At 40.0% G+C, this 104,204-nt stretch overlaps 1 protein-coding gene across 2 annotated transcripts; it reads left to right on the top strand.

Annotated features, from left to right (window-relative positions):
- The first annotated feature begins 34,799 nt into the window (after positions 1-34,799).
- tmem259 (transmembrane protein 259) lies at positions 34,800-100,588 on the top strand. Of its 2 annotated transcripts, XM_073068669.1 has the most exons (11): positions 34,800-35,199; positions 69,488-69,739; positions 77,954-78,131; positions 80,541-80,651; positions 83,665-83,787; positions 85,306-85,406; positions 88,120-88,177; positions 90,119-90,202; positions 95,538-95,670; positions 97,258-97,357; positions 99,141-100,588. In XM_073068669.1, the coding sequence occupies exons 1-11, from the start codon at positions 35,020-35,022 to the stop codon at positions 99,873-99,875; spliced, it is 2,055 nt and encodes a 684-aa protein (XP_072924770.1). In that variant the 5' UTR covers positions 34,800-35,019; the 3' UTR covers positions 99,876-100,588. The 2 variants fall into 2 exon arrangements, with proteins under 2 accessions (XP_072924770.1, XP_072924772.1); XM_073068671.1 differs by lacking the exon at positions 88,120-88,177 and having other exon boundaries at positions 90,133-90,202.
- Positions 100,589-104,204: the final 3,616 nt, after the last annotated feature.

Below are 104,204 nucleotides of genomic sequence, written 5' to 3'. Positions count from 1 at the left end.
ATTTGGGTAAATGGCAAGTGAAACAGGTTCTATTGGCACGAGGACAGACAATTTGTAAGGTTCTTTAGAAATTACAGGGCACACATCCTAAGAAACACAAACACAACAAGACCAACAGAAAGTGTAGAGTTACTGCTGCACACTACCCATCCAAGTACCTGGAAACAGAAGGATAAGCGTCTGCAATAGATTGGTATGCAAATATAGTTTCAGCTTTTTCATCTGTGTTATATTTGGACATGGGATATCAGCTGGTGGAAAGTAATCTGACCTGCATAAAAATAGAAGCATTTATTTCTGAATTAGAGTAAATGGAATCAAATTTTTGATAAAGAAGATGTAACACAAAAGTTGAAAGCAAATTATTTTCAACTCCCCCCCCCCCCCCTTCCTCAACATTCAGTTGCCGCCTCTACTTTCCTAAAAGCCTTGGCTCTTAACAAAACGTAGATTCAACAGATGCTGGCTGATTTCCAGCATTTCATTTCAATTCAGATAAAATCATAACACATCATTATATTTTTTAATTTCAAAATTCTGAATACATATGTCTGATCTCTTATCTTTACCTGGACTGAAGTAAAAGCCATAGTTTCTCCAGTTACATCTCACAGTGAAACCCTCCACTCCCTTGTATATTTGTATCCATTGTGTGATGGAGAGTTTAGTGAGTTATTGAGGGGATAAAAATGGAAGTACCACGTGCACTGAATTCCTTCCTATTCAATAGAACAAAGTAGACAATCTATTTGACACTCCTGAGCACTGTAATTGTTATGGTGAGTATTCTAGCATTGTCCTAGGTTAACCCAAGGATACATTAAAATTATCAACAGAGATGCGATGTTATAAAAAGACAAAAAAATTAGTGTTGCACCTTGAGGACGCTTAAAACTCAAACAAAAATGGAAAGAAAAACAGCAGGGCTCACAATGTCATATTCCTGACTTAAGGCTCAGTATCCCTTTCACATAGGCCTTGCCAGTCAGAACAAAAGGAGACACAGAACTTCAAACAGTGGCTTTTGACTGTATAATCTGGGTAGTCGGTGGAATAAGCTGATGGTAACATTGTAATCACTCAGGAGGTTTAAATATTGCAACATCATTTTGGTGGGAAGAGAAAGAAAATAATGGTTCAAACATCACTGGGTGTCAGTTGTGGGATGTGCGGGAGACTCCCAGCCTCCTGGACGGCCACATCTGCACCAGGTGTGTCAAGTTGCAGCTCCTTAGGGACTAGTTTAGGGAACTGGAGATGCAGTTTGATGACCTTCGCCTGGTCATGGAAAGTGAGAAGGTGATAGATAGGAGCTATAGGCAAGTAGTCACACCGGGGCTTCGGGAGACAGATAAGTGGGTAACAGTCAGGAGAGGGAAGGGCAGGAGTCAGATACTAGAGAGTACCCCTGTGGCTGTCCCCCTTAACAATAAGTACTCCTGTTTGAGTACTGTTGGGGGGACGGCCTACCTGGGGGAAGCAACGGTGGCCGTGCCTCTGACAGAGTCTGGCCCTGTGGCTCAGAAGGGTAGGGAAAGGAAGAAGGCAGCAGTAAGAGGGGGTCAGACAGGTGATTCTGTGGACGCAGGAAAGAAATGCAGGTGGTAGTTTGCCTCCCAGGTGCCAGGGTCCGGGATGTTTCTGATTGGGTCCACAATATCCTGAAGTGGGAAGGTAACAGCCAGAGGTCGTGGTACATATTGGTACCAATGACATAGATAGGAAAAGGGAAGAGGTCCTGAAAACAGACCACAGGGAGTTAGGAAGGAAGTTAAGAAGCAGGATCTCAAAGGTAGTAATCTCAGGATTACTGGCTGTGCCACGTGACAGTGAGTATAGGAATAGAGTGAGGTGGAGGATAAATGCGTGGCTGAGGGATTGGAGCAGGGGGCAGGGATTCAGGCTTCTGGATCATTGGGACCTGTTCTAGGGCATGTGTGACCTGTACAAAAAGGACGGGCTGTACTTGAATCTGAATCCGAGGGGGACCAATATCCTGGCAGGGAGGTTTGCTAAGGCTATTGGGGAGAGTTTAAGCTAGAATTGCTGGGGGTGGGAACCGAGCTAAAGAGATGGAGGAAGTGGCAGTTGATTCACATATAGAGAAAGCTTGGAGACCGTGCGAGATTGAAGAAAGGCAGGTGATAGAAAAGGGATACGCTCAGACCGATAGTTTGAGATGTCTCTATTTTAATGCAAGAAGCATCATGAACAAAGCAAATGAGCTTAGAGTGTGGATCAGTACTTGGAGCTATGATGTTGTGGCCATTACAGAAACTTGGATGGCCCAGGGGCAGGAATGGTTACTTAGAGTGCCAGGTTTTAGATGTTTCAGAAAGGATATGGAGGGAGGCTAAAGAGGTGGGGGCTTGGCACAGCTGATCAGACATAGTGTCACAGCTTCAGAAAAGGAGGAAGTCATGGAGGGATTCTCTACTGAGTCTCTGTGGGTGGAAGTTAGAAACAGAAAGGGGTCAATAACTCTACTGAGTGATTTTTATAGACCACCCAGTAGTAACAGGGACATCGAGGAGCAGATAGGGAGACAGATTCTGGAAAGGTGTAATAATAACAGGGTTGTTGTGGTGGGAGATTTTAATTTCCCAAATTTTGATTGGCATTTCCTAGAGCAAGGGATTTAGACGGGGTGGAGTATGTTAGGTGTGATAAGGAAGGTTTTCTGACACAATATGTTGACAAGTCTACAAGAGGAGAGGTTGTACTTGATCTGGTATTGGGAAATGAACCTGGTCAGGTGTCAGGTCTCTCAGTGGGAGAGCATTTTGGAGATAGTGATCACAATTCTATCTCCTCGGGAAAAGAAAGAATCCCTTATATTAAAACATTTAATTGATTTATGGAATAAGATAAATGTTGATGATGAGATAAAGAAATCTTTATTAGCAAAGAGACCTTTAATTCAAAATAGACTCATTCATTTTACAATGGATAACCAACTTTTATATAACTGTTTTCAAAAAGGGATTAGATATATAGGAGATTGTTTTGAAGGAGGTATATTGATGTCATTTGATCAATTAAAGAATAAATATAAAATATCAAACAACACTCTTTTCTGTTATTTTCAATTAAAGAGCTATTTAAGAGATAAACTGAGTCATACAATGTTACTGCCAAAACCAAATGAAATAGAAACTTTAATTCAAAAAGGAAAAATTTTAAAAATTACGTCTTGTATGTATAATTTGATTCAAAAACAGACAATTAAACCAGGAATCCATAAGTCAAGAAAAAAATGGGAAACTGATTTGAATATTAAAATTGATGAAACAAGTTGGTCAAGACTATGTCTTGATAGTATGACAAATACAATAAATGTCCGACTTAGATTAGTACAATATAATTTTTTATAAAAATAAATAAATAAAATCCAAATTTATCTGATCGATGTTTTCAATGTAATCAAGATATTGGTACTTTTTTACATTGCTCCTGTGCCAAAATTCAACCTTTTTGGATAAATTTAAGAGTTTTATTGGAACAAATTATCGGAATACAACTTCCACATAACCCAATATTATTTTTATTAGGTGATATTGAAGAGATAAAACCAAAACTCAAATTGAACAAATATCGGAAAGAATTTATAAAAATTGCTTTGGCAGTAGCCAAAAAGACTATTGCAGTAACTTGGAAATCAGATTCATACTTAACTATGGACTGTTGGAATAATGAAATTTTTAGCTGCATTCCACTTGAAAAAATTACCTATAATTTAAGAAATAAATATGACATATTTCTGAAAATTTGGTGCCCATATTTACAAAAAACAGGATTAAATATATAGGTGCTCTGAAGATAAAGTTATTAGTCATTTGGGGAAAAATAAGTATATATATTAAAGTTATTTTGAATTCCATGGAGCATGTGGGGTTCTTCCGATATCCAGGCAGTCAGTCTTTCTTTCTTTCTTTCTTTTTTCCTCTTTTTAGATAGGGATGTAAGGGGGGGGGAGGGCTGATATATATATATATATATATATATATATATATATATATCATTATTTCACTATTCTATTTCTGTAATTATCTAAAAAATCGAATAAAAATTTATATTAAAAAAAAACAAACAAACAATTCTATCTCCTTTACCATAACATTGGAGGGGGATAGGAACAGACAAGTTAGGAAAGTGTTAAATTAGAGTAAGGAGAAATATGAGGCTACCAGGCAGGAACTTGGAAGCATAAATTGGGAACAAATGTTCTCAGTGAAATGTACAGCAGAAATGTGCCAAATGTTCAGGGGATATTTGCATGGCATTCTGCATAGAGACAAGGCAAGGATGGTAGGGTACAGGAAACATGGTGTACAAGGGCTGTTGAAAATCTAGTGAAGAAGAAAGGAAATGCTTACAAAAGGTTCAAAAAACTAGGTAATGATAGAGAGCTAGAAGATTATAAGGCTAGCAGGAAAGAGCTTAAGAATGAAATTAGGAGACCCAGAAGGGGCCATGAGAAGGCCTTGGCGAGCAGGACTAAAGAAAACCGCAAGGCATTCTACAAGTATATGAAGAGCAAGACGATAAGATGTGACAGAATAGGACCAATCAAGTGTGACAGTGGAAAAGTGTGTATGGAACCAGAAGAGATAGCTGAGGTACTTAATGAACCCTTTGCTTCAGTATTCACTATGGAAAAGGATCTTGGTGATTGTCGGGTTGATTTACAGCAGTTTGAAAAGCTTAAGCATATAGACATTAAGAAAGAGGATGTGCTGGAGTTTTCAAGCATCAAGTTGGACAAGTCTCTGGGACTCAATGAGATGTACCCCAGGCTACTGTGGGAGGTGAGGGAGGAGATTGCTGAGCCTCTGGCAATGATATTTGCATCATCAGTGGGGAAGGGGCAGGTTCTGGAGGATTGGAGGGTTGCAGATATTGTTCCCTTAATCAAGAAAGGGAGTATATATAGCCCAGAAAATTATAGACCAGTGAGTCTGGATTTATTAACATTTGGCGAGGCATAGTATGATGAGGAATAGTCAACATGGCTTTGTCAAAGGCAGGTCATACCTTACGAGCCTGATTGAATTTTTTGAGGGTGTGACTAAACACATTGATGAAGGTAGAGCAGTAGATGTAGTGTATATGGATTTCAGCAAGGCATTTGATAAGGAACCCCATGCAAGACTTATTGAGAAAGTAAGGAGGTATGGGATCCATGGGGGCCTTGCTTTGTGGATCCAGAATTGGCTTGCCCACAGAAGGAAAAGAGTGGTTGTAGATGGGTCATATTCTGCATGGAGGTCGGTGACCAGTGGGCTGCCTCAGGGACCTGTTCTGGGATCCCTATTCTTTGTGATTTTTACAAATGACCTGGATGAGGAACTGGAGGGATGGGTTAGTAAATTTGATGATGACACAAAGGTTGGAGGTGTTGTGGATAGTGTGGAGGGCTGTCAGAGGTTACAGCAGGACATTGATAGGATGCATAACTGGGCTGAGAAGTGGTAGATGGAGTTCAACCCAGTTAAATGTGAGGTGGTTTATTTTGGTAGGTCAAATATGACGTCAGAATATAGAATTAATGGTTAGACACTTGGCAGTGTGGAGGATCAGAGGGATCTTGGGGTCTGAATCCATAGGACACTCAAAGCTAGTGCACAGGTTGACTCTGTGGTTAAGAAGGCATAAGGTGCATTGACCTTCATCAATCGTGGGATTGTTTAAGAGCGGAGAGGTAATGTTTCAGCTATATAGGACCCTGGTCAGACCCCACTTGGAGTACTGTGCTCAGTTCTGGTCACCTCACTACAAGAATGATAGTGAAACTATAGAAAGGGTGCAGAGGAGAGTTACAAGGATGTTGCCTGGATTGTGGAGCATGCCTTACGAGAATAGGTTGAGTGAACTCAGCCTTTTCTCCTTGGAGCGGCAAAGGATGAGAGAAGACCTGATAGAGGTGTATAAGATGATGAGAGGCTTTTTCCCAGGTCTAATATGGCTATCACAATAGGGCACAGTTTTAAGGTGTGTGGAAGCAGGTACAGAGGAGATATTAGGGTTCAGTCTTTTACGCAGAGAGTGGTGAGTGCGTGGAATGGGCTGATGGCCATTGTGGTGGAGGCAGATTCAATAGGGTCTTTTAAGAGACTCCTGGATAGAGCTTAGAAAAATAGAGGCTATGGGTAACACTAGCTAATTTCTAAAGTAAGTACATGTTTGGCACAGCATTGTGGGCTGAAGGGCCTGTATTGTGCTGTAATTTTTTTTATATTTCTATGTTTCATGGGAAGCCTGAAGTTATGTGGCAAGACAGAGGAATCATTCACATCCTACGTAGAGATGTTTCTCAAGGGCAAAAAAATCTGTTGAGCTGGAAAACATATAAGCATTATATGTAGTAGTAAACTTTTGATTCCAGATGTAGTTCAGGGGTTGGGAGGATACTTCAAATCCACAGCCACCTGAGATACTAGACAGCTATAAGTTAAGACCTAGGGGAAGACAAGAATGATTGTATTTCAGCTTTCAAAGATCAATCAAGATGTAACTCTGGAGACATGTTATTAGGGAGACAGGTTTATATAAGGCCTAAGATTTTTTTTAAAAAAACAGGGAGTGCTTTAGCAAAGGTGCCCTACATTTGACCTGGTGTGTTGGATTACAGCTTCCGTGGAAAGAACGGCAAGAGTGCCAGAGAATTCTGCCCTGTGTTTGTTGCTGCTGTAATGGTAGCTTACAAGGTTTGGTCCAGTAACGAGGACAGCATCGTGTGACTGCATTAGTGGGCTGCAAGTCGCGGATGGAAAAGTACTGGCTTTCATGAACTGATGAATATGTACCCCATGCCACTGTTCTTTCAAGAAATATTTGTTTAAAAATAGGACAAGTGGTTGCAACATACAAAACGGAAGACAGCAGACAGAATTATGGTTTTAAATGCACCATTAGCAAAAAGAGAATGAACTTCTCTTAAAAAATCATTTATATAATATCTGCACAATATTACATGGCATGCTATAATGGTCAGAGTTTCAAGTTGTCCACAATTAAAATGGATTATTGAATGATCAGATATTATAGGAAAAGTTTGGGATTGGGCAAGAGTTTTAGCTTCTGAAACGGATGCTCCATCCAGTTCACCAAAGGAGCTTTCAGATGTTGGCAACAAGAGTTTGATTTTCACACTGCAGTTTGCAGACAAGGATTTTCCAGTTAGTCAATAAGATTGATCAGCAAGACACAGTAGTTACGATAGTATCTTCTCTATATATGGTACTAAAACAAATCTGTGAGAAGATTGGCCAGCCAGGAGAAATGTCAAAATGAAGCATTACAGCCATTCTATAATCATGGATTTGTATTATCAGCCCTTCAAGGATATTTTAAATGGAGACATCAGTAATCATTCCTACCAAGTGTTCCCATGAAATAAAGGATTGTGGCTGAACACACTGAAGTTGTTAATATGAAGGCCATGCACAACTGTTCTGTTTATTGGCCAAACATTAATACAGAGCTAGAGAAAGTTGTGTCGATTTTTACAGTTTGCCAGCAGTGTGGAGGAATATCACCTATCTGGATCATGGAAATGTTTCAGTCAGCCATTCCCACAAGTCTAAATTAACTTCAGTCAATATAGGAATGATCATTTCCTTGTGCTCCCTGCTGCACAGTGAAAATGGATTGAAGTCAGATTTGTAGGTAGTTGTACAAAAATGGTTCAGACATTAAGTAACTAAATGGATCTTTGCTACATATATCGTACTGATGGAAATAATGTCTGACAGTGGACTTTAGTTCACTTCACATTTATTCAACGTTAATATGCACTGTAACAACAGCAAACATCCATTGATTCCTTCCTATTACTCTGCTTCTCTGTGCTAAAAGACAACCCGAAGAAGCAAATTACACTAGCTTTGCAATAACTCACATATTTAAGTACCAAGCAACTCTGCACACTATCACTGGTTTATAATATATAATAATATAGCTGCTAATATAATCATCATTTTCACATGTGACTGATCTCGGAACAGGTTAAATGGAAAGAAAAAAAGAGGCAAGAAGTGAAACACAATTTCACGAGTGATTTAGATTAATCAGATCTGAGAACAAGTGTGAAACACAGTGATGTGAGCTTGATGAAGAAATTCCAAACTACAGTTTGAAAAAGGATTCAGTTTGCATCCAAGGTCAAACCAGAAGTGACCATACAAAGCAAATAATCACAGCAAAAGACACATACACAATGAGGTATCTATTCCTGACATTAATATGTGGATGTTCACGTTTGTTCAGTAACTGTTATTGCTTTATGTGTTACAAGTTCCCGAGTTTCAAAAACAAATACCTCAGAAATAATTATGTAACAGCAGAGGTCAAATCAACCAAAGAATCCGGTCAACAAAATAACTTGTGATAACAGTGTATAATTTTCAAAGCCTTGGGAGGAAGAAAGCAAAAAAAAGAAAAACTACTTTTAAAATAAGGAAATTCTAGGTTATTTTGTCAATGAGATAAAATTACAAAGGTGTATGGTGTTAACTCTTATTCTATATGAATTATATATTATAAATTTCAACAAATATTAGATCCAGTTTTGGCTTTTGAGAAGGATGCCAAGGCCATGAGGATGACAAAGCTTAAACTTCCTACCAAAATGTTCATGTAGTATCTAAAAAATCTGTCATTGTAATATTATATGGTTTTACATCACATTGGGTTTAGTGACATTGTCTAATGCTGATAGTTTATCTTATATAAAAATTGCCATACTAATTATTATTGGTATAGCTTCAGTTCCAAAACTGAGCTCTGAGAATGCTATTTTTCATCTTCCATGGTCCAAAAATATAATTGCCAGCCATTACTTTTGTTGTGTTATCTCCTACTTATTCAGTAATAGTACCTTTAGAGTAAGCTCCTAATTTTATTAAGCTTCTTATGTGGCACTTCATCAAATACCATTAGATTCTGGAATGGTTCCAGAAGACTGGAAATTTACAAATGTCACTTCACTCTTTAGAAGGGAGAGAGGCAGAAGAAAGGAAATTATAGGCTAGTTGGTGTGACTTCAGTGGTTGGGAAGATGTTGGAGTTGGTTGTTAAGGACGTGTTTTCAGGGTACTTGGAGGCACATGATAAAATAGGCCATAGTCAGCATGGTCTCCTCAAGGGAAATTTTGCCTGAGAAATCAGTTGGAATTCTTTGAAGAACTAACAAACAGGATAGACAAAGGAGAATTGGCTAATGTTGTGTACTTGGATTTTCAGAAGGCCTTTGACAAGGTGATACACGTGAGTCTGCGTAACATGCTATGAGCCCATGGTATTACAGAAAAGATTCTAGCATGGAGAAAACAGAGGCTGATTGGCAGGAGGCAAAGCATGGGAACAAAGGGGTCTTTTTCTGGTTGGCTGCCAGTGACTAGTTGTGTTCCACAGAGGTCTGTGTTGGGACCATTTCTTTTTACATAATATGTCAATGATTTATATGATGGAATTGCTGGCTTTCTTGCAACATTTGCAGGTGATAGGTGGAGGGGTAGGTAGTTTTGAGGAAGTAGAGAGGCTACAGAAGGATTTAGACAAATTAGGAAAATGGCAAACAAGTGGCAGTGTTAGGAAGTGTATGGTCATGCACTTTGGTAGAAGAAATTTGGTTAATTATTTTCCAAATGGAGAGAAAATACAAAAAAAAAACCTGAGGCACAAAGGGACTTGGAAGTCCCTATGTGGGATTTGCTAAAGGTTAATTTTCAGGTTTGGTCTGTGGTGAGGAGGGCAAATGTGATGTTAGCATTCATTTCAAGAGGACTGGAATATAAAAGCAAGGATGTAATGTTGAGACTTTATAAAGCACTGGTGAGGTTTCACTTGGAGTATTGTGAGCAGTCTTTGACCCATTATCTTAGAAAGGCTGTGCTGAAACTGGAGAGGGTTATGACTTGTCATATGCAGAGTGTTTGTTGTCTCTGGGCCTGTATTCCCTAGAATTCAGAAGAATGAGGGGTGACCTAATTGAATGGTGAAATGTCTTGATAGAGTGGATGTGTAGAGGATGTTTCCTATGGTGGGAGAGTCTAAAACCAGAGGACACAGCTCAGAATAGAGGGGCATCCTTTTAGAACAGAGATGAAGAGGAATTTCTTTAGCCAGACAGTGGTGAATCTGTGGAATTCTTTGCATCTGTGAAGGCCAATGGATCAGTTATGATGAAATGGTGGAGCAGATTCGATGAGCCAAATGGCCTAATTCTGCTCCTATATCCTCTGGTCTTAATATTAAGACATGCAGCCTGACTGAATGAGCATCTTTTGCTTTAATTTTCAGATTTCCAGCATCTGCATAAGCATTCAGTAAAACAAATCGATGACCCCTTAGGCACAATCAAGCCACGGATGGGCAGCATTGACCATTCGAACTATGTTCAAGCTACAAGCACACAACATGAATCAACAAAAGGTTGCAGATAATCCTACCACAAGCTTCTTGAGTTCCTGACATGTTGTGATTCTAATTTTGTCAACAGGTCTGAGGCAAGCTTTTACTGTATTCTGGTGTCTGTTTGGTATAACTTTTTTTTTGTTGACAAAATGTAGCAATTACTTTAAAACAAACCAAAACAGCAGAATGTCTAAGGCAGGGGATCGACACTCTATGATGTGCTTCCAAATAACGAAGTTCCAAAGTTGAAAAAGGTACATTCAATCCTTTATTATGAAATCAGTAAAGATGATTGACCTTGTAGCAATATAAAAGAAACTAACAAAACTAACTACCGGTAAGTGATATAGCTATCTTAACATTCAAGTCAGTGTAACTAAGCATTCTATCCAGTAATGTCAGAATTAGTGTTCTATATGTATCTAAGCATTCTAGTTAATGATCGAATAGTGGTCAACAAAAAAATATAATTCCCGTAGCTCACCCCCCTCCCCCACTAACAACTAACTAACCCAAAGTGTGAATATGTAACTATACTCATTTGCTTTTACTACGCCCCAACCCACGTGACAGGCTACCATAATAAACACACCCCAAAATACGATACAACAGAAAATTGATGCTTGGCCCAAATGGAAAGAAAATGGCTCCTACAATGGTTAAAATAATTTTTGTAATTTCCTTTTGAAATAATATTTTCTAGTTGCACTCCAGAGAGACTTTGTGGAATTGTCATGCCAGGCACAATAGATAAAGAAGGAAGGTAGAGAAAATGTCATCTGTTTAGTATAGAGACAGAGAAAGAGAACAAGTTGGAAAATGAAATATTGATTCCATCATTGGCTTGAAAAGAGTATGAAACAAATCTGAACAAAATTAAAGGTTTAATACCACCAATTAATCATCTTATGAAAACTAAAATAAATGCCTTAGAAGTTCAATCTCGTCTTGAGGGCTTGACCCGTCCCTGTGAAGCTGTTGCTAAACTGCATCACATCTAATCTCTCATTACTTTCCAAGGTCAAGTAATCTAGACAAAATGGGTGTTTTTCAAACATTGATCACTATTGCAGTGCATTCATAAAGGATACGAAACAATGGTTGACCTAGACATGTTATATTGAAGATCAAGTTGCTGCAATAAGTGAATATGTGTCTCACTTTCCATCAACAACGTTTCTCAAATTCCAAGGCATATTTTGATTATGCATATAGCAGCTAACCCACAAGATGATGGGAAACTGAACAACAGTATGTCAAATGTCTGCACTCAAAGCTCAGGAGAAGATTTTCTATATCTACTACATGCATTAAAACAGAGGCTTATTTAGCTGCAATAAATGCGCAAAAACAATTATTGAAGGACAAACATGTGCTGGAAGAGCAAGAGGGACAGCTCTGGAAAAGGAAGGAACAGCTTAAACTGGAGGAAGAAATTGCCACACAGATGGCTAAAGTTAATGTTAGTATGGTGAGTGCTGAAAGTGTTCCAGCAGGACATTCCTGTGGTGTGAGATCCTGTATTGAAAAGGCACAGAGAAAAACAAAAAAACTCAATGTCAATGTTGATTCTTTTGTTCCTCAAGCATTTGGGATACATGAACAAACCTCCAAAAGAAATGTGTTTACTCTCAGCCTGCGCTAATAAGGCCTTGGCGAGCAGGATTAAGGAAAACCCCAAGGCATTCTACAACTATGTGAAGAGCAAGAGGATAAGACGTGAGAGAATAGGACCAATCAAGTGTGACAGTGGAAAAGTGGGTATGAAACCGGAGGAGATAGCAGAGATACTTAACGAATATGAAAACTTGAGCACATAGACATGAAGAAAGAGGATGTGCTGGAGCTTTTGGAAAGCATCAAGTTGGATAAGTCTCTGGGACCAGATGAGACGTACCCCAGGCTACTGTGGGAGGCGAGGGAGGAGACTGCTGAGCCTCTGGCAATGATATTTGCATCATCAATGGAGACAGGAGAGGTTCCAGAGGATTGGAGAGTTGCAGATCTTGTTCCCTTATTCAAGAAAGGGAGTAGAGATAGCCCAGGAAATTATAGACCAGTGAGTCTTACTTCTGTGATTGGTAAGTTGATGGAAAAGATCCTGAGAGGCAGGATTTATGAACATTTGGAGAGGCATAATATGATGAGGAATAGTCAGCACGGCTTTGTCAAAGGCAGATCGTGCCTTCAAGCCTGATTGAATTTTTTGAGGATGTGACTAAACACGTTGATGAAGGTAGAGCAGTAGATGTAGTGTATATGGATTCCAGCAAGGCATTTGATAAGGAGCCCCATGCAAGGCTTATTGAGAAAGTAAGGAGGCATGGGATCCAAGGGGACATTGCTTTGTGGATCCAGAACTGGCTTGCCCACAGAAGGCAAAGAGCGGTTGTAGATGGTTATATTCTGCATGGAGGTCAGTGACCAGTGGTATGCCTGAGGGATCTGTTCTGGGACCCCTTCTCTTCGTGATTTTTACAAATGACCTGGATGAGGAAGTGGAGGGATGTGTTAGTAAATTTGCTGATGACACAAAGGTTGGGCTGTTGTGGATAGTGTGGAGGGCTGTCAGAGGTTAGAACAGGACACCAATAGGGTGCAAAATGGGACTGAGAAGTGGCAGATGGAGTTCAACCCAGATAAATGTGAGGTGGTTCATTTTGGTAGGTCAAATACGATGGCAAAATATAGTATTAATGGTAAGACTCTTGGCAGTGTGGAGGATCAGATGGATCTTGGGGTCCGAGTCTATAGGACACTCAAAGCTACTACGCAGGTTGACTGTGGTTAATAAGGCATACGGTGCATTGGCCATCAACTGTTGGATTGAGTTTAAGAGCCAAGAGGTAATGTTACAGCTATATAGGGCCCTGGTCAGACCCCACTTGGAGTACTGTGCTCATTTCTGGTCACCTCACTACAGGAAGGATATGAAAACTATAGAAATGGTGCAGAGGAGATTTACAAGGATGTTGGCTGGATTGGGAACCATGCCTTATAAGAATAGGTTGAGTGAACTCGGCCTTTTCTCCTTGGGGCAACGGAGGATGAGAGGTGACCTGATAGAGGTGTATAAGATGATGAGAGGCATTGATCGTATGGATAGTCAGAGGCTTTCTCCCAGGGCTGAAATGGCTAACATGAGAGGGCACAGTTTTAAGGTGTTTGGAAGTAGGTAGAGAGGAGATGTCAGGGGTAAGTTTTTTGCGTAGTGAGTGGTGAGTGCGTGGAACGGGCTGCCGGCGACAGTGGTGGAGGCGGATATGATAGGGCCTTTTAAGAGACTCCTGAATAGGTACATTAAGCTTAGAAAAATAGAGGGCTATGGGTAACCCTAGGTAATTTCTAAAGTAAGTACATGTTTGGCACAGCATTGTGGGCCGAAGGGCCTGTATTGTGCTGTGGGCTTTCTAAGTTTCTATGAGAGCTCTTCAAGGCTATTGTCTTTTGCTTAGAGACTGGAAGAAGTGCAGTACATGTGTGAACTGGACATGACATGCCTGCTAATATGTTGATTGTTGTGAAGAAATTGCCCTGTGTGCTGTGGGATAAATGAAAAACTGTAATCTGTAAACTGCGTGAAAAGCACAACCGTAAGATTACTTTCACTGATGTTGTTGATTTTATAGAAAGGCAATTAAAGATTGTTACACACCCTGTGTTGGGGAATAATGCTACATCACTGGCAATAAGAAAAGGTATAAAGAAAGAACTAAGACACAACTTTGTTTTAAGGCTAAATAGGCCACTATTGTGGTCATTGTGAGGTGTAATGCTAAAATTGAACCTGGAACTAATGGAAGGGTTTGTCTGTTCTACAGGAGTGAACACACATTGGATTTGTGCCTTCAGGTGTAGAAAAGGGCTCCTGCTGAGAAGATTGCCTTCCTAAAGGAAAATGGCGTCTGTTTTGGCTGTTTGTGTACGTTACACATCAGGAAGGATTGATTACTTATGCTTTCCTAGATCAAGGAAAGTACAACAGTATTCCGCACTGGGTTCGATAGATTGGAGAAGTATGGATAAAGTAAAAAAGAAAAGTGTGGATAAAGATAAAGAAAAAGCAAAAGATAAAAAAGAGAAAATTAAGAGTGGAGTGAAGAAAAGTCAAGTGGAAAAGAGTATAAGATTACAAAATTTTAAAAGCACAGTGAGTGTAAGGGCACTTTATTTGAATGCCCGTAGTATTCGAAACAAGGTCAGTGAACTTGTTGCACAAATCAGTATGATATAGTGGCCATTACAGAGATGTGGTTGCAGGATGGAGAGGAGTGGGAATTAAATAGCCTAGGATATCAGGTAATATGGAAGGATAGGCAGGAAGGCAAGGGAAGTGGGGTGGTGCTGTTAATTAAAGATCAGATCAGGGCAATAGTGAGAGACAATATAAGATCTAAGGAGCAGAATGTTGAGTCCATCTGGGTAGAGGTTAGGAATAGTAAAGGGAAAAAAATCACTGGTGGGAGTTGTCTATCGGCCACCGAAAAATAGCATTACAGTGGCACCGGCAATGAACAGAAATATCTGAGGCATGTAAGAATGGAACAGTAGTTATCATGGGGGACTTTAAGTTGCACATAGATTGGGTGAATCAAGTTGGTCAAGGCAGTCTTGAGAAGGCCTTCATAGAATGCATCCATGATGGCGTTCTTGAATAGCATGTTACTGAACCTATAAGGGAACGTGCTATCTTAGATATGGTCCTGTGCAATGAGACAGGTAAAATTAGTGATGTTGTAGTTAGGGATTCTCTAGAAAAGAGTGATCACTGTATGACTGAGTTTCTTATACAAATGGAGGGTGCAATAGTTTGAACTAAAGCCAATGTGTTATGCCTAAACAATGGAATGAGGGAGGATTTGGCTGGTGCAGATTGGGAGCACAGGCTATATGGTGGGATGGCTGAGGAACAGTGGAAGACTTTCAAAGAGATTTTTCACGGTGCTCAACAGAAGTATATTCTAGTTAAAAGCAAGGACGGTAAGGGTGGGGAGAGACAGCTTTGGATAACTAAGGAAATAAAAGAGGTAATCAAACAATAGCTCGTGCATACAAAGTCATTAGAGTAGTGGGAAACTGGAAGATTAGGAAAACTTTAAAAAGCAACAAAGAACCACTAAGCAAGTAATAAAGAAAGGGAAGCTAGATTGTGAAAATAAGGTAGCGCAAGATATAAAATCGAATAGTAAAATTTTTTATAATTATATAAAGCGGAAAAGGGTGGCTAACGTGAATGTAGGTCCTTTGGAGGACAAGAAGGGGGAATTGATATTGGATAATGAGGAAAGGGCCGAGGCTTTGAATAAATATTTTGTGTTGGAGGACACATCAAACATGCCAGAGATGTTATGGATGTGATAGGAGGGGAGGAGCTCGATACAATAGCTATCACTAAAGAGGTAGTGCTGAGCAAACTTGAGGGCCTGAAGATAGATAAGTCCCCTGGTCATGATAGAATGCATCCCAGGGTACTGAAAGAAATGGCAGAAATTATAGTAGAGGTGTTGGTATAATTTACCAAAATTCTCTGGATTCTGGGCAGGTCCCAGCAGATTGGAAGATGGCAAATGTCACGCCACTATTCAAAAAAACATGTAGCCCAAGGCAGGTAGCTACAGACCAGTTAGTTTAACATCTGTAGTTGGGAAAATGGTCGAAGCTATCATTAAAGAAGAAATAGCGAGGCATCTGGAAAGAAATGGATCCATCAGGCAGACACAGCATGGATTCAACAAAGGCAGGTCCTGTTTGACAAACTTACTGGAATTCTTTGAGGATATAACGAGCACAGTGGATAGAGGGGAACAGTTGGGTGTTATTTACTTGGATTTCCAGAAGGCATTCGATAAGGTGCCACATAAAAGACTTATCCATAAGATTAAGATGCATAGAGTTGAGGGTGATGTATTAGTATGGATAGAGGATTGGTTAACTAATAGAAAGCAGAGAGTTGGGATACATGGGTGTTACTCTGGTTGACAATCAGTGGTGAGCAGTGTGCAGCAGGGGTGTTCACAATATACATTAACAATCTGGAAGAGGGGACGGAGTGTAGTGTATCTAAGTTTGCCGATGATACTAACTTGAGTGGAAAAGCGAATTGTACAGAAGATACAGAGAGTCTGCAGAGAGATAGATAGGTTAAGTGAGTGGGCAAGGGTCTGGCAAATGGAGAACAATGTTGCTAAATGCAAGGTCATCCACTTTGGAAGGAAAAATGAAAGAACAGACTATTATTTAAATAGTAAAAAATTGCAGCATTCTGCTGTGCAGAGGGATTTGGGAGTGCTTGTGCATGAATCACAAAAGGTTGGTTTGCAGGTGCAGCAGGCTATCGAGAAGGCAAATGGAATGTTGGCCTTCGTTGCTAGAGGGATTGAATTTAAGAGCAGGGAGGTTATGCTGCAACTGTACAGGGTACTGGCGCAGACACACCTGGAGTACTGCCTGTGGTTCTGGTCTCCTTACTTGAGGAAGGATATACTGCCTTTGGAGGCAGTGCAGAGGAAGTTCACCAGGTTGATTCCAGAGATGAGGGGGTTAAACTTTGAGGAGAGACTGAGTCGCCCGGGACTGTACTCACAGAAATTCAGAAGAATGAGAAGGGATCTTATAGAAACATATAAAATTATGATACATAGAGGCAGGAAAATTGTTTCTGCTGGTAGGTGAGACTAGAACTAGGGGACATGGCCTCAGGATTTGAGGGAGTAGATTTAGGATGGAGATGAGGAGGAACTGCTTTTCCCAGATAGTGGTGGATCTGTGGAATTCTCTACCCAATGAAGCAGTGGAAGCTACCTCAGTAAATATATTTAAGACAAGGTTGGATAGACTTTTGCATAGAAGGGGAATTAAGGGTTATGGGGAAAAGGCCGGTAGGTGGCGATGAGTCCATGGCCAGCCCAGCCATGATCTTATTGATGGTGGAGCAGGCTCAATGGACCAGATGGCCTACTCCTATTTCTTATGTTCTTATGTTCTGCACAGTGTAAAAGCTCAACCTCGCGGGAAAAAGGACACATATTCTTTTACACACCATGGGTCAAGAGAAGATTGTGAGTAGCTACATTGTTTCAGGATTGGAAGTGGGTGGCTTAGGTAGTAAAATCTATTGTGAACTACCTAACATCTATACGCAGGAAAGTATGCCTATCCAGAAATGGAATATTCAATGACAGAGGGTTTTCCAGTGATGGTCTCATCTGAAACATGTCCATTTGCCAGAGATTAATTCAGAAATTGAATAACTGATATCAACATATGTGCCTAAAGCACTGGATGTTTCAAATGATTCACGGTGTTAATAATGGACCTGATGCAATTAAAACAATGTTGGGTTGGACTGTGAATGGACCACTGAAAGGAAATCATGGTGATGGGTGAGACTGTGCACAGCCAGAGCTGACAGAAAATGGGATCTCAGTTTTGAACTTTGATGAGATTTGGCAGCAGCAGATCAAGGCAGATTTCCCTGAATGCAGTCAGGATGAACAACCTGGTTTGTCAAGAGAAGATTGCAAGTTCATGGAGCTGGTTATGAATTCTTCAAAACTGTTGATAGCCACCGCCAGATTAGTTTACCTTTGAGAAAGAAAGAAGTTAACATGCCAAATAATAGGAAGATTGCTGAACAGCATATTTTAAATGTAAGGAAGAGGTTTAAGAAGAATTTGTCATTTCACATTAACTGCACTGCTTTCATGAAGGATGTCATCTCTAAAGGTTACGCTGAAAGAGTGCCGGCAGAGGATCTGGAATGCAGTGAATGGAAAGTCTGGTATATTCCACATCATGGTGTTAATCACCCCAGAAAAGTGAAATTAGTGTTGTGTTTGATTGTGGAATGACTTTTCAGGAAAGATCACTTAATGCTCATCTCTTACAGGGATCAGATCTTGCTAGCTCACTGACTGGAGTCATAAGCAGATTCAGACAAGAACCAGTGGTGATGATGGCAGATATTGAATCAATGTTTCATCAGGTTAAGGTACCAGACCAAGCATCAGCGCCGGACTGTGGAGTGAAGGCTCTCGAGTTCGAATCCAAGTCGGGCCATCCCCTGAGCATGCTTTCCATCTGTGCCTGGTTGAGTGTCGAGCTAGCCACTCAGCCTCGTAAACAAAAAACAAGGGTCGAGTCAGAAACGTTCATACCGTTACCTGGTTAATCTGAAAGGAGACCAATCCTGCTACTATGCGCCAGACAAGAATGGCTGAACTAATCTGAATGGTGCAAAATGCTAGAAAGGAAGGTACCAGTGGGATATGCAGATCTGCTGAGGTTTCTCTAGAGGCCTGGTGGTGACCTCAGCCAAGATAAGGTAGACTTTAGAATGGTGGTACATCTCTTTGGAGCAGCTTCATCACTGAGCTGTGCCAACTTCACTCTTACAAAATGCACAGAAAGACAATGCAGAACAGTCCATCATGAGACAGAGGATAAGGTTTCGCCTTGCTTCTGTGTTGATGACTGCCTTGTGTCAGTGTCCTCTGAGGAAGAAGTGGTGTCTCTCCATCCTTTTACCTATTTGTGTTAAAGGAGGCTTTCAACTCACAAAGTGAATAAGCAACAGATATCATGTGATAGCTGTAATACCAGAAGCTCAAAGAGCAAAAGACATGAAGGATTTGGATCTGCTCAAGATACACCTTCAGTGGAGAGAGTACTGGGTGTGCAATGGTGTATTCAGTCTGATACTTTCAAGTTTAAGATTACTATCCAAGATCATCCACTTGCTAGAAGGACGATCCTCTCCAGTTAGTTCCACCTATGATTCTTTAGGACGCTTGAGTCCGGCGGTGCAATCTGCTAAGAAGATCCTACAAGATCTATGTAAGAAAGGGCTTGGCTGGGATGACACTATACCAACATCAGTTACTCTTGAGTAGACAAGCTGGCTGGAGAAACATCATTTTGTCTGATGTATTGAACTAATGGCTCCAGATATAATGTGAAGAGTAGTGGTGACCATGCACAACCCTGTCTCATGCCCCTTTCTAGGATAAGACTATTTGATTAATATCCATTGATTTTAATCTTGGCAGTAGGGTTGTCATATAGTGCCCATTTGGTTTTAATAATTGTGTCATGGAAACCAAAGCTATGTAAAACTCTGTAAAGAAAATTCCAATTAACCAAATCAAATGCCTTTTCAGCGTCCACGGTTATCACTACTGCTTTGATTTTATTTTTTTGTATATGATCCATAATGTGAAGTGTCCTTTGTATATTGTCTTGTGTTTGGCATTGTTGTATAAAACTAGTCTGATCGTTATGTATCAGTATGGGTAGAAACTCTTCTAATCGTTTGGCCATGATGGAGGTAAATAATCTATAATCTACATTAAGAATGGATATTGGTCTAAATGACCCACATTCCGTTTTATCCTTGCCTTCTTTCGATATAGCTGAGATTATCACTTCCTTCCAACTGGGTGGCATTTGTGCCTTTTTTAGAGTCCAGTTCAGTGTGGAGAGTAAGACAGGAATTAACTCATTTTTAAATTCTTTGTACCACTCCGCCGTATACCCATCTGATCCTTGAGCGGTATAACTGCTCAGCCAGGCTTTCCCTCGGTTTGATCCCGCTGGCGGGCAACCCTCTGGCCTTCATGTCTGTAGTCACCTCTTCCACTGTCTTATACAGTTCCATCCCATCTTCATAAAACACTCGCAGTTTAGCAGGGTACGGGGTTTGGAATCTAATCTTTCCTTGCTTTAATATTCACTTTACTTCTCTGCAGGACGGCGGGGGGGATAATCTTGATCGAAATATATTAATTTACCATCCAAAAACACCCTCTTCCTACCCCAGGCCCTTCGTAGAATCTCAGCCTTGGTATTGTATCAAAGGAATCTAATTATTATTGAGCTTATCTTCTCTGTCTCCAGTAGGACGCGGGGCGAGTGCACAATGCGCCCTCTCAATTTCAAGCTCCATAGTCGAAGGAATCTCTAGCGTGTCCCACAGCAACTTTCATACAAACTCCATCATAGACAAACCCTCCGCTCCTTCGGGAACATTGTATATCCTAATATTTTTCTGTCGTGATCTTCCCTCCAGGTCAATCAGTTTACTTTCTTGTTGATTTAATATTTTTATCGTCTTACTTAGTATCTGTCCACATTTTGCATGCGATCTTCCACCTTCTCAATTTGTGTCTCTGCCAACACTATTTTTTGATTGACGTTGGCGAGCTCTGACTTGATATCATTTAGTTGCTGTTTTATATCTTTTTGAAATCCCCGTATCTCTTCCAGAATTTTTATCATATTTGCCACTTTGCCTGAATGAGGCCCATCGTCAGCCTCGCTACCACGCGTTCGGGTAGGAGAGCCGCTCACTGCACCCCTCTCATCCACAGGCTCTGCAGTGATGCTTTTATTATCTCCATTCTTTTTCCCCAATCTTGCCCCCCTTATCAATTCAGATATTTTCAAAAGATCTTATATTTGATGGATTAACGGGGTAAAAATATGCATTTTTCCGGAGGAGCTATTGACAAGAATCTTAATGAACAGGATTTCCACACAGTCCTTTGTGAAGTAGAGGCTATTATCAATGGTTGTCCAATAACTAGAGCATCCTCCAATCCCAATGATTTGGAAGCACTAACACCTAACCATCTGCTCCTTCTGAAGACCTCCTAACCACCAGGAGAATTCCAAAAGGAAAACATTTATGCTCATTGTAGATGGAAGCAAGTCCAATAAATGTCAAACTTGTTTTAGAGACAGTGGGACAAGGAATATTTACCACGGTTACAGGAACGTCAGAAATGATCAGGTATAAGATGCAATTTCCTCCCAGGAGACATCACGCTTATAGTTGATACAGCTCCTTGAAACTCATGGATCATGGGAAGAGTCATTCAAGTCTTTCCAGACAGAAGAGGATTTGTGTGGCAGGTGTGAATCAAGACCAAGACCAGCTGCCTGGACAGGCCTATAACCAAGACCTCTCTTCTACAGAAGGCAGAGGTTTGAGGAACTACAGCTCCAGAAGCTTCATGACTTTGACTTGACTTACTGACTTGACAGAGAGCAGTGGTAAAGATTGCTCTGTACTGGGCTAAGTGCAGATAACTTCTGGAATAGAAAACTGCTACGCGACCTGACAGGAAGAAGAAAGGAGAAAGAAGACTTTTGTATAGATGTTAAGTTGTTTGTCCTTGAAGATTTCAGGTCTCCTATTTTAGTCGTATGTAGTTGTAACTATTATAGTTAATAATTAAGGGGCTGGGACATCGGAGCTCTATTTTCTGTCCATTGGAGTTATGTATCTATCTTCTGCCTGTATAGTATTTTGTGGTGTGTTTATTATGGTGATCTGTCATGTGGGTTGGGATGTGGTAGAAGCAAATGATTATAGCTGCATATTCATGCTTTGGGTTAGTTAGTTGTTAGTGGAGAGGGGGTGAGCCACTGGAACTATATTTTTTGTTGACCACTATTCAATTGTTAATTGGAATGCTTAAACACAATTAGAATGCCCATTCTGATATTGCTAATTAGAAAATTTAGTTACACTGATTTGAACGCTAAGATTGATATATCACTAATTTAATTTCATTAGTTTTTCATCACTATGTCTTTGCTGGTTTTATAAGAAAGGATCGAATGTACCTTTTAGATCCACAAACCTGCCTGTCCAGGTAGACCTATTGTCTCAGCTTGCTCCTGCCCCACTGAACTCATTTCTGCATACCTTGACACTGTCTTATCCCCCCTTGTTCAATCTCTTCCCACCTATGTTTGTTATACTTCTCATGCTTTGAATTTTCTCAATGATTTTAAGTTCCCTGGCCCCCTCCATCTTATTTTCACCATGGACGTCCAGTCCCTATATACCTCCATCCCCCACCGAGATGGTCTCGAAGCTCTTCAGTTTTTTTTGGATTCCAGACCTAACCAAATCCCTTCTACCACCACTCTCCTCCGTCTAGCGGAATTAGTTCTTACTCTCAATAATTTCTCCTTTGGCTCCTCCCACTTCCTCCAAACCAAGGGTGTAGCCATGGGCACCTGTATGGGTCTCAGTTATTCCTGCCTTTTTGTTGGCTTTGTGGAACAGTCCATGTTCTAAGTCTATACCGGTATCCGTCCCCCTCTTTTCCTTCACTACATCAACGACTGCATCGGTGCTGCTTCCTGCACGCGTGCTGAGCTCGTCGACTTCATTAACTTTGCCTTCAACTTTCACCCTGCCCTCAAATTTACCTGGTCCATTTCCGACACCTCCCTCCCCCTTCTTGATCTTTCTGTCTCCATCTCTGGAGACGGCCTATCTACCGATATCTACTATAAACCTACAAACTCTCACAGCTACCTGGACTATTCCTCTTCCCACCCTGTCTCTTGCAAAAAGACTATCCCCTTCTCACAATTCCTCCATCTCCGCCGCATCTGTTCTCAGGATGAGGCTTTTCTTTCCAGGATGAAGGAGATGTCTTCTTTTTTTAAGCAAAGGGGCTTCCCTTCGTCCACCATCAACTCTGCTCTCAAACGCATCTCTCCCATTTCCCGCACATCTGCCCTCACCCCATCCACCCACCACCCCACTCGGGATAGGGTTCCCCTTGTCCTTACCTACCACCCCACCAGCCTCCAGGTCCAACATATAATTCTCCGTAACTTCTGCCACCTCCAACGGGATCCCACTACCAAACACATTTTTCCCTCCCCCCCCTCTTTCTGCTTTTCGCAGGGATCGCTCCCTATGCGACTCCCTTGTCCACTCGTCCCCCCCATCCCTTCCCACCGATCTCCCTCCTGGCACTTATCCTTGTAAACGGAACAAGTGCTACACCTGCCCTTACACTTCCTCCCTCACCACCATTCAGGGCCCCAGACAGTCCTTCCAGGTGAGGCAACACTTCACCTGTGAGTCGGCTGGTGTGGTATACTGCATCCGGTGCTCCCGGTGTGGCCTTTTATATATTGGCGAGACCCAACGCAGACTGGGAGACCATTTCATGGAACACCTACGCTCGGTCCGCCAGAAAAAGCAGGATCTCCCAGTGGCCACACATTTTAATTCCACGTCCCATTCCCATTCTGATATGTCTATCCATGGCCTCCTCTACTGTCAAAATGAATCCAAACTCAGGTTGGAGGAACAACACCTTATATACCGGCTGGGTAGCCTCCAACCTGATGGCATGAACATTGACTTCTCTAACTTCCGTTAATGCCCCTCCTCCCCTTCTTACCCCATCCCTGACATATTTAGTTGTTTGCCTGTTCTCCATCTCCCTCTGGTGCTCCCCCCCCCCCTCCTTTCTTTCTCCTGAGGCCTCCCGTCCCATGATCCTTTCCCTTCTCCAGCTCTGTATCACTTTTGCCAATCACCTTTCCAGCTCTTAGCTTCATCCCACTCCCTCCGGTCTACTCCCATCATTTCGCATTTCCCCCTTCCCCCTCTACTTCCAAATCTCTTACTATCTTTCCTTTCGGTTAGTCCTGACGAAGGGTCTCAGCCCGAAACGTCGACATCGCTTCTCCCTGTAGATGCTGCCTGGCCTGCTGTGTTCTACCAGCGTTTTGTGTGTGTTGTTGAATGTACCTTTTACCACTTTGAAACTTCATTATTTGGAAGTGTGTCGTACAGTGACGATCTCCTGGCTTAGTCTCTCAGCAGTTTTGGTTTGTTTTTAAGTAACTGCTACAATCATATAGGAAGGTAAGTACAATGGTCTGAAACAAGCTGTATGCCTTCAAATTACATACTTGTTGAGAGCTGGGAAATTATAAATAAACCCATAACACATTTTATTGAACTCCAAAATCTACACCACAAACATGTTAAAAACCTTTTACATGATAATGTCATCACGTCAGACCAGCCTCTTAAAGTGAAACAAAAACTCAAAGTCAGTGGTTGTGAGTTATGTACATTTCTCCAAATTACGTTACCCTACACAGGCTCCCCCCAATATTCACTGAAACTGTCATTGTGAGTTTGTCTGGAGCTTGGACAAGCCACCCAGCTCAGGTCTGTGTTCCATGGGTGCTGGAACCACAGGTGCCTCTGGCTCGGCCAGAGCTGTGTGGACACGTCTGTGGTCATGTTGTGCCAGGAGCATGACAGCAGAATACTCCAAATCTTGGTGGGCCGGTTTAAGGCAATCTACCGAAATACATTCAAGTTTACCCCTCTTATTTATGATAAGTCTTTTCTGCCTGATCCAAAACATTGTACAGGCCATCATAAGGGGGCCTAAGGGGATTTTGGTGTGCGCCTTGGTGGACGAAAACAAGCAAGGCAGAACACAGGTCAACAGGAACCCAAGAGTGCTGTACACCATGATGGGAGATAGGAATAGATGAAAAGGAATTGAATTTGCTGAGGAAGGAAGAACACTGTTGAGAGGCCAACTAGGTGGTAGTGGCAACAGGAATGAAAACACTCATAACGACTGTTCATATATCAACTCAGCCATGGACAACTGGAGGTCCTCCTTTGGAGCAGTTCTGACCCCTAGCAGGACCCATGCCTACACTCATTGGTCAGGGAAGCCCTCAGAGCTGCCATTAAGAAGCGGTGAAACTGCTCAGATAGGCCATTGGATGGTGTGTGATGTAGCCTAACGTCGAGGTTCCAGGCCATCACAGCAGGCCATTGGGCGGTGGGTGATACACCATGGTGTGATGTGTCCTAATGCCGAGGTTCTGGGCCAGAGGTCTGAAATGATTCGGGGACTGTGGTCAGAGGAAATATCAGATGGAGTGCCAAACCCAGCGATGTATGTGCTGAAGAACGGCCGAGCTACATCTGTCCACCTGGTGGTACGGTCTACCATGGTAAGACGTTGCATGAAACTGGGGGGGTACGGGTGGGAAGAGGACCAACAAGGTCCACATTGACATGGTCAAACTCATCACTCAGGGACCTCAAAAGGTGCCTTTGGTGCCTGAACGGGACAGTTAACTTTTGCCCACTCCACACAGGCTGCAGTCAAATCAGCTTGTGCCACACAAACTGTAGTGCAGCCAGTTTCTGTGAGGCCTTCTGGCCCGGATGCGAGAAGCCACATATGGAGCTGTAAACAGTCCATCTCTGGTCTGCAGGCACGATGGACTGGTTGAGACATGGCACAAGAAAGAAACCACAGCTTCCCCAACCTTAATGTCAGCTAACCACAGGACCGTGACTGCTGTTCAGTAAGCCTGGATCTCCTGAGTCAGTAACTTGGTCGGCTGCCATGCCAGGATAATGAAACCCTATGTGTACAGCCTCAGCGATCGGTCATGAGAGGCAATCAGTCACAACATTATTTTTCCCCTTGATATGTTATATATCAGTTGTGAACTCGGATATGTAGGGCATTTGACATTGCTGCCATGCAGACCAAGGGTGTGATATTTTGGCCATCCACAGTCAAATGTGCCCTGTACTTCCTTTCGGGGGGATGGAGCTGATGACGAAAGAAGGCGAACGGCTGCCACAGGCTTCCGACCAGCTGTTTGTGCACAGCACAGAATGAGGCATCAGTTGTAATGGCTCTGGGTCCGTTGGGGAGCGGGTTCACCAGTAGGGTCACATTAGAAAGAGCTTGTTTGATATCATCAAATGCCCTGATCAAGTCCACTGGCCAGTCAAACACTTGATTAGGGGTATTGCCTTTAAGTGCGCTATACAGGGGAGCATAAGTTCAGCAGCGTGCAGAATGAAGTGGTGATAGAAATCCACCATGCCTAAAAACTCCTATAGTTTTTTAGTAGTGAGTGGCGGTGAAAAATCCACAACAGCAGCTCCCTTTGATGGGAGGAGTTTCGCACCTTCTGCGGAGATGTGATGGCCGAGGAAGTCAATGGTTGACAATCCAGACTGGCATTTAGCAAGGTTAATAATCAACCCGTGTTGGCTTGAGCCCTCGAAGAGTTGCAGAGATGAGATAAGTATTGGATTTGGATGTACTGGTGGCAAGTATGCCATTTAGGTATACAAAAAAATACTCTGTATTAAAAGACAGAGTCTGTCAGCCATTGGAAAGTCTGTGCTGCATTTTTCAGTCCAAATGGCATGCGCAGAACACAAAACGGCCAAACAGGGTTATCACAGCTGTTTTGGGAATATCCTCTGAGCACACAGGTGCCTGATGGTAGCCCCTAACTAGATCAACTTTGGAAAAAAGTAACTTTCCGGCTAAATATGCTAAAAAGTCTTGAATGTGTGGTACCAATCGGTGGGAGGTGGTGACCTCATTAAAGCATCAGTAATCACCAATGGGCGGCAACCACTATTGGACTTTGGGACCTCATGGAGTGGTGAAGCCCAGTGGCTTTTTGACTAGTGTACAATTCCAAGTCTTTCCATGTTGGCAAGCTCAGCCTTCACGTTTGCCAGCTTTTCTGGGTCCAGCTTATGCATGCGGTCATGGGCTGGTGGGCAACCCCATTTTTGTGACCATGGGCTTGGTGAGGTCTGGGATTCGTCCAGCAGTTGAGTAAAGTCACATGTGCTGGTGCAAGTGTTTGACAGAGTTGTTGTGGGAAACTTACTGGGGGAGAAGGGTAACGCCCTTGACATACACAAGCCAGTGGTTCTTAAGATTGACTAACGGTCCTGGACACACGGGAAATCTGCACCAAGCAGAAGTCCAGCCACTTTAGTCAAGATAAAGTCCTATGTGTAAAGTCACCCACCAAAGCAGAGCGTCACCCATCGTGTCCCATAAGTCTGGATTTTGCTGCTGTTGGTGGCCTCCAGTGAGGTTTCTCATCAATAGGCGATGTTGGCACACACTTACTTGAGCACCTGTGTCACACAAGAAGCATCACCCTGAAAGGGGGTCTGTGATGAACAGTAGGTGACCCTGGCAGCTGGAGCCCATAGTGTTCACAGACCAATGTTATCCCAATATACTGGCATGTCAAAGTTTCCTCACATTCTTACCAAAGCGAGCATGGTAAAAGCACAGGCCCTGTGTTGTCTGCTTCACAGCCATGGGTGTCCTTTCATCAAGGGCCTTGCCAACCAGGCTAGCTGAGGTACAGAAACAAGGAGGAATGGTGCATCGGTGCCTGGCTGAGTATAGACTATCAGCCAGTTTAGCAAGCTCCCTATAGTCCATCACGGGTACATTAGCGGGGGTTCTGCAAAGTGGATCAGGAATTTGCTGCATGAAGAGTTCTTTCAAAATAAAACAAGGATGTTAATTTCCAGGAGGGACAGCATGTGGACCATTAGCCCCAGGGGCTTACCATCGCTGAGACCAGGTAAAGAGAGCAACTGCGTGGCGTGCTCAGACTTCAATAGACCAAAAGTCTGTAAAAGGTGCGTTTTCAGCCATCGGTATTTATTGCATTCAGTCAGGTGCTCAGACAGACTCACCACCTTTGCCGCCGTGGAATTGCTGAGTGATGCTGCCATATACTTGGTATTGTCGGCGGAGATTTCTCACAGGGCGAACCGGGCCTCAGCTTGTACAAACAAAGCAATGGCATTTTGCTCCCAAAACTCCGGCAGTTTCAAAGCAACTGCATTAGCCAACACTTTCAATAACACCAGGATCGTCCCAGAGCATCGGAGTCACCAATGTAGGTTTCTGCAAATAAAACAAAGTGAGCCGTTTTATGTTCAATGAAACCCATAAGACATTTTATTGAACTCCAAAACGTATACCACAAAGTGCTCTAAAAATTTTTTATGTAATAATGTCATCATGTCACACCAGTCTCTTAAAGTGAAACCCCCAACTCAATGTCGGTGGTTGCGAATTATGTACATTTCTCCCATTTACATTACCCTAAAACCCCTCCACTGTACTCACTTTATACCTATGACTGTGTGGCTAAGCACAGCCCCAATGTCATATTCCAGTTTGCTGAAGACACCACCGTTGTAGGCCAAGATGAATCTGCATATAGGAGGGAGAATGAAAATCTGGCTGAGTGGTGCCACAACAACCTCTTACCCAACGTCAGCAAGACCGAGGAACTGATTATTGACCTCAGGAGGAGGAAACCAGAGGTCCATGAGCCAGTCCCTATCCAAGGGTCAAAGGTGGAGAGGGTCAGCAACTTTAAATTCTTCGGTGTCATAACTTCAGAGGATCTGTCCCGGGCCCAACATGTAAATGTAACAATGAAGCCTCAACTTCTTTAGGAGTTTGCCAAGATTCGGTATGACATCTAAAACTTGAACAAACTTTTGTAGATGTGTGGAGGAGAGTATACTGACTGGCAGCATCACAACCTGGTATGAAAACACAAATGCCCTTGAACTGAAAATCCTATAAGAAGTGGTGGATATGGCCCAATCCATCATGTGCAAAGCACCCCCCTTCCAACTACTGAGCACATCTACAAGGAGCATTGTCACAGGAAAGCAGCATCCATTATCAGGGACCCCCACCTCCCAGGCCATGCTTCCTTTCGCACTGCTGCCCTCAGGATGAAGGTACAGGAGCCTCAGGACTCACAGCACCAGGTTCAGGAACAGTTTATTACCCCTCAACCATCAGGTTCTTGACCAAAGGGGATAACTTCACTCAACTTCACTTGCCCCATCACTGAAATGTTCCCACAAGCTATGGACTCACTTACAAGGACTCTTCATCTCATGTTCTCGATATTTATTGCTTACTTACTATTATTATTTCTTTCTTTTTGTAGTTGCACAGTTTGTTGCCTTTTACACACTGTTTGAACACCCATGTTGGTGAGGTCTTTCATTGATTCTATTATGGTTATTAGGGTGCATGGGGTGTCCAGGACCGGGTAGCAGCTCTGGTGAAGGGGCTTGTTGTATCCATTCCAGGGCAGCTCACTCACCTTTGGTCCCCACTGGACACTCAGCTCTTACCTGTGTCTCTAAGTACCTCCTTGCATGCGACGGTGACCAAACCCGGTACACCACTTCGGCAGGCGGGCTAAACCAGGTGAGGGCTGCTGGAGCCACATACCCTGGTGAGACAGGGACATGCCTGCCCTAGTGTGCAAAGTCAGCCCTGTTGCACTGGGCGGATCAGATCTACAGTGAGATGAAGCGGCTGGGAAGTTGGTTCTGCAATGCTCCGCGGAGAGCAAAGGACAGAAGACGTCATGGTCATCCACTGCAACCAAGTAGGACCCCAGTTTGTACCACTGGAGCCAGACTTCTGCGGTCAAGAGAGTGGAAGCCCTCCAGTACAATGGCTTTTCCACTTTGAGAAATCTCCCACACAGGTCTCCTGTCATCGACGGACACGACGATGATAAATTTACTTTAAACTTTGCGAAAGACTGCAGAAAGTGGTGGATACAACCCAGCTGGTCACAGAAAAAGCATTCCCCACCATTGAGTACATTTACATAGAGTGCTGCCACAAGAAAGCAGCATCCATTATTACAGACCCCCACCATCCAGGCCATGCTCGCTTCTCACTACCACCACTGGGCAGGACGTACAGAAGACTTAGGTTCCACACCACCAGGTGTAGGGATGTTCTTACCCTACAAACAGTGTGGATTACTTCATTCACCACCGAACTGACCCTCAGACTCACTTTCAAGGATTCCTTCTTCTCAGAATTACTTTTATTTGTACCGTTTGTCTTCATTTGCATATTGGTTATTTTTAGTCTTTGCCTTTTTATATATAGTTTGTTTTTGTCAATTCTTTTTTATTTCTATATTTTTCCTGTAAATACCTGCAAGAAATTAAATCCCAAAGTAGCATATGGTCACAAACATATACTTTGGTAATGAATTTACTTTGAACTTTGAATAGTTGTTACTTCAAAAGCCATAGCCTGTGCCACTTGCTGTTACTGAAGCCTTGTTATGTGATAACTAACCTCTAACCATACCTTTGGGATTCCTGCAGGGGTCTAAGACTTGACTATAAACAGAACAATTGCAAACCATACATACTGTTTTCATAAGTAAGATCCAATGTCTCTTTAAACCATAAGACTATAAGGTATAGGAGCAGAATTAGGCCATTGGCCTATCGAGTATGCTCTGCCATTTCATCATGGCTGATCCATTTCCCTCTCAGCCACAATCTCTAACCTTGGCTGTGCAGGTTGACTCTGTGGTTAAGAAGGCATACGGTGCATTGGCCTTCATCAACCGTGGGATTGAGTTCAAGAGTTCACCTCACTACAGGAAGGATGTGGAAACTGTGGAAAGAGTGCAGAGGAGATCTACAAGGATGTTGCCTGGATTGGGGAGCATGCCTTACGAGAATAGGTTGAGTGAATTTCTAAAGTAAGTGCATGTTCGGCACAGCATTGTGGGCCGAAGGGCCTTTATTGTTCTGTAGTTTTTTTCTATGTTTCTGTTTTCTACGTTTCTAACCTTCTTCCCTATCCCTTCTTGCTCTGACTTATCAAGAATCTACCAACATTTGTCTTTTATATATATATACATACAATGACTTGGCCTCCACAGCCGCCTGTGGCAACGAATTCCACAGATTCACCCCCTCTCTGGCTAAAGAAATCCCTCATCTCCATTCTAAAAGGACATCCCTCTAGTTTGAGGCTATGTCCTCCATAGGAAACGTCCTCTCCATATCCACTCTATCAAGGTTTTGTCATTATTTGATAGATTTTAATGAGATCCCCCTGATTCCTCTGATTTCCAGTGAGTACAGGCCAGAGCCATCAAACGCTCCTCATATGACAAGCCTTCCAATCCTGGAATCATTTTAGTGAACCTTCTTTGAACCACCCCCCCCCCCCCACCAATGTCAGCACATCCGTTCTTAGATAAGTTTTTGTACCCAAAACTGCTCACAATACTCCAAAAGTAGCCTCACAGTGCTTTATAAAGCCTCAGCATCACATCCTTGCGTTTATATTCTAGTCTTCTCAAAATGAATGCTAACATCGTAATAGCCTTCCTCACCACTGACTAACCTGAAACGCTGATTTATACCTGTGCGTACGGGCTGTGCCACAGCCTACGCCATAGCCCTGATTTTCACTTCTGCGTCGCTCTATGCCATAGCAAGCATGCATTGGTGTGCACCAAAACGCTAGCTGGCGCTGGGGTTTCTTTGCCACTGTGTTGAGTTTCTTTGTGAGGGACATGGACGAGGAAATGCATTTCAAACATTTTCGCATGTCGGCAGGTAGATTTGATGATTTGGTTCATCTATTTCGCATCGGTGTACAGACACGGCGGAGAAGAAGCAACCAGAAATGCGTAGGAGGAAATGCGATGCCACCAAGCGGACCTATCACAGTTGTTGTGGTCTGCGTCGCTGCGACGTGTGAGTTAGTTTTTTGGGGAGGTGCACGTCACCCTACGGCGTAGGGTACGCGGTACCTATGGTGCAGATGTGATGGATAAGTATAAATCAACCTTAAAGGTTAACCACAAATTAACCTTTAGGGATTCTTACAAGAGGAGCCCCAAATCTCTTTGCACCTCAGATTTTTGCATTTTCTCTCCATTTAGAAAATGGTTAACCTTTTCATTTCTTCTAACAAAGTACTTGACCTTACACGTCCTGACATGATATTCCATCTGCTACCTTTGCCCATTCTCCTAATCCATCTAAATCTTTTTGTAGCGTTTCTGCTTCCTCAAAACTACCTGCCCTCCACCTATCTTTGTATCCTCCACAATCTCAGCCACAAAGCCATCAATTCCATCATCCAAATCATTGACATATAACGTAAAAAGGAACGGTCCTAACACCGATGCCTGTGGAACACCATTAGTCACTGGCAGCCAACCAGAAAAAGCTCCCTTTATTCCCACTCTTTGCCTCCTGCCAGTTAGCAAATGCTCTATCCATGCTAGAATCTCTCCTGTAATACCATGACCTCTTAACTTGTTAAACTGCCTCATGTGTGGCTCCTTGTCAAAAGCCTTCTAAAATTCCAAATGCACAACATCCACTGATTCTTTTGTCTATCCTCCTTGTTATTTCTTCAAAGAATTCCAACGGATTTGTCAGGCAAGATTTTCCCTTAAGGAAACCATGCTGACAAGGGCTTATTTTATCATGTGCCCCTAAGTATCCCAGAACCTCATCAATCGACTCCAACATCTTCCCAACCATTGAGGTCAGACTAACTAACCAATAATTTCCTTTCTCCTGCTTCTCTCCCTTCTTGAAGAGTGGAGTAACTTCCAGTTCTCCAAAACCATGCTAGTATCAATTGATTCTTTAAAGATCATTACTAATGCCTTTGCAATCTTTCCAGCCACCTCTTTCAGAACCCCATAAACACATCACTAGAGATTGTTGAGAGGGACAACACTACCTAAAATTTGAGGACGTAATAGAAAGTGAGATTATCTCATGAATAGTAAACAAGTGTAATAAAATAACCTCATCTTCAAATCTATCTGCTGTATTTAAATTTGATATTGTCCTGTAGCCACAGAAGAGATATAAACATTTCATAAAATATATATTGAATAAAACACTCAGACCTTGAAAAAGGGTCATGAAAGATAATGAGTATCTTCACTTATTGCTTTTTAGATGAGGTACAGCCCAGAGATCTCATATTCTAAAATTATACATGGTGTAAGCAAACTAGGTGTATAACTATTTTCTACAAATTTAGCAAGTTATACATTTTATTAAGATGTGTCATAAATTTACTGTAAATATACAGTATATACTATTTTAAATATATTAAATTATTACATTATTTATCCTTTTGTTAAATAAATTTGTTTAATAGATTAGACCTGAAACAAGATTTGACATTAGATGATCTGTTACTTATCAAAAATTGGAAGGAGTTACTACAGAGATACTTATTTTGTTTAGTTGAAATGGAAAAGTTGATTATTTTGCTATCCTGGATGCATAATTAAAAATTGATCTGGATTTCAGGGCAATTTAAGATTTTTTTGGGGGGGGGATATGACTTAAAATCATGTTTTCTGGCTAAACTTTGGATAAGCTGCCATTACAGTTGAAGAATCTGAGATCACCCCCGGCTGGGTTGCCCTGGCAAGGCTGTCTGATGATTAAAGACCCGAAATATCCTATGACCCCGAGTTCATCACTGAAGATGTGTCCAAGTAGCACCAGAAGGTGTATTCTACAACAACTAGGCATCAGCAGAATCAGGTTTACTATCACCGGCATGTGATGTGAAATTTGTTAACTCAGCAGCAGCAGTTCGATGCAATACATAATCTAGCAGAGAGAGAAAAAAATATATAATAATAAATAAAATAAAAACTAATAATAAAAAACAAGTAAATCAAATACATATATTGAATAGACTTTTAAAAATGTGCAAAAACAGAAATACTGTATATTAAAAAAGCAAAGTAGTGTCCAAAGCTTCAATGTCCATTTAGAAATCGCATGGCAGAGGGGAAGAAGCTGTTACTGATTCACTGAGTGTGTGTCTTCAGGCTTCTGTACCTCGTACCTGATGGTAACAGTGAGAAAAGGGCATGCACTGGGTGCTAGAGGTCCTTATTAAAGGACGCTGCCTTTCTGAGACACCACTCCTTGAAGATGTCCTGGGTACTTTGTAGGCTAGTGCCCAAGATGGAGCTGACTAGATTTACAACCTTCTGCAGCTTCTTTCGGCCCTGGGCAGTAGCCCCTCCATACCAGACAGTGATGTAGCCTGTCAGAATGCTCTCCGCAGTACATCTATAGAAGTTTTTTGAGTGTATTTGTTGACATGCAAAATCTCTTCAAACTCCTAAAAAAATATAGCCGCTGTCTTGCTTTGTTTATAACTACAGCGATATGTTGGGATCAAGTTAGATCCTCAGAGATCTTGACACCGAGGAACTTGAAGCTGCTCACTCTCTCCATTTCTGATCCTTCTATGAGGATTGGTGTGTTTCTTTGTCTTACCCTTCCTGAGGTCCACAATCAGCTCTTTCACCTTACTGACGTGGAGTGCCAGGTTTGTTGCTGCGGCACCATTCCGCTAGTTGACATATCTCACTCCTGTACACCCTCTCGTCGCCACCTGATATACTACCAACAATGGTTGTATCGTCAGCAAATTTATAGAATCATCAGCTCCTGCACACTTTATCTCCTTTAAAGTAAACAATAATCTCAAATTTAGGTGTTTGATAATGCGTGAAATTACTCTGTTCAATTTCCTAAAGCTGAAAAATTATTTTGTTTCCTGTTTACTGTTTTAACTTATAGTTTACCAAGCTATTTTCTAATAGAAAGGTCACAAAAATTATAATGGCTTTTTGAGAATATCCTGAGATATTCCGTGCACAGGGTTCAATACTTGTAAAGCAATTCTATGCGGAGTCCTCAACCATCGGAAGCTTCAATACGCGATGTATGCCTACGATGCAGTAACTCTTCCGAGACGGTGGGGGGTGTAGTTTCTGATACTCGACGTGTCCTTACGCCGGTGGGGACGGGGGCCGGTGCGTGTAGTAACTCCTCCCAGCCTGCGGAGGCGCGACGCCTGGGAGTTGACGTGGGACAGTGTACGTGTTGCAGTGTGGGATGCGACAGGTCCGGAGACTGTGGAGCGCGGCTGGAAGGGGCGGGGGTAAAGAAACTGTGAAGATTAAATTGGTTTAGAAGTGTGTTTTTTCCCTGTTCTGGCATTAGACCATCGTAATAGTAACTCATTAAGTATTGATTGTGGATCAGACAAGAAAGAAACAGAATCTGATAATCGGGTCGATTTGAGAAAAATGTCGGAAAACCAACCGAATAACCCGAACCGGGTGAGGAACAACAATCTGAACCCGAACCCCCTCATCAATGTCCGGGACCGGCTCTTCCACGCACTCTTCTTCAAGATGGCCGTGACATACGCCAGAGTGTTTCCCCCATCCTTCCGCAGAATGTTTGAGTTCTTCGTTCTCCTTAAGGTTGGTATTTCAATGTAATTGTCGGAGGTTGTGGTGACATGGGAAGGGGGTGGGTAACCCCCACTCCCTGGGAGTGTGTAGGGTCGTTGGGGGTGAAGAGGCCTATGCTCTGTACGCATGCGCGCACTTTGTACAGTAGCTGAGAACAGTAGGCCATTTGCCCCGAACTTATTCGGACATTAGGGTCTCTGACCTAACCTGTTTTCTTTTGCCTCATTTATACTTTATACATGTCTCTCAATCTCTGATGTAAAATTAACATTTGACCTGGTATCAATTTGCATTTGTGGAAGGACATTACAAACTTCTTCACAGTGAGTATGGGAAATGACTATTTAACTTACAACCGTAAGGATCTAGTTCTCATTTTTGAACGATGTCCCTTTTTTCCTCAACCCGTGGAAATCATTATTTATGTATACTTCAAGCTTTTAGTAATTGAATACTTCAATTGGTTCACTCTTTAACCCTCAGTGCCACCCTGTTCAGTTACTCTTTGGAATTTAACTCTTGAATTGTAGATATCCTTTTGATAAGGCTATACTCCAAAGTTCAAAGTAAATTTATTATCAAAGTACATATATATCAGCCCTGAGATTCATTTTCTTGTGAGTATACTCACTAAATCTATAGAATAATTACCATAATCAAGAAAGACTGCCCAACTAGGGCCTCAGCCAGAGTGCAGAAGACAACAAACTGTGCAAATACAAAAAGAAGAAATAATAATAATAATAAATAAATAAGCAATAACTGGCAAGAACATGAAATGAAGCGTCCTTGAAAGTGACTCCATTCCTTGTGGGATCATTTCAATAATGGGGCAAGTGAAGTTGACTGAAGTTGTTCCCTTTGGTTCAAGAGCCTGATGGTTGAGGGGTAGTAGCTGTTCCTAATTCTGGTGGTGTGAATCCTGAGGCTCCTGTACTTTCTTCCTGATGGCAGCAACTAGAAGAGAATATGTCCTGGGTGCTGGGGTTCGCTGGATGCTGACAGCATTTCATGTAGATGTGCTCAATGGTTGAGAGAGCTTTACATGAGATGAACTGGGCCTTATCCACTACTTTTTGTAGGATTTTCCATTCAGGAGCATTGGTGATGCAGCCAGTCATTGTACTCTCCACCACACATTGATAGAAGTGTGTCAAAGTTTTTGATGCCATGCTGAATCTCCACAAACTCCTAAGGAAGTAGAGCCACTACTTTCCTCGTAATTGCAGTTGCGTACTGGGCCCAAGACAGATCCTCCAAAATAATAAAACCTAGGAATTTAAAGTTGCTAACCCTCTCCACCGCTGGTCCTCCGATGAGGGCTGGCTAATGGAACTCTGGTTTCCCTCTCCTGAAATCTATAATCAGCTCCTTGGTCTTGCTAACATTGAGTAAGAGGTTGTTATTAAGATACCACTCAGTTATATTTTTAATCTCCCTCCTATATGCTGGTTTGTTAGTGTCATCAACAAACTTGAATGTGGCATTGGAGTTGTGCTTATCCACACAATCATAAGTGTAAAGAAAGTAGAGCAGGGGGCTAAGCACACAGCCTTGTGGTGCACCTGTGCTGATGGAGATGTTGCTGCCGATCTGAATTGACTGGGATCTGCAAGTGAGGAAATCTAGGATCCAATTGCACAGGGAGGTATTGAAGAGGTCTTGAAGCTTATTATTAACTCAAAGATGAGGTAGCCCAGTCTATATTCTAGCTCTAACCAGTGTTTAACATTGCTATAAATTAACTTGGGTCTAGTATTTTAAATGTAATAGCTAGCATCGCCCTTTGACTATTTTTCTGTTTTTGCCTGTGACATTTCTTTGATCTATGGGATTGCAAAGTATCTTTGAGGATCCACTGATACTGACTTTTTATCATTTAGGAAGTACTCTTCTGCCTGTTCTTCATTTGAAATGCTTTGCTGCAGTACCAAAGTCTTTTTTTGCTTTGTGCTAGAACTAAGTGTATCCAGTCTGGACAGAATCTTGGAAAAGAGGGGAATGATCCAGTTGTGGTGTACTGAAAGCTGTATAGGACAAAAGAAGTTGTTAGTATACTTAGTATGGATTCAACAGTAGCTAGAGTGGCTAGATGGGAGATGCCAGAGAGTAGTGGTGGATAATTGTTTATCGGGATGGAGGCCGGTGACTAGCGGGGTGCCTCAGGGATCTGCTTTGGGCCCAGTGTTGTTTGTAATATACATAAATGATCTGGATGATGGGGTGGTAAATTGGATTAGTAAGTATGCCGATGATACTAAGGTAGGAGGTGTTGTGGATAATGAGGTGGGTTTTCAAAGCTTGCAGGGAGATTTATGCCGGTTAGAAGAATGGGCTGAACGTTGGCAGATGGAGTTTAATGCTGAGAAGTGTGAGGTTCTACATTTTGGCAGGAATAATCCAAATAGAACATACAGGGTAAATGGTAGGGCATTGAGGAATGCAGTGGAACAGAGAGATCTAGGAATAACAGTGCATAGTTCCCTGAAGGTGGAGTCTCATGTAGATAGGGTGGTGAAGAAGGCTTTTGGAACGCTGGCCTTTATAAATCAGAGCATTGAGTACAGAAGTTGGGATGTAATGTTAAAATTGTACAAGGCATTGGTAAGGCCAAATTTGAATATTGTGTACAGTTCTGGTCACCGAATTATAGGAAAGATATCAATAAATTAGAGAGAGTGCAGAGTCGATTTACTAGGATGTTACCTGGGTTTCAGCACTTAAGTTACAGAGAAAGGTTGAACAAGTTAGGTCTCTATTCATTGGAGTGTAGAAGGTTGAGGGGGGATTTGATCGAGGTATTTAAAATTTTGAGAGGGATAGATAGAGTTGACGTGAATAGGCTGTTTCCATTGAGAGTAGGGGAGATTCAAACGAGAGGACATGATTTGAGAGTTAGGGGGCAAAAGTTTAAGGGAAACACGAGGGGGTATTTCTTTACTCAGAGAGTGATAGCTGTGTGGAATGAGCTTCCTGTAGAAGTAGTAGAGGCCAGTTCAGTTGTGTCATTTAAGGTAAAATTGGATAGGTATATGGACAGGAAAGGAGTGGAGGGTTATGGGCTGAGTGCGGGTAGGTGGGACTAGGTGAGATTAAGAGTTCAGCACGGACTAGGAGGGCCGGAATGGCCTGTTTCCGTGCTGTGATTGTTATATGGTTATAGTAGGAAAATGTTTGATAAACATCCAAATTAAAAGCAAAACACAGATCTTTCTGGATTACCATTTGAATCACGTGAGTTTACACAGGGAGTATAAAATCTATGAAATGGATGTGGGGCTTAAGGTTCAGCCTACCTACTAGATAACTTATTAGGGAACTAGATAGAAAATAATTCAGTGCTCTGGCACTCAAACCTCTGTATCATTGATTGATCCTCAGATCTGCAGCTAATGCAGCAAAATAGGCTTCAATTTGTGGGACACTGAGTAAGTGAGAGCTCTTCCGTCAGGACAACCTTACCATGAATTTGGCTAGATTAAGTACATGTGAATTGAATAATTTGGACTGTAGATAAGGATTTAAACTAAATTGTTTTGGGAGGTGGGTGCAGGATCTGGGTCTGTTCACTGCATCAGCTCCGGATCTGAGCATCAAACAATGTTAGAGAGGTTTGAATGCTAAAGAATTGCACTGCTTTCTATCTCGTCCCCTCAGAGGTGATCTGGTAGGCAGGCTCAGACCATCGATGTCCTGCTTGGCAAGGATGTCAAATCTCCTACATTTGCCTCTCAAACAATATATTCATTCCTGCCCATTTGTCAGGTGTTCCATATTTTCCCTCAATTGCATTTGGGACGCAATCTGAAGATGACTTTTCATGACGAGAGCTTCTTGTGAGTTATGGCATCCGTGTTGTCTCCCAAGTGAAAGGGATTAGATTTTAAAAGCTGCACTAGGGATACTGTGATGTTGCATTAGCTTCAAAACACATGTTAAATGTGGCGACATACAAATGGTACTGACAGTTACGATTTCTGATTTTGATATTAATTCCTGTTGTGAATGATTCTAAAAACACTGGAGAATAGTATCTTTTATTGCGCAGGGATAAGTAATACTGGTGTGGCAGCTGCTGGTATTGCTATAGATCCTGCCTGTCTTAGCCTGAAAAGTTGCTTGTGATGTTACTACTGAGGAACCCAAAGTACTTAAATTTCAACAGTTGAATATTTAACATTGCAGTCACTCTTAGAATAAAATAACTTGTTCCTCGATTACATCTCAGATAGCTTACCTCTTGTCATACCTGTACAACAATGGCACTTTGAAACATTATTAAGTGAGACTGTTTCTAATGTGCCTTATTCTGTCTCTACCTTTGAAGTTGGCTTTTCAAACTTTACTACAGTTGTGAATAGCTGTCCTTTCTCTCTATTGTGTTGCATTCTGCACTCCATTTATCTGTAGTTTTTCAGCTTGGTGGTCTCTTGGCCCTTGATATATGGTTACATTTAACAGAGTAATTGTCTAGACTCATTTAAAAAATAGTCAATGGTGGTGTCAACTTTCAAGTACAGATTATTGAACAACACTGTTACTCAAAAGGTCTGTCAGTTTTCTGCCATTATTGCTTGAGGTGTGGATACTGTGCAATTCCAGTTTCTCATTGTCTGAATAAAATTTTCGATCATGAAGTTTAACTTTTCGTTGTAAGAATCAAGTTTATTATCACTGACACATCGTGAAATTTGTTGTTTTGCAGCAGCAGTACAGTGAAATATTTAAAAACTATAAATTATAAGAAATATGAAAATAAGTAGTGCAAAAAGAGAGCGAGAGTAGAAAAATGGTGTTCATGGGCTGGTTCACTGTCTGTTCAAAAAACTCTGATGGCAGAAGGGAAGAAACTGTTCCTAAAACGTTAAGAGTGGGTGATTCATACTGGTTCAGGAGCCTGATGGTTGAAAGGTACTAACTGTTCCTGAACCTGGTTTGGGACCTTGGTCCTGTAGCTTATTGATCAGTTTTGAGGGGATGATAGTGTTGAATGCTGAGCTGTACTCAGTGAAGAGCATCCTGATGTATGCATCTTCACTGTCCAGATCTTCCAGAGCTGAGTGAAGAGCCAATGAAATGGAATCTGCTGTTGACATTTTGTGACAGTAGGCGAATTTGAGTGGATCCAAGTTAGATTACCATGTTCTTCTTGGGCGTCAGTGTATTTGAAGTCTACTTGAAGCAGGTGGATTCCTTAGATTGCCAAAGCAAGAGGTTAAAGATGTTCATAAACGGTCCAGCCAGCTTATTAGCGCAGGTCTTCAGTACTCAACCAGGTACATTGTCTGGTCCTGTTGTATTCACCCTCCTGAAGGATGCTCTTACATTAGCAAAAACAAAACGGATTTACTGGTCATTGGCGTAATTAGTTTTTATGGAATCTTACTGTAAATTGTAAATTTCAATTTTAAAAAATGAGTTTGTAGCAAGATAAGTAAATTAATAAGACAAATAGAGATAAATGGTTATAGTTCTGCAAATATGGCTGCAGTGATAATGCTTAGGATCTAAATATTTCAGAATATTTAATTTTTAGAAAATACAGGTAAATGAGAGGAGTAATAGCCCTGATTGGATACATGGTGTAAAAATGGAAAATGGTGGAGTGGAGGGATCTCAACTTAGAAAATTAAGAAGTGGGAGCAGTTTTGATCAGAGAATACAATGCCTGGCACTGTTTTTGCCCCCTTATTTATAGGATCCCAAGTAGTGGGATGCAGAATGTGGAAGAAATCAGAATATCAGTGCTTCTTATAGCAAGGGGAATCTGAACTGTTCTCTGAATATAGACCAGAGCAATGATAGTGTGGAATGTAGCTGAGATGGCTTTCTAATTCAGTGTATAAAAAAAAAAAGCAAGCAGTTTATTTTGGACCATATTGTCTAATAATGGAATTATGGGAACTAAGAAGCTTTTAGAGAACTGTGATTCCTTTAGAGAAATGCTGAATTGCTCCAGCATTTTGTGTCTGTTGCTTGGATTTCCAGCATCTGCAGATTTTCTCCTGTTTGTATTGTCGTAGTTTTTTTTAATAACTATGACAGAAAAAGTAAATAGCTATTCTACTTCCTTCATAGAAGAAGATATAAACCATTTTCTGGAAGTGGTAGAATAAATGAGAAGCTGAAAATAAATTAACATTAATCTCTCTAACATTAATTCTCAAAATTTGATGGCTTGTGTCTTATGGTTTTGAAGGTGCTGGCAATGAGATATTGGTTTCTTTCCAAAATTCTGCAGATTCTAGTTCAGTTCTCACAGATTTGAAGGTAACAGATGTAAGGCAAAAACGTGTGTAGGCAAGGCAAATAATTAGCAAAGCTCGCAGAATGTTATTGTTTATTGTAGGGAAATAGACCACAATAAATAGGGGGAATATGCTTCAGCATTGATTAGTCCATATCTGGAGGGTTATGTGCAAAACTTGCTTTATTATTCAAGCAAGGATGTAAATGTCCACACTGTTGCAGTACATTTGGAAATCATGAAGTTGTGTGACTTGCAGTGTAACCTGCTGACCTGGTCCCTATTGGCGATAGAAGTAGCAGGTTTTGTGGGCACTACTGGAGAAGGGTGTGACTAATTGCATTTTTTTGAGTTGGTACACGCTGCAGCCACTGTGTGGAAGTAGGTGGAGTATATGTTTGGAATAGTGGTTGCGGTGCCATTCAAATCAGCTGTTATGTTTTGGGTGATTTTGAATGGCTTGAGTATTGTTGGAGCTGCCTTTGTCCATATTGTGGCAAATATTCCATTATTATTAGATGGTAAAAGCTTCCCAGATCGACCTGCTTTTGCAGCCATTCTATTTATATGTTTGTTAGGGCTTTATTGTCATTGCTGAGGACAATGAGATTGCAGTGCTACTTGATTCAGTATAAAACAACATACTGGCAATTCAGTTACTGAAAACAATGACTAAATTTAAAATAAGTTCTGAGTTATTTAGAGTGACATCTAAGTTACAACTGAATTTAAAAAACAAACAACTCTAAAATGGAACATTGTTTAGTTGCACGACAGCCCTGTGGGAAAAAGCTGTTTTTCGGTCTGGATGTCCGTGCAGAGAGGTTTCTGTATCTCCTTCCGAGTGGTAGGAAATTCAACTGGTGTTTACTGGGATGGGACGAGTCCATCACAATGTTGGGAGTTGCTGTAGGCATCATGAGTTGTGGATGATTTCCATATCTGGTAGTTGTGCCCCAATGATATTCTGTGCAGTCCTTATCACTCGCTGAAGTGCTTTATGGTCGATCTTGTAGATAGTGTATCATACTGTGGTGCGGTAGGTCAATATGCTCTCAATTACACATCGATAAAGGTTTACCAGCAGCTCTTGGGGCAGATTTTCTCTCTTTAGTCTAAGATAGGACAGGGACTGCTGAGCCGTCCCTACTGTCAAGAAGGTAGGTGTTGGTGGTCCAAGAGAGTTCGTCTGTAATGTTCACTCTTAAGAACTAAAAGCTGGAGACTCTTTTCACTGCTTCATTGTTGAGTAGTGGAGCTTGTTCATACTTTTTTGATTTCCTGAAATCAATAATACTTTCTTTGCTTTCTTTTAAGTGAAAGGTTATGGTTGTGGCACCATTCAAACAGTTTCTGCATCTCCTCTCTGTATGTTGTTTCATTGTTATTTATAATTAATCCAATCACTGTGCTATCGTATGGAGATTTGATGATGGAGTTGGTGGCATGGGCAGGGGCATGGTCATGGGTGAAAAGTGTGTGAAGGAGTAGGGTCAGTATGCATCCCTGTGGTGCACTGGTGGTCTGGGTCAGGGAGCTTGATGTGTACTTCCCTAGTCTTATTTTGGTGCGATTGGTAAGAAAATCCAGAATCTAGTTGCAAATTAATGTATTCATTCCCAGATTGTGTAGTTTTGCAGTCAGTTTGTTGGGAAGTATAGTGTTGAAGGCAGAACTACAGTCAATTTAATTAAAAAAAACAAACACACATTCTGGCAAAGGTGTCCTTATGCTCCAGGTGTTCCAATATGATGTGGAGAGCAATGGAGATGACACCTTTGGTTGACCCATTTGCCTTATTCTGTTGAGTTTCTGGTCACCTTCCCAAGATATTAATGTTAGGAGACTGTTGGTAAATCCATAGAATGTCAAGGAGAGGGGATAGATTCATTGTTGTTAGAGATGGTAATTTCCTAGCAGTTATATGGTGCAGTTGTTATTTATCTTTTATTAGCCCATGCCTAAATGTTATAGCTAAGTCCTGCTGCATGCAGCCACAGGCTGCTTCATTTTTTGAGGAATTATGAATAAGTACAGTGCTGTGCAGAAGTCTTTGGCACATATATATAGCTAAGGTGTCTAAGACTTTTGCACAGTGCTGTATATTGGTTAAAATAGGAAAGTGGTTAGGAAACAGAAATAAGAGTACGTAGCTTTGTATTAGCTCAGTAGTAGTAATTGGAAAGACATGATATACAGTACTGTGCAAAAGTCTTGGGCACCCTAGCTATTAGTATGTGCCTAAGACTCTTGCACAGTACTGTAAAACATTGTGCAGTCATCAAGAATAATAATTCTGATGTGACCTTATGAAAGGAAGGTTGTTGATAAAGCATTTGAAGATGATTGTGTCTAAGGCAATATTCTAATAGAAGAGTGATTGGTTTCCAACAGGAAAAGTATGTCTCCAACTATCAGAACGTTTCCTCTTTAATTACACTGACCTCAGTTTACTCACGCACTCTGATGCAAAACTTGATCAAGTATCGCCTTGGTTTCAAAGGTAGTCAATTCTCACCACATCTCAGAGGTTCTGTTCTGATCCACGTTTGGACTAAGAAAGTAGTAATGATAACTGGAGCTAACTGGGCCTGGCAAACTCCAAATTATACATTGGTGAGCATGTTACTGGAGAGTCCAGTCCACTTGATAGCAATTTGGATGATGCATCATTTTGCTGATGATTAAGAACAGACTGGCAGACTGGTCATGCTGTATCTAGATAGATTTAATTTATTTTTAATTGGTCAGTTTTATGCATAGGTAGGATGAAGTGTTGTATTGTACAGAAATGGCTTTGCTGAATACTGTCTTAAATCTATGTCTTTAATATTCAAAACTATAACTTTTTAATGTTGTAATTTTCCTTATTTAATTTTGGTGAGGCCATAATTTGATTCAGACCAATTTTCCAATATCTGACATGCTGTCTACTAAACCATTGCAAACACTGATGTAAAATAATTATTTATCATAAAAACAAAATGCTCTGGAAACAAAAATTTCTGAAAACTCATCAGGTCAGGCAGTATCAATGAAATTAATGTTTCAATCTGTATACTGTTTCTCTTTCAATGGAATTGGCCATGCCTACTTTATATCATCCACTGTTTAAATTATTCCACATACCTAGCATTTCTTTATTTTAATTAAATTACGATTATTTTCACACTATGACTCCTGACTGTGCTCAATTTCACAATACGGGCAAAAATTTGTTGATTTTTAAATCCCTTGCAAATTTCTTCACAACTCTTCCAATTTGCTTCCTTTTTGTTTTTTGTATCACTCCCAATTACCAGAATCCATTGGTAGATTGTTAATTTTGGTGCTGTTGTAGGTTTGCTTACTCATACAATTCTAGTTGTCCAATTTTGCAAATTGAGCTTTTGCCACTTTTGCATGCAGTGAGATTGTTCAACTTCATATATCATGGTCAAATTGAAAAACGGTATATTGCAGTATATTCTTCAAAATTACCCAGTGAGTTTCTGTTGTTTTACCCATTAATAAATTTACCTAGTCTACTTAGGTTGTGTATCTCATCACACCAGTTGTAAGCCTTACCCAAATTTAGGATTGTTGCATCATGTTTCTGTTTAATCACTATATTGAACTTAGTTGTACTATGATAGCTTTTAGATGCTTATTTATACACTACTGAGCTGTAAAATGTTTTAGTATTCATTACTAAATTTAATATCAACTGACCTACCAGCAGTTTATTGTAGAAGTCTATAGTGAACAAGTTCAAGATATTCCTAACCCTCTAGACATCAGCTATCTTAATTTATATGAAAATTTAATTTCCTTTTTGAAACTGTCTGCTTTTGCTTCATGCTTGTCTAACAATCTGTACTTATGCATTCCACCATTGCACAGCTATTCCTAGGCTACATGTATACAGCTCCTAAAATGGTGTTAATCTTTTTCGATTTCTTAACTCTACCTGTTATTTTCCACTACCAGCTTATCTGTCATCAAATCTTGACTTGTTATTAATGTCATTTTTTTCCTAAATTACTGGAATTATTTCTGCTCCTTTCTTTGTAGAGTTTATAATTTGGTATATTTAGTCTCATTAATGATTATGGTATGTTTAATTAACATCCCTGGTCCTTATAGAGAATGCTTGTTGGGTGCCACATTCTCTAACCTTTTTTTGATCCAGTGCTTAATTTGTATATCTCCTATTTATCTTTCTAGAACAAATTTTCTTGAAAGTGTTGCTGCCTCAGAAATGTTTTTGTTCATGATAGAGCGCTTGAAGCTGAACGTGAATATAATTTCAGACCATTTTTATCCCACATGAATTTGGAGAAACAATAAATTAACTTTTATTGAATATAATTCATTTAATTGCATAACAGTGCTGACTTTTGCATTAGTTCAACTAAGCTAAAAATGTTTATGAGTTTTGTTTGTACTGAATAAGACTTCTCACTTAAGTGTTTAACAATAGTCAGCCAGCATTGATGAATGCCAGTTGCCCTGATACCGTTTCTCCATGACCGCAATGTCCTGGTGAAACCTTTTACCATGGTTGTCACTGACAGTGCCAAGATTTGCAGGGAAGAAGTCTAAATCAGAATGCAGAAAATGCATCCTATAGTTTTGTACGCTTGATGCATGTTGTCAACCAGCTGCATATAGTATGGTGCTCTGTAGTTGCCAAGAAAATTTCCATCAACATCCTTGAATGCCTTCCATGCTATTTTCTCCAATCCTACCAGAAGTTCTTCAAATTGTCTGTCAATAATATAGATATATTTTTTAAATGTTGCATGATATGAAAATTTCATGGTGATTTTCACGATCAGCTTCTCAAAATCCATAAGATACACCCAAAAGTAATCAGTAAGCAAAATCTTTGTTTTCAAATGTTAGTTGAAGATCTTAGTGCACAGTTAATAAATACTATTCTGATCTCTTTCATTGTTTTTGAGTAATTATTAATACTACTTTGGTTCATATCTTCTGTATTTCCCGTGGTACTCCATTGAAAGATTTTGTTGCAGACGTTCCATCGTGGCATTACTTCTTACCTCTGTACATTCCCCCACCCCCCATTTGTTTATCATTTTGCAAATTTGCGCATGGGAGACATAATCAATGATTATAAATCTTGACTGTAGTACTTACCAGATTCTACCATATCATACAGACCAGTCAGCACATCCTGAATTGGTGCACAATAATGATAGGATTCCTCTTCCCCTCCTTCCTCCATATCTTTTCAAGCTTGGTTAGAGATGTATGTAACCTAGCCAACAGAAAACCAGCTTTTCATATGTAATTTGCTTAGAATGAATGTTACCAGTCTCCAAACTAATTATTGAGTTCTCTGCAGACTCATGCTTCATAATAAAATTCCATTTTGGAGAGCTTGCTTGTCTCCACTACCATTATTTGTCTAGATGAATGGGCTGGACCTGAAAGGTTAAAAGTCCATTTCCCTCCACAGATGCTGCTTGACCAACCGAGTTCTTCTAGTAGTTTGCTTGTTGCTGTGACTGTCAGTCTTTTGCCTGTTTCTGATTTTTCTTTCTTTTTCACAGATAGCAAATGATTTGCAACATTTCAATGTATTTTTATTCTGTACACTAGTTGCCTTACCAAGCCTGTCTGGTCCTCTTAATCTGCACCTTTGAATGAGACATGATCAATATCTGCAAACTGCCAGCTACTCGTTTCTCCCAGGTGCTTCCTTTGTGTTTAGGATAGAACAGTTCAGCACTGAACAAGCCATTTGTCCATGATGTTTTGGTGATCATGGGTACTCTTTGATGTGGCAAAGTATCCAACTTAGGACACAAGTCATTGACTGAGGCAAATATTCAAAGTGAAGCCTTTGCTATGAATGTATTCCCTCAAGGCATTCTCCCCATAGCCAAAGTTGAATGTCTCCAATTCAAATTTGTGACCTTTTTTGGCCTTAGTTTATTATTCGTATAATAACCTGCCTTAAGCTTTTCATTTCAGTGTCTGGCAGTAGCTGTTAAAAGAATGAAATTATTAAGCAGTGCCTCAAATTACAAATATTGCAGACAGAAACAAATGCTTCCTCTGCATTAAACTTTACCGACTATATATTTTAAATTTTACACTCAAAGATTTCCATTAAGCCTATTTTTATGGCTTAATGCTTAAGTTTCTATTAAATATTTCAATATTATTTTCATTGTAAATGTTTTATATGGTTAGAAGCACGGTAAAGTTTATGAAACCACCATGTTTTCTTTATGTGGATTGCAGGCAAAAGTTGGAGCAAAATACGTAATTATATAAAAGGATTATTTATTATTTTAAGAATAACTAAGCAAAAAACAAGCAGCAAATATCCAGAGTCTGATTGCTATTTAGATGTCTAGGCAAGAGGTCATTGTTTCCAACTGGGCACTAGTTGAAGTAGGACATCTAGAAGCCAGAGCTACCTGTGAAATTCTGTCCTTGAATTCTCAGATAATGAAGTAGTCTCTCCCAATTTGTAATAAATCAAGGTTGTGATTGGCTTAATGGATGACAAGCAATATTTACAGCACAGAAGTGCCAGCCAATGACCAACTCCAGTAAGAAAGATTCAAGCACTTTTCCTTAACATGCAACAACACTACCATTGTGGAATTCAAAATCCTGGTGAGGTGGTGACGAGATTAATTTATGGATCCACGCAAAAATACTGTGGTTTAGTTCAGAGGTTTTGCATTCTGAATTTTCCAACCAGAGGAATAAGAGTTCGTGTGCAGTTGATCTCTGGTGACCTTCAAAAAACATAGGACCTAGTATGAAGCTTCCTTTGAAGTCACATAGCAGTTGCACGACAATATCAGCATACGCAGGTAGCTTTGAAGATTTCTCAGCATTCCTTTTTTATAATTGAGTCAAAGTCTGGCAGGACCCCACTTAAAATATCAGTAGGTGAACCTTTCCTCATGTGTATCATTTCGAGGTGCTTGACTATGTTGTTTTGACTGCATTTCAGAGGGCAAAAATTGTTCGCTGACCAAATTGCACAAACATTCCATAAATAAAAAGAATACTTGATAATGGTGATCAAAAAATATTCCCGACAATCAAGAGTTAAGTGAAATAATCTGGTTTTGGTTCCTTGGGTTTAGTAGCTTCCTACTAAATTGTATGGGTGGGTTGGGAGTCTGCCAGTTCTGTTAACAATTTCCATTCCCTTCCCCTCCCCTCCCTTTCTTGTTTATCTAATAGAAAATTCTCTAGAAATGCCTAAACATAACACACATTAATTTGATATTGCCAGTAATTTACTCAGTTTACAGCATCCGGAATTTTATAATTTTGTATTTGGTTAATTTACATGCAACAGCAGATTGTATTGTCAGGGGAACGAGATGTAAAAAATACATAATGTTGAATTAAATTATCGCACAAGGCTATTTCATTAACACTTAGATTTCATGAAGTCATACAAAAATTATGCAAATAATCAATAAAGAAGCAGAAAAAAATGTCAGAGAAAAAATTGAAATGTACCACCAAACCACAATTAATTAGTATTCAGATCCATGGGAAACAGCAGTTATCTACAAACCATCTAAGATTTAAGTAAACAGCTGAAAGGCAACACACAATCAAGTACCTGTAGAATATTCTGGAGTTTGAAGGACGTATTTAGGCTTATCGTTCTGGCCACTTGTCAGTGGTGGCCTAGTCATCATGGTATTTCTCAATCTCCAAACATTTAGCATGACTCCGAGCTTCCAGGAAGATCAGAAGTCACTACAAGAAAAATGAAATTTATCCCCTTTTTGTACTCTAACTTACAAAATTTTAAAAAATACTTTAAATTCTATAATAAACAAGCAAGTCCTTCAGCCACAATTCTCTGTAGCTAGCAAAAATTGTAACCATGTCCCTTTGTTCATCTTAAGGGCTACATTGAAACATTGGCCTACCTTTCTTTCCTATTCTTAGTTATCCATTAACTCATTTTGTTTAGAAACAAATATAAATATTTGTGTGGAAACATTTATATCCATATTGGTTAATGTTTTATTTCACATTGACCTTATTGTTATTGACCTGGAAATCAAATCATTTCCGTTCACTTGATCTCAGCCTCCCACCAAAGAAATTTTAGCATTTTACACAATTCAAATGCTGTGGAATTTGTAGGGAAGTAATATCCTACTACTTTTCTGGACGTTGGAACCAGCTTCATACAAGTTACTTTGTTCCTAACGACAGAAACAGACTATTTTGGCTCATTGAATCTATAGAGTAATTCCATTTACTTGCTTACTTTCCATATAACTCATTCTCCCTACATTCCCATTAACAGCCCCACCCCAGATTCTACCATTTACAATATACAGTTACAGTAATCCACAAAGCTGCACATCTTTGGGAACTGGGAGGAAATCAAAGCACCTTGGGGAAATCTCGATAGCTTAAGGGAGAATGTGCAAACTCTATGCAAACAGCAAGTGAAAACGGGATCAAACCTGGACAGGGAGCTCAGTTTTAAAAGAAAAGGTGTAATTTCCTTTATTTCTTTCAGTTAATTCAACTTCCATTGTAGCCATATTCTTCTTCAACCTGAAACTGTTTCCTTTTTAAGGTTGGATCCTTCAAGCACATGGCTCCTGAGGAAAACTTCCATTCTAAAAATATTAGTTTGAATCGTGTGAAATCCTGTTTAATTATAGGCTATCCGCTGTTCATCCCTGAGCACCCTAGGGTATTGAAGCAGATGCAAATCAACTTGCGTCTATCCGTTACTAGTTTGCAGCTCAGAAAGGAAATTCTTCCCATTTTTTAACTCCATTTGTTGCTCATATTGCAATAAAACCATTTTTAACATCCCTGACTAAGATTTGATTTAGCATAACAGTAGTAATAAAATATTGGCAGTACCTAAAACTGGGAATATCTATTCTCCTGTGGTCCATCTGAGTTCATTGTGCTATCCTTGTAGGAATCCCATGTCAGTAATATTGATTTTTACTGATGTAAAGCTGCGTTGTATTACAGTGTGCAGATCTCTTGAAATTGGTGAACTTGCTGACCTAGAGTCATAATGTAAAATATTATTTCTATTATAGTACATAGCAAATCTGCTTCGGCCTACAGGTTCTTCTTAGAACCAATAAAAACAGAGTATGATTGTGCATATAGTACTGTGCAAAAGTGCACATATAAAAAAGATCTGTGAAGTGAAGATGCTTTCAAAAATAATGAAATGAAAAGTTTCTAAATAAATATCAAAAAAGTACTGTAATGAGCAGTAAAAGTAAATCAATATTGGTAAAGTTCAGAGTACATTTATTATCAAAGTATGTATAAATTATACAACCTTCAGATTCGTTTCTTTGTAGGCAGCCACAAAACAAAGAAACCCAAAAGAACCCATTAAAAAAATGTCAAACAGCCAATGTGCAGAGAGAGGGAAAAAAATTGTGCAAACAATAAAAATCAGCAAATAGCATTCAGAACAAAAGTGAGTCCATAGACATGAAGACTGGAGCAGACTACTACCTCAGCTCAGCAGCTCAACCTTCACCTTTTGCTTCGATGCCCTACCTTATCAATCCATCTGGCCCAGCGTTTAAATCCTCCAAGCATCGGGTCTTTTCTCACACTAAGACCTGAGCCCTGTCACATCAATATGCTGTAAACCTGGACCCTGACCTTTCCAAATTGGCCTGGCACTTAGATCGATTAAACCTCTCTCCCTGCTTAGGTGGATGGGCCTTGAATCTGCCTTTCTTCCGCTCTGCTTACCCTGACTTAGCTTGATTATGCCTCGATCTCACCTTGACACTGATCCCCAACTTGACTCCATTGTTGTGATTGTTTATCATAAATTTTACAAAAGAAAAGTTATTAATAAAGTATTTAGTTGTATTCTTTGCCACCAGTAAGTCACTGGTCTTCACCAGCACCATCTTAAACTGGAAGGTTAATTACCGTAGATGTCGGATTATAAGCCGCTACTTTTTTCCCACATTTTGAACAGCTTTGAACACTGCGGCCTTTAATACGGAGCGGCTAATGCATGGTTTTTTTTCATGCTGCCAAAAACATTTTGCCTCGTAACAGTAGACCAATAAAATTGATGAGTAGTTCACAGAGGTCCAATGAAATTGTACGATAAATCAAGCGCACTTTCACAATTAAATTATTGTAAATCGGTCATTTGTACTCACCCTCATCAACATGGAAAACACTCGAAGAAAAGCATTGTGCTGCCTTTATGGCAGTTATTTAGTTTATAATATTTTCGCTTAGTAATTCATTTGTTAGTTAAAGTTAGAACTGTTTTAACTATATTTGTTTTCTGTACTACATCCCGGGATGCTATGACGTCACACCCGGTTTCGCCGCGTCTTGTGGGAAAAATGCCGGTTTGCGATAAACGGGACGGCGGGGGGTGAGCGGCGGAGCGAAAACGCTGCTTTTAAGTTAAAGGCGATCAATAACTTTTCCTGGTAGGCTGCAGTATATATATTTTTTACCAGTCGTTAGGAGATATTGGAATGTTGTTCAGTAAAAAAGTATACGCAACGTATATTTAAAAGTAGCCACGTTACAGGCACGGTTCGAAAAAAAGCATTTGCAATATGTATTTGTTTATGTTACCATATGGATTTAATTAAAAGTTAAAAAATCCTCACGTGTAATATCTTTCTGTGTAAATATCTCATATTACAATGTGGGACACCTGCGACCGAAAATCCGGTGCGGCCGAAAATCCGGTGCGGCCTGTACAAGTACAAAATTGATTTTCTTTCTAAAATTAGAGCCAGCGGCTTTTAATCAGGTGCGCTCTGTAGTCCGGAATCTACGGTAGTCATTGCAAATTGTCCCTAATTAGGCTAGGGCTAAATCAGGGATTTCAGGGCAGTGCAGCTCATAGGGCTGGAAGGACCTGTACTGAGTTCTATCTCAATAATTAAAAAAGAAATATTTCATGTGACCATCCTTTGGCTCAATTCATCAACTGCATTAATTGCCTTAGGTACATTGTCAATAAGTACATTTAATGTCAGAGAAATGTATACAATATACATCCTTCACAAACATCCACAAAAACAGAGGGGTGCCTAAAGAATTAATGACAGTTGCATGTTAGAACCCCAAAGCAACCCCCCCCAGCTCCCCCCCCACACATAAGCAGCAGCAAAACAATGACCACCCCTCTCCCCCACCAGCAAAATAGCATCGGCATCCCCCACTGAGCTCTCAAGCATGCAGCAAAGCATCAATAAAGACACAGACTTGCAGTACCCCAAAGACCACTCATTCATTCAGTAATTCAACATACCACAGGCTCTCTCCCTAATAAGGGAAAAAGAGGTGTCCCTGTTTCACAGCAAGAGGGGAGACATAACAAACAACTCGTCGATAAAAGTCTGTTGTATAGCTTTTTCTGAGCTCTGTGCCCAAAGAACTTGGGTCTCTGGGAACATAACCAGCTTGCTGCTTTCGATCTTCCGTCTCCCACGACACACTAGGCGGCAGCACCAACCTCGTCCACTCGCCTCCAGAGCCATGAAAATCCGGCACCCTGAAGGTGCGCTAGTTTTCTAGGCTGTGTGCTTGGCATATCAAAAAGCGGCCAGTTGTGAGGCCCCAAGAGCGGGTCCCATTTCCACAAAGAACTGGAGTCAGCACTTAACTCCAGGTCAGGGTCTTCAAAAGAACCCTGAAAAGGAAAGAAAGAGATATTAAATGTAGAAATAGAGCTGTTTCTGGAGATGCAAGCAAAGGAGTTGCCATTAGGCACCAACATCCTCCTAAGTTCCGCCCAATGCAGTTTTATAAGAAAATCTGCTGGTAGATGGTCGAAGGCATCCTAGAGAACTTGCCACAGTTCTGCAGACTTTGGCCATCTCACTTACTTCAGTCTCTCCAGGTGATCCCAGACAGCTTTGATGATATTGAAATTGGGACTCTATGGAGGTCAAACCATCTGTTGCAGAATTCCTTGTTCTTCTTTTCACTGAAGATAGTTCTTTAGGACCTTGGCAACTCTTCAATGAAGACCACTTCTGATAAGACTTCTCTGGACAGTACAGGGGTGTACTTGGGTTCTAGTAGTTTCTGTGAGTTCAGAGCTAATAGCAGTGCTGGACTTCTTCCAATTTAGAAGGGACATCAGTTTGATGTATCTCTTGTCTGCTGCACTTAGTTTCTATGGCTGACCACTGTGTTTCTGGTCCTCAGCTTTGCCCATTTCTTGGTGCTGCTTCTACCAGCCGATTTTCTTATCAAACTGCATGACAATGTACCTAAGACAGCATATCTTGAAACTCCTTTCTGCCATGAAATTTCTCCTTGGGAGAGACCTTGCTGATGAAAGATGACTGCCTGGTGTCTTTTTGCTATGCTCACTCTTGCCACGATGTAAGAATCGATGATTTGAAGGTTAAGCTGTCACATCTGCCACACCTTTTAGTTTGGTAGTCCTTCAACCAGTTTGATTCTTTCTACACTGGTTTCTGTTTCAGTTAATTAGTTTAGTTCATTCAGCTCATTATGTCATTGATCATTAGCACCCATTTGTTACCTTTATTTAATCATGCACTGGGATGTATACGTACAAAGTAATCAAGTCTTTATTTGAAAAGTATATTCCTTCATCATGGAAATACAAAAAAATTCTCTAACATAGTTTTTTTGGAAAATGGATTTTTGGAAATCTAAAATTTGCTATTTTCGACTGACACACGAAATGCAAAATACATTTTATTATCAAAGTACATATATGTTAGCATATGCAACCTTGAGATTCATTACTCCACAAATCTCTATAATAGTAACTATAACAGAATCAGTGAAAGTCTGCCCAACTAGGGCGTTCAACCAGAGTGTGGAGGACATCAAACTATGCAAATGCAAATATAGATAAATAAACAATACTGAAAACGTGAGATGAAGTGTCCTTGAAAGTGAGTCCATTGGTTGTTGGAACATTTCAATGATAGGGCAAGTGAAGTTATCCCCTTTTGTTCAACAGCCTGATGGTTGAGGGATAGTAACTGTTCCTAAACCTGGTGGTGTGAGTCCTGAGGCTCCTGTACCTTTTTCCTGATGGCAGTACTGAGAAGAGAGCATGACCTGGGTGGTGGGAATTCCTGATGATGGATGCTGCTTTCCTACAACAGAGTCGCATGTAGATGTGCTCAGTGGTTGGGAGGGCTTTACCCGTGATGGACTGGGCCATATCCACTACCGTTTGTAGCATTTTCCGATCAAGGGTATTGGTGTTTCCATGCCAGGCTGTGATGCAGCTAGTCAATAAATTCCCCACAGCACATCTGTAGAAGTTTGTCAGTTTTAAATGTCATGCTGTATCTCCTAAGGAGCTAGAGGCGCTGCTGTGCTTTCTTCTTAATTGTACTTTGTGCTGGGTCCAGGACAGGTCATCTGAAATGTGACACCTGGGAATTTAAATTTGCTAACTTCCTCCACCTCTGATCCTCCAATGAGGACTGGCTCATGGACCTCTGTTTCCTTCTCCTGAAGTCTTAAAATCCTCTCCTTGGCATCATTCAGCCAAATTTTCAGTCTGCCTCCTATATGCTGATTCATCACCACCTTTGATTCGGCCCACGACAGTGGTGTCATCAGTAAACTTAAATATGCCTGGAGCTGTGTTAAGCCACACAGTTGTAGTGTAAAGCAAGTAGAGCAGGGAGCTAAGCACACAGCCTTGTGATGCCCTGAAGCTGATGAAGATGATGGAAGAGATACTGTTGCCAATCCCAACAGACTGGGGTCTTCAAGTGAGGAAATCCAGAATACAATTGAACAAGGAGGTATTGAGGTCAATGTCTTGGAATTTACTGATTAGTTTTGAGGGGATGATGGTGTTGTATGTCGAGCAGTAGTTGATAAAAGAGCATCTTTGCTGTCTAGATGTTCAAGGGTTGAGTGAAGAGCCAAAGAGATGGCATCTGCTGTGGACCAGTTGCTCTGCTAGGCAAAGTGGAGCAGATCTAAGTTGCCTCAGGCAGGAGTTAATATGTTTATAACACTTCATCACTGTGGATGTAAGTGCAAGCGCACTCTTTTAGGGCTCTGGTATTATTGAAGCCTGCTTGAAGCATGTGGGTACCACACACTGCTGAAGCAATAAGTTAAAGATCTCAGTGAACACACCAGCCAGTTGATCAGTCTTTAGTATGTGTCTGGGTATCCCCTCCAGGCTGGATGCTTTTTGTGTGTTCACCCGCCCAAAGACAGCTCACCCATCTGCTTTAGAGAATGAAACCATAGGATTATCAAGGGATGTGGGAGTTTGTGATGGATCCTCCATGTTCTGTCGGTCAAAGTGAACTTAGAAGGCATTGAGCTCATGCAGAAGTGAAGCCCTGCTGTCTCACATGTCACAAAATGCTGGTGGAATGCAGCAGGCCAGGCAGCATCTATAGGAAGAAGCACTGTCGACGTTTTGGGCTGGGACCCTTCATCAGGACTCGGCCCAAAACATCGACAGTGCTTCTCCCTATAGATGCTGCCTGGCCTGCTGCGTTCCACCAGCATTTTGTGTGTGTTGCTTGAATTTCCAGCATCTGCAGATTTCCTCGTGTCTCACATGTTGCTTGATTTAACTTTATAGGAGGTGATAAGGGCTTCTGATTGGGGAAGACTCTGTATGGTTTTGTGGGGACGCACTCTTCTACAGCTGTTCTAATTAAGTCTGTTACAACCATGGTGTATTCATGCAGATCCCTAGATGAGTACTTGAATACAGCCAAGTCCACTGATTCAAAGCAATCCTTAAGCTCTTCTGCCCGCGACTACCTCTTTGTTCTAATCTCTGGAGCCTCTGCCTGTATGCAGTTAGGAGAAGTACAGCCAAGTGATCCAATTTACCGAAATGTGGTCTGGGCAAGGAACGGTAGGCATTCCTTCTCCTAGTATAACAGTGGTTTAGTATGTGCTGTAGGTTATATGCTGATGGTAATTGGGCAGGGATTTCTTCAAACCAGCTTGGTTGAAGTCTCCAACTATGATTTGAAATGAGTCAGGATGAACTGTTTTTTTGGAGACGGCATTATGTAGTATCACGAGCGCTTGATTATAGTCAGCCACTGGTATGTAAACTGGTCAGGATTACGGAAGAGAACTCCCTAGATAAATAGAGTGGATGGCGTTTGACCATTTGGTATTCCAAGTCAGGGGAACAGAAAGCTACCTTTCAGTCAAGGATAAAATAGCTAGTTCTATCCAATACAGAAGTCTTGCCCTCAGGACTTCAATTTTGTTCTCCAGCAGTTGCACTCATTCCTCTGTGTTTCACCCTGGCTTAGAGTACCCCCTACCTCAGCCATGGTGATGAACCTTTGACGTTTTGAATGTGAGGTGCCTGCCTGGTGGAATATAACAAAAATTATATGAAAACTCTAAGATGCATAAGACTTCTGCAAAATACTGTAGCTTCAACAAACAAGTATAGCACACAGATTAGGAAGACGTGGAGTTGAGGTGGTAGTGAAAATCAACTATATATTCACTGTTTGCCATCTTCTGAAGTTGAGTTAGAAAGATCAAGAAAGGGAAGGGTGGGATGTGAAAGTGTGAGCAGGGTGAAACTTGACAGCAAATGTAAAAAATACAAAAAGAGGTACCAATGCTGTCATTAAAATGAAGACTGTTCATCGCATCTCAGGAATATGCATGCACATTTTGGGACTGTGTGAGTTGCCATTGCTATGCCATTAATTTGAAGAAAATGAGAGAAATTAAAAGAACAACTGTCTCATTGGGAAGATTGGTTGAACCTGTTTTAAAAAAAGTGAAGAACCTTCAGACCATCCTTTTGTGACAAAGGTTTAGAGGGATTGGACATCTGTTGTAAAGGGACTAGGAAACTGTCAGAAGTGATACATGTGTAAATGAAACAGATTGAGTAAGGGGAGAAAGCAGTCAAGAAGCAATAATTTCTGTGGGGCAAGAACAAACTGAAACAGTGTATCTATTAAGGGCAGTCCTGCTTGTGAATCTTGGAGAGAAGTTAGAAACAAACTTTGTGGACTTAGGTGAGGCTGCAGAAAGAACATTTCCTGAGTAAATGAGGTCAGTGACTGGGAGATAATGTATTGATTATATGATAGTGGGGCCATGGTACAGTGGAAATTGTGTGGAAGTTCCTGAGAGCTGTTATTCAGCTTTCAGGTAGAAATTAGTTCATTGAACTTGGACGGCACCAATGTTGAGGGCAGATTTGATGGTCAAAGCTCCTGGATCTGCATGTCTGGAAGTCAAAGAAGTCTGGGCTAGGGACTGGCAGTTGGAGGCCTGTCTGTACTTGTAGGTTCATGTCACTTACAAACGTGAGCTTCTGAATCCAAGTGAAATGGTCCTGACATTGTGCTCTGCAGTGACTGAAGTCAAAGCAGTTACTTGCTGCACCTCATCTAAGTACTTCTTAAATTTGCTTTGACTGGTTTCTTAAGCAGTATCCTGATTTGCCTTGAATTCTCTCACTTTTCAGTTTACATTTTAATCTTTATTTAGATTTTTTTTAACAATTGCCTTGTAATTTATATACACATTGCTTTTATTTTTCACAATCCATTGGCTTTGACACTTGGAGAAGCCTTAAAAATTTGTCTGACTGATCTTGATATTGTTGTTGGATTTTCACTTGCCTTGAACAGTTATCTATTATTGTTGTGTGCAGTAAGATTGGTTGCAAGCCCGAACTGTATCAATGGAGTGGCGTGTAGTGGTATTGGAAGATTTAAAACTTCTACTTGGTGTTTTAATAAATGAAGATTTATATTTTAAAAATGGGACTGAATTCTGTATCTGCATGCTTGATTGATTATGAAAAACAGTACTACGATAAGCGTATGCTTGCATGTGTGGAGAGAGATAGTGAGTTAATATTTCAAGCTGATGACCTTTGATCAGAGTACTGAAGCATTAACTCTGTTTCTGTCTGACAGAAAAATTTCCTGATCTGCTGAGTATCTCCAACACACTTTGTTGTTATGTAGGGTATCTGCCATGTTTGGACTGAGAATTAAATCCATAGTTCCACAAAATTCTGAAGAAAGCTGATTATGGGTCTGTATCTGTGATCCACTAAATTCTTCATCATTAAACAAGTTGTTTCTTCCCATTCAGTCTTTCACACTTAGGAGGTAACAACTGGGTGGAATCATGAAGCACTGCATTTTTGGAAGAATATTTATTTTAAATAAATGTGCAACTCATTAAGCCACGATGTGAGGAGCAGTTGTTCTAAATCTAAATCTTTGATTACAGTTTATTTTATAATTGTTATTCATGGGAAGAAGATGTATATATTCTGGAGAATTGATTTGTGGAATGCATCTTAACTTCACCCTCACCTCATAAAGCACTGGTGAGGCAGTGGAGCATTGTGAGCAAGTTTGGAAAGGATGTGCTGAAACTGGAGAGGTTTCAAAGAACGTTCACAAAAATGATTCCAGGATGTCATCTGAAGAGTGTTTGATGCATCTGGGCCTCTATTCACTGGAATACAGAAGAATGAGGGGTGATTTAATTGAAATCTGTCAAACGGTGAAAGGCCTTGAAAGAGTGGATGTGGAGAGGATGCTTCTTATGGTGAGAGTCTAAGACCAGAGGACACAGCCTCAGAATAGAAGGGCATCCTTTTAGATTGGAGATATGGAGGAATTTCTTTAGCCAGAGAGTGGTGAATCTGTGGAATTCATTGCTATCGGCAGCTGTGGAGGCCATGTCTACTATGTATATTTAAGACAGAGGTTGATAGATTCTTGATTGGTCAGGCCATGAAGAGATACGGGGGGAGACAGGCGAATGGGGCTAAGAGGAAAAATAGATCAGCCATGATAAAATGGCTGAGCAGACTCAATGGACCATATGGCCTATTCTGCTCCTAAATCTTATGGTCTCCTGATCACCAAATATGGATGGCTATTATGCTGTATCCCTATTCATTGCAGCAAAAAATTAGCCGCTGTTTGATGTTGAAATGAGTACCACAGCCAATGCAGTGTTCTTTCTGTCAGAGTCACATAATCAGTATCTGAAGATGCAGTTAAAATTTTGTCATTATTTACTGCATTGAGTTTTATTAATCTTAAATATGGATTTATGTTGTATTATATTTTAGTTGCATATTTTTGTATTAGCAGTAGATTAGATTATACATTTAGAATGCACACATTTTATCAGTATGATCGACTTAATTACTCTTTATGGGGAAGTTATATTTCTTCATATATGGTTTTTGAAAAGCAGAAAATATCTGCTTTTGCCAAACAATATTCCTTGAGCAAAATCCCAAAAAAATCAGAATCATAATTACTCTGAGGCGCAATGGAGAAGCAATCAGCATGATTGTTGCATTGAGGAATGACACCAAGTTGTGAAGCTACTACTTGCATACATTGTGTAGGGCCCTGGTTCAGATTTCTACTGCTATGCTGTAGGTATTTCATTTCAGCAGTTATCTGCAAAAATAGTGTGTCCTACTGGTAAAATGTTTTGGTTTCGGCTAAGATGAGAAGCCCTGCTGATCAATTTAGGAATGTGAGTCAGCCAATCGGGATAGTGGGGAACAGTTTTCTGAAGGACAATCGTCTGGTTCCGGGGCTTTTGGCGGGAGCTGTGGAGCGGGACAGCAGGGAAGATGCCACAGAATGCCATTGGATGGAGGGTCCCATTGCATGAAGTGCTTTGTGCAGATGAATGGCCCCAATCCTCCTGAGAGAGAACCAGTCTGTTCAAGTTGGACTTCAGGGGAAGTTTGATAATGGTGTGTGCTTTCACACGGACTGTGTGTCCAGCGCCTGAGTAAAAGACGACTCCATTATGAGCTCCAACAGTCTTGTGCATATTGGATTGGTTTAACTGTAATAGGCCCTTTTATTTTCTTTATAATTTTATGTGGTATATGATCTGTTATTTCTGGCCGACTGACAATTCTGCATAGGCAGCATTTGCTCAATTTAAGGTTTGTTTAATCGGAACATCACGATATTCCTGTTCGGTTGAACCCCAAGTCATATAGACCCCAGACAGATATTGTTTATGAAAGGCCCCTCACCTCTGAGTCACATGGCTGCTAGCAGAGCTAGCTAATGAGCCAAGTTTGTGTACAAGCCAGGTGAGAGGGTTACGATTGTATAATGACAAAGCAGTAAGTATGGCCTACTGTGTTTTAAAATCCAGGTTTTCTCTATTCCCCCAGATAGCTTGTCGTGTATATAGTATAATAAGATGGCATATTATTAGCATATACTTCATTCACAAGGTATATTTTAATTGAATTACAGATGTACTGTTTGCAAATTTGTCTTCACCACTTGAGAACTATCATCATACTGCCTCTTGCATTAATGAAAAGAATAAAGTAATTTCATGTGCAATTTTTTATATATATATAAATAAAATATACTTAATGCAAATCAGTTTTTCTCTATCATTTTTTTTGTACTACTGCTGTAAAGTTAACAAATTTCATAATATATGCTGGTGATATTAAATCTGATTCTGATTATACTATACATATAGCCACAGCACAATAAATTTTAAATTATCCCATTCAGACCTGAATGTTTAATTGTTGTGGAAAATGTCTTACACTTGTGGGATAATGTCTTTTCTGACAAGGGGATGGGTCACTCTGCCAGGGCAATGCAGCCATTCCAGGGATGGGGAGGCATTGCTTTTGGCATCTTCTGGACGTGTTGACATCCCGTACAGTGCAATGGAAACTGCTTGATCTGCTGATCTATCTCAGGCCATCAGACAAAGCTTTCAGCCAACACTTTCATTTTGACCATGCCTAGATGACCAGCATGTGGCTACTCAACACTTTAGCTCTCAGTATAACACACTCAATCCCCACATAAGGCAACCCCATCAAGGGCATGGTTATCCTGGTGCTGGTAAAAATAGGGAAACTGCTGTTTTTGGGTGGCCATGTAGACCTGAGACAGTGTAGGGTCTTTCCTATCTTTCTTGCTTTCCCTTTAGATCAACTCTGCTGTAATAGGGATACTTTCTGATTTGCATTAGGGTGATTGTCTAGTGGAATGTCTTCTATTGTAAATTTTTCAGGAATTTCTGTTCCGCGGGGTAAACAGGACAATCCATCAGCATTTCCACGATTAGATGTCCTCTTGTAATTGAGTCCTCCCAAGATATAGAGCACATCACTACATTCATGCTGCTGCTGTTAGTGGAACACCCTTCTGTGGATTGAAAATGGACACTAGTGGTTGATGATCGGTAATGAGGCTAAACTCTTTCCCATACAAATACTGGTTGAAATGTTCTATACCCCAAATCTGACTTGAGTCCTCCCTGTCAATCTGTGCATAATTTTTCTCTGCAGTGATGCAAAAACGATGGGGCATTCCCTTCCATCACTCGCAATATAGACAATAGACAATAGGTGCAGAAGTAGACCATTCGGCCCTTCGAGCCTGCACCGCCATTCTGAGATCATGGCTGATCATCTGCTATCAATACCCGGTTCCTGCCTTGTCCCCATATCCCTTGATTCCCCTATCCATAAGATACCTATCTAGCTCCTTCTTGAAAGCATCCAGAGAATTGGCCTCCACTGCCTTCCGAGGCAGTGCATTCCAGACCCCCACAACTCTCTGGGAGAAGTTTTTCCTTAACTCTGTCCTAAATGACCTACCCCTTATTCTCAAACCATGCCCTCTGGTACTGGACTCTCCCAGCATCTGGAACATATTTCCTGCCTCTATCTTGTCCAATCCCTTAATAATCTTATATGTTGCAATCAGATCCCCTCTCAATCTCCTTAATTCCAGCGTGTACAAGCCCAGTCTCTCTAACCTCTCTGCGTAAGACAGTCTGGACATCCCAGGAATTAACCTCGTGAATCTATGCTGCACTTCCTCTATAGCCAGGATATCCTTCCTTAACCCTGGAGACCAGAACTGTACACAATACTCCAGGTGTGGTCTCACCAGGGCCCTGTACAAATGCAAAAGGATTTCCTTGCTCTTGTACTCAATTCCCTTTGTAATAAAGGCCAACATTCCATTAGCCTTCTTCACTGCCTGCTGCACTTGCTCATTCACCTTCAGTGACTGATGAACAAGGACTCCTAGATCTCTTTGTATTTCTCCCTTACCTAACTCTACACCATTCAGATAATAATCTGCCTTCCTGTTCTTACTCCCAAAGTGGATAACCTCACACTTATTCACATTAAACATCATCTGCCAAGTATCTGCCCACTCACTCAGCCTATCCAAGTCACCCTGAATTCTCCTAACATCCTCATCACATGTCACACTGCCACCCAGCTTAGTATCATCAGCAAACTTGCTGATGTTATTCTCAATGCCTTCATCTAAATCGTTGATGTAAATAGTAAACAGCTGTGGTCCCAATACCGAGCTCTGTGGCACCCCACTAGTCACCACCTGCCATTCCGAGAAACACCCATTCACCGTTACCCTTTGCTTTCTATCTGCCAACCAGTTTTCTATCCATGTCAGTATATTCCCCCCAATGCCATGAGCTCTGATTTTACCCACCAATCTCCTATGTGGGACCTTATCAAATGCCTTCTGAAAATCGAGGTACACTACATCCACTGGATCTCCCTTGTCTAACTTCCTGGTTACATCCTCGAAAAACTCCCAATAGATTAGTCAAGCATGATTTGCCCTTGGTAAATCCATGCTGGCTTGGCCCAATCCTATCACTGCTATCTAGATATGCCACTATTTTATCTTTAATAATGGACTCTAGCATCTTCCCCACTACTGATGTTAGGCTGACAGGATGATAGTTCTCTGTTTTCTCCCTCCCTCCTTTCTTAAAAAGTGGGATAACATTAGCCATTCTCCAATCCTCAGGAACTGATCCTGAATCTAAGGAACATTGGAAAATGATTACCAATGCATCCGCAATTTCCGGGGCCACCTCCTTTAGTACCCTAGGATGCAGACCATCTGGACCTGGGGATTTGTTAGCCTTCAGTCCCATCCGTCTACTCATCACCGTTTCCTTCCTAATGTCAATCTGTTTCATTTCCTCTGTTACCCTATGTCCTTGGCCCATCCATACATCTGGGAGATTGCTTGTGTCTTCCCTAGTGAAGACAGATCTAAAGTACTTATTAAATTCTTCTGCCATTTCTCTGTTTCCCATAACAATTTCACCCAATTCATTCTTCAAGGGCCCAACATTGTTGTTAACTGTCTTCTTTCTCTTCACATACCTAAAAAAGCTTTTGCTATCCTCCTTTATATTCCTGGCTAGCTTGCGTTCGTACCTCATTTTTTCTCCCCGTATTGCCTTTTTAGTTAAGTTCTGTTGTTCCTTAAAAATTTCCCAATCATCTGTCTTCCCACTCACCTTAGCTCTGTCATACTTCCTTTTTTTTAATGCTATGCCATCTCTGACTTCCTTTGTCAACCACTGTGGCCCCTTTCCCTCCTTTGAATCCTTCCTTCTCCGGGGGATGAACTGATTTTGCACCTTGTGCATTATTCCCAAGAATACCTGCCATTGCTGTTCTACTGTCTTTTCTGCTAGGATATCCGTCCAGTTAACTTTGGCCAGCTCCTCCCTCATGGCTCCATAGTTTCCCCTGTTCAACTGCAACACTGACACCTCCGATCTGCCCTTATCCTTCTCAAATTGCAAATAAAAACTTATCATATTATGATCACTACCTCCTAATGGCTCCTTCAAGATCGCTTATCAAATCCTGTTCATTACACAAGATTAAATATGTGCCATGATTGCATCTGGGCCATCAAGCGAGGCATCACAGGCAAGCTTTACTGGACGATGTGGATCATAATATGTGTACAGTGTCTGGTGTCACCATTTCCTTTGTCATTTGGGAGGAAACCTCACACTGCTTTGTCCATTGCCATTTCTTCCTGATTTGTCATAATGTTCAAGGGGTGGAGCACAGTGGCCAGGCTTGGCAGGAACCTGTAAGAGTAATTGACAAATCCTAAAAAGGACTGCAACTGTGACACATCCTTTGGCTTGTGGCACCCACCACTGCTTGAACTTTCTCTACGCACTCTTTGTGTCCATGGTGTGATCACAGTAAGTGTTCAAAGTTAAAAGTACATTAATTATCAAAGAATGTATACTATATACGACCTTGAGATTTGTCTCCTTATAGGCAGCTACAAAATAAAAGAAACCCAATAGAACCATTTTTTAAAAAAACAAGGCAATCAAATGCGTAATCTACAGTTTAAAAAAAAACAAATCATACACAAAATAAAAGTAAGCAAACAACATTCAAAACTGAAGTTCTCAAAATTGTGTCCACAGCTTCAGTTCAGAGCAGGTTTAAATAATTCACAGTTGTTGTGTCATGTTCTGAGCCCATAATCTTCTAATCTTTGTAACATTTGTCTTGAGATTTTGGAGATACTCTTTGTCGTCCTTACTGGTAACAATGATATCATCCAGGTAACACTAAGTGGCTAGACAGTCTTGCAGCACCTGATCCATAGCTTTCTGCCAGCGTGCAGGTAACAGATGCTACTCCAAAGATAAGTCTATTTTAGAGATAGGCCCTTTGTGAGTGTTCGTGGTGAGAAATACTTTGGACTGTTCTTCTGTCTCCATCTGAAAGTAGTCTTGCAAGGAGTTTCTACATTCTCCCTGTGATTGCATGGGTTTCCTTTAGGTGCTTCAGTGTCTTCCCACAGTCAAAGATGTACCAGTTGGTAGGTTAATTAGTCATTAGTGATTGGGCTAGGGTTAAATTGGAGGCTGCTGGGTGGCACGGCTCGAAGAGCTGATAAGGCCTCCTCTGCACTGTATCTCAATAAAATATTCGCAAAACTCATTTTGGCTGGTTTGGTGAGAGCAAGCTGTATGTTTTTCCATCCAGTGCACTCAATGAAGCTGGCACTCACTTCTCATTTCTTTTATTTCATTTGCTTCAAAATGCTACTGAATTCACAAAGTAGACAATATCCAGTCACCTATTGTGCAATCAAATACGTCAATCTTTCCAATGTAGCCAGCCGTTTCTGCTCTTTTTAAAATTTATGATTACAGGCAGTCCCGGGTTACGAACGAGTTCCATTCCTGAGTCCGTCTTTAAGTTGGATTTGTACGTAAGTCAGAATAGGTACATCCAGTATTAGTTAGTCAGATGTTTGTCTTAGTATATATTTTACCTTTCTATGCATATAAAACACTTAAGAAATGTATATACTATATTTCAATAATTAAACCTCTGCATTGCTTATTAATAATTGTAGCTTTCATCGAGTCAGGGCCTTTCACATGCTCCATTATTCTCACTTTATCCTTTAAAATTGTTCCGATCGTTGACGGACTGTAGCCTAACGCTTTTCCAATGACTGATGGCGTTTCACCTCTTTCCGATCGCTTTATTATTTCCACCTTATTTTCAACTGTGATCATTTTCCGTCAATGGAACAGATACAGTACATACACTGCGGGCGGCGGGACCTGAGCTGCCCTGGGTCCTAACGTTCACCCGCACTGCGAAGGTTAAATGGGACAAGTGGGGACAGTGCTGACCCAAATATACTAAAACATCTTAAACGTAATAGTACAGTACTGTACATAATAATAATACCGTAATAATAAAAGTAACTACATACGGCTGCATCGATATCTTGCATACCGGAAGGGGCATTCATGAGGTAACATTATGTTGGACCTGGTGCTGGAGAGTCAGGGTTTGATTCTGCTGCTGGAGAAGGCAGGTTTACTACTGGAGTCAGCTTCTTGAAGTAGGCATCAAGGGAGGCTTGTACAGAACTTTTTTTCTTCATAAATGGGCTTGTAGCAGCTGAGGTTCTCGGTAACTGCACGGTAAACTTTGGTGAACCTCTCTGTATTAGGATCTTGCTCCTCTAACTTTGCCATCTCTGCTTCAATGAGACAAAAGGCTTCAGCTAACTTTTTCGGTTCTGGAGTTCCTAGGTCACAGTCTTCTTCTTTTTCCTCAAACGCTATCATCTGCTGCTCCAGTTCCATAAATTCTTCATTCGTCAATTCTTCGGCATGGGAGTCGAGTAACTCTGCAACATCATTTTCACTGATGTCTAACTGCAGTTCGTTACCAATATCACCCACAGCTTGCCTAGCTTCAGCGATGTCGTCAGCTGAAAATCCCTGAGAAGCATGCGCAAACTGAGGGCATAATTTAAACCACACTCCTTTCATATTTCACTGCTTCACTTCATCCCAAGAATCAGCAATATTTTTGATGGCATCATAGATGTTATAATCCCTCCAGAACTCCCTTAAGCTCATCAGATCATCTTGGGTAGCCCTGTCTGCTTGTGAGAAGGTCCGCCATAAATAATAGGCCTTAAAGGAGGCTATGACTCACTGATCCATTGGCTGAAGTAGCGATGTGCTGTTTGGGGGGGGGGGGGGGTAAAAATATGACTTTTACATTGGGGTGAAGATCATCTAATGTGCTTGGATGTCCAGGTGCGTTGTCAAGCACAAGGAGAATCTTGAAAGGAATTTTCTTGGCCAAGCAATAACGTTCAACAGCAGGAACAAAATGGTTCAAGAACCAATCTTCAAAGATGGCACTTGTAACCCAAGCCTTTGAATTTGCCTTCCAAATAACAGGAAGAGATGCTTTAATGATATGGCGAAGTGCCCTCGGATTTAGGGAGCGATACACAAGTAAAGGCTTGAGCTTGAAATCCCCGGATGCGTTACCCCCAAGCAATAACATTAGCCTATCCTTCGATGCCTTATGCCCTGGTGCACTTTTTTCCTCTTTTGAAATGTAGGTCCTTTCAGGCGTAAGCCAGTCTCGTCTACATTAAATATTTGTTCTGGCAAATAACCTCCCTCCTCAATAAATTTTTTTAAACACTTCAGGAAAATCACTCGCAGCACTTACATCGGCACTCACTGCTTCACCTTGCACTTTAATATTATGCAAATTTGCCCTCACTTTGAAACGATTGAACCAACCCCTACTCGCAACAAATTCTTCATCACAAGCACCTTCACTTGCTGTATGTACGTGCAGCTTTTAAATCATTGAAAAGGCTTTGAGCCTTTTGCAGTAAAGTAAGGCCAATAGGAATATTACGCTGATTTTGATCATCTAACCAAGTTATCAATAGCCTTCCCATTTCAATAATCAAACCACTGCGTTGCTTAGTAATAATTGTAGCTTTCATCGGGGCAGGGCCTTTCACATACTCTATTATTCTCACTTGATCCTTTAAAATTGTTTCGATCGTTGACTGACTGTAACCTAACGCTTTTCCAATGACTGATGGCGTCTCACCTCTTTCCGATCGCTTTATTATTTCCACCTTATTTTCAACCGTGATTGTTTTCCTTTTCTTTGATGCATCACCAGCATTTGCATTGGATTTAACATCACAACGTTGTGCATGCATTCGTTGCTACGAACCATTGTTTGGAATTTTCAATATAATAGGCTTTGTGGCAGGCCATTCATAAGTACGAGTTGTTTGTAAGTCAGATGTTCGTAACTTGGGGACTGCCTGTATTGTCTTATAATACTCACTGATTATGAACCCATGAATTCTTTTTTTTGCCTTTTCATTTAAACTCTCAAGTTTCACTACACTTTTTTTTACTCGAATGTCTTGTTGTGCTTCCACAGGTAGGTAGTCATCTCTAGTTCATTTTAAAACTTACTCATTGCCATGGTTATGTTTTCTATGGCGTGTGACCAAGTGGTTAAGGCACTGGACTAGTGATCTGAAGTTCGTGAGTTTGAGCCCCAGCAGAGACAGCATGTTGTGTCCTTGAACAAGGCACTGCTCCAGTCCACCCAGCTGAAAATGGGTACCGGCATTTCCTATCGGGGGGGTGGGAGGAGTCTCGTACACTCAGTCACTTCACGCCACGGAAACCGGCATAAGCACCAGCCTGATGAGCCTGTAATGCTGGGACAGACTTTAACTGTAACTAACTATAATGTTTTGTAACTCCAACACAAAACTAATTGAAAACAAAAACACAGAGCTGGGCATAATGTGTCTTAGTTTCGTTTTTACTTTTAGCGAGATGTACACTTATGATGTAATGGTGTGATGATGTATGCCATTCACATACTTTTACATATAACCTGCAATGCACTATGTAAACACCATAGAATACTTAATCAAACAATATATTTACAATATTATTCAAATATTACTGAAATATTCACTACAAATGGGACTATAGTAGCGTTCTGTGCTAAAGGTTCAGCATAGAGTAGATGGGTTGAAGGGCCTGTTTTGTGCTGTTGTGTTACGTGTCTAAAAAGATTTGATATCTATAACTTTAGTAAGAGACACATTGTTACTTGTATTCCATGATGGAGCTCTGTGGTTAACATAGCATTTAGAATGACACCATTACAACTCGAGCATTGGAGTTCAATTCCAGTACCCTCTGTAAGAGAGCTTGTATGTTCATACACATGGGTTTCCTCCAGTGCTCCAGTTTCCTCTCACAGTCCAAAGACTGTTAGTAGGTTAATTGGTCATTGTATATTGTCCTGTGATTAGGCTAGTGATAATAGGCGGGTTGCTAGGTGGCGTGGTTTGTTGGGCTGGAAGGGCCTGTTCTAAATAAATATTATGCAGGAAATCCAATTCTGTATTCTAATTTAAGGACATTATTTTGTTTTATTCTTATTTTGGGACCTGGGCATCATTTGCAAGGCCAGCTTCGTAGGACTTCCCTGAATATTGTTTTCATAAAGTATTTAGGAGTCAACCACATTGACTGGTCTGGAGTTGGATAAAGGGCAATACAAAAGAAAAATTCATATTCTCAGTTGTGGTTACATTGTAATGTGGATAAGTTAGTTTTACATATACATTATATGCAAAATATGTTAATATTTGTGTGTATATATACACACCCACACCCACCCCCCCCAAAATAAATTTAAATTCACATGTCTATGCATTGCGACGGAGTCGTAACGCAAAGATTTTTACTCCCTCGTGGTGTGGGTTAGATGTAAGATTTAAATAAATTCTACAAAATTCCTTTCATTATGTAATTTTTAAGGAAATATTAATTTTCTTTCTCTTTCTTTTCCAGGCTCTCTTTGTACTTTTTATTTTGGCTTACATTCACATTGCCTTTTCTCGTTCTCCAATCAATTGCTTGGAGCACATCCGTGAGAAGTGGCCACGGGATGGAATCCTCCGTGTAGAAATCCAACGTAATTCTACCCGTGCTCCCATTTTCCTTCAGTTCTACGAATCTGATAATTTTGCTGGCATGGTGAAAGAGCCAGCAGAAGATGAAGAAGAACTGACCGTAGAAATGTTTGACAACAGCTCTATACAGGTGTGTGATCATTGTTCAGAACATTGCAATTCAAATATAAAATATGAGAAATATTTTGGTAGATTTTGTTTGCACGAAAATGTAATTTAAAGTTCTGTTATCAGAATGTTATTTGAAATGCTCATGGGCAAATACATAATTAGCATTTTGGGGAAGATTTTTGAGTCAAAAAGTGGAGAGAGCCTTAAAAAAATCTTTTCAGCATAGCTGGACTGTGCTAACACTCCTACGCAATTAACATCTCAAGGTTTTAATTGAGGAGGAAAGTGTACAGTAAAAGGTATAAAGAAAGAGTGCTGGGCTAGAGTTGCGAATTATATATGCCATTGTAAATAGAAGAGATTCTGCAGATGCTAGAAATTATGAGTAACATACAGAAACTGCTGGAGGATCTCAGCAGGTCAGGCACCATTTATAGAGGGGAATAAACAGTCAGGGTTTCAGGTTGTGACCCTTCAGGATTGAAAAGGAAGGAGGAAGAAGCTAGAATAAAAAAAGTGGGACAAGGGAAGGGATGGAGTACAAGCTGGTAGGTAATAAGTGAAACCAGGTGAGGGGGAATGGGGAATGAAGTAGGAAGGGAGGTGATAGGTGGAAGAAGTAAAGGGCTAAAGATGAAGGAATCTGATAGTAGAGGACAGTAGACCATGGAAGAAAATAAAGGAGGCTGGGCAACTTAGGCCCCATTTATCTAAATAAAATTCATTTGTTCATCTATTATTTCTTTGCTTGAATTTTCTGGAGCTGGAGGTTCTCTGTGTCCCTTTCTATGCAGTAGTCTCATTGGAGAGCAGCAATGGGAGAAACTTGGAAACCCATCCATCATTAATGTTACTTAATTAATGTTCAGTTGGATTCTAGAAAGAGGGGAGCTTCACCTCACTGCAACATTCTCAATCTTTGAATAAATGTCTAATTATATAAATGAGCGTTAGTTCAGAAATTTCCTATTGCCTGGAATACATGCTAAAACTGCTGAAGTATGCAGATGGAGACAAAATTAGCCAAAAGCGGCCTATTAAATACAACCATATTTTGCAGCCTGTAAAATATCCTAATCAGAAACTTCTATTAAGCTGTTCAGTGTAGCTTATAAGGAAGGACAGTACAATTGCACAAAAGTGTTTTTCATTATAACTGAAATGCCATTAAAATGATTAATTTTTGTTTTACCATTGGATGAGGAATAGACAAGGTTTATGAGATAATCTTGTTATCTATTCTAATGTTGAATCAGCATTTTATTGTCAATATTTGAATCACTGGTATAATTGCTAGCCTTGTTTAGTGCATTTGTTGCAGTGGTTTCTGAAGAATATTATCTTGATACCTTTTGTATAATAAAGCTTTATTCATTTTTCTCTCTGCTGGACCACTGTCTTTGCCATAAAAATAAAAGAAATAGGAGCGGTAGACTGTACAGCCCTTTGGTACTATTCCACCGTTTGACAATTCATGGCTGGTTGTCTAACAAACATAATTTTGCTATCCTAAGCACGTTTACAGAGCAAGAAAATGGGACATCGCTGACCTATTAGCCTAACATCAATAGTAGGAAAAAGAATAAAATTCATATAAAGGACATAACAGCAGGACAAGATTGAACAGAGCCAGCTTGAATTTATGAAAGGAAAATCATGACTAATCTATTTTGAGGAAGTAGAATAGGTAACCGATAGATGAGCTGAATTTGGATTGTCACTGGTGTTTTGATAAGGTTCCATGCAGGAGTTTGGACAACAAAATCAGAGTAGCTGGAACAGGTTATCAAACAAAAATAAAGGGATTAAATAGATACTTATTGAGTTGATAGGGGGTTCTGCGGGGTCCTGACTATTCATAATCTCCATTAATGTGGGAATGAAATATCATAATTCTAAGCTTACTGATGATACAGACGAAGCTGAAATTGTGAGTAGAAAGGATGTAAATAGCTCTGAGGTATAATTTTTAAACATGCAAGCGCAGTTTTCAGGAATGTATAACTTAATTTTCTAGCCTACATCTGTAATTAATGTACATCTGAGTTTATCAATTTGTCCTGGTAATGGAAGGCAGACTGTCGTGCTTTTCTAACTGGAATTGTGTAACAGGTGGTGCGCCACAGGGATCAGTGCCAGGAACCTTGTTGTTTGCAATATATACAAAAATAACTTGGATGAGAACATAGATGATCTGATTGGTAAGTTTGCAAATGATATGAAAATTAGTGCAGTCACAGATAGTGAAGAAAGTTTGAGGATACACAGAATATTGATAAGCTGGAAAGATGAGTGGATCAGTGGCAGAAGGAACGTAATCCCAACATGCGTGAAGTAATGCACTTTGGGTGGTCAAATTCTGGTAGGACTTTTTTATACTGTATGATTCTATGAATTTGACTCAGGAATTTAGCAAAAAGCTGCCCCCAAAAATTTCCATCTTACCCCAGATCATCACATTTCAGTTTGTTCCCAAAACTCTGGTTTTTCATGTCATGTTTGTGTGGTTAATTGCAAACAAACCTCTGAATATGCTTCTACAGATAAGAATCAAGTTTATTATCACTATCTTATATAATGTGTGTTGTTTTGCAGCAGCAGTGTAATGCAAAGACACAAAATTACTATAAATTACTTGTTTATGTTCATACTAAAAGCATTCTGGAAAAAAAACTGTTTTTGAAATGTGGTAATTGTCATACATGGGAAATTTCAATTATTTACATGAGCAATTCATTTAAGAAATTTTCAACTCAAGAACTGTACAGATAAGTTGAAGGCTAAAATCCAAACTACTGAAGTACTTGTAACACCTTAGCCACTTTTGCTTTCCTCCATTTTTCTAACTTTCAACTCCATTAATATTTGCATTTATTGCCTTTTTGTCTAGCTTTAAAATTTTCTTCATTTCTTTGGAACATCCAATCCTGTTCCTTATCTTTAAATACATTTCTTTTAAATCCACAGAGTCTTATTATGAACCAGTTAGAAAGACATGGGATAAATGAGAGTGGTCAACATTGACAGTTTGAATCATTGATATTTACACTTCATGTCCTTACTGGTTGCAAAAGAGTTATTCAGGTTATTCCCAATTTACCAGATTTTTGTTTTGTGAGTTTATAAGTAAAAGCACATCAGATGTTCGTCCGGATGCTTTGCAAAGGTAATGTGGGATTTTGTCTTTGCTGCAGTCACTATTAAGTATTCTTTACTAGAAACAGAACAGGTTCTCAATGCAAAAAGACAACTGTACGCTATCACTCTATCCATAGCTTTTAAAAACAATACTTGACAGTGAATTGTTTCTTTTAAATTCAGCTTGAGATGCTTTCTTCCTTTGATTATTAAAATATCTTTAGACAAATGCATTAACCCTTGGTTTCCATAATGATTATACCTGTACATGCAAAGTCTTCTTTTATTGCTTAGGTGTCTACTTTTCAATTCCCAATTCTCACTCCAACACTTGGTAATCATGGCATTAAATTCAGTTGACTCTTAATTATTCAGTGCTGGAGCAAAGCATTCTTTTTTCTCCTATAATTGCTCATAAAAGCAGGCAGTGTGGAAGGGGAAGAAACCGAGAGGTTTTATGCCACTTTGGCCCAGGACTGAAGAAATGAAGCTGTTTTCAAAGGATAACATTGGTCCTGGGACAGGAACCAAAACCAGACATTGGTGTAGCTTCAGCTTGATAAAGGGCTTGAACTTATGTATAGAAAATCTTTTTCTATTTAGTGTACTGAATTGAGATACCCGAACAAGATGACATGTGATCTAAGATGGGGTCTATGCCAAGAAGAATCTGTTTTGTTTGCAGTCTTATCAAATGCAAAGTGAATTTTTTGCTTCAGTTAAAACATCAGTCCCTGATTGGTTAAAAAGTTAAAACTCTAATCTTTAATTCAAATTTTGCTGCCAAGACTGATATGCAAGCTTAGAGGATAGAACATCACTGAACAGTACAGGCCCTTTGGCCCATGGCGTTGTGCTGAACTTTAAACTGACTCTTATCATCAATCTAACCCTTCCTTTCCACAAAGCAAGCCAGTTTTCTATCGTCCATGTGCCTATGTAAGAGTCTCTTAAATGTCCATTATGTATTTGCCTCTACCACCAACCCTGGCAGCATGTACCCACTACTCTGTTTTTTTTAAAAGGAACTTGCCTCTGATACTCCCCTCTACTCTTCTTCAAATGACCTTAAAATTATGCCCGCTTGTTTTAGCCATTTCTGGCTTGGGAAAATGTCTGTCATCATCTCGTACACCTCTTTTGGGTCACCTGTAATCCTCCTATGCTCTAAAGAGAAAAACCTATCTCACTCAACCCATCCCCATAAGACATGCTCTCTAAAGCTTCCACATCTTTCTGAAATAAGGTGACCTGAATTGAACACAAACACAACATTCTAAGAGTGGTGTAACCAGGGTTTTATTGAGCTGCAACACTACTTCATGGCTTTTGAACTCAATCCCTTGACTAATGAAGGCCAGCACACTATACGTCTTTCTCACAACCCTATCAAGTTATGTGGCAACTTTGAGGGATCTATGAATGTGGACCCCAAGATTCCTCTTTCTCCACACTGCCATTACCCTGTATTCTGCCTTTCCAATTTTACTTTTTAAAGTGAATCTGTTCACACGTTTCCAGATTGAACTCCGTCTGCCACTTATTAGCCCAACTCTGCATCCTATCAATGTCCCCTTGTAACCATCGACAACTTTCTGCACTATCCACAAAACCACCAACCTTTGTGTCATCTGCAAACTTACTAACCCACCCTTCCAATTCTTCATTCAAATCATTTATAAAAATCACTAAGAGCATGTTCCCCAGAATAAATCCTTGTGGAATATCACTGGTCATGGAACTACAGGCAGAATACACTCCATCTACAACCACCACCTGCCTTCTATGGGGCATACAATCAAATTTTCCTGGATCCCATACCTCCTGACTCTCTGAAAGAGCCTTCCATGAGGAACCTTATCAAGCACCTTCATAAAGTCCATACTGTAAGCATCACAACCAGTGCTTTACCTTTATCAATGTGTTTTGTCACATCCTCAAAGAATTCAGTCAAGCTCCTTCATCAGATTATGCTTCTCTAAATGTTCGTGAATCCTGTTTCTAAGAAACTTCTCCAATAATTTGCCTAGCACTGAAGTAATACTCACTGGCCTATAATTCCCAGGGTTATCTGTGCTCACTTCATTGAAAAAGGAAATAACATTTGCTACCTTCTGTGATACTATTTGATACTATTTCTGTGGCCAGTAAAGATGCAAAGATCACTGCCAAATGTGTAGCAATCTCTACCCTCGCTTCTTGTAGTACCCTGGGATATATCCCATCTGGCCCCAAGGATTTGCCTATCCTAATGTTTTTCAAAAGTTCTAGCACATCTTCTTTGACATGTTCTAGCATACCAGATTGTTTTACACAGTCCTCAGAAACATCAGGGTACTTCTCACTGGTGAAGACCGAAGTAAAGTATTCGTTAAAGACCTCTACCTCCTTGCATTCTGGGCAGATGTTTCCTTTTCTCTCCTAATTGGCCCTATCCTCACACTGGTCAACCTCCTGGTCTTCACATACGTGTAGATTGCCTTGAGGTTTTCCTTAATTGTACTCACAAAGCCTTCTCATTCCTCCTAGCTCTGCAATGTACATTCTTAAGTTTGTTTCTGGCTACCTTGTAACCCTAGAGCCCTGTCTGCTTCCTAACCTTAAGTAAGCTTCTTTCTTCCTCTTGACTAGATGTTCCACATCTCATATCAACCATGGTTCCATCACCCTACCATCCTTTCTCTACCTCAGTGGGCCAAACCTGTAAAGGTCCGAAGCAAGTACTCAGTAAACAGCCTCCATATTTCCATTGTGCAAACTTCTGTTGTAAAATCTTAAATGTTTTAGAAATACTAACTTCCCCACATTTTTTAATAGTGATCAAGTACATGGAGGAATGTACTTTGCTTTAAATTTAAACAATTTAGGTCTCAATACTAAAATATGCCTCAAGGATTTTAAGAAAGGACAAAGACAAGGTGAACAACTTTCATGAATGGACTAAACACAAGTAACAGGCAAGACATACTTCAAATAGAAGTGCTATGTAATTGGATATACTTCTGCACAATCTGAATGTAGATTCTCTTTATTTTGCATGTTTTTATTTAGTAGGATCATACAATTGTTATAGTGCTAGAGGAAGCCATTCAGCCCATTATTCTATACTGGTTCCAATTAAGTAACTCTCAACAGGTACTAATTGTGATATCATTGCCCTTAATTAATACAGTACTCTTTATTACGACTCCAAAGTTTATTACCTTGGGTTTAAATTTCATTTGACACTCTGCCCATCTCCTTCCCTACAGTCTATAACTTCACTATGTATGGTTAATCATAGGGAAATTATTATATTTTTAGCAAATTTAATCAGGCGTTTATGTTTGGGTTATTAAAATACTCAAAAAAATTAAGAGACCTGGCAGTATTTGGCAGAATATTTAAGTTTTTGTTATAATTAAATTAGCATAATGAGAATGTAGAAGTAATATAGCATTTTTGAACTTTACATTCTGAGTCTCTAAAAAACTTAGAATAAAAAAATCATTACATATGAGGAGGAACACATGCAGGAGCATGGATGCAAAGTTAGTTAATTAGACATCCCACCCTGCAAAAACTCATTTCAGGGAGGTAGCACCCGCGCCCCCCCAGCCCGATATCCCCCCCTCGGTCAACCTCCAAGGGTGTATGTAATACTTTGTTTAGTGATTTTGTCTAATCTGTAAACCAAGTTGGGTATATGCAGAAAATGTGACATTAAAATATGTACTTACATTATCTTGGAGTTGATTTTTATTCTATTACAACTTCAAGAAAGTCTATAGGGAGTTTGGCCTCATCACGTAGAACATCAGTAGAGTAGCTCCTTAACAGCTAGCCAGCTAGTTTACATAATGTTAGTTATGCTAATGAACGAATGACACCTCAACATGTCTTTTACAGTCATTTAACCCACCATGGGCAATAGAAAGTCACTGTTGCAAACAGTGTAGCGAGCAACACTGTCATTATTTTTGACCCCTATTAGGCAAGAGTACACTTTAGTGTAGTCTGGGGTGAAGTACGTTTTATATTTTCTTTTTTTTTGGAACACTCTGCCATGGCGCAGCAGGACACTAAGCTGAACTGATGGACAAGAGAGAGAGGTTGACTGTTAAGCCCGCCCACAGAGAAAACTGATAGGTCTACTTAGCATGAAGAGAGACCAATCAGGATGCTCCCCCTCCCACTCCCGTCCCCCTCCTCCTCCTCCTCCTCTCCCTCTCAAAAATCGATTTCCGGGATATTGTATATAATTTGTGGGCATCAGGGAGCCACTATCAATATGCAGGAGACTCCTGGAACTTCTGAGAGAAGTGGGAGGTCTGGTTAATGGCCTGTAAGGAAAATTACTTTAATTTTTTGTATGTTCTTATGAGCTCTGGGTATTTGCATATACATCTGCATGCAAAAGAGACACTTCACATGTGATAAACCACCAGTAAACACTTTATTAGAACTAGCACAAATGCAATACATAAAGAAAAGCAAATGTCTACACTAGTAGCAATATAGAAATCAAAATAATACTTAGCATCCACTAAACAAGCTGATCTCTGCAATGTCGGTGGGGAGCCACCGATCCAACAATCTTTCACGCAGCCTATCTCTCTCTCTCTCTCTCTCTCTCTCTCTCTCTCGAGTCTAACTCTGGCTCAATTTACTCTTCCCTAAGAGTGCAGAGCTTCAGGAAAGGGGCTTCTGTGGATTGTTTGGCTTATTGTGGCTGAGGTTTGGGGATGGATGTACGTAATTGGATAAATTCTAGCTGTAGTATAGGAGGACTAAATTAAAAACATACTTGCACAATCTCAAATATACTCACAAAACCATAATAAATGCAATTCCATTCAATGTTTTGCAAACTAGAATGGTGCTGACACCTGAAAACAGTGTCATCAATAAATAACGATAATCTCCTATTCCCCAAAGTAGTTTTCTTGTGGGTCAGAATTGATGATTTCCAAATCTTCCCTTATCCCTCCAAATTCTTAACCGAGTTTTCTTTTTCAGGTACTACTAACCTGCAATGCAATTTATGCACGTCTCTATTATTTTTTGTAGCAAATTTATGGTGACTTTCTTTTGCCTTCTCTACTCCTTTTCACAGTTTGAGCTGGACATAGAGCCTAAAGTGTTTTTAAAGCCTTCACTTGGAAATAAAGCCGACGTCGTGACACAGGTGGTACAAAATGATAGCCAGGGGCTTTCATTCACAGAGGCACCTAGTAAAGGCATGCAGCCTCTCCAGGAAACAGTCTCTGAGTTTGAGATGCTGACAAGAGCAGGTAAAATTTTAGTGATTCAAAGCATAGCTGTTTTATTCCCTTTCCAACCTGCTTTCAGATTTATTTGAATTTTTCTCTTGCAAAGAGCCCCCACTGCATGAGATCAGAGATAGATCTTATTGTTAGCAAAGCTTTCACTTTGGTATTGTAACCCCTAATAATGTTTTGTTCTTTGAGCTAAGAAGAAAACTGCCTCACATTGGTATGTGAACAAACTATTTAAAAAATGCTATGGAAAATGTTGTTGCTTTAAAAAAAAATGCTAGTTCAGAGTTCATTAATTGCTTGTCAATGTGAAACCAGCATACTTGGTTACAGTGGGCACGATATACAAATTGCACTGTAGTTACTCGTTTCCCAAAAACATGACCTCTACTACCAAGAAGGACAAGAGTAAAAGATGCATTAGGAAATCATCAACTGCAGAATCACCTCCAATTCGCAACCCACCCTGAAAATGTGTTGCCTCTTTTTCTTGTTCAATAAGTCTAAATGCTGGAATTCCTTTCCTAATAGTATTGAGAACGGTCTTTATCCAGAATGCGTAGCACATCTGCTCATGCAATTCAAGGTATCGTACTACCTTGGGAATAACTAGGGATGAAAAATGGATGCAGGCTTACCAGTGAAGCCCAGATCCAAAAAAAAACACAAAGACAAAAAAAAATAATTTTCAGGCTTTCAAAGCCTCTTCTGAAAATGAGTTTGTTTCCCTCCCCCCCCCCCCCACAGTATAATCTGTCAGAAAATAGGCTCTGAACAGACTTGTGAAAAAATAATTGATGAAAAAAATAGCATCCAAGCTACAATATCAGTTGGAATATTTGTTGGGAACTGAGTGAAAGTTCATTTCTGGTCATGATCATTTTTAATGTGCATAATAGCAGTAGAGCTTTAAGCAAATAACTCAGTAAAGAAATTAAAATGCCTCTACCCATTAACCATTAAAGTTATCATTTGAAAGGATACTAACCAAATTCATGACAAGCAAGCTCGTTAGCAGGAGTTATTTCTCAAGCAGTTGATGAAATTCCATGAGTAATTGCATTTTGTACTCATAAACATCTTGTTATTTACTGTGAAAACATGGAATACTTTCTCAATGGCATAATTAAGAAGAAATGATCCACTTTTATGAGTGAATAATTTAGTAAAAGTTCTGAGTTTTCTTTTATTCTAAATACAGGTTGTGACAAAAGAGTCTGAATTTTTATGGTATATTTACTTTGGCATACTTAAGTGGGCATTGCCTGGTTTCTCTGTTTCTAATATGCAAATTTGTAGTGGCATCAGCACTAGTGATACTGAGGGGAGCAGAATATGTTTATTTTGTTGCTTTAATATGTGACAATGCCATTCATCTGGTACAAGTTGTAGGGACAGATTTTAGGATGGTTGAGACTGACAGAGGAAAATATTTACTAATAATAGTTTATGATAAACTTGGCTTGGGATTCAACACAGTATCTTGTAGTGAAAAGCCCTGCAGTTTGAGAATGTTGAACACACAAAATCTCCATTAAAAAATGAACAATGTGTAATGTAATGCCAGAAGTAATGAATACTTTTCTAATTAGTAGTATCAATGAAATTAAATCTGTTCTGCATAATCTAATACTGAAAACATTAGACAGTTGATTAAGGAAAAAGTAAAGGTACCTTCTTTAAGTTTTAACAGTTCGGTTGTATTTGCTATACCTAATAATTTTGCTTTACACAAAATAAGTAATGGAAAGAACCGTCTAATTAGCTTACACTCCCATTCTTTCCTCATACTTTTAGAAAAATCCCCCTCCAAGTATATGTCTGGTTTCCTACTGAATAACCTCCATTACCCTTCCCAGGTAATGGACACCACATCATTACTTTTTGCACAAAAGTGTATCCACATTTCAGTTGTTTCTCCACTTGCCTTAAATTTGGCCTCTTGTTTCTTTCTGTCCATCAAAATAGCTTACTACACTTTATTTTATCAAAGACTTGAATCATTCTACAGATATTCTAATTATTTATATTGGAATACATGTATGTGTTTCCAAATAGAGTGTACAAAATAGCACAAATATATTTGAAAGGGAAACTAGGTAAGTTGTTGAGGATTAAAAGAATGAAAGGTTAATGGAGTAAAGTGAACAAGCATGAGAGGAAGATTTTGAGGATAAGTGAAACCCAAAAAAAAATTGGAGATTACATTTAAAGGAAAAGACCTATTTCATCTTCTAAGCAATTTTTAAAAACTGTATTTATTATGAAATTATACTATTTTAACTATTTTGAAATAGTGACTCTGCAATTTCCAGTTGTGGTTTTTTGTGTTGTTCTTAACTCTCTGTTTAAAAAGTCTTGATAAATTATATGTTTTGTCATTTCAGAGAAATGCTTGATGTTCAATGTTTTTCAATATTACAGTTTGGCCACAAGAGGAGTACATAGTTGAATACTCATTGGAATATGGATTCCTCCGTCTATCTCAGAGCACCAGGCAGCGCCTAAACATCCCAGTTATGGTAGTTACATTAGGTAAGAGGTGCCAACCTATCTCATAAAAATATGTGTGAAATGACTCTTCCATAGGTTATGATGATGGCTGTACAGAATGTTTCCAATTCTGTTCCCAAAGCTGCAGTATGTTTTGATCATAATGGTTCTGGACATCCACATTTCTGGAAACAGTAATTGGTATCATAGAACAAGTTCTGTTATGTAAAAGAGGCGAGAAATTCAAGCTATAAAAGAGAGGAGAGGTCTGTTAGAAACAACTGAGGAACATATTTTTCTTTTTAAAAAGACCTTAAATGTTTTCAGTGACTTTTCCTCATGTTCAGTTGTGTATTTCATAGCTACTGTATTTCAGAAATGCTCTATGTGCTGGTTATTACTTTTGGCACTTTCAAAAACATGGGTGTGTGGCCTTATGCATTTCTGTTTTGGGATGGAAATGTTTTCTTCCTGTCTCTGGGTTTGTAACCATTGCATTTAATTTTTGAAATTGATGTCTCCAAGGAGTGGGTGGGGGTGTGCTTAGTGTCCTTTTTGGATGGGCATTTGGAGAATTAAGAACTACATCTAAAAGTACAAAACTAATTTGGAACCACAAGACATTGCTCTTCCATTCGATAAGTTTCAATTAGGTCACCTCTCATTCTTCTGAATTCCAGTGAATACAGGCCCAGAGGCATCAAATGCAGTTCATATGGCAAGCCATTTAATCCTGGAATCATTTTCGTGGACCTACTTTGAACCCTTTCCAGTTTCAGTGCATCCTTTCTCAGATAAGGGGCCCAAAGCTGCTCTTAACATTCCAAGTGAGGCTCACCAGTGCTTTATAAAATCTCAGCTTTACATCCTTTTATATTCTAGTCCACTTGAAGTGAATGCTAACATTGCATTTGCCTTCCTCACCACAGATTCAACTTGCAACTTAACCTTTAGGGAATCTTGCAGAACAACTCCCAAGATCCTTTGTCCTCAGTTTTTTGTACTTTCTCTCCATTTAGAAAATAGTGTAGCCTTTCGTTTCTTCTACCTAAGTGCATGACCATACCCTCCCTGACACTGTATTCTATCTGCTACTTCTTTGCCCATTCTCCAATTCTAAGTCCTTCTGTAGCCTCTCTGCTTCCTCAGATTACCTCCCTCTCCACCTGTCTTCATATTGTCCGCAAACTTGCAACAAATTCATCGATTTCATAATCTAAAGCATTGACATATAACGTAAAAAGGATTGGTCCCAACATAGACCCCTGTGGAACATCGCTAGTCACTGGCAGCCAACTCAAAAAGGCTCCCTTTATTCCCACTCTTTGCCTCCTGCCAATCAGCCACTGCTTTATCCATGATAGAATCTTTCCTGTAATACCATGGGCTCATAGCTTGTTAAGCAGCCTCATTTGTGGCACCTTGTCAAAGACCTTCTGAAAATCCAAGCACAAACACTACATCAACCGATTCTCCTTTGTCTATCCTGCTTGTTATTTCTTCAAAGAATTCCAACAAATTTGTCAGGCAAGATTTTCCCTTGAGGAAACCATGCTGACCACGGCCTATTTTATCACATGCCTCCAGGTGCCCTGAGATCTCATGTTTAATAATCTTCCCAATCACTGAGGTCAGACTAATTGGCCTATACTTTCCATTTTTCTGCCTCCCTCCATTCTTGAAGAGTGAAGTGACATTTGCAATTCTCCTATCTTCCTGAATCATTCCAGAGTCTAGTGATTGTTGAAAGTTCATTACTAGTGCCTTCAAGATCACTTCAGCCACCTCTTTTCAAACCCTGGGGTGTACACCATCCTGTCCAGCTGACTTAACTACCTTCAGACCTTTCAGTTTCCCAAGAACCTTCTCTTAAATGGTAACAACACACTTCATGATCCTGTCACCTGGAACTTCCACCATTCTGCTAGTATCTTCCACACTGAAGACTGATGCAAAGTACTTATTCAGTTCATCTGCCATTTCACTGTCCCCCATTACTACCTCTCCAGCATAGTTTTCCAGTGGTCCTATATCCACTCTCGCCTCTCATTCGCACTTTATGTATTTGAAGAAACTTTTGGTATCCTCTTTAATGCTATTGGCTAGCTTACTTTCATATTCCATCTTTGGTTTTTTAATGACTTTTTTAGTTGCCTTCTGTTGGTTTTTAAAAAGTTCCCAATCCCCTAACTTCCCACTAATTTTTGCTCTAATTTATGCACTCTCTTTGGCATAAATGTTGGCTTTGACTTCTCTTGTTAGTCACACTTGTGTCATCTAGCCTTTTGAATACTACTTCCTCTTTAGGATGTATGTATCCTGTGCCTTACAAATTGTTTCCAGAAATTCCAGCCATTGCTGCTCCGCCATCATTGCCAGTGTTCTTTTCCAGTCAAATCTGACCAACTCCTCTCTCATCCTCCTGTAATTCCTTTTACTCCACTGTAATTCATTTGACTCAGCTTCTCCTCAGATTTCAGGGTGAATTCGATAATGTTATGATCACTTGCCCCTAAGAGTCCCTTTACTTTAAGCTCTCCAATCAATTCTGGTCTGTTGCACAACTCCCAATTCAGAATAGCTGATCCCCTAGTGGGCTCAACCACGAGCTACACTAAAACGCCATCTCGTAGGCATTCTAGAAATCAGCCCCCCCCCCCCCCCCCACCACGGAATCTGGCACAAACCTATTTTTCCCAATCTACCTGCATATCATATTCACTTTATTTTGATTTTGTTAGCCTATCACGTTGCAACTCATCCTGTTGACCACAATTTTGCCCTATCAACAACCTTTCCCCTCTATGCTCTCTACACGTTGCTTCTTTTAATAAACAAGCTACCTCCATCTTCAACATTATCATCCACTTTTGCTACGACACTTGAAATGGTGCTCTGGGTGAACATACCATTTATCAATAATAATTCTTAGTTAATAATCTAGGATTTATTTTGTAAAAGTTAGAAATCTCTTCTCTGCTGTTCTAAAAACACATCTCTGGTTAGCACATCTTATGTAGTACAAGAACTTAACATTATTCTGTTTTGTTTACAGATCCAACAAAAGATCTCTGTTTTGGTGATGGTTTTAGTCGGTTTCTTTTGGATGAATTTTTGGGTTATGATGACATACTGATGTCCAGTGTGAAAGCATTGGCTGAAAATGAAGAAAATAAAGGTGAGTTCAAGTAACTTGAATATTGATGAGCAAACACGAGGAAATCTGCAGATGCTGGAAATTCAAACAACAACACACAAAATGCTGGTGGAACACAGCAGGCCAGGCAGCATCTATAGGGAGAAGCGTTTTGCAAAAGGCAGTTTCAGCCCTGCTGTTTTATTCCCTTTCATGGGGTCATAGTTACCCATATCACAGAAATCAGGCAGATGTAGATAATTGATATGCAGATGAAAATTTTGACCTTCACCAATATGTGATCAGGAATAGACTATTGAGCATGTAGTAATCCAATAATCATCTCTTAAAAATTAAGCAGTCAATCATTATGCTATCCCAGATGTAGCTATAGTAAAATTCCTTTAATTATCATGCTCCAGACTTTGGTACTGGACTACGTTATTCCAATTAATACACAAAATTGCTTTTATTTATTTCCTTTAAAATGTTACATAGTATTATAATTAATTTTACAGTGACTTTGGTAAACTTAAAGCGAGCACAAGAACACTAGGCCCTGTGGAGCTGAGCAAAGTATAAGAAGCGGGATTCCAAACTGTTGGGATTTCTGATAAATTAGATAGTGGATGATCAGAGTTGAACTGTATATATTTCTTAACATCTTATTGCTCAATTATTACATGAGATAAACATACAAAATAATCAAGAGAATAGATAGCAATTAGCCTTTGAAAGATATTGCAAGCTTTAATAGATATACATAGATATTTTGTTGATTAAAGCAAATGGAAATTGTAAATCTTTAGGAATAGTCATTCCCATCACAATTCCACTGACAACTCTTCCATCTTCACCAATCACTTTCCATGCAACTAGAGGACGTGCAGTATCTGACCTTTTACCTGTTCCCTTCCCATTACTCAGACAAAAGGTAGTCCTTCCAGATGAAGTAGCAATTTACTCGCACTTCTTCCAATCTAGTATATTATTTTCTGTGCTCATGATGTGGTATCTTCTGCACTGTAGAAAGCAAACGGATTTACTAACCACTTTGCAAAGCACCTTCTCTGCAACTTAAAGCTAATTTACTCTTTTCAATTCTGATAAAGGGCTATTGATCTGAAAAGTTAATACTGTCTCATTTTCCTTGCTATCTGTCCTGCTGAGGGTTTCTAGCATTTTCTGCTTTAATCCCTTATTTCCATCATTCGCAGTCCTTTTTATTTTTATTTGTGCTGTGATCATTAGAGCATAATTTTGATAATTGACTCGTTATTTGCAACAGTTGCAGAAGCATAATGGTGTAAGGTTGACTCTTAAAAGTTTTTCAGGAATTTGAGAACTCACAGACTATTTTGCTGAGTTTTCCATGTTATACAAAGATCAAATGTCAGCTTGACTTCTTTTGTGTGCCCTCTTCCAAATGAGTAATCGGACATAGATGATTGTATCTGATCTTTTTCAGAAGTTTTAAAATGGTTAGAATTAAAATGTTAAGAATTTGCTTCATTTTGACAGTTTTCTCTTAAATGTCTCCAAATGTTTTTTTTAAACTAGGGTTTTTGCGCAATGTTGTATCAGGAGAACACTACCGTTTTGTCAGCATGTGGATGGCCAGAACCTCCTACCTTGCAGCTTTTGTCATCATGGTCATATTTGTAAGTATGTTAATAAATATTAATCGTTTCACTATCATATCAGCAAGACACAATGGACAAACAAAATTATGAAGACTTGCTTTAGCTGCTAGATGTAGATCATTTTCTAACACACAATTAATGCAGAAAAATATACAGTAATAATGAATGGCATCCTATTTGTCTCCCTCAAAAAAAGGAACTAAATCATGACAAGTCTCTCCATAATATGAAATACTTGTTGCCTCTGTCATAGGAGGGGACAAAATGGATAATGGCTTGGAAATTTCATATGAAGTGTTGTTGCATCTTCAAGATATTGTATTTTTATCTGTTTGGCTGAGACAAGGTATTAGAGAATAAGATTTGTTGATTGATTAATGATGGAACACCTACTTATATACACTCAGTGACCATTTTATTACGCCTTTATGCCTGCTCGTTAATGCAAATATCTAATCTGTCAATCATGTGGCAGCAGCTCAGTACATACAAGCATGCATACGAGGTCAAGAGGTTCAGACCAAACATCAAAATGGAGACTACATGTGGTCCAAGTTATTATGCTGGTGCCAGGTAGGGTGGTTTGAGTATCTCAGAAACTGCTGATCTCCAGGGATTTTCACACATAAGTCTCTAGAGTTTACAGAGAGTGGTGTGAGAAACGGAAGTGCGAACAGCAGTTCTGTGGATAAAAGCGCTTTGTTAATGAGGTCAAAGGAAAATGGCCAGACTGGTTCAAGCTAACAGGAAGGCGACAATCACAAACATGAGAAAATCTGCAAATACTGGAAATTCAAAGCAACACATACAGATATCAATGTATATTGGTAAGACCCAATGTAGATTGGGAGATCACTTCGCCAGGCACCTCAGTCTGCTACGAAAAACAGGATCACCCAGTGGCCACCCATTTCAGTCCTGCAGTACTTTAAGTTCTTAATGTATGGCAGGATCTTGTGTTTATTAGAGTTATGTGTATAAAAATAAAAAGACAGTAGCACCTTTTGTTGACGTAGTAGCAGCCGCTGTAACCGAGCGTGCTGCCGTCTTATCGGATGTTAGCATGATCCATTCTCTCTGTTCCCTGCAAGTTCATGTGCCTGTCTAAATGCCTCTTAATGTCCTGTTGTATTTGCTTCTTACAACCCCTTTGACACTGTGCTCCGGTACTCCAGGCACTTACTACCCTCTTTGTAAAATATACTTGCCTTGCACATCTCCTTTAAACCAACCCCCCCCCCCCCCCATCTTAAGGTTATACTTTCTAATATTTGACATTTTTCCCTGGAGAGAAAAAGACTCACTCTCTACTCCATAGAAAGGCTATTTACATTATGAAAAGTATTTGTGAAAATAAAGTCATGTTTGACACACCTACAGGAGAATTTCGAAGATATAATTGGTAGAGTAGATGAGAGGGAATTGATAGATATGATGTATATAGGTTGTCAGAAAACGTTTCAGGTAGGGCACAGAGCTAAATCAATAAAACTGGAATAATACACTGCATGGATTTAAATTTGATAGACAGGAAACTGATTAGAAATAATTTTTTTTCCCAGTGTGACAGGAAACAACTATAAAGTGACTCCTGTGTTACAGAGGACGGGAGTTATATTCCTAGAAAATAGTTTGTATCGCAAATTTTGTTAAACACAACCACATCATCTGAGGATCCATCAAGAAACACAAATTGGGAAAAAATTGTGTTATTATTTACCTTGTCCCACAAATTCCATGAGTTTCCTGACAACAACTGGTGGAATTGTGAATTATGAAGAGAATATAAAGAGGCTTCTAGGCTATTTAGATTATGTGAGCAATTGGTTAAGTAAATGTAGATACAATATAATGTGGATAAATAAGTCGTTAATCCAGTTTGGTAGTGAAAACAGAATGGCAGCACGTTATTTAACTGGTGAGATACAAAGTAATATTGAGTTACAAAAGATCCATTGTTCCTTGTACATGTGTCACTGAAAGCCTACATGCTGCTTCAGCAAATATTTAAGAAGGCAAATATTATGCTGACTACTGTAAGAAGTTTTGAGTACAGAAGCAAGGATGTCTTATGTGTGAGACCACACCTAGATTATCATGTGCAGATTTGGCTATAGAACAAGTTGCAATTATAGTTTACCAGAATGTTTTCTGGAATTCCAAGATTAGTATGAGGAGAAGTTCAATTAAGTTTTGAAAAGAAATTGCACATGCTGGAAAAACTTACTAGGTTGGGCAGTATCTGAGAAAAGAAGCTTAATTTTCATTAGGTTTCTGAGTCCCTTCATTAGAACTAAGATAGAAATGAGTTAGTCAGTGTAGCGGTGAATATGGAGCAGGGCAATGGATGGAACAAAGGGTATCTTGTCCAATAGGGTGAAATTATGTGCCAGAAATGGGTAGTAAATTAAGCTTCTTTGTCTGTGTAATACTTTGCTACTGTATGTTCGGATCTATTGGGGCATATCCAGCAGGCCAGTCCATAGAAAAGAAGTAAAAGGAATGATGGTTATAGACAAATATGGCCAGTTACTGTACAAACAGTAAGAAGGAGCAAGTTATCTCAAATTTGATTCTGTGGGCTTCTCTCTTTAGTTTGCTTTGAGCTTCATTGTAACATTTCAGGGTGCCACAGATCTGAAAGAGGGATATAGAAATAATTAAAAAATGAAATTTTCAATTAATCTCCACTTTATGGAGCTGGCTTGACTTTTTCTTTCTTTTTCTTCAGACATTGTCAGTTTCTATGCTGTTACGTTATTCTCATCATCAGATCTTTGTCTTTATTGGTAAGTCTTTTTTAAGGCTTCTTTGTTAAAGTTAACTTTGCCTAAACTAAACAGGAAATGCCAATTTCCTTGTGTATTTTAATTTGCACACTTCTTGATCCAGTGTTTATGACATCTTGGCGGAGCAGACTCGATGGGCCGAGTGGCCTAATTCTGCTCCAATGTCTTATGGTCTTAGTTAGAAAATAATCCTTCATTTAATCTTCTGCATCATCTACATTAGATTCAAGTTAAAATATTAAATAATGCTAAAACATTTATTGCCTAATGACAATTTTCACTGCACCATGAGCAGATAGTGAGCAATGTAAAGTATATTCCCATGTATATAATGGGAGAAGAAATGTCAGGAATGCTATAAACTGCTTCAACTTCAGTGCAATTTCAAGCATTTCTATGTTGCCGTTTAGGAAAAGTTTGAATATGTGATTTCCTTGAATTGAAATCAAAGATGTATTCCAAGTTCATTTTCACAATATTTTTGTTTACACTCTTCTCTCAAGAAGATAGATAGATAGATACTTTATTCATCCCCATGGGGAAATTCAACTTTTTTTCCAATGTCCCATACACTTGTTGTAGCAAAACTAATTACATATAATACTTAACTCAGTAAAAAAATATGATATGCATCTAAATCACCATCTCAAAAAGCATTAATAATAGCTTTTAAAAAGTTCTTAAGTCCTGGCGGTAGAATTGTAAAGCCTAATGGCATTGGGGAGTATTGACCTCTTCATCCTGTCTGAGGAGCATTGCATCGATAGTAACCTGTCACTGAAACTGCTTCTCTGTCTCTGGATGGTGCTATGTAGAGGATGTTCAGAGTTATCCATAATTGACCGTAGCCTACTCAGCGCCCTTCGCTCAGCTACCGATGTTAAACTCTCCAGTACTTTGCCCACAACAGAGCCCGCCTTCCTTACCAGCTTATTAAGACGTGAGGCGTCCCTCTTCTTAATGCTTCCTCCCCAACACGCCACCACAAAGAAGAGGGCGCTCTCCACAACTGACCTATAGATGTTGTTGTTCTTCCTCCTCTCGTCCTTTCCTGTAGAATATTTATAGAAAATTTGGTTCTGTTTGTTGATTCTAAATTTTGTGGGTATATTTTGAGTTGCATATTCACTGCATGTCCATTATCTCTCTCCACAGACTGATAGGATGTGCAGTAGCAACCCGCACAGTTCTTTTGGTTTTAATTCTATCTTTTGTAATACAATAATCATTATTGTGTGCTATTGTACAGTTGAACCAGTCAGATTTATTATCACTGACATACTGTAATCATGAAATTTGTTATATAAAATGACTACGTTACAAAATAAGTTGTACGAAAGAGGACCAGTTGAACAGTAAAACTGACAATTTTGGCTCTAAAATCTTGTATCAAAAATAATTGTTGTTATTCTTTAATTTATCAATCAAGTAGGGTTCCCAGAAATGAGATGAAGCCCAAATATTGAATTATTTTCATTTTTGCTAAGGCACTAATATGTACCAGATGTGACTGGACACATTTCTACTAATGCTTTATATCTGGGGAATTTGGTATTATCTCTGTTCATAAATGTGCATTTTTATATGCCAGTTCACGTTATTTCTAAATTTATTTCATGTTTTTCATGGGTGTATATGATAAATCCTTTACCTAACAGTTAGAGTCCGAAGGCAGCCTTGTATTCATACAATAAAGAACAGAGTATTTTGTGAAGTATAATTAAAGTTGCAAAGAAAACATAATGAATATAGACAGAATCTTAAAATGCACCTCAAAATTGTGTTTACCACAATATGTAATCTAGTTCCAAAAGTAATGAGTGATGTACATTATAAATTAGGAAAAATTTATCCCATTTATCTAAAGGGAGCAGTGAAGGTTAGTTTAAAACCTGAAAGATGTTCCTGGTATATTTTCAATTAATGTAATTTTTCTTACAGTTGATTTATTACAGATGCTGGAGATGAACATGACCATTGCATTTCCTGCAGCTCCCTTACTTACAGTGATACTCGCATTAGTTGGTAAGAATGTTTTGTCATTAGTTGTGTTTTTAGTTGATATTGCTGTCTTTTCAGAATCTGATATAAACGTAGAAACCAGCATGTTTGGTAGCAGGTGCTCAAGTGCAAGTTTTCGTTCATTTTCCTTTCCAGAACAAAAGATTGGCTAAAATGTTTGAGAAGGGTACTCCTTATGACCCCACAAAAAAAAAACACTTGCTGTCTCACTTTTTAATATTAGCTATTTACCATTTATTTTTGATGGAATATACCTGATTGGTGCTGGAATGAGTTTACTTAAAATTTGCTGAGGATAGAACGGTTTATTAAATGATCTTTAGAAAGGTGCTGTGGTACAGAATGACTGTGTACAGCTCACCTTATCCTTCAGAATTCCCAGAAACTGTTATCTGGTACATTTGAAGTATCAAATGTAACAAAATTAATATAGAATGTGATGAAAATACATAGCAGCTATTGAAAAGAGGAAGGTTGGTTAATAGTTTGGTTGGTAACCTGGTCATGACACGGAGAATCAGAATCAGAAAGTGAGGTTGACACCATGTTGCTGTAATGTCCACAGCAGGCTGAAAAGTAGTGCTCTGATTTGGATGCCAGCCTGCTCCGTATTCTACTTGTGTCATTAAAGTTATCAAAAATGCGTTGTATTAGAAATTGTGAATCATTATGTAAAAAGTGTCAATTTTCATTAACTTGAATCTCATCCTCGTAAAAAAAAGTTTTCTTGATAGGATGTCTATATTCAAAGATATATGTAGCATTAATATGGATTATAAGAAAGAGGAAGTACTGAGCAATAATTGTTTCTATTCAGTTTAGTGTGATATATAACTCTAAATGGGATTGTCCACCACTTCTGTGTTTACTGTACATTCTTTATGTATTTTTGGATTTGTTTAGTATGCTATGTGTATCAAGTGTTATTGAAATTATATAAATGGGTGTTGACACCTTTTATCTGATGATTCCTTCAGAAGTAAGCAAGGTAGTTCCTTTATTATCAGGGTTTGTGGCTGACTAATTCTATTTCAAGTGGATGAGTCACTGTAGCATCTTGTTATGCTGCCATGTGGTTTACATTTCAGTTGACTCCATCTTATTCAGAAGAAACATTTAAACTTCAGTGATTGAGGCTTCCACAGATTTTGCAGCCCATATTACAATTTTGTTACTACGGAAGATAGTTGCATTTTATATCCTAACCCACTGGCTGGGCAGACCCACCAGAAGTAGTAGAATAATGGCATGCAAGTGGGAAAGAGTGGCCCTGAAAGTCTGCGACATTGACTCAAAATCCCGTGAGTTCTTGCGGTTTCAGATCAACACGGACAAGTAAGACTCTTCCTGTTCATTACCAATTGATCTTTAGCAAATGAATCAATATTCCAACAGCTAAAATAAGTAGCAAAGGTACAGTGAAGATTACCAGATATTCATCACTAAGAGTTGTTGCAACATCACTGCTGACTGAATTAGTTGAATCCTGAAAGACAGTATTTCTAAGCTGAATCTGACAGGAAGTGAAAGAACAGAGACAAGAGTCAAACCTGCTTAACTTTGCCCTCAACAACTTACCTGTTGTAGATTCACCTCTTCATGGCAATATCGGTAGGCTTGAGCATTGTATAGACCTTGTACAAAGACCCAGGAAAAACCCCTCCTATGGAATTGTGTGGCATTGCCATACCAAATGGGATAAGCACAACAGTGATCCAGTATCTCAGAAGCCTGCATTTGTGAGGCATTGTTTGCCATCAACATCAGAACGGTAGGTTACCACAGTCTGTAACCTCCTGACTCAACAAATGTCTCACTTAAACCAGGAATTTTTGTTCCATAAGTGTAGTATGACATGTCAGAATTGATGCCAGGCACACCTAAAGCGTGTGGTGGATTGCTTATCTTGCTCCTGAAATCTTTACCATCACAGTAATCAGTCTTTATCCTCTTTGATTTATCCCAAATTATATCATGAAACAGCAGGATGCACTGGGTAGAGCAAAGGCTATGGGAATAAACAGCAACCTAAGTGCACTCCAAAATTAGCTGCACTCCTAGCCAAGCTGTTTCAGTAGTTAAAACACTGATAGAAACCAGAGATGTGGAAAATAGTCTGGGCTACACCCTATCCATAAAAAAAATCAAGAAATTTCAATGAAACTAATTACTGCCCAGTCAATATACTTTGACTGAGTAATGCAAAGCAAAGTAATGGAAATTGTAGTTGACAGCATCATCATTTAGTTTTACAACTCCAATGATCGCATTTCAATCCTGATCTCCAAATCTGGCAGTGTGAAATTTGTAAGTCAAAGTTCCCTAATTCGGGCATATTTCCCCTAGAGGCTATGGTCATCTCCCGTATTCTAAAGTTGTACAAATTGATAGTTTAATAGGCCATTGTAAAAATTGCTTCCAGTAGGTAGGTGAATGGTCAAATTTTGGAAGAGTTGATAACAATACAGGAAGAAAAAGACACAGGGTAAATTAGTGGGAAATTATGCTCTAAACCAGCATAGTTAATGACCTGAATAAGAACATAAGAAAGAGTGTCAGGATTAGGCACCTAGATTAGGAATCTGCTCTGCCATTTAATAAAATCATGGCTGATTAGGCTGTGGACTGGGTTCCACCTAGCTTCCTTTTCCACATAATCCTTAATTCTCCTGCTATGCAAAAATCTACCTAACTGTATCTTAAATATATTTAATGAAGTGACCTCTACTACTTTTCTGTGCAGAGAATTGCACAGATTTATCACACTCTGGGGAAAATCAGTTTTTCTTCATCTCTGTCCTAAATCTGTTCCTCAGAATCTTGAGGCTATGCCCCTTAGTTCCAGTCTCACCAGATATGCCTCTGTCATATCTATCCATTTCACAGTTTAATATACACAAAATGCTGGAGGAACTCAGCAGGTCTGGCAGCATCTATGGAAAAGAATACAGTCAATATTTCGGGCTGAGATCCTTCAGCAGGACCTGAAATGTCGACTGCACTCTTTTCCATAGATGCTGCCTGACTTGCTGATTTCCTCCGGCATTTTGTGTGTGTTGCTTGAATTTCCAGCATCTGCAGATTTTCTCTTGTTTGTGTTTGGATCACAATTTAATATGTTTCTTTAAGATCCCCTCTGATTCTTCTGAATTCCTGCGAGTATAGGCCTTGGCAACTCCATCCATCTCTCCTCATAGGCTAACCCCTCTCCAGATTCAACCTGATAAATCTCCTCTGCTCCACCTCCAAAGCCAGTATATTTTTCCTCAAGGAGGAGATGAGAACTGCATGCAGTACTCCAGTAGCAGCCTCACCAGTACCCTGTACAGTTGGAGCATAACCTCCCTACTCTTAAATTCAATCCCTCTAGCAATGAAGGCTGTCATTCCATTTGCCTTTTTTATAACCTGTTGTATCTGCAGGCTTTTTTGTGATTCATGCACAAGCACTCCAAAGTCCTCTGCACAACAGCATGCTGCAATCCAGGTGCACAATATCCACCTGTTCTCCTCTATCCACTGCGCTCATTATATCCTCAAAAACACACAGTAAGTTTGTCAAATAGGTCATACCCTTCAGAAAATCCATGCTGGATTCATGAATGGCCTCATGCATCATTAGGAAATGCAAATGTTCTATTTGGATTTTGCAGTTTCCTGAGCTACAAACTTCATTTTAACCTTGGGTTAGACCAGAAGGTTAGTCCTTGTCGCAAAAATGTAGGTAGTATTTCACTGACTAGCAATAAAGAGTGCTGGTAGACTGATGTTAGTGGGCATCAAGGAGAAAACACTACAGTGGCTGGAATCTTACCACATAATATGGAAGATGATTATGGTTGTTGGAGGTCCCCTCAGAAACCATTGCAAGAGTTTCTTAAGGTGGTGTCAATGTCTCAATATATTTAGCTGCTTTATCAATAACAGCCTCCTCGCAGTAGGAAGTGAAGATGTTTGCTGATGTTTCATTCCATTTGCAACTCCTTGTGGTACAGAAGTACAAGTTAGTGAACTGCAACAGCAAGAAGGTAACTACCTACTTTTGTGTATGATGGTATCATCTGAGCTCAACTGAAACTGTTGCAAGTAATATGCTTACAAGAACAGGTCAGAAATTGGGACTTTATAACAACTACACCACAGTTTCTAATAGTTCAGATATATAAGGTGCAAGTTGGGGATATAATGGAATACTCGCTGTTTACCTGATCAAATGTAGCTCTAGTAGACTTCATGAGGGCTTTATCCAAGACAGCGTAGTCTACTGGATCAGCAATTCATTTATAATCCTAAATGGCCACTCTCACTATTGCCATCACAAATAGTACATCTGTTACTTAGGCCATTCTGACAGTGACTCAATTCCACAACGTTCAGCACCAAGAAAGATAAAGAGCAGCAAGCTCGTGAAAATACCCTCTACAGCTTCCTCTCCAGATAGCATACCTTCATAAATAGAAAGTAATCATTGTTCTTTCATCGTCACTGGGTTAAATTCCAGAACTGCTTGTCCAATGCCAGTCAGAAAGAACTCAAGGAATTGGCTCATTCACCTTCCCAGAGGCAGATAAGTCCCCGTACCCCAAAATCTCATCCTTAGTAATAGACTCCCAACACTTTACCAACCACTGAAGTCAAGCTAACTAGTCTATAATTTCCTCTGCCTTCCTCCTTTCTTAAAGAGTGTACCTAATTAAGTGACTACTGCCTGTATGTTCATGGTCTTCTGCTGCTGTAGCCCATCCACTTCAAGGTTCGACCTGTTGTGTGTTCAAAGATGCTCTACTTCACACCGCTGACCACTGTTACTGTTGCCTTCTTGTCAGCTTGAATCAATCTGGCCAATCTGACGTCTGTCATTAACAAGGTGTTTCCACCTACAGAACTGCCTCTCACTGGATGTTTTTTGTTTCCTGCACCTTTCTCTGTGAACTCTAGAGACTGTTGTGTATGAAAATCCCAGGAGCTCAGCAGTTTCTGAGATACTCAAACCATCTCATCTGGCACCAACAATCATTCCATTCTTCCCTATTCTGATGTATGGTGTGAACAACAACTGAACCTCTTAATCATGTCTATATGCTTTTATGCATTGAGTGGCTGATTAGATATTTGCATTAACAAGCAGATGTACCTAATAAAGTGACCACTGAACTCATGTATATGGCCTGATTCTGAATTAGGAAATGCAATTATGGGGAGGTACTTTTATATCACCTAATCTATCTATCTAATTTTGCTTGAAACAATTTATAATTGTGTAGTTTTATACAGGTTTATTTCTTGTTTTTATTTTTATGAAATCCTTATAAATGTTTGATTGTTTTCTTTTCCTCCAGGGATGGAAGCCATCATGTCAGAATTCTTCAATGACACAACCACAGCATTTTATATTATTTTAATTGTCTGGCTGGCAGACCAGTATGATGCAATTTGCTGTCACACTAACACCGGCAAACGGCATTGGCTCAGGTGCGTGTGTTGTTTATAAATTTAGAAATGCAACAATAATGATGAGTACTGATTCGTCATGTTATAAGGAAAATTTTGATTGTATTTTTGTGTATCCCGTTTGTTGTTAATTTTGCCACAATAACATAGTGACTAGTGCAACTACTACAACTTGGGGCATTGGAGTTCAGAGCTCAATTCTGGTGGCCTCCATAAGGAGTTTGTGTATCTTTCCTGTGGAATGCTTGGGTTTTCTCCAGGTGCTTCGGTTTACTCCCACAGTCCAAAGGCGTACTGGTTAGTAGGCTAGAATGAAATAGGAGGTTGCTGGGCGACGCACCTCACAAGGCTGGAAGGGCCTATTCCGCACTGTATCCCTATATACCTAGCCCAGATGTTCAAAGAAAAACTAGCATTCTTGTGTTCCAGAAAAGCTGCATTAAAACAATTGAAGACTTGGGCTAGAGAAATGGCAGTTCTTTAAAGAGATCTTGGGCATGAAAAATCAAATAATACTCAAGTCATGTATTTCTATATATGTATTCCTTTATAGAAACATGATTACTTTAATTGTGATAGACAATAAGCCATACTTCACCCCAAATGCAAGTGCTGGGACATGTTTCTGACAGTGATGAAATCAAGAACATTGGTTAATTTCCTCATCCATAGCCAAGCTGAAGAGAGCAAATTGGCAGGCAACCCTGATACAGTAAAAGTGATGTCTACATGCTGGGGCCCTAGATAATAAATCTGTTAGTTTTTGATATGATTTGTCAGATTGCTGCACAAAGCAATATTTCAGAACCTGTAAACTAGGTTTCCATATATTTTTATTTAATTAAATTCATTGGTATTTCTTACGTCTTTTCAAGTTTTATCCCAATCTTTGCCCCAAAGGAAGGTTGGATGTGACTCAGCAAGTAGAGCTGCTAACACATTGCTCCAAAAACTCGGATCTTTCCTGATCTGGGTGCTGTCTGTGTGCATGTTTATTCCTGAATCTAATGCCCTTCCCTTGGACAACATCGGTGGCGTGGAGAGGGGAGACTTGTAGCTTGGGCAGCTGCTGGTCTTCCACAAAAAAAAACCTTGCCCAGGTTTGCACCCTGGAAATTTTCCAAAGCGCAAGTCCATGGTCTTTCGAGACTAACGGAGGCCTACACACATTCCTGAATGTGTGGATTTCCAGAGGAGTCAGTTTACTCCCATATCACTAAGACAAGCTGGTCAATTAATTAGCTTCAGTAAGTTACCCATAGTGTAGAAAAGTTGCAGAGGATCAAAAAGAGGAAATTATAAACACTAAACATTCTGCAGATCCTGGAAATCCAAAGCAACACCCACAAATCCTGGAGGAACTCAGCAGGCCAGACAGCATCTGTTGAAATGAATAAACAGTGGATGTTTTGACATGTGACAAAGAATAAATTGCAATGTTACATGGAAGTAGAACACAGTGTGTGGGGGTTGGGTTTAGACTGATGGAATTGTTCAGCTGAGATTCTATGTACTTAATGGTTCAAATGGCCTCATTTTACATTGTAGTAATTATATTTAATGTATTCCTTTCAATCATTTAAAAATGAATGTTTGTGTTTTTTGCAGATTCTTTTACCTGTACCACTTTGCCTTTTATGCATATCATTATCGTTTCAATGGCCAGTACAGCAGTTTGGCTTTGGTAACATCTTGGCTGTTTATACAGGTATAACCAAATATTTTATTTTTCTAAATTCCCCTGCTCCTAGCTTTCTAAATATTTTGACTCTTGTTTGGATGCAATTCAATGTTTTTTATATTATATATATATATATATATATATATATATATATATATATATATCATTCTTCAATGGTGAACCTGGACCTTGTAAATGTGGGAAAGCAATGCTGCTGAATCAGCTAACCTACTGAAAAGTGATCACTTTTGAACAGCGCTCAGCCCTACTATTTAATGTCAGATCACTAAATCATTTCCTACGCTTGCTCCATCTGATTTGGCAACTTGATTCATTTTCTATTGAACTGCCTTTATTTATATAATATCATTGATATAATATTTTCTGATGAAACTCAAATCTTCAGCATCATGTAAAATTTAATGTTAAGTCACATAAGGCAATGCAGAGCAGATTACAGAAGAGTTAGTCAAAGAAGTTGGTTTAAAAGAAATATCTAAGGAAATACAGTGTTAGGGAAATAAGGAGCTTGGAATAGGACTGATGGGATTGTTCTGTTGGGAGCTGATGAACTGAATCTTGTGTCCAAGGATATAACTTTGGAGTTAACCAGAGCTAATGTTGCGAATGAAGGAAGAAAAGCCATGGCTGGTAATTCTCTGACTATAATAGAATCAGGTGTGTGAGATCTGCACAGTTCAATGGAAGTGGAGAGACAATGGAGGATGATGGTATGTTGTGTACATGCTGCTGATTTGTCAGTTTAGACTAGACATTGCCTTCTGTACAGGACAATTCCATTATGTTTTTGTACTGGAAGTTTCCAGGAATTTTCATTAGATTAATTTAAGAAAACAATTCCGTTGATGTCATTTTTGTGAGTACAGATTTTAATACCTCTACTTATTTAATGTCTATTTCATACTTGTTGATGCACCTTGGTTATAGAACCAAAAGCTGAAGAGATTATTTTGTTGTTGGACATTGGAAATCTGGGGCGTTCAAATTAGGTGATTGTCAATTTTGTGTATTCTTTTGCACTGGGTTAAGCTCTGGCAGTTTTTAAGATGTTTATTTCTCTGATGAAACTTCCTTCACATTTTAATTTTTAAAAAAGACAAATATTTAAAATAAAATACAAAATGCAGAAAATGTGTAGGCAGTGTTTTAAAATAGAAGTGACAGCTGAATTATTTCAGTATGAAGTTTTTAATAGTGCTGAATAACCTATTAAAGGAGAGAAATAGACCAACCAGTACACTCAGTCCTGTTTGTTTATTTATTTAGAGATACAGCACAGAACAGACCCTTCTGGCCCAACGAACCGTACTGCCCAGCAACGCACCTATTTAACACTAGCCTAATTACAGGACAATTTACATTGACCACTTGACCTCCTAACTAGTGTATCTTTGGACTATGGGAGGAAACCGGAGCACCCAGAGGAAACTCACTGGGAGAACATACAAACTCCTTACAGACAGCAGCAGAATTGATCTCTGAACTCCAGAATGCCCTGAGCTGTAACAGCATCATGATAACCACTACACTACCATGATGCTGTGACAACTCTTTGTTTAAAAAGCCACACATAGAGCAGTTGATACTCGCTAGCAGGATATAATTCTTCCCTTGAAGCCAAGCAAGGCTTGCTGTCAACCATGGATCAAATTACAAAATTTATATACTTTTTTTTGCATTTTTTAATTGTTTTGTGATTATGTTCTGCACAAGGAGATGGCTTGAACAAACTGTTACTTGCCTTTTCCATTGTTGCAAGTCTTTAATTAGATGCTATTTTCTTTTCCAGCATTCAATGATATACTTTTTCCATCACTATGAGTTGCCTGCCATCCTTCAACAAATTCGCATTCAAGAGATGTTACTACAGAACCAACAGGCTGGCCAAGCCAACCAGACAACTCTCCAGGATAACCTTAACAACAACACAGCAACAGAAAGTGTTCAACAGAACCCCACGGATCCAGGCAATCTTCTTGAATCTACTCCTGGTCCAGCCCAGTTAAACGATGCTCCCAGCCTAGCAGATAGCATTCAGCCTGTTCGTATGCAGAATGCAAGCCTTGAGGTGACCCCATTAAGTGGTGATCTGAATTGGGTGGCAGAAACAGCAGCTATCATATCAGAAGGCATTGCAGCTCCAGAAAGGAATACTTCTGCCCAGAGCTCCAACAATATGAATGAAACATTAAGCAGTGATGGTTCAAATGTCCCAAATGCTTCTAGTACCGTTGAACATGCTCAACCTAGTTTAAGTTCTGAAGAAAATAAAGCTGTGCCTTCACACAGTGATGATCTTCAAACAGTAGCGGACCTCAGCACAAATAATTATTGTGCAACTGAGAACCAAGAGGGAGTTCTCATTAAAACTGACCAGCAGGACTTGTGTCCCACACAAGACAATAAGACCTATGTGCATTCATCTCTGCGTGCTAGTGATGTTAGTTTTGACCAATCAGAAATGGACCGTGAACAATATTCAAATAGTTCAGACACAGAGAGAAATGATAACAGCATTTCATGAACCTCCAACATTTTTTGCTGTTCAGTCTGGCAGTTTATTATCAGAAAGCCCTTTTAAAATGTTCACAAAAAATGTATCAATAAGTGTGAGGGATATACTGTTACATCAAGCGTTTTCAGTTGTAAAAGCAAAATATCCCTCGGCTTTCAATTGGTTTCCAAAACAAATGGAGGGCAAGGAGCAGCAACCTGTTCAGTGAGCATTAGTGGTCTGAGCTCAGTTGGAATGATAACTCCTCCAATCAGTCACCCTGTCCCTAATCTTCAGCACAGCTGTGTGCTTAACTATTACATAAGTGCAATGAACTGCTATCAGTCTATAAAGACAGAGAAAGACCTCCAAAAAGAAAGAACTCACAGCTGGGTACCCAAAAAAAAGGCAAGTGTGGGAATGGCGATAGAAGATGCTTGTTCCTTTGAACTCACAGCATATATGTAAGTTGCTTCCACAGTGCAATAATTTGATGTGTATTGATTCAATTCTGCAAGGTCTTATTTCCTGAAAGACTTTCAAGTCTTGGTTCTTGAACTGGTGCCTACATACAGAAGAAATTTGAAAGATACTAATGTAGAAATTCCAGTAGTTTCTAATAAACTTTGAACCTAACTAATTTGGAACTGATTCTGATAGATTTTTCTGTTACTATATTGTATTTAAGTGTAATGTAAGAGTTTCAGTCTTTGTATATATTAAATAAATGAGATCTGAATACACTTGGGAATTATTTTTAAAATGCATGCAACACATTTACTAAATGAAAAATGTTCTTCATTATTTTTTTTGAACCATTGAGATACAACCAACACTGTCTTCAAGCTACTACAGATCAAGCTCTGGATGGAATTAATAATAAGCTAAGCTCAAAAGATCAATGTAGCTGCATTGAACTAAAACTTAATTTTTGCAAGTGTCTTTTGACTCAAGATACTTGTTTATTAAGGAGCTGAGCTTTGTATTCTTTTAGCAGATGAACTCAATGAAGATATCCTCTATGTGAAGTCAGCACAAGGTATGTATAGTGGTCTCTTCTACTAATACTTCAGTAGATAAATATAAACTAAAGATAAGTTATTGAGGACAAGATCAAGTAGGTTTAACCCTCATTTTGATTCACTTGCTGCATATTGCAGACTTATTTTGGCAGATATCTGCGTCTCGTGGTTTTCAGTCATTTGTGATGCTCTCGGACCTTCCTGGCAACGTCAGTAAAGCCACTCACCCAAAGTACATTCTGTGCCCTTGCTACTTTCAGTACTTATTAAAGTATTCAACATAAAGTGAACATAATTTATGAAAATCAGGTGGATATTTTCTTGCACACATTTGACCTGATGCTATGCAACTTCATGGATATAGAGTCCATAATGAGCCTTCCTGCCTGTGGGGCAGGATGTACTTGAGATAGTGATGGAGGAATCTATATTGTCTAGAGGAGCAATTCTGTAAGTTTGACTGTATCATCTGTTGCTTGAGTCATATGAGGGGCAGCTTTCCCAATGTATACATCAGTTACCTGATGTTTCTGAGGAGAACTTTGCAAGATTAGTTTTTCTGTGCTCTCCATCTGCCAAAGCTGTCAGTATTGAAAGTGTTAAATACAAGAAGAATTTAAAAGCAAGAAAAGTTTAAAAGGGGACGGTTATTTCTTCAGCGGTTTGATCAGGGCACAACTGCGTAAGCACGTGGACGACAGCTAGTGAGAACAGCGAGAAGAGTTTAAAAGGAGGCAGCTTTATAGACTGGGTGACAAAGTAGAGGGAGACAGAGTAGGAAGGCTTTGGCTCAACGGGGTTTCAGTGTTAACAGGGTCAAGGTGAGGTAGGTTATCTGTGTAGATGACAGACAGGAAGTATGTGTGTGAGGCCGGTGTTCTATGCTAGGTGACAGATGTGGGAAGTCCAGGTAGCTGCCAGCCTCCCGGTCGACCACATCTGCACCAGATGCGTCAAGCTGCAGCTCCTTAGGGAACTGGAGATGCAGCTTGATGACCTTCATCTGGTCAGGGAGAGTGAGGAGGTAATAGATAGGAGCTGTAGGCAGGTTGTCACACCAGGGCTGGGGAGACATAAATGCGTAACAGGACAGGGAAGGGGAAAAGGCAGATACTAGAGAGTACCCCTGTGGCTCTCCCCCTTAACAATAAGTACTTCTGTTTGAGTACTGTTGTGGGAGATGGCCTACCTGAGGGGAAGCAACAGTGGCTGCGCCTCTGTCACGGAGTCTGGCCCTGTGCCTCAGAAGGGTAGGGAAAGGAAGAGGATGGCAGCAGTGATGGGGGCTCTGTAGTTAGGAGGTCAGATAGGTGATTCTTTGGACGCAGGAAAGAAACACAGATGGTAGTTTGCCTCCCAGGTGCCAGGGTCCGGGATGTTTCTGATCATGTCCACGATATCCTGAAGTGGGAAGGAGAACAGCCAGAGGTCGTGGTGCATATTGGTACCAACGATATGGGTAGGAAAAGGGAGGAGGTCCTGAAAACAGACTACAGGGTGGTTAGGAAGGAAGTTGAGAAGCAGGACCACAAAGGTAGTAATCTCAGGATTACTGCCTGTGCCATGTGACAGTGAGTACAGGAATTGAATGAGGTGGAGGATAAATACGTGGCTGAGGGATTGGAGCAGAGAGCAGGGATTCAGATTTCTGGAGCATTGGGACCTATTTTGGGGCAGGTGGGACCTGTACAAAAAGGACGGGTTACAAAGGCTATTGGGGAGAGTTTAAACTAGAATTGCTGGGGGCTGGGAACTGAACTGAAGTGATGGAGGAAGAGGCAGTTAGCTCACAAATGGAGTAAGCTTGGAGACAGTGTGAGAGGGAGGATAGGCAGGTGAAAGAGATGCACTCAGTCTGATGGTTTGAGATGTGTATTTTAATGCAAGGAATATTATGAACAAAGCGGATGAGCTTAGAGTGTGAATCAGTACTTGGAGCTATGATGTTGTGGCCATTACTGAGGCTTGGATGGCTCAGGGGCGGGAATGGTTACTTAAAGTCCCAGGCTTTGGATGTTTCCGAAAGGACAGGAAGGGAGGCAAAAGAGTTGGGGGCGTGGCACTGTTGATCAGAGATAGTGTCACGGCTGCAGAAAAGGAGGGAGTTATGGAGGGATTGTCTGCAGAGTCTATGTGGGTAGAAGTTAGAAACAGGAAGGGGTCAATAACTACTGGGTGTTTTTTATAGACTACCCAATAGTAACAGGGTCATCAAGGAGCAGGTGAGGAGACGGATTCTGGAAAGGTGTGATAATAACACGGTTGTGGTGGGAGATTTTAGAGCAAGAAGTTTAGATGGGGTAGAGTTTTTTAAGTGTATTCACAAAGGTTTCCTGACACAATATGGAGATAAGCCTACAAGAGGAGAGGCTGTACTTGATCTGGTATTGGGAAATGAACCTGGTCAGGTCACAATTCTATCTCCTTTACCATAACATTAGGGAGGGATAGGAACAGATGAGTTAGGAAAACATTTAATTGGAGTAAGCGGAAATATCAAGCTATCAGTCAGGTACTTGGAAGCATAAATTAGAGACAGATGTTCTCAGGGAAATGTACGGAAGAATTGTGGCAAATGTTCAGGGGATATTTGCGGGGGGGTTCAGCAGAGGTACGTTCCAGTGAGACGGAAAGGATTGTAGGTACAGGAACCGTGGTGTACAAAGGCTGTTGTAAATCTAGTCAAGAAGAAAAGAAGAGCTTACGAAAGGTTCAAAAAACTAGGTAATTTGATAGAGATCTAGAAGATTATAAAGCCAGAAGGAAGGGGCTTAAGAATGAAATTAGGAGAGCCAGAAGGGGCCAAGAGAAGGCTTTGGTGGACCCCAAGGCATTCTACAAGTATGTGAAGAGCAAGAGGATAAAACGTGAGAAAATAGGACCAATTGTGACAGTGGAGAAGTGTGTATGGAACCAGAGGAGGTAGCAGAGGTACTTGCTTCAGTATTCACTATGGAAAAGGACCTTGGCGATTGTAGGGATGACTTACAGTGGACTGAAAAGTTTGAGCATGTAGATATTAAGGAAGAGGATGTGCTGGAGCTTTTGGAAAGCATCAAGTTGGATAAGTCACCGGCAACGGATGAGATGTACCCCAGGCTACTGTGGGAAGCGAGGACGGAGATTGCTGAGCCTCTGGCGATGATCTTTGCATCGCCAATGGGGACGGGAGAGGTTCCGGAGGATTGGAGGGTTGCAGATGTTCCCTTATTCGAGAAAGGGAGCTGAGATAGCCCAGGAAATTATAGACCAGTGAGTCTTACTTCAGTGGTTGGTAAGTTGATATAAAAGATCTTAAAAGGCAGGATTTATGAACAGTTGGAGAGGCATAATATGA

This window comes from Hemitrygon akajei, chromosome 16, assembly GCF_048418815.1.
Source record: "Hemitrygon akajei chromosome 16, sHemAka1.3, whole genome shotgun sequence".
In the NCBI taxonomy this organism is placed as follows: domain Eukaryota; kingdom Metazoa; phylum Chordata; class Chondrichthyes; order Myliobatiformes; family Dasyatidae; genus Hemitrygon; species Hemitrygon akajei.
The sequence above is the reverse complement of the archived record's forward strand: the minus strand, read 5'-3'. Positions and strand labels throughout refer to the sequence as shown.

Excerpts from the sequence above, each read along its gene's own strand:
- tmem259 (XM_073068669.1), top strand. The coding sequence starts at position 35,020 with ATGTCGGAAAACCAACCGAATAACCCGAACCGGGTGAGGAACAACAAT. Across the intron at positions 69,740-77,953 it reads TTGACAACAGCTCTATACAG|TTTGAGCTGGACATAGAGCC; the intron begins GTGTGTGATCAT and ends TCCTTTTCACAG. Across the intron at positions 88,178-90,118 it reads TCAGATCTTTGTCTTTATTG|TTGATTTATTACAGATGCTG; the intron begins GTAAGTCTTTTT and ends TTTTTCTTACAG.